Source organism: Saccopteryx bilineata, chromosome 1 (genome assembly GCF_036850765.1).
Source record: "Saccopteryx bilineata isolate mSacBil1 chromosome 1, mSacBil1_pri_phased_curated, whole genome shotgun sequence".
Classification (NCBI taxonomy): domain Eukaryota; kingdom Metazoa; phylum Chordata; class Mammalia; order Chiroptera; family Emballonuridae; genus Saccopteryx; species Saccopteryx bilineata.
Window position 1 is genome coordinate 106,373,822 of NC_089490.1, and position 144,179 is coordinate 106,518,000.

The 144,179-nt window shown below is 41.2% G+C and overlaps 2 protein-coding genes and 1 non-coding gene across 4 annotated transcripts; 2 read left to right on the forward strand and 1 right to left on the reverse strand.

The window, feature by feature from the left end:
- Positions 1-1,851: 1,851 nt before the first annotated feature.
- On the forward strand, positions 1,852-69,576 carry WASHC4 (WASH complex subunit 4). 2 transcript variants are annotated; one of them, XM_066263419.1, is made up of 33 exons: positions 1,852-1,981; positions 6,472-6,611; positions 7,495-7,548; positions 7,641-7,706; positions 8,459-8,504; positions 8,963-9,030; positions 12,770-12,852; positions 15,423-15,465; positions 15,922-16,025; positions 16,906-17,026; positions 18,543-18,666; positions 18,770-18,897; positions 20,278-20,438; positions 23,568-23,694; positions 29,015-29,140; positions 32,192-32,299; positions 33,714-33,860; positions 33,986-34,065; positions 35,570-35,675; positions 36,780-36,896; positions 38,021-38,189; positions 38,456-38,610; positions 49,158-49,232; positions 49,885-49,989; positions 52,331-52,465; positions 54,366-54,474; positions 55,675-55,741; positions 56,315-56,401; positions 60,192-60,339; positions 62,885-62,981; positions 63,970-64,166; positions 65,057-65,156; positions 67,396-69,576. In XM_066263419.1, exons 1-33 carry the CDS (start codon positions 1,921-1,923, stop codon positions 67,461-67,463), a joined length of 3,522 nt encoding a protein of 1,173 aa, XP_066119516.1. In that variant the 5' UTR covers positions 1,852-1,920; the 3' UTR covers positions 67,464-69,576. The 2 variants fall into 2 exon arrangements, with proteins under 2 accessions (XP_066119516.1, XP_066119525.1); XM_066263428.1 differs by lacking the exons at positions 1,852-1,981; positions 6,472-6,611 and adding an exon at positions 7,280-7,394.
- A 10,533-nt stretch (positions 69,577-80,109) lies between these two features.
- Positions 80,110-126,197, reverse strand: APPL2 (adaptor protein, phosphotyrosine interacting with PH domain and leucine zipper 2). Its single transcript, XM_066263442.1, has 21 exons — positions 125,985-126,197; positions 117,420-117,518; positions 108,798-108,857; positions 108,168-108,239; positions 104,027-104,114; positions 99,780-99,821; positions 99,623-99,681; positions 98,090-98,236; positions 95,030-95,112; positions 92,833-92,991; positions 91,241-91,429; positions 89,855-89,897; positions 89,711-89,767; positions 89,526-89,614; positions 87,383-87,541; positions 87,172-87,224; positions 85,451-85,625; positions 83,901-83,937; positions 83,591-83,731; positions 82,778-82,825; positions 80,110-81,216 (listed from the first exon to the last, which is right to left on the reverse strand). Exons 1-21 carry the CDS (start codon positions 126,036-126,038, stop codon positions 81,082-81,084), a joined length of 1,989 nt encoding a protein of 662 aa, XP_066119539.1. The 5' UTR covers positions 126,039-126,197; the 3' UTR covers positions 80,110-81,081.
- Positions 98,539-98,614, forward strand: TRNAV-GAC (transfer RNA valine (anticodon GAC)). Its single transcript has one exon. It is a non-coding gene; the product is annotated as a tRNA-Val (tRNA).
- Positions 126,198-144,179: the final 17,982 nt, after the last annotated feature.

A 144,179-nucleotide genomic window follows, 5' to 3' on the forward strand; every position in this document is an offset into this window, starting at 1 on the left:
ACTGATGACTGATGCTTCTCATCTCTCTCCGTTCCTATCTGTCTATCCCTGTCTCTCTCTCTCTCTGACTCTGTAAAACCACAGGGCTTCAGTTTATGCTACCTGAGATGCACATATGTTGAAGATATGTGTGGAGGAGCAGCAAACACACCTCTCAACAAGCACAGTTGTTTTTCTAGGACTCCTGACTGCTATTTCAGCAGCCCCTCTGCATGCAGTTTAATGGTCAGCCAGAGATTTGGGCAGAGTTTTGAAATTTGGATCCCATTCCTTTGGTGGGTCCCTGGTTTTAGGGTCCCACTCCCAATTTCCAGTTTTTCTTCCAACAACCTTGACCGTAATTTGCTACCACCTCAAGCTAATAAGATTGCAGTGTCTCACTCCTGGATTTGAAGGGGTGAGGGACACTGTCAGGCAAAAAGCCACAAACTCGTAATTATTACCTGTTGCTGAATAAATTTTCCTGTGGTTTATGCCTGCTTTTATTCTTTTTCAGATATTTAAAAAGTGATTTTCATTTTATTTTGTCTATTTTCCTAATTATTAACTGAAAGTGGGTCCACTTGACCACTCTAGGCCGTCCCCATTGCCTTCTTACAAGGACATAGAAGTGTTCTTGTCAATTACTTTGATATATTAATGATAAGATTTTTCTAAGATCGTTATGCCTTTCAAATTAGGTTATTTCAAACCCCACTTTGTAGACTATTATTTATATAAAGACTTTTATTTGGGTGGCTCATTTGGCTCCTCTGAAGTTGAAAGAAGGGTTGGCGAACTTTTGGTTAAAGGACTTGATAATAATTATAAATATTTTAGGTCTGTGGGCCATATGGTCACTGTTGTGACTACTGGACTCTACCATTGTGCTGTGAAGCGCCAGACACTATGCAAATAAATGATCAAGACAGTGTTCTAGTAAAACTTTATTTACAAAAGCAAGTTGCAGCTCTGCCAACTACTTTGTCAATTTCTATCTTGATCATTTCTCTTGCCAAGCAATTGAGCTTTTTGAAGGATTTTAGCCATTGGGATTTATCAACCAGAGGAGGTCCTGATTAATGATTGGTTGAAGAACTTAATAACTTTCTCATGCCTCTATAAATCTATCTTATTTCTTTATATCTCGTATTTCATAGTACGGATAATTAAACTTTATGTAATTATTCCCTGTGGATGGACATTTAGATCTTTTCCCATTAGTATCTATTAAAAACCAGGCAGAAATGAACATTACTACTAACAGAGTTACAGTATAACACAGATTCTTACTCGAGGAAAAGCCAGGTAGCGGGTCCCCGCCTCACCCCTCCTCCGCCTTTTTAAAGAGAGGGGGTGTACAGCAGGCGAATGCAATGTACGCAGAATAGTAAAAGTCCTTGCTCTGCTGTTTGTAAAGTCACTCGTCCCCTGGTACAGCAGTTTTTTCTCAAGAAGCAATCGCATTTGACGTGCAAGAGGAAAGCAGCAAGCTCCCTGACGGTGGCGACAGGGAGGCGTTGGCAATGCCAGCTTCCTGGAAGAAGCGCCTGGACAGCCACTTCCTCTAGGACCACGCCTTCCTGTGAAGCCCCCACACCATCAATTTTGCCTTTTCTAGTGAGCAGTTCCCAGGCATGAAAAATGGCCTGGAGACAGCAGGGCGATATTGAGGGTATTGGTGTGGCATGACAAAAGGCCCAAAAGAAAACAGGACACCTAAAAGACCGCTGCCTCTATGGCAGCCCCCATCCCACCCCCACAGCGGAGGACTCGCTTTCCCAGCGGCCCCCGCGGTCCGTAGGGGCGTGAAGCCCAGCCAGCCCTCGCTAGCGGGGGCGGGGCCAGGGCCGGAAGTCACGTGCTGTGACAGCCGCTGGGGTGAGGCTGCTGTAGTCGCCTAGACTGGTTGGGGCTGTGACTGAGGGAGGCAACGAAGTGATGGCGGTGGAGACTCTGTCCCCGGACTGGGAGTTCGACCGCGTTGATGACGGTTCACAGAGTAAGTGGCAGAACAAGGGCTGCGGGTGGACGCTCTCGCGTGGGCCTCAGCCCTGGCGGTGCTCCCAAAGGAGGGCTCTGTCTCGCTGTTGCTGCGCAGCCGTCCAGTTTGGGGCACTTGCTGCTCGTTGGGGTTTGAGAAGGAAGCGCCGTCGAGCGTTACTTTCCGGGGTGGAGGGGTCTCAGCAATGGCGGGTCAGGGTGCCCGGTAAGGGCTTGGCGATCAAGGCGGTGACTGTCCTAGGGAGCCCGCGGTGGCCCTGGGGGAGCGGCGTGCGCTCTGCAGCCGGGGACGCGGGCGGGGCGGGTCCTGCGCGTCCCGCAGACCCGGAGCGCAGGCTGGCGGGGTCTGGGCGCTCCGGGCTTTCGCCAGGTCCTCCGAGCCTTCACTTCCAGAAGAGGCTGAGGTCCGGGTTCCTGCTTCGGTTTCCTGTTTTTCTTTTTTTCCTCCCCAGCCAACTTTTGGAACTTTGAGTGCACCTTGCTTTACATTCTTATAGCCAGAGAATCTAGAGAAACGGAACTCTTCATTATGGTAAAAATAACACGTGAAAGCTAGTTTATCTCCTTCCATGCCTTTTATTTACGTTAGATTAAAGTGATGTCCTGCAGTTTCCCTTGCGGTTAGAAAGGTGTCACAAATTACAGCAAATCGCCTTCAAATCTTGCTTCAGAAAATCGAATTGTCTGATTTAACTTGGAAGCCCAATCAAAGAGCACTAACAAATTCAATTCCACGCAGCATAATTTAGAAGCCAAACTATTTTAATGAAACTCTACCTGAGATTAATGCAAGTTGGCAATCTGTTTCTTATCTTTGGTGATATTAATTTGCATAAATGATATAAGTGATATCGGGACATGCTGCTTGTGAATTTGTTTTTTAACGTAGTTTTTCCAAAAGGTGACTGTAATTTTTAGAAATTACATGTAAATTTTTCTTAATTGTACAAAGGAAGACGCATGTACAAACTTAGATCTAATTAGATTTTATTAGTCTCTCAAAGAAGCCTGCATTTAACCCAGGATGATTTGCAATTTTTCACAAAACATTCCACAAGATATCATCTTTCATGCAGCATTAAAAAAAATTCTTGGTGGTAATAACAAAATCCTTTAATTTTGCGGGTAGAGGATTCCTTACTGTTATAAACTGAACTGCACCTTGTTGTGTATGACATTTTATGGATAAAGGTCCCCTACTCTACCTTTGGAATAAGTAATGAATTCTTATGTGTAAGGTGGGATCTTTACTTTCATCTTCAAGAAATTGCAGTAAAAAGATAAACATATGGGGTTTGAAAATGGTTCACCTTGGAGTGGAAAGATCAGATTTACTCAGCAGATGTTTTGTATGTACCAGGCACTATGCTAGGTATTAGGGATACAAAGATAAAGCATTTCTTGGAAGTAGGTTTTTGGAATTTCAATCTTGAAGAATCACCATGTAGTACTTACTTCAAATCTTTTTAACTTTCACTCATTTTTAAAACCACTGCTTTTTCTTTTTTTTGTATTTTTCCGAAGTTAGAAGCAGGAGGCAGTCAGACAGACTCCGGCATGCGCCCAACTGGGATCCACCCGGCATGCCCACCAGGGGGCGATGCTCTTCCCATCCAGGGCGTTGCTCTGTTCTGGCTGGAGCCATTCTAGCGCCTGAGGCAGAGGCCATAGAGCCATCCACAGCGCCTGGGCCAACTTTGCTCCAGTGGAGTCTTGGCTGCAGGAGGAGAAGAGAGAGACAGAGAGGAGGGAGAGGGGAAGGGGTGGAGAAGCATATGGGCACTTCTCCTGTGTGCCCAGATCTGGAATCGAACCTGGGACTTCCACATGCCAACCGGCCAGGGCTAAAACCATTTCTTATCTTACCAGCAAAGAATTTGAATGTTGTTTTCTTTTGCCTAGTACTTTGTGAATTCCCAAGCAGGCTAAATGGGTAATTTATTGGCATGTGTTTCTGGTTTTTTTGTTTTTTTGTTTTGGGGAGAGAGAGGTGAGAAGCAACAACTCATAGTTGCAGCATCTTAGTTATTCATTGGTTGCTTCTTATCTGTTGTGCCTTGATGGGGGTAGGGGGAAGGACTCCAGCAGAGCCTGTGACTTCTTGCTCAAGCCAGTGTCCTTGGGCTCAAGCCTTTGGTCTGGAGCCAGCGACCATCGGATCATATGTGTGATCCCATGCTCAAGCCAGTGACCCAGCGCTCAAGCAGGATCAGCCTGCACTCAAGCCAGTGACCTCTGGGCTTGAGCCCGGGACCTCAGCATCTCAGGTCAACATTTTATCCACCGTGCCACACTGATCAGGCTCTTTCTAGTTTTGTCATTAAGAACTCATTTGCTGGTTCAGTACAGCTATGGTTATTTTACACGTAACTGAGAACTAGAGGTGTACTTGGGATTTTAAGAATCTTATGTGGTTTTTAATTTAAGCTGTGGGGAAAAGACCTCTCATCTCTGCCTGATTTTCATTAATTTTTGGACTGAATCATGTCTAGACTAATTGTTTTTCAAAAGTGCCTCGGTTAATGCTATAATGAGATATAAACCTTAATGAACTAAATTGATCCACCAGATTCAGTGTGTTAGTTGAAAAATAAGGGAGAATGGGGAGCTAGGTCTTTATCCTTAATGAATAAGAAAATACTTTATTTTAGAGTTTGTTTAGCATTGTTAATGTGAGGAAAGAAAAAATTTATCTTTTTTTTAAAGTATATGATTTTTTAATTATTTTTTATTTTATTTTTTTCAGAGAGAGAGAGAGGGATAGACAGGGTCAGACAGGAACGGAGAGAGATGAGACACATCAATCATTAGTTTTCCATTGCGCGTTGCAACACCTTAGTTGTTCATTGATTGCTTTCTCATATGTGCCTTGACTGCGGGCCTTCAGCAGACCGAGTAACCCCTTGCTGGAGCCAGCAACCTTGGGTTCAAGCTGGTGAGCTTTGCTCAAACCAGATGAGCCCGTGCTCAGTCTGACGACCTCGGGGTCTCAAACCTGAGTCCTCTGCATCCCAGTCCAATGCTCTATCCACTGCGCCACTGCCTGGTCAGGCAATTTTTTAATTTTTTAATTTAATTTTAATGGGGTGACATTGATAAATCAGGGTACATATGAAAATTTATCTTTATTAGGAGACAGATTAATGAAGTTATTCACATTAATAAAAACTGAGTTGGAGTTGAATTTGCTGCCTTTATAATAAGTAATGAATTTTTATGTATAGGGTGGACTATGTACTTTCATTAATATTGAAATATGCTGTTATAATTCAGTTTATTCTATTGACTCTCTAGAATCTATTAGTATGTAAACACTGTAAATATCAACCCAGCCCTGGTTGGTTGGCTCAGGGGATAAAGTGTCAGTCTGGCATGTGGATGTCCAGGTTGGATCCCTGGGCAGGGTATACATGAGAAGCTATCATTTGTTTCTCTTTCCCTCCTCCTCCCCCTTCTCTCTCACTTCTCCTCTGGGAAGCCAGTAGCTCCATTGGTTTGAGCCTGATTGATGGGAGTGTTGGCCTCAGGCGCTGAGGATAGCTCTGTTGATTGAGTATTGGCTCTAGATGGGGGTTGCCCAGTGGTTCCTGGTGGAGGCACATGTGGGAGTCTATCTCTATAGTTCCTCTACTCTCATTTAAAAAAAAGAAAATCAATCCAATATTCCGTACTTAGTGTTCTTTACTGGCTTTTCCAACTCTATTATAGTAAAATGATTAAAACAAAATATTTTGGTAAGTTTGGGGCATTATAGGAATAATACTCATTAGGATGAAGCAAGTCTAAATGAATTTTAAAAACAACATATAGGTGGCCTGACCTGTGGTGGCGCAGTGGATAAAGCGTCAACCTGGAAATACTGAGGTTGCCGGTTCAAAACCCTGGGCTTGCCTGGTCAAGGCACATATGGGAGTTGATGCTTCCTGCCCCCCCCCCTTCTCTATAATAAATAAATAAAATCTTAAAAAAAAAACAACTAAAAAAACAACAACAACATCATATAGGTGTATTTTTAAATAGTTTACTGTGTATAGAATTAAGAATTATTCTTTTAAATTTTTCTCGTATGACAACACAGATTTTTGCACATGATTCAGGTCATGAACTTTTCTTTTTTTTCAAAAATATTGTTTTTGACTGAAACAGAATCGGGTTATTGAGTTGTCTAAGGAATTATTTTATGTCTAAAAGCCCTAGATTATAGGGTAAATGGGATAGTGACTTTTTCATAATACGTTTAATTAGTTTTAACATGATATATATCTCTGTTTATGGCAACATCTGCTTTTAAAATTATTTTATCTATCTGGGAAATATTGAAAGCTGAATTATTGTTTACCTTTGAAACTTTATTTCCAAGAAGTTAAGACATTCTCGAATAATATATTTAATAATACATAATATCTACTTTGCTGTGACTTTTGAGATTATTTGAGGTAAATATCTTGTAATTTTTGTGTTTCTCACTGTTTTAAAATTTAAATTTAGAAATTCATGCTGAAGTGCAACTTAAGAATTATGGGAAATTTCTTGAGGAGTATACATCTCAGTTGAGAAGAATTGAAAATGCACTGGATGATTCAATTGGAGATGTTTGGGATTTCAATCTTGATCCTATAGCATTAAAGGTTTGATTTTGTTTTATATTTTTTAGTTATGCGTACATTTTCAGAACATCCTATATCTTGAAAACATAATTGTTATAAATGGAACATATATTATTTGGGATCTAGAAAACTAAAAGAAACATTAAGGAAAATTGTTAATTTCCTTTTGTGTAAGCCATGCATGTATTTTCGTATGTTTTTGTGTTTTTAAAGAATGAGATAAACTCAAATCCTTTAGTGTCAAGAATGACACAGGCTCCAACTCTTTGAGCTAGCTTTTTTTCCTCAAGAAAATGAAGAGGATTGGAATATAATATTCAGGCGAGGTTAATTTATATACCGTGAAATGCATAACCTTAAAATGTAATTTTTAATGAATTTTGCTAAAAACAGGTACCCATCTAACTCATATCTCAATCAAGATACATAATATTTTTATCATTTTCTAAAAATTCCTGTATGTTATTTAGGGAATCTTAATGTGGGAGTAATTTTCTAATGTATAAAATAGGTCACTTCTGCTCTATTCCATTTTGAAGTAGTTTTATCTGTTTCATTTTTGAAACTATAGCTTGTTACCACTTAATAACTAACATTTGTTATATATTAGACACTGTCCGAAGTCACATATTAACTTTTTTCCTCATCTCCAGTTCTTTGGGTTTTTAGTGTATTCACAAAATTGTGCAACCAGCACCAGAGACAATTTTAGAACTTTTTCACCACCCCAAAAAGAAATACTGTACCCATTAGTGGTCACTCCTCATCTGTTATGGTGCTTGTGCTGGGTATGTTGGATCTAAGGCAAGTTTAAATAGAATAGAGGTAGTCTCAATTTGTGTATTTAATATTCCAGTGATTCTTTTCAAATTAAAAAGAAATGTTCTTTTTCTTGTTTATATAGCTTTTGCCTTATGAACAGTCTTCCCTTTTAGAACTCATCAAGACTGAAAACAAGGTACAGATTTCTAAACCTAAACTATTTTAAAATGCTTTAGTTATTTGCTATAATTTACATTTTTTCTTTTATGTTTTCACTCACAACACTAGGTCTTAAACAAAGTCATCACGGTTTATGCTGCACTTTGTTGTGAAATTAAGAAATTAAAATACGAGGTAATTATTTGTATTCTTAAGATATTAAAAAACATGATTTAAAAGCAAATATGTACTTATATGTGTATAGTGTGCGTGAATATTTATCGAATGTGAATGAATTACTTATTTAAAGTAATGGTAGGAATAATGAGAATATTTACCATGTACTAAATACTTTGTTAAACCTGTTAATATTTATAACAACCCAGGGAGGTATGCGAGGAATAGATGAGGCAACTGAGGTTTAAAGAGGGTGTCATTGTCTGACATTTTACTGTTAGTAACAGTTTGTGAGTCTGTATACCTTCAAGGTCTGTGTTACCTGCCATGTATATTTGCTTTGTAGATATAACTGATTTTTTAAAAGAGCTTTGAAGTTGTCATATATTTTGTGTTTCCTTGCCCATGAGCAATTAAAACTGAAAGCAGTTGGTAAACTTCCATCTTTTGTTTCTCTACCTTCTTGATACTGTATGTTTGTTTCTGTCTTCCGTGAAGTAATGGGAAGATGTGGGACAATCGGAGTGGTCAGATTAAGACAAAATAAGGGCTAACAAAAGCAAGAAATAACTTTGACCATCAGTAATGTTTTGGTACTCTAAAGATAAATTGAATTTATCTGAATTGTAAGCAGTTTTTGAACATAAGAGAATTTGTATATAAGTGATGTAGCCCTCTGCTTGTTATTAAATATGTATAATTAAGAGAATCTTTAGGAATTTAAAAACGATACAGCAACTTGTAAAATTATTTTAATTTCTTTTAAACAGGCTGAAATTAAATTTTATAATGGTCTCTTATTTTATGGAGAAGGAGGTAAGTTTTAAAATTTCATATTGTAATGTGATGCCTTTTTTGAGGTTTAAACGAACAAAAAGTTAACAGATAATTTTAGAACTACCATAATAATGTATTAGTGTGAGAAAATGATCATTCAGATTTGTTTGTTTGTTTGTTTGTTTGGTTAACAGGTGAAAAGAACCCTGAGAGAAGAGCAGCAGCAAATTCTTTAAAGTCTATTTGTGATATTTTTATAAATTACTAAGCACTCTAGCTTGATGAGAATTTTCCTTAAATTTATTAAATAATAAAACAGATGGTTACTTTCAGTTGTGTAATTAATGATGTTCTCATTTTCTCTTTAGTGTAAAAATTCTGTTAATACTATGCAGATTAAAAGATGTACTAATGAATAAAAATCATTTTTATTTTTTGGTGTTGATTGAGTTTATATAAAACAATTGAAATACAGTTTTTCATGTTGCCTTTTAAAGCCACAGATTCTAGCATGATGGAAGGTGATTGCCAAATTCAAATGGGGAGATTTATTTCATTCTTACAGGTAACTGGTGTTTACTTTTTACTGAGGTTTTTCTTTGAAAAGTTTGAGTGAATTACACATAATTTAAAATGATTTCTAAAACCTCAAATGCTAAAAATGTGTACTGTGATGGTAAGACATTTAATTGGCATTGGATTATAAATTAAGGAGGTGGTAATTCCTGAAATATTTTCACAGCATTTTTAGGGAAATAAAACTCAAAATAAGTTTCTTTGTGTAATTTCATTTATGGACAATTCGTTACTGTACCTTTTAAAATAACTTGAATTTTGTACCAGGCAGGAAAAGATAATTTATGTCAGGAAAAAGTTGTTAATGGAGATGATTAAATTGTTATAAGAGAAATGATAAGGTAATTAAAGCAGTTGCACTTGATGCTTCTAACCAAATAGTTCAATTTAGATATACTTTTCATCACTCAAAATTTTAGTTATTCTAGGTCTTTATATAATTTTTTCCCTAAAGAATGAAATAACTTCTATTTCTCGCCTCCATTGTAAATTCATTGCTTGTACAATATGACAAAAGCAGAAATCGGAGATGAGGAAGAAAACCTACATCTACCTACCTCCAATAGTTGGGTACAAGATTTGATTATTTTATTTATTCAAGCATGTTAATATATTGTTCAGATCTTTTATGTCTTTACTATGTTTTTTGGTCTACTTAACCTAATTTGAGAGCATTTTGTTGAAATAAGCTTCTATTATAGTATGGGTCTATCTGGGTCCAGTCCACAAAACAATTCACACAAGGTATTTCAAAAGAGATTTAGTATAGAAAGTTGGTTACATAAGAGTTGGAGGGCTGAAAGTGGAAGGAACAGTGAGGTAATCAGAGGAAGCAGATACCCCTCTACATCTGGGGGAAACAAGGGAAAAGGTTGGGCTTGCCAGAATCTGGGAACTTGGAGGAGGAGCCCCTGGAATTAGCACTTAACACCCCTGAGGAGGTAGTGCTGCCTGGCTGCTGCAGGTACCTCAGAGAGAGCCATAGAGCTTGGTTCTGTAGTAGTGGAAGAAGCCCTAGGCTGAGCAGTCTGCCATTGCTGAGGTGATCATGATGATAAAAACAAAGAAATAGTATGCCCTTTTCTGGTCTCCCAGTTTTCCTTTCAGTGCCACTTGTTGTCAGAACCTAACAGGTCTTCTGGGTAGGAGTCTAAGAAATGTAATTTGCAGTGATTGTGTCAGTTTCTCTCCCGAGTTTTATCAAATTTAGCATTTCTTTTTGAAGATATTTTATTTGGTACATACAAGTTTAGAATTGTTAATAATTCCTGATAAATGGAATCTTTTATATTATTTGGTGACCCTTTTAAGCTATGATAATGATTATGTATATAATATATAATGTAAAGCTGTAGTATTGATAACAGTCTATTTTGTCTGATATTAATATCACTGCCCCAGCTTTGAGTTAACAATTTTTCTTTTTTTTCTTGATTCTTTCAGTCTTTCAATTGTTTTAGTTATGTTTCTTTAAAACTGCATATATCTGAATTTCGATTTTTTTATACAACCTGAAAATCTTTTGTCTTTTAATTGGGTAATTTAGTCTATTTCTAGCTTATATAAATAGTTTATTATATCTTTGAACTTGTTTCTACCTTTTTAATTTGTGCTGCTTGTCCTCCATTTTCTGTTCTTTTCTCTGCTTTTATTAAACCTTTAGAAATTTAATAATAAATGTAAAACTAGAACTGTTCAAATAAAATTGAAATGCATGAGTTTCATTTTTAAAAATGTTAAATTGTTTTTTCCCCCCCCACTCTTTTTTTTTTTTTTTTTTTTTTTTGAGACAGAGTGAGTCAGAGAGAGGGATAGACAGGGACAGACAGGAACGGAGAGAGATGAGAAGCATCAATCATTAGTTTTTCATTGTGCGCTGCAATACCTTAGTTGTTCATTGATTGCTTTCTCATATGTGCCTTGACCGCGGGCCTTCAGCAGACCGAGTAACCCCTTGCTGGAGCCAGTGACCTTGGGTTCAAGCTGGTGGGCTTTTGCTCAAACCAGATGAGCCCACGCTCAAGCTGGCGACCTCGGGGTCTCGAACCTGGGTCTTCCGCATCCCAGTCCGACGCTCTATCCACTGTGCCACCGCCTGGTCAGGCTAAAAATGTTAAATTGTTTTGGGGTCTCACTGACAGCTGCATAAAGTTCCATTTTAAACATTCAACAGATGTTTTATGAGCATAGCATATATTATAAACCATTCTTGGTGCTAGCGATCAGCGATGCACTAAACCAACAGAAATTCTTTTCCTCATAGATCGTAAAATTTAGAATAGCCATAAGTTTTTTTGTTTGTTTGTTTTGTATTTATTCTGAAGTGAGAAGTGGAGAGGCAGAAAGACAAGAGTCCCGCATGCACCTGACCGGGATCCACCTAGCAAACCCACTGGGGAGGCAATCAATGCTCTGCCCATCTGGGACGTTGCTGCATTGCAACCGGAGTCATTCTAGCACCTGAGGCAGAGGCCATCGAGCCATCCTCAGCAGCCGGGCCAACTTTGCTCCAGTATAGCCTTGGCTGTGGGAGGGGAAGAGGGAGATAGAGAGGAAGGAGAGGGAGAGGGGTGGAGAAGCAGATGAGCACTTCTCCTGTGTGCCCTGGCCAGGAATCAGACCCAGGACATCCACATGCTGGGCTGATGCTCTATCATTGAGCCAATTAGCCAGGGCCTAGAACAGCCATAGGTTTAATCAGCTTTTAAGTATGTTTGGATATAAACTGCTTCTATAGGTTTGAAAGGTGAGAGCTTCTGAAAAAATTTTAGGAGGTGTGGGACAGGGTAAATGCAAGTTAATTATTTAATCATAAACACATTCCTGGGATAATTAGTATTTTACTTGCTGGGTGCCAAGTCTGTTTATAAATCAGGTTGAAGGTAAACATTTGAAGTTATATCAAAGTGATTTCTATAGACCCTTTTCCCTCACTGTTATACTTTCTAAAATGGGCAGCTTTTGAGTTTTTGTTTTTTTTCTGAAGTGAGAAGCAGGGGAGGCAGAGAGACTGACTCCACATGTGCCTGACTGAGATCTACCCGGCATGCCCACCAGGGTGCAATGCTCGGCCCCTCTGGGGCATTGCTCCGTTGCAACTGGAGCCATTCTAGCGCCCGAGGTGGAGGCCATGGAGCTGTCCTTAGTGCCTGGGCCAACCTTGCTCCAATGGAGCCTTGGCTGCACGAAGGGAAGAGAGAGACAGAGAGAAAGGAGAGGGAGAAGGTATAGAAGCAGATGGGCACTTCTCCTCTGTGCCCTGGCCAGGAATCAAAGCTGGGACTTCCACACACCAGGCGACGCTCTACCGACGCTCTACCGCTGAGCCAACTGGCCAGGGCCTGAGCTTCTTTTCATTCAGATGTTCATTCATTCATTTGATAGGACAGAGATTTATTGAGAAGCAGTTTAGGGGTAGCCCACTGTGCTACACAGTGGATATTCAAAGAAGAAATGAGGGACTCTGTCACTTATGAATTATGTGAGTGAAATATAAGACTTAGACGTGTGAAGGAAGTGTTGCAGGGGCAGAGAAGTAGAAATGATCTTGGGATTTAGGAGGAGTTAAAAATTGCTTGAGGTATGGGTGCTTGAAGTTGGCTGTTCAACTAAAGTTCTTGTTGGAAAAATATTTTATTTTTGTCTTAACATTATTATTCTAAAATTTAGTCAGAAATGGTGAAATTTAAAAAGTAACTTTGTAACTTTTACCCAACTTGTCATTTCAGGAACTGTCTTGTTTTGTTACGAGGTGCTATGAAGTGGTGGTGAATGTAGTCCATCAGTTGGCTGCCCTCTATATCAGTAACAAGTAATGAATTTTAGAAATATTTTTGCATTTATAATAGAGATACAGGAAATATTTTTCTACAACTAGCTAATTACTTGAAATAGTTCTTTGTTCACTCATTCATTCCTTTATTCACTTATTCAGCATTCTGTGAACACTCAAGCTATTTCAAACAGTACTTGATGTCTTTAATAAAAGAAGTGATAGAAACAGTTTTTATCATGGTGAATGAATCCATTATCTGTCTGAATGAGAATTTGGACAGAATATTCAAAGAAATTTGATTGTACAGAAAAAGATGAACGTACCATGTTCTCTCTTCTTATTCCTTTCCTCTCTCCTTTGCCTTGAAGGTCCCCTGTCTTATTAGAATTGCATGAGACCTTTCTTAAACTACAGAATCTTTGGGAGTGGGGTTAGGGAATCTATATGGAAAATGTGAGTAATTCTAATCTTTATAGTTTGGGAACCACTGTCCTAAATCAAGAAAAATGATAAAAATTTCAGAGTCCTTATCATTTTTATTACAAAATAATTATTTTGCATGATAAATAGTTTATACTTAAAAATTTTCCCCACTTACTATCATCATGTGCTGCAATAATGACATTCTGGTTAACAGATGGAACACATATATATTGATGGTCCCAAAAGAGTGCAATGAAGCTGAAAAATCCCTACAGCCAGTGGTGTAGCCATAGTAACATCAATAGCATAATGCCTACAAAAATATTTACCATTGTGTTACATTGCCTATAGTATTCAGTACAGTAAGATCCTGGGTTTGTAGTGTAGAGGTAGTAGGGGAACAAGATTTGTCACCTTAAAGTTTGCTTTGGCATAAGGATTATTTTAGGCTTGTTAATTTAAAAAAACAACAGGCAAGGGAGAAGCTCTGAAAACCAAGTAGCAGTTACTTTTATAAAAGATGATTACATTTGTAAGGGAAATCTCCATCTGTAAGAGTGTCTGCCTCCCTGTACTAAAACAAAATCTGTCTTTATTATAGGGTTGTGTCAGCCACTAACCCAGGGGATAGAGGGCAAATTATTTTTCTTCCCCTACAGAGAAATAGGCTATACCATATAGCTTGGGTGTAGCAGGCTAGACCATATAGGTTTGTGTAAGTGTACTCTTATCTGCACAATGATGAAGTCGCCTAATGTCGCATTTCTCATACATCACCACTGTGGTTAAGTGGCCCATGACTGTATTTAATTAAACCTTACAGTAACTTTGTTTAGGTATATGACTAGGGATTCTCAGTTATGAGAAGAGATAACTGGGCCCAGAGGAATTACTTGACAAGATTCCGTAGCTATTTAGGTTCTTTTGTTCACCAATCCATATAATGTTGTTCTTACATACTACGCTACATCCCAACTCTCTCTTATAAACTGGAAAGCAGTATTAACTGTTCCTCATTCTCATTTTTCCCCTCAGTCAGCTATTGATGTTATTATACCCTTTCACTGAAACTGCTCGTGGCACAAGGGAATCAGAGCATAGCCCCCCCCCCAGCACCTGCAGTACCTGGTGTGTAACTCCCTGCCACCCCCCCCACCCCCCCCCCCCCGCAGTAAGATGAAATTTTTTTTTTTTTTCTGAAGTTGGAAACGGGAAGGCAGACAGACTCCCGCATGCACCTGACTGGGATCCACTCGGCATGCCCACCAGGGGACGATGCTCTGCCCATCTAGGGCATCACTCTGCCGCAATCAGAGCCATTCTAGTGCCTGAGGCAGAGACCACAGAGCCATCCTCAGTGCCCGGGCCAACTTTGCTCCAGTGGAGCTTCGGCTGTGGGAGGGGAAGACAGAGACAGAGAGGAAGGAGAGGGGGAGGGGTGGAGAAGCAGATGGGCACTTCTCCTGTGCCCTGGCGGGGAATCGAACCCAGGACTCCTGCATGCCAGTTTGACGCTCTACCACTGAGCAAACCGGCCAGGGCCAAGATGAAATTTTTTGATTGTGTTTAATTTTAAAATATTCTATCTTGTGGAATATATGTGTGCTTTGATATATAAGTACTATTTAAAATTATTTACTATTGAGCAAATTGAATCTCTAGGAAGTAAAATTGAATTATTTTAGGGCTTTAGACTTTGGTAATCCCAGTTACTCACACACTTCTTTTCACTGGGGATGACAACTTAGAAATAAACCCAACTGAAGACTAGTCTCCAAATGCTGGTTTGGGTAGGATAATAAAGATTCTAGATGGAAATTGGGAAATTCTAATAGTTTAGAAAGAAATAATCAGTTTTTTTATTTTCCTCTTTTCCTCTCTCCCAAAGTAGTCCCTTTAGATTAAACGGCTAAGTTTATACATGGACTGCATATTGTCACATCCCTGCTGTTGAGTCTGGGGATAGGTAGTGACTGCCCAGACTCTGTGTGTACAGGGTAGTCCTTTCTTGGGAAAGTGCAATATGGTAGTAATTTCTTGGATCTCTTAAATTTTATAGACTAAAACCTAAATAAAGGTAAATCCATATTTAAAATCTTAGCGTTCCTGACGCTGTGTTTTCCTTAAAGTAAAAATGACAAAAAAGGATATAGTTTTTTAACTTGAGTGTTATTTTATTATAGGGTTGCACCCAAAATTATAGAGACAACTGGAGTTCATTTTCAGGTAAAAGTAATTTAACTTGATCTGTAAAACCGTAAATTTTACTATATTTTACTTTGGAGTTTGTGTGATTGGGGACTATAGCAAGACTCTGAAAGGATTATTTCTTCAATTTGTTCTCTTTCATTTGTGAAGCTGATGAGTCATTACTGACCGAGCATCAGTGTATCTCAGTCTGCCTAGTACAGGCCCAGTGCAGAGTCTCCTACTGGTCTGTTTGGAGAGTGAAACAAATCTGCAGCATCACAATTACGGATGAACTATTGTGCAGTGTTTTTTTATTTAAAGCTAATCATTCCATCTGAGGATCAGTAGTTTCATGGGTAGCTTAATAAAATGATTTATCCACTGCTTTAACTCATTTAATAATTAGCTAGAATGTGTTTAACTTTAAAAATCCACATGATGCTTAACTTCTAACTAGTGGTTAAATGGTAATCATTAAAGGTTTTTTGACAGACTATGTATGAGCACTTGGGAGAGCTGCTAACAGTTTTGCTTACCCTGGATGAAATTATTGATAATCATATCACATTAAAAGACCACTGGACTATGTACAAAAGGTGAGCAAATTAAAATACTCTTTGTATTAATAAAAATTAAACAGATATAAATAGTGCAGGTTCTTTAAAAGATCTAGGAGATATATATTTAAAAGGATTCAGATGGGTTTGTTTGAGAGTATGATATATTTGCATAAAGCATTCTAATTTTGACTACCTTAGGACTCAGATTTATTCTTTCCTTAGGGTCTATTCAAGTGACAGTATTTTTTCTTGAGTTTGGTTTTATTTCACTGTATACTGCAAGACTTTTTTTTTTTGTATTTTTCTGAAGTTGGAAATGGGAGGCAGTCAGACTCCCGCATGCGCCTGACTGGGATCCACTCGGCATGCCCACCAGGGGGCAATGCTCTGTTGCATCCAGAGCCATTCTAGCGTCTGAGGCAGAGGCCATAGAGCCATCCTCAGCGCCCAGGCCAACTTTGCTCCAGTGGAGCCTTGGCTGCGGGAGGGGAAGAGAGAGACAGAGAGGAAGGAGAGGGGGAGGGGTGGAGAAGCAAATGGGTGCTTCTCCTGTGTGCCCTGGCCGGAATCGAACCCGGGACTCTAGCATGCCAGGCCGATGCTCTACCACTGAGCGAACCAGCCAGGGCCTACTGCAAGACTTTTTAAAGTCAAGACATTTTATTCAATCTATAAATGTCTGGTATCTAGAGAGCACCAGGTATCTGAATTTAAGATGATATAAAAAGGCATGATTATAAAATTAAATATATTAGAACTTTTTTGTTCAAATTTTAGGATGACATTGGTTTGCAAAACCATACAACTTTAAAGTGTACAAGTCAATATGATACTATACAAATATAAAATTTTGATTTCTAGGGGAACTTTTAAATTTATTAGGCAATGCATGGTCTTTCTTCTGATCTTCCACAAGGTTACTGAAATCTGTTCATCACAATCCTTCAAAATTTGGAATTCAGGAAGAAAAACTAAAGCCATTTGAAAAATTCTTGCTGAAACTAGAAGGACAGTTACTTGATGGAGTGATATTTCAGGTATGAGAGTGGTATCAGGGTTGACCTAGCTCAGAATTATAGTAGGATGCTTCTATAGCATACTGTTAAATATGTTTTCCTTTAAAAGTACTCTGTCTTAAAACATTGTTAATGTCTAAAATATAATTGTTCAGGATCCAATAGCAAGCAAAATTAGTGTACTAGTTGTGTTTGGAGTGAGGGTTGTTTTTTTGTGTGACAGAGAGACAGAAAGAGGGACAGATAGGGATAGACAGGAAGAGAGAGAGATGAGAAGCATCAATTCTTTGTTGCAACACCTTAGTTGTTCTTTGATTGCTTTCTCATATGTGCCTTGACCGGGGGGGTCTACAGCAGACCGAGTGACCCCCTTGCTCAAGCCAGGGACCTTGGGCTCAAGCTGGTGAGCCTTGCTCAAACCAGATGAGCCCATGCTCAAGCTGGCGACCTTGGGGTTTCAAACATGGGTCCTTTGTGTCCCAGTCCGATGCTCTATCCACTGCGCCACTGTCTCGTCAGGCGAGGGTTGTTTCTTAAGTGTGTGAAAGGACAAAGCTATTCAAGTATTAAGATCTGAACAGTTGTGTTAATACTGTATTTGTTTTTAACCTCGAGATTAAGAATTGTAAGACTATCTTTTAATAATCTGTTCAGTTCTTCTGAGGCTCAGAGAATATGTTTTAGGTCTGCACAATCCAGGTATCTTCTAACCACATGTGGCTATTTAAATTTAAATTAATTAAAATAAAATAAATTCACTTTCTCTACCACTTTGACCTTACAGGTGCTTAATAGCTACATGTAACTTAATTATCACATTATATACTTTAAATTTACATATATTATATAAATATGTTAATATCTCAGTAAGGCTGGGAGAAAAATAGCTAGAGATAGTTGGTGGTCAGCCATCATATGAGACAATGTAGATGTAGAACATTTCCATCATCACAGGAAGATTTATTGAACCGCAATACTTTGGGTAGCGTCTATGAGAAATTGCATTATATTCCGTGGAATATATGCTTCCAGATTACCTTTAGTTTACATTTTACATGATCACAATTTTAACCGATTCATCCCAACACCTGTTAATATCAATTTAACTTTTAATCCATTAGATTCAGAAGGTAATTTTGTCATTGAATTTTTTTTTCCAGGAAACATTTCTACACATGCTGTAATAAAGTGCTAGGATAGTAACTAACAGTTAACTCTATTTTTAAAAGTTCAAAGTAAAGAATAAAACATTTTCTAGTGCTTCATCAGATATATCTTTTATATATCACTGAGTGTATCTTTTCATGTTGAATTGTAGACTTTTGGTGCAGTTTTAATTCACATAATTGGTACTCAAAGATATGAGTACTTATAAATTTTCCATTCAAAAGGATTTAGATTAAGGTAAAAATCTGGACTTCAGTGTTAGTAAAATTAAAATGGTGAATGTAGCTGTTTATCACATACACTATATTTAAATCTGTTTAATAGCTTCTTATTGGGAGTCTGACTTTCTCTTTAAATGTTTCCTCTCTAGGCCTGCATAGAGCAGCAGTTTGATTCTCTCAATGGGGGAGTATCTGTGTCAAAAAATAGCACTTTTGCGGAAGAATTTGCACATAGTATTCGCTCAATTTTTGCAAATGTAGAAGCCAGACTTGGTAATGTAAAGTGCATTTTTTGTTTTTTGTTTATAAAGTTTGCATTTTCTTGAAAGTAGAATTTTAATTATGTTCTCTTTTTCTCATGTTACTATTTTATAAGGAGAGCCTTCTGAAATTGACCAGAGAGACAAATATGTTGGAATTTGTGGACTTTTTGTACTACACTTTCAAATTTTTCGAACTATTGATAAAAAGTTTTATAAGTCTTTATTGGATATTTGTAAGAAGGTAAGAACTTGGAACTTTTATATTTTCAGTTTGAGAGAGAAAAAGTATTTTCAATAAAAGTGAATATCTTAAAATGTATTCTATCTTTGCTTACAAATATAGTTTTTTTAGTACTAATTACAAAAAAATATATTCACTTTAAAATCCAAGCATTCTAGAAATAAGTAATATAAAGTAAATGAAAATACCTTATAAATACATCATATAAATACATGTAAGTGATTGATTTTCCAGATTTTTTCCTATACATTAACTTTATATTACTACTTTTTTCTCTTTCTCTTATTGCTACTCATTCTCATAATTGAAGTAGGAAAAAAATTAAAATGTATTTTTTTTCACTACATCTTTGCTATTTTCATGATGTGGCACCTGATTTAAAAATTGAAAATTTAGGCCTCACCAGATGGTGGCAGTGGATGGAGCATCAGACTGGAATGCAAAGGACCCAGGTTCAAAACTCCAAGGTCATTGGCTTGAGCACGGACTCACCAGCTTGAGAACGATGTCGTTTGCTTAAGCATGGGATCATAAACATGACCCCATGGTCTCTGGCTTGAGCCCAAAGGTCGCTGGCTTGAACCCAAGGTCATTGGGTTGAGCAAGGGGTCACTTGCTTTGCTGTAAACCCTCCCCACTCCCCGTCAAGGCATGTAAGAGAAAGCAGTCAGTGAACAACTAGAGCCGCAATGAAGAATTGATGTTTCTCATCTCCCTTCCTGTCTGTCCTTATCAGTCCCTCTCTCTGTGAATCCCCCCAAAATTGAAAATTTAGTTTGTGTGAAGAATCAAGTGATATATGACCATGAGAACTCAGCCATCTTGAGTATTTTTTGTTTTTTCACTAATATATAGTGAAAGTAAAGGTCATGCAGATTTTTGTTTGATTTTATGCATATATTTGTTTATCTTAAAATCCATGAGAGTTTGTGTGCACATGTATGTGTGTAATTGTTTAATATTTAGGCAGAATAAAATTCTTGTCATACTCTCAACCAGATGTAGGAATGCATTAACTGTGCCACAGTAAGATAATTTGCCTTATAATGTATTTTTTTTTTAAGAATTTATTTTTATTTATTTATTTTAGAGAGGAGGGAAGGAGAGGAAGAGAGAGAGAGAGAAAGGGGGGAGGAGCAGGAAGCATCAACTCCCATATATGCCTTGACCAGACAAGTGCAGGGTTTTGAACCGGCAACCTCAGTGTTCCCAGGTCGATGCTTTATCCACTGCGCCACCAGAGGTCAGGCACCTTATAATGTATTAATGAGTATTTTTTGATTAATTTTCCTTGAAATAAATTGTCTTTCATTGTACATTGTAAACTTAGTGTGTAGCTTGCATTTAATGATTTGTTTCCTATTATGCTTATTATTTTAGGTACCAGCCATCACTCTAACTGCTAATATTATTTGGTTTCCTGATAATTTTTTGATCCAGAAAATACCAGCAGCTGCCAAACTTCTAGACAGAAAAAGTCTTCAAGCCATTAAAATACACAGAGATACTTTCCTACAACAGAAATCTCAGTTACTTACCAAGTAGGTTTAAAAAGTACTCAAATGAAAATATTTAAATATTTTAATACTGATTCTAAATATATGTAGAACATTTGAATTATAAAATCAAATATGTTTACTTATTATCAGAGAAAAGTTAGGGCAGTTTCTAGACTCATTTTCTGGGAGTTTGTTTTATTGTTAGGCTTAAATTCAATTAAGATTTAGTCAACTTATACTTTTTAGAGAGAGGTATGTGTGTGTATATATACACACATAGATACATGTATACACATTTTTTATCAGATGTATTAAATAGTTTTTGTTGAAAGCAAAGTCTATAGTAGAGGTTGTTTGATGACATTAAACATTGTGTATTCATGACTCTGATAATTTTTGGAGGAGTTGACTTTAATTTGATGCTCCTTTATTTTTATAAAAGTATTATATGTACATATTTTAAAAGTTAAAAAATTAAAGGTTTAAAAGGAAATGTAATTATTCTCTATACCTCAGTCTTCTCTAAAAGAATGTTTTTAACTTTTAGTTTCTTCTGATATTTACCTCTTATTTTTTGTTTAACTCTTACTTTGTAAATTTTCAAATATACATAAAATAGAGAAAATATTATAAAGAGCTCCAGTGTTCTCATCACCTAGCATCTACAATTGAATCTACTGCACATTCTTAACTTGAGTACAGTGCTAAATTCCCATGTTAACCTGTGTGAAGATTTTAAGTGAAGTGACACAAGATTCTGCGACTGGCCCTGTGGCTGGACACAGCTTCTTTCTTTGTCATATTTAAAGGATTATAGGGATACTTACCCACTTTTTGTTGATCTTGACTATCAAGAGGCAATTGAGCCACTGGTACACAATTGGGGAATGAGGAGTATGTCAAATACAGGATCCTCTAAAGCAGTGGTCGGCAAACTCATTAGTCAACAGAGCCAAATATCAGCAGTACAACGATTGAAATTTCTTCTGAGAGCCAAATTTTTTAAACTTAAACTATATAGGTAGGTACATTCCTTATCGAGGTAGCGCCCGCAATGGTATTTTGTGGAAGAGCCACACTCAAGGGGCCAAAGAGCCGCACGTGGCTCGCAAGCCGCAGTTTGCCAACCGGGGCCCTAAAGCATCTCTCAGTACTCCTGTAAATTGTGATTAAAGTCAGTGGAATATGCCAACTTTATATAGGCAGGACTACTTATGGCAGAGATTTGAGAGCTCTTTGATACATTCTGAAACAGAGTTGGGGTGGGAAAAAGACATAGGTTTGGATTTAGATTAAAGAGACCCAGTTTGGACCCTACTAGGACCCTGCTCAGACCCTGCTCTTTCTCTGTGTTCTAGACTTCTAAATTAAATCATCCATAAGTCAAATAATACACTTCACCATTTGAGGTGAAACCAAAAGTACAATATTGGTGCCTTTTGTCTAATGGAATCCTGGCTGAGCAGAAATCATTTTTCTCAGATTTGATGGTAGGGTTTTACCTTCTTAAAACACATTTATTGTAAGTTTTGGCATAATGACTCTTCAGATTGAGTTTCTGAGATTATCAGATTGCTTGGCAGTATAGGCTAGCCAACAACCTCTGTGGGATTCTAATCTTAATCAAGTTCTCTTCAGTCTCTTACTCTGAATCTTTTAGCTGATTCTGACTGGCAGTAATGGGACATTTCTCTACTGTAACTGTAGATGGTTTTTTTTTTTAACTTACAATTTTTTTTCATTGATTTGAGCATCAATGAAACAGAAGCATCAACTTAGTTGTTCCTTTTAGTTGTGTACTCAGTGCTTCCTTGTATGTGCTCTGACTGGGGGTCAAACCCATGACCTCTGGCATGCTGTGTTGACCCTTTGTCCACTCTGCCACCCGGCTAGGGCTAACTATAGATGGTTTTTAAAGAGTTGGTAAAGTCAGATCCCACAAAGGGTGATTGTCCATTTTTTGCACACTAATTTTTTAAAATAAAAAAGTATAATTTAACGGAATGTGGGCTGAAAGTTCCTGTCTTGGGTGACCTGAAATGCATTGGTAGAGTGTTTTAGTGTTTATGTTTAACCTGCATATAATTATATTAAGTCTTTCCAGGATGAGAAAGCTTCTTAGATTTGGGGTTGAATCTTGACTCACATATTAGTGACGTGGATATGTAACTTCTGCGTGTCAGTTTTTTATACTTAAAATGGATGGAGCTCATAAGGTTAATGTGAGGATTGAACTAGTGAATTTGTGTAAAGTGCTTAAAACAGTGGCTGGCATGTGGTAAGCATTCAATAAATAATCGGCTTTTATATTCAGATTCTGTCTACTTCCACTCTCCCATTCTGGTTCATGCTGTCATCCCTTTTCTCTTCTGCATTATCACAGGAGTGTCCTGACTGGTTTTCCTACTTTTACCATCATTCCCTTTATAGTTCACTTCAACATATCAGCCATAGTATATTTATTGTCTTCAAAGTTAGATCAGATCCCTCTGCTCAGGTCCTCTAGTGAATTTCCTCTGAAGTCCTTATTCTCTACCAAGCCCTCCCTACTCTCCATTTTTCCTTCTCCCCCAACCCCCACCCCTCTACAACTGTGATCCCTTTTCTGTTTTCATCTCTGCTCTTTGTTTTGCACTGATGTCTTTGGTATTACTTGAACATGCCAGACATACTTCCTCTTTTAACATGTTTTGCATTTGTTGCTTCACTAGAATTTTCTTCTCTTACATATTTGCATGGATTACTCATTCATCTTTAAATCTTGCTCCAAATAACCTTTTCAGTGAGCCTCCTTTGATCACTGTATTTAAAATTGTATCCACCATTTCAGTCCCTATCCCTTTTCCCTGCTGTATTTTTGACATTTTAATTATTTGTTATACAACTCACCTATCTAGAATGTAAACTCGTGGGGTGGAGATTTTTGTCTATTTTCTTTACTGCTGATTTTTGTTCTGAATACTGAGAAGCAGTACCTGGCTTATAAGGCGTTCAGTAAATCTTTGTTAAGTGAATAAATTTTATATGTATATGTGATATCTGTATTTTGAAAACAAGAACAGTGAAATGGCTGCTACAAGTAAGTATCAATACTTTTTCCCAACCAATACGAAGAAATGGAAGTAAATTTTCTTTTCTGTGCTGAGTAACCCGAATATTTTCCTTTGTTAGAGAGGTACAGTCTTACTATGTCTTTGTGAGCTCATGGATGATGAAAATGGAATCTATTTTATCTAAGGAGCAGAGAATGGATAAATTTGCTGAAGACCTCACCAATAGATGTAATGTTTTTATACAGGTAGTTGTATCTTCTTACTTAGAATATTTTGGGTGTCATTTCTTTGTTAATCTAATGTGCAGAAGTTATACTTCAAAAAAACTGGAAAGGATAGAATATGTTTTTGTCTTTAAAAATTGAAATGGATTAGGGTACATTTGGGTCTGTAAATTATTTGTTTTTTTGTGATATATTAATCAGATTTTATGATATATGCATTAAATCTACATTCTCTTCAAAGCATGACTTTTCTTTTTGCTGTATACCATAAGTTTTGATGTGTTCTACATGTTTCCATTATCTATTTAAAAATATTTAAAAATTTGTATTTTGATTTCTTCTTTGGTCTGTGGCTAACTTGGAAAGAGATTTATTATTTTCTGAATATGAGAATTTCCTAGTTTTCTTTTTATTGTTGATTCTAGCAGAACTAACATAATTTCAATATTCTCAAATTTGTTGAGATTTGCAATATGGCCCACCCTATGATAGCTTTGGTAAACATTTCGTAGACACTTGAAAATAATGTGTAATTTGTATTTGTTGGTTGTAGTGTTCTGTATATGTCAAGTAGATCATGTTTGTTAATGATTTTCTGTGCATAGCACAGTCTGTTACTGAGACAATTGGGTTAGAGCAGGGGTCCCCAAACTTTTTACACAGAGGGCCAGTTCACTGTCCCTCAGACCATTGGAGGGCCGGACTATAAAAAAAACTATGAACAAATCCCTATGCACACTGCACATATCTTATTTTAAAGTAAAAAAACAAAATGGGAACAAATACAATATTTAAAATAAAGAACAAGTAAATTTAAATCAACAAACTGACCAGTATTTCAATGGGAACTATGGGCCTACTTTTGGCTAATGAGATGGTCAATGTTCGGTTCCATATTTGTCACTGCTAGCCATAACAAGTGATATGACGCGCTTCCGGAGCCATGACGTGTGCGTCCCGCATCACCAAAAATAGTACTGTACGTGAGCAACGCCGCGCTGACCAACCCCCTTCCGGAAGTGCAGCGGGGCCGGATAAATGGCCTCAGGGGGCCACATGTGGCCCGCGGGCCGTAGTTTGGGGACCCCTGGAGAGTCTCCCACTGTTATTGTGGATTTGTCCATTTATCCTTTTAGCTCTGTCCATCTTTATTTTATATATTTTGATACTAAGTAAGTGCATAACATTGAGAATTGTTTTACTTTCCTGGTGGACTGAATTATGAAATGTCCCTGTTTTCTCTAGTTGTAGGTCTGTTTTGTGTGATTACCAAATGACATAGCTATACCAGTTTTCTTTTAGTTAAGGGTCCACGTGGTATGTCATCTTTGATCCTTTTACTTACAACCTGTTTGGCTTCTGGTGTTTAATGTCTGTCTTTTATAAGCAGCATACATTTACCCCAATCTTATAATTTTAATTTTTTCATTAAACTGTTTTCTGTATATGTTATTACTGATGTATTTAGCTTTAAAACTACTACCTGACTAGTTATTATTTGTGTCCCTTGTTCTAGGTCCTTTTTTTTTTTTGGCTGTCTTTTGAATTTGGATACTGTTTTCTTAGTGGTTACTGTAGTGTAGAGATTTTAAGATGCATGATTTACTCATTTAACTCCAAGGTAAATTAGTAGCTTGATCCAGACAGTGTAAGGATCGCAAACCATTTTAATTCTCTTTAACCCCCTCTCACTATGCTGCTGCTGTAATTTTGTTTCTCTATATATTTTAAACCTCACAGGTATTTTTATTGCTGCTGCTGGTTCTGTTTTTATTGTCCATATTCATTTAGATTTACCCACAGTTTTACCCATTCCGTTGACTTTTTTTTCTTGCATAACTCTTTATCCTTCTATTTATGGACTGTTAGTATTTCATTTAAAATGCCTTTCTGTGTAACAGTTTTTTGTATGAACATGTCTGCATTTTAACTTCATTTTTGAAGGTAGTTTGCTACCTGTAGAATTCTAGGTTGGTAAGATATCCCTTGTCTCCACCCATGCCCCTGCCTTTAGAGGTAGCTTTTTATTGCCTTCTGGCTTCCTTTGTTTTTGTTGAAAAGTCAGCTGTCAGCTTTGTTGCTTTTTCAATATGCGTCTGTCTTTAATTGCTTATAAGATCTACTTTTTGGGGTTTAGCAATATTACTTTGATGCACCTAGGTGTGGTTTTCTTTGTGTTTGTGCTGCTTAGGATTTGTAGAGCTTCTGGAATGTGTGGGAAATTCTGTCATTAATTCTCTAAGTACTTTTCTAGTCTTTCCCTTTTTGTTAGAATTTTTTTCCAGCTATGTCTACTTTGCTATTAAGCCCATTTACTGAATTCTTAATTTTAATTATTTTTCCATTTTTTTATAGTTTCCAATTCTCTTGCGAATTAATTTTATTTCCTTCAACATATTCGGCAATTATTTTGAAGCTCTAGTTTAATTTTATCTATTTCTATTAGCTGTTGTTTCTTTTGTTTTTGGATATGTCATCTCTTTGTATGTTTTGGGTATGTCATATCTTTTTTATTTTTTGAGAGTACATTTATTAAAGCTGGGAACAGTGAAACAAGGAAGGGCTTAAGGTAGAAGAAACAACAGGAGGGAGCTTAGGTGGAGCTGCTTGTCTCTCTAGGAATGTGATGGGAAAGAAGTGAGCCAAGGCAGGGCTGTCCTCAGCTCACTGGAGAGTCAGAGAAAAGGGGGCTTTGGGATCAGATTCAGGGTTTTAGCCTGGGACAAGCTGCCAGTCCCCATTGCTCCCCTGGTTGCAAGTTTCGTGGCAGCCCCTAGGGTTTAGGCAATGCAACCCGTGGGAGAAGAAGAGGAAGAAGGGAAAGATGTAGGCGTGCTCCTGGGAGAGAGAACGTACCTGGTTATTTTCTATAGTGTTACACACTATATATGAAAACCTATAGATATAGCTTGAGGATTTGAATATTGTTTTTATTTCTCCAGAGAGGATTTATCTTCCAGTACACATCTGGTCTAGCACAAATAGTAACACAGGTCATCTCAGTCCAGTTATACATTGAGATACTTGAAGTGGGACATAAATCTTATGATGGTTGATTTTTCAAGTTCACTCTTCCTTTTTAGGGGGTAGATTTTTCAGGATCCCACCTCAGAGCCTAGGGGTTTACCAGGACCTCATCCCATGAACTCCTATTTTTATTCCCTTTCCTTGAAATGTTGAAAGATAATGCTTGGCTTCTGTATTTATTTTTTCCTTTTGGAATGGGCAGATTCCTAAGGGAAAGCACCCTCAAGTACCAAGCTTACTTCTCATGGTTTCTGTTTTCTCCCAGACCTTGGCTTTATATTTCTTTATTTTCTTGAGAGCTTTAATGCCTTCCAAGAGATTTGAAAAAATGTTTTGGCCAGATTTTTCTAGTTGTTGTCAATGGGAAGGTTTGTCCAAATGATTTATTGTGCTTTAACAGAAACAGATCCCAGACCTCCCCTGTCCCCATTTAGATTTTTAAAATACTGTACTTCCTTCATGTGTATCCTTCACAAATTATTGACCATCTATCTGGGAATGGTGTGATACTGGCCCATGAGTTCTGTATCCCCCCCCCCCAATTTTTCTGCCTGCCTTAGAGTTACACTTGTACTGTTCCTGTTTCTGCTTTTAACTTTTCCCAGTGCTGTGCTAGGGCAGAGTCTGGTGTTACAGTCCTCTAGCTGACAAGGTAAGACTGTGGCTCCTTCCTGGGTGAATACCGCAGCTTTGGTTTTATTGCCAACTTTCTTAGGATGCTACCCTCTCTTCTCTTAATTCTCTTGATTTAGCATATCTCTTTACCAGAGCTATTATTGGTTCAGACATTGAGTGTCACTCCTTCAGTGAGCTACTGTTACTGATGGGAGAGTATTCTTTTAAAGATTTTATTTATTCATTATAGAGAGGAGAGAGAGAGAGAGAGAAGGGGGAGGAGCAGGAAACATCAACTCCCATATGTGCCTTGACCAGGCAAGCTCAGGGTTTTGAACCAGCAACCTCAGCGTTTCCAGGTTGATGCTTTATCCACTGCGCCACCACAGGTCAGGCCTGATGGGAGAGTATTTGATGTCTCACATAAATGGTAAGGCAGGAGACAGAGGTTGAGAATCACTGGCATACAGCTTCAGCCCCAGCTCCTTGGATATGTCCACAATAGTATAGGTTTAGGTTCATCTCTGACCTATAAGTATATCTTTTGGTCCTTTATAAACTCCGTTTCCATCATTATCTTGTGTTTCTGTGTCCTTTTTGGGTCTAAATGAAATATATTTGAGTGGTAATATTCTTTGTCCTTTTTTCTTATTTCCTACTGTTTTCTTAGGTTTATTAGCACTATTTTTTTTTTTTTAAACCTCAGAAATTTTGTGGGCTTCCTTCATGAATAGAAGGGAGGGGAGAATCTGTTCTTATGGGCTGGAAGGAGAGAAAGTCTGATTAGCAACAGCGTAGGCAGGAAACACGGTAGCAGGTGGACTGTGGGTATTGGCCCAGCTAAAAAGGAAAAGGCGAATTGGCTTGGAACTGAGAAATACACTTGTTATTTCTGTATTGGCCAGAGAGCTGCTCTCTTTATCCTCGTTTTTATTATTATTATTATTATTATTATTATTTTTTACAGAGAGAGGGATAGATAGGGACAGACAGACAGGAACGGAGAGAGATGAGAAGCATCAACCATCAGTTTTCCGTTGCGACACCCTAGTTGCTCACTGACTGCCCTCCCACATGTGCCCTGACCGGGGCCTCAGCAGACCGAGCAACTCCTTGCTGGAGCCAGCAACCCTGGGTCCAAGCTAGTGAGCCCTTCGCTCAAGCCAGATGAGCCCGTGCTCAAGCTGGCGACCTCTGGGTCTCGAACCTGGGTCCTTCCGCATCCCAGTCCGACACTCTATCCACTGTGCCACCGCCTGGTCAGGCTATCCTCGTTTTTAAATTCCTAGATCCCTAGTGTCCTGCAGGCAGATAGCAGTCTTTATATTCTTTCTTGGCAGATAAGAATTCAGTGAATAGATGTCTTCCTGACATCCAAATACTTTCTCTAAAGTTTTATTTATTTATTTTTTTAATGTAAGGATGCTTTAAATGTGGTTATACACTATAATTTTAACAGTACTAAACTTATGTTATATGATATATTAAAAAACTTTTAAGGGCTGCTTTGAAACAACCACAATGTATAACATTGTTTTAGGAAGAGTATTCTAAAACTGTAAGAGATGACTTTAAAATGAACTTTAGAAACAGTAGTTATTGGTAAGTTGAGGAATTATTATTACATAGAGATTGAAATTGTGAAGAAATGAATAATTTTCTTGTGATTATAATCAATGTTTTGTTTTATTTTTTATAGGGTTTCTTATATGCATATAGTATTAGTAACATTATTAAAACCACAATGAATCTCTATATGTCCATGCAAAAGCCAATGACCAAAACCTCAGTGAAGGCATTATGCAGACTTGTTGAACTTCTCAAGGTAGGTTTTAGATTATTTTACCTTGCCATTATAATTTAGAAATGACCTGGGCTTATATTAGGATGATCTTGTAAGATTTGACTTTCTGATTATATAAGAAGAAAAAATTATGGGGAAATGCATTTATTTATTTATTTTTCAATTGGGTGGAGGAACTAGCCATTGAAAGAAATTTATGGTTAACATTCTATGAATGGCTAATATATTAAAACTAGATTAAAAGTTAACATGCAGTGAAACAGAAAAGAAGGAAAATAAAAAGGTTAGTTTAAGTGTTAAGTTCCACGAGTAAGTTAAAGATTTACTCGTGGGAGTTTTTTTTTTTTTTTCCCCCTTCTGTATTCCTCTGAAGCTGGAAACGGGGCGAGACAGTCAGACAGACTCCCGCACGCGCCTGACCAGGATCCACCCGGCACGCCCACCAGGGGCCACGCTCTTCCCACCAGGGGGCGACGCTCTGCCCCTCCGGGGCGTCGCTCCACAGCGACCAGAGCCACTCTAGCGCCTGGGGCAGAGGCCAAGGAGCCATCCCCAGCGCCCGGGCCATCCCCGCTCCAATGGAGCCTTGGTTGTAGGAGGGGAAGAGAGAGACAGAGAGGAAGAGGGGGGGTGGAGAAGCAAATGGGCGCTTCTCCTGTGTGCCCTGGCCGGGAATCGAACCTGGGTCCCCCGCACGCCAGGCCGATGCTCCACCACTGAGCCAACCGGCCAGGGCCTACTCGTGGAAGTTTTAAGCATGTTGTATGAGTTAAAGAATAATACCTATGTATAATTATCTATTATTTTATAGTGTTCAAATGCATATGAGGATAGTCAACATGAGGCTATTTTGCAATTTAGAGAAAGTGCTGTAATCTTGTGATCTGAATAGCAGGCTACTTGTAGGTATGGTCTAGTATACTTGTGGATATATGGTAAAATATTTCCTAGCATACACTGTGTAAGTAAAAATATACTTAAAAGCCCTTTTATTTATTTTTATTTTATATTTTTTTATATTTTTCTGAAGCTGGAAATGGGGAGAGACAGTCAGACAGACTCCCGCATGCGCCCGACCGGGATCCACCCGGCACACCCACCAGGGGCAAAGCTCTACCCACCAGGAGGCGATGCTCTGCCCCTCCGGGGCGTCGCTTTGCAGCGACCAGAGCCACTCTAGCGCCTGGGGCAGAGGCCAAGGAGCCATTCCCAGCGCCCAGGCCATCTTTGCTCCAATGGAGCCTTGGCTGCGGGAGGGGAAGAGAGAGACAGAGAGGAAGGAGGGGGGGGGTGGAGAAGCAAATGGGCGCTTCTCCTGTGTGCCCTGGCCGGGAATCGAACCCGGGTCCCCCGCACGCCAGGCCGACGCTCTCCCGCTGAGCCAACCAGCCAGGGCCTTAAAAGCCCTTTTATATAGGAGAGCTTATCTAACCTTTTTGAAAAATTGATGTTAAGATTTGCTAGTAAATTTTTGCTAATAGCCTTTAGATTTGCTTAGGAAATAGAGATTTGTTTTTGGAGATTGTGCCTTTGGGTTTTTAGCCTTTTTTTTTTAAGCTGTGTTAGCAGCTATATTTATTTTTAAGAAATATAAATACAGAGGTGTACATATATATATATATGTGTGTGTGTGTGTGTATATGCACATATAGAGATTCATATCAAATATATCAGCATAATTAAATATACACTCAAAACCCCACCATCTTAAGAAATAGAATGTTACCTATACTTTCAAAGTTCCACGTTTCCCCTCTGCTCCCCATTGCATTTTATCCTGCCACCTGAGGAAACCACTGTCTTGAATTTTATGCTTAGTATTCCCTTGTTGTTCTTTTTAATTTACCACGTAAGGGTGAATCTATAAACCATTCATTGTTATATATGGTTTTGAAGTTTATATTAATGGAGTAATACTTCAGGTATTCTTTGACTTACCTTTTTTTTTTTACTCAAAATTTTGTATTTGAATTTGTCCATGTTGGAATGAATAGCTGTAGTTTCTTCCTTTTCATTGCTGTACAGCTCTCCTGTGGATGAATTTTTGGTTAGTTTTCATTTTTTGCTATTATACAGAATGCTGCCATTCTTGTTTGTCTCTTGCCTTACTTGTGCTAGAGTTTTTCTGAGGTATTGTGTAGGAGCGGATTGCATGTTCAGCTTTTCAAGATGATAACAAAGCAATTACTTCAATTTACATACTCCCCTAATTTGTCAAACTTCCCATTGTTCCCCTACTGGCCAACATTGGTATTATCAGGCTTTTCTATTTATTTATTTATTTTATTTATTTTATTTTTTTCCTGAAGTTGGAAACGGGGAGGCAGTCAGACAGACTCCCGCATGCGCCCAACTGGGATCCACCTGGCATGCCTACCAGGGGGCATCGCTCTGCTGCAATCATAGCCATTCTAGCGCCTGAGGCAGAGGCCACAGAGCCATCCTCAGCGCCCGGGCCAACTTTGCTCCAATGGAGCCTCAACTGCGGGAGGGGAAGAGAGAGAGAGAGAGGAAGGAGAGGGGGAGGGATGGAGAAGTAGATGGGCACTTCTCCTGTGTGCCCTGGCCGGGAATCGAACCAGGACTCCTGCATGCCAGGCCGATGCTCTACCACTGAGCCAACTGGACAGGGTTCTATTTATTTTTGACAAATTGGTAGGTATAAATGGTTTTGACTATGATTTTTAATTTTCATTTTCCTGATTCTTAGTAATGGTATTTTTTCAAAATTAACTATTTCGTGAAAAATTGGTTCATGTCTTTTGTTCAGTTTTCTATTGGATTATATGTCTTTTAAAAAAAAATCATTCCGTTGGGGTCCGTATAATTCTTACTAATTCCTTGTGTGTGGCAGATACATTATTTTCTCATACAGTGACTTGCCTTTTTATTATTAGTGGCTTTTGAAGAACAGAAATTCTTAATTTTATTATAGTTGAATTTACCAATTTTATTCTTCATGGTAGTGCTTTTTGCATTTACAAATTCTTTACATAGCCCAAGGTAATAAAAATATTCTGTAATTTTGCCTTAAAGTTACATTAGTTTTTACAAAATTACTTTCCTTTTTAGGCAATAGAGCATATGTTCTACAGGAGAAGCATGGTTGTGGCTGATTCAGTTTCACATATAACACAGCACCTTCAACATCAGGCTCTTAATTCTATTTCTGTGGCCAAGGTATGACAATTATTACATATTCAGCATAATTATATTTTTAGTTTGTTCTTCTGTTGCTTTATATATGTTTTCTAGTTTAGCCTGTTTACTTCATTCCTTCAAAAATAATATTCTTGGTCATTTATCTCCATGTTATTTTATGATTTTTACTTGGAATGGTCAGGGTTATCTTTCTCTGAACTTGTAGCATGTAATACATTAAATGATTTAAAAAATGACATTATATGCAATTTTAAAATATACATCTTTTTTATTTTTATTTTTTATCTTTATTCTTTTTCATTTTTCTGAAGCTGGAAACGGGGAGGCAGTCAGACTCCTGCATGAGCCTGACCGGGATCCACCCGGCATGCCCACCAGGGGGCGATGCTCTGCCCCTCTGGGGTGTCTCTCTGTTGCATCCAGAGCCATTCTAGTGCCTGAGGGACAGGCCACAGAGCCATCCTCAGCGCCTGGGCCATCTTTGCTCCAATGGAGCCTCGGCTGCGGGAGGGGAAGAGAGAGACAGAGAGGAAGGAGAGGGGGAGGGGTGAAGAAGCAGATGGGTGCTTCTCCTGTGTGCCCTGGCCGGGAATTGAACCCAGGACTCCCGCACGCCAGGCCGACGCTCTACCGCTGAGCCAACCGGCCAGGGCCTATACATCTTTTTTAAAAGAAATGATTTTCTTATTAATAATGGCAATTTTGAAGTATGCCTGATATAGATTTGCTGTCCCTGATGGTGCTAAACGATAATGTTATGGAAGTAGTAAAGCACTTAACAGTATCTAAAGAAGCTCAGGAGACTTGACTTGGGGTGGTGGATATGCAAGACAGTGCACGGGTGATATATTATAGAATTGTGTACCTGAAACCTATATAATTTTATTAACCAATGTCAATGTCAACCAGTAAATTTAATTTAAAAGAAAGCTTAAGCCCTGGCCAGTTGGCTCAGTGGTAGAGCGTCGGCCTGGCGTGCAGGAGTCCCGGGTTTGATTCCTGGTCAGGGCACACAGGAGAAGCGCCCATCTGCTTCTCCACCCCTCCCCCTTTCCCTCCTCTCTGTCTCTCTCTTCCCCTTCTGCAGCCGAGGCTCCTTTGGAGCAAAGATGGCCCAGGCGCTGGGAATGGCTCCATGGCCTCTGCCTCAGGCGCTAGAATGGCTCTGGTCGCAACAGAGCGATGCCCCGGATGGACAGCATTGCCCCCTGGTGGTCATGCTGGGTGGATCCCAGTTGAGCGCATGCAGGAATCTGACTGCCTCCCCGTTTCCAGCTTCGGAAAAGAAAAAAAAAAAGCTTAAAAGGGAACATATTGTTGAAGCTCTCTTAAAGTGAATCATGGAAAGGATTATTGAGAAGATTTTCTTTTGAATCTTTTGTTATTGTCTCAAAAATGAAACTACAATATCCTGTTTTCTTTTATCTTTAAGAAAAGAGTAATTTCTGACAAAAAATATAGTGAACAGCGTCTTGATGTGCTCTCGGCTCTAGTTTTGGCTGAAAACACTCTAAATGGACCAAGCACAAAGCAAAGACGCCTTATTGTTTCTTTAGCACTCAGTGTTGGTACACAGTTGGTAAGTGTTTTGCTATTACTTAGGTAATAAAAACAATATCAGAGATTTCATTGTTCCCTTATTTGCCCAAGAAACCTGTTCTTACTTGACTGTAACTTCTCTGCCTTTTTTCCTTTCTCTGATAGAAAACATTTAAAGATGAAGAACTCTTTCCACTTCAAGTAGTCATGAAAAAGCTGGATCTTATCAGTGAACTTAGAGAAAGGTAGGTAGGGATATGTTGTGATACTCAGAAGGTAGGAAACACCTTCTGGAAACACCGATTTTCCTTTTAGCATAGCAAGAGAAGAAACATTAACTCAACAAGATCATTAGTTCCTTGCTGTAATTTCTTTTGTGTGACTAGAATGAGACTGTGACTAGGGGCCATATTTCTTTAGCATTGCTTCTACAGTAAGGACATAGCTTGTGGAAGAACTCACATCAGACAACATGATGTAGCTCTGAGAGCATCTGGCAGACTCGGATGCACGTTGTGATAGTTGTGATGAGTATCTCCAGTGGACATTTAAAATTGTTGCACTTTATATGACTTCATCTATTTGTGAGAGACTTAGAGATCCATGTCAAATAATCTCCAATTTTATTTTGAGATCTGAATTTGAATTACATTGTCGGTAGCCAGTCACTAAGATGGAATTAGTTTTGAGAAGGTTTATTTTGTGGCTCCTTGTGGCTTTATTTAATTTTAAAGAGTAAGCAGGAAGTTTCTTAAAGGGAAGATGAGTTTTCTGAATTTTAATTCCCATCCAAATTAAGATTACAGTACAATTTCCATTTAATGCTCATATCTACAACATTGTATTTGTACTAAGAAGCTTAGATTTTTTTAGTGGCATTTAATGGTCCATCCTTTGAAGAATTACTGAATCATCTTCTTTATAAGGTACTTAATGATCATTTGTTGCCTCGTAAGTTATTAAGTAGCTACTTGGCAAAGAGTGTAGACAGATTAGTGTTAATGGGATTTTTCTTTTTTGGTCACAATTTTTAGAAGGTTTATCTTTTTTTTTTTTTTTTTGTAATATTTTCCAAAGTACAAAGTAGGGGGGGATGCAAACAGACAGACCCGACTGGGGGCGATGCTTTGCCCATCTGAGGGGCAATGCTCCATTGCAACCAGAGCCATTCTAGCGCCTGAGGCCAAGGCCATAAAGCCGTCCTCAGCACCCGAGCCAACTTTGCTCCAATGGAGCCTTGGCTGCAGGAGAGGAAGAGAGAGACAGAGAGGAAGGAGAGGGGGAGGGGTGGAGAAGCAGATGGGCGCGTCTCCTGTGTGCCCTGGCCAGGAATTGAACCTGGGACTTCTACATGCCGGGCTGATGCTGTACCAGTGAGCCAACTGTCCAGGGCCAGGTTTATCTTTTCAATTTTGAGACAGGTAAAAGGGTACATGTGATACAAATATTGTAATTGTAGACATGTGGTCTCTGATATTGAAAATAAATTTATTTTAAATTCCTCTATTTAAAAGTTATATTGTCTTTTTTCATATATGCTTTAAAACTAAAGCATGTGTGGAGAATTCTGAAAATGTCAGGTATTAGAGTATGTTGTTATTTATCTTTGTTCAGTTTGAAACATTTATTTTGTGGCTTTTGTATACTGATTTTGGGTTAGCGATGTAGGGAATGCAAAGATGAGTAAGACGTTATTTTGGGGGGGGGTACTTCAATTTTGCTAGCACTGATTACTACTTTACATTGTAGAGTCCAAGCACAATGTGACTGTTGTTTTTTATACTGGCATCGAGCTGTCTTCCCAATTTATTTAGATGATGTTTATGAAAATGCTGTTGACGCAGCCAGATTACATGTAAGTAAAGAATAATATAAAGAATAAACCCATCAATTTTTTTAGTCACAGTACAAACTATTCTAATTAGTTTTAAAATAGATCATTTGATTAAAATTATTTTAAGGCCTGATCTGTGGTGGTACAGTGGATATAGAGTCGACCCGGAACTCTGAGGTTGCCAGTTTGAAATCCTCGACTTGCCTGGTCAAGGCACATATGGAAGTTGATGCTTCCTGCTCTTCCCCCCGCCTTCCTCTTTCTTTCTCTCTACTCTCTAAAATGAATAAATAAAATCTAAAAAAAAAAAAATTAAAAATTGACTGCTAATGTTTTATGTAATGTTATGCATATTTAATAGCATTTATACAGTCTGTAGTTAAGTTTTATATTAATGCTAATAATTTTTTTTTTTTTAGAGACAGAGAGGGATAGACAGACAGGAACAGAGAGATGAGAAGCATCAATCATTAGTTTTTCGTTGCGCGTTGCAACACCTTAGTTGTTCATTGATTGCTTTCTCATATGTGCCTTGACCGCGGGCCTTCAGCAGAATCGAGTAACCCCTTGCTCGAGCCAGTGACCTTGGGCTCAAGCTGGTGAGCTTTTGCTCAAACCAGATGAGCCCGCACTCAAGCTGGTGACCTCAGGGTCTTGAACCTGGGTCTTCCGCATCCCAGTCCAGTGCTCTATCCACTGCGCCACCGCCTGGTCAGGCTTAATGTTAATAATTTAACGTTAATATATTTAACTCTTCCCCTCATACTCATACTCATTCTCATTTTCTTGATTTTAGTTTATGTCACATTGTCTGACATTATTTTGTCAGCAAGGTATATATTGAATATTATTCAGATCTTTCTATTTCTGTATGGAAATAAATGTATTTAAATGCTCCAGATAGGAAAGAATAAGTGCATGTGAATTTTTTGTATATGTAAAATACATACTTTAGAAAATGAAATCCGACTTCTCTTATTTAGGAAAGGAAGACAGTCATGTATTAAAAAACAAAACAGCCTTCAGATTGTGGTTTTGTCTTCAAGATAGATAATTAACCTTGGTCATACTTAGATTAGAGATCTGACTTTTATAATTTGATGTACATTCTAATTTTCTTGTTAGTACATGTTCAGTGCTTTACGTGATTGTGTACCCGCTATGATGCATGCAAGACATCTAGAGTCCTATGAAATACTTCTGGATTGTTATGACAAGGAAATTATGGAAATTTTAAATGAGGTAACATATTTGAGATTAGAAACTTAAAATGTATTTGGAATGCAATGTTTGGAAAAACTTTTGGATTGAAGCAGGCTTTCACATATTTAAAATTATAAGTCACTGTCTAGAACAAAGAAATGATTTTTAGTTATAGTTTTACTATTGTGCTAAAATGACCTTTAATTTCTAATTTTTATATACAAAGCTAGACTAGGAATTTGGAAAAGCTTTTTTACTTTAGTAAATAGTATATTTATATTTAAGTACTGTTTATTAGATGACTGCAAATGCAAAATTAGCTTGAATATTAAATGGTGCTAATGGTAATATAGTTAAGACCACTTAACTTTATTTCAACAACTTAATTAAATTCATTTGAAGAGCTACTAAAAGGAGGAAATTTTGTCTTTTAAAGATTTACTTGTGTAACAGAAATAATTCAAATGCTATATAGTACATCCTCCTGTTTGATGTATTATAAACACTGATATCTTTAAAATTAAATTTCCAGATAATGATATTTTTATTTTGAGGGGAGAAAAATGAGTAAACTTTACAATATAAACTTTATTCAAGTTTGATAAAATTATGGTCAATTTTATATAATTTCTTAAATTTTCTTATTTAGAAAAGAAAGTATGTGTCTTGCTGGTATCTATAACTCCAGGGTGGACCAGAAAAGATGACTTTCATTATTTTTAGTTCAGTGATTTTTAATGATTATTACAAGGAAATTTTAAAAAAATTCCTGCATGCTCTCAGGATTTTTCTTTTGTTGCTTGTTCCCATACATTTTATGCTTTGTAGTATATAGTAGTCATGTTCCTTGTAATAAAGCCATCAGGCACTAGCTTTTGATTTTCTTTCAAGGGTGTTAAAGTATGAATGAAAACAGAAGCTTAGAGTTTATCTAACTGCTTCCTAGTTAAAAAATCATTGGTTTAAAATGGGAAGCAAAGTAATTTTTACTTTCCCAGTAAAAATAATATTTTGCCATAGAATATTTAGACCCGTAAACCAGTTTGACAAATTTTTTATCATTGCCCTTATTACAAAACTCTAATTGTTAAAGCATAGAGGAACAGTCCAATTGCAAAACCATTTTGAAAAATTAAGGGTTTTTTTGGTGTGTGTGTGAATAGCATTTGCTGGACAAGTTGTGCAAAGAAATTGAGAAGGATCTGCGACTTTCTGTGCATACTCATTTAAAGCTGGATGACCGAAACCCTTTCAAAGTTGGCATGAAAGACCGGGCCCTTTTTTTCTCCTTGAATCCAATTCGGTTTTTCAATCGTTTCATTGACATTCGAGGTGAGTGTTCTGCTTTCCTTCTGAAAGTCATTCCATATCTTTTTACTCTAACTATAAAAGAACAGATACCAAAAATGAATCTTTGAGCTTATTTTGTTAATGTTGGTCCTTTATTCTTTAATTCCTTTTTGTTTATTCTTACGTTCCTAGCATCTTATTTAGAAAAAAGAAGTTTAATGTTCAAAGACAAGTTGTTTGATTTTTAGTTTCATTTCTTTGTTTTCTACCATTTCATGAATCAGATTTTTTATTTTTTATTTTTGTAGCTTATGTAACTCACTACCTAGACAAGACTTTCTACAATCTTACAACAGTAGCTCTTCATGACTGGGCCACATATAGTGAAATGAGAAATTTAGCTACTCAGCGTTATGGATTGGTTATGACAGAGGCACATCTCCCTAGTCAGACTTTGGAACAGGTATGGTATAAAATGTTTCTAGCATAGTCTGATTGTAGCATGATAACAGTATTTCTTTAAAAAATCTTTTTTTTAACGTTTTACTTTATTACATGTTTATTTTCTAAGAAAGTATTTGCTATATAAAATCTCATACTTAACAAGAATGAAAAATTAGATGGTGCTTATTTGCTTTATGAAGGAGGTTACCACAAACTTCCTATTTATACTTCTACCTTTTGTTGAACATATGAAATACAGGCATACCTCGGAGATAGGCAGGTTTGGTTCCAGATCATTACAGAGTAAGTGAATATCTTAGTAAGCAAGTCACACAAAAATTTTGGTTTCCCAGTGCATATAAAAATAATATGTACACTACTGTAACCTACTAGGTGTGCAATAGCATAAGTCTAAAAAGCAATGTACGTACCTTAATTTAAAAATACTTTATTGCTATAATATGCTATCATATGAGCTTATTGGAAAAATGATACTGGTAGACTTGCTTGATGCAGGGTTGCCACAAACTTAGTTTGTAAAAACGTAGTATGTACAAAGTGCGTAAAGCAAAGCCTAGTAAAATGAGGTATGCCTATATACATAGTTTTGATACAGTTTTTCAGAAACATATTGAGATTGCCAGGTGATTTCTGCAGAATTGTAAAAAGTTTAGTCAGAATCACATAGTTAAGGATTTTATTTTATTTATTTGTTTATTTATATTTTTACAGTTAACGATTTTAAATCTATATTATATAAGCTTTAATATCTTAGGAAAAATGCTTAAAATTATATAATTTTAAATGTTTTTGTTCTTAAAATGATGAATGTAAAGAAGTATTTAGCTTTGCTAATTCAATGGGCTAATTGACAATATGGCAATCTCTCATCAATATAAACCTTTGTTTTCAGTTAATTTGCATATAATTCTTTCTAAAATAGTCCAGATAATACTTAACAAAAAAAATTTATTCAGTACCAAAGTTTAAGAATCATAATTTTTCCTTCATCTCACTACATATAGGAACCATTTCTGGGATTAATATGTATATCATTTCATTCATTAATTATTATGTTTAATACTTAGTGAAAACATGCTAGGCGCTGAATTATGTTCAGGAATACCAAAATAAATAGAAACAGTCTCAGCTCATATACGTATAGTCTGGGAGAGGAAAGAATGAGGAAACAAACAAAAAAAGAATGAGTGAGCAATGTTTTAACTTAAAACATGAAAAAAGCTATAACAACAAAAAAAAAAGCTGTAACAAAAACTTTATTGCCTGACGAGGCAGTTGCGCAGTGGATAGAGCGTCGGACTGGGATGCGGAGGACCTAGGTTGAGACCCCAAGGTTGCCAGCTTGAGCAGAGCTCACCAGCTTGGACCCATGGTCGCTGGCTTGAGCAAGGAGTTACTCAGTCTGCTGAAGCCCCACGGTCAAGGCACATATGAGAAAGCAATCAATGAACAACTAAGGTGTCTCAACGAAAAACTGATGATTGATGCTTCTCATTCCCTTCGTTCCTGTCTGTCTGTGCCTATCTATCCTTCTCTCTGACTCTCTGTCTCTAAAAAAAACACAAAAAACAAAAAAAACTTTATCAAAGGAGTATTTGAGCCCTAATTAGAAAGGCTATATAGGACAATTTATATGATACCATTAGGTAGTGATGACTAAAAGATTCTTTTTTTTTTGTTTTTTTGTTTTTTTTAATTTTTATTTTTTTTATTTTTCTGAAGCTGGAAACGGGGAGAGACAGTCAGACAGACTCCCGCATGCGCCCGACCGGGATCCACCCGGCACGCCCACCAGGGGGCTACGCTCTGCCCACCAGGGGGCGATGCTCTGCCCATCCGAGGGCGTCGCTCTGTAGTGACCAGAGCCACTCCAGCGCCTGGGGCAGAGGCCAAGGAGCCATCCCCAGCGCCCGGGCCATCTTTGCTCCAATGGAGCCTTGGCTGTGGGAGGGGAAGAGAGAGACAGAGAGGAAGGAGAGGGGGAGGGGTGGAGAAGCAGATGGGCGCTTCTCCTGTGTGCCCTGGCCGGGAATCAAACCTGGGACTTCTGCACACCAGGCCGACGCTCTACCACTGAGCCAACCGGCCAGGGCCTTAAAAGATTCTTAATAAAGGATTCATTAAAGGTGGTCTAGTATAACTAAAAGAAGCATAAGGATTTGGAATGAGACTCTCTAAAATGTCTGGCTTCCACCTCTTTCCAGCTCTTTGAACTGGGAAAACTCCCTCAACTTTATTTTTTTCAAGTGTAGAATTTAATATAATACCTCATTTTAAATTAATTAATTAAGTAATTGTTTAAAAAATTAATTTTAATGGGGCGACATTGATAAATCAGGGTACATATGTTCAGAGAGAACATCTCCAGTTATTTTGACATTTGATTATGTTGCATTCCCATCACCCAAAGTCCAATTGACTTCCATCACCTTCTAACTGGTTTTCTTTGTGCCCCTCCCCTCCTCCAATCCCCTCCCTCTCCTCCCACCCACCCCTTAACCACCACACTCTTGTCCATGTCTCTGAGTCTCATTTTTATGTCCCATCTATGTATGGAATTATATAGTTCTTAGTTTTTTCTGATTTACTTACTTCACTCAGTATAATGTTATCAAGGTCCATCCATGTTGTTGTAAATGATCTGATGTCATCATTTCTTATGGCTGAGTAGTATTCCATGGTATATATGTACCAAAGCTTTTTAATCCACTCGTCCACTGACGGACACTTGGGCTGTTTCCAGATCTTCGCTATTGTGAACAATGCTGCCATAAACATGGGGGTGCATTTCTTCTTTTGGAACAATGCTATGGTGTTCTTGGTGTATATTCCTAAAAGTGGAATAGCTGGGTCAAAAGGCAGTTCAATTTTCCCACCAGCAGTGCAGGAGGGTTCCCTTTTCTCCACATCCTCGCCAGCACTTATTCTGTGTTGTTTTGTTGATGAGCGCCATTCTAACTGGTGTGAGGTGATATCTCATTGTGGTTTTAATTTGTATTTCTCTAATGATTACTGATGTTGAGCATTTTTTCATCTGCCTATTGGCCATCTGTATGTCCTCTTTGGAGAAGTGTCTATTCATTTCTTTCACCCATTTTTTTGATTGGATTGTTCCTGGTATTGAGTTTTACAAGTTCTTTATAAATTTTGGTTATTAACCTCTTATCAGACGCATTGTCAAATATGTTCCCCATTGTGTAGTTTGTCTTTTTATTCTGTTCTTATTGTCGTTAGCTGTGCAGAAGCCTTTTAGATTGATACAGTCCCATTTAATTATCCTGTCTTTTATTTCACTTGCCTGTGGAGATAAATCGGCAAATATATTGCTGAGAGATGTCAGAGAGCTTACTGCCTATGTTTTCTTCTAAGATACTTATGGTTTTATGGCTTACATTTAAGTCTTTTATCCATTTTGAGTTTATTTTTGTGAATGGTGTAAGTTGGTAGTCTAGTTTCATTTTTTTGCAGGTAGCTATTCAATTTTTCCAACACCATTTGTAGAAGATGCTCTTTACTCCATTGTATGCTCTTACCTCCTTTGTCAAATATCAGTTGTCCATAAAAGTGTGGGTTTATTTCTGGGTTCTCTGTTCTGTTCCATGGATCTATTTGCCTGTTCTTATGCCAGTACCAGACTGTTTTGAGACAGTGGCCTTATAGTATAACTTGATATCCGGAAGTGTGATAGTTCTCTCTTTATTCTTCCTTTTCAAGATTGCTGAGGCTATTCGTGTTCTCTTTTGGTTCCATATAAATTTTTGGAATATGTGTTCTATATCTTTGAAGTAAGTCATTGCTATTTTAATTGGTATTGCATTGAATTTATAAATTGCTTTGGGTAATATAGACATTTTAATGTTGTTTATTCATCCTAACCATGAGCACGATATATATAAGGTCTACCGGAAAGTTCTGTCCGTTTTTGGAATAAAACAAAATAAAATTTTTCTTACCGTCAATAAACTTTATTAAATAATATAATTGCCATTATTAATGATTTCTTGCCAGCGTGAGGGCAATTTGTATATCCCGTTTTTGAAAAATGTTTTATCTTTTGATGCAAAAAATTGAACCAGTGCTTGTTTGATATCTTCTTCATTTTTGAAATTTTTGCCCTTCAAAAAATTTTGTAAGGACAAAAACAAGTGATAGTCAGAGGGTGGTAAGTCCGGAGAATATGGTGGATGCGACAGACATGCTTCTGTAGTATTTCTTCCTTGTTGAAATTCGTAAAAATTACAGTGGCGTAAATGAACTTTATCAGTAGCCATGGGTACGCTTTCGCTTCACACAAAAGACTAACGTGAATCAACTTTGTTTTAGTTAATTTGCTACGTCAGTATGTATACATTAAGTGATAAAAATAGAGAGGCAAACATGCGCCAAATAAACATGTGCTTACGTGTCGAAACTTGTGATAGAAACGGACAGAACTTTCTGGTAGACTTTATACTTCCACTTGTTTGTATCTTCTCTGATTTCTTTTAACAGTGTTTTATAATTTCCCGAGTACAAGTCTTTAATCTCCCTGGTTAAATTTATTCCTAGGTACTTTATTTTTTTGGTTGCAATGGTGAAGAGGATTGCTTCCTTAATTTCTTTTTCTGACAGTTCATTGTTAGTGTATAAAAATGCCTCTGATTTCTGAGTATTAATTTTATATCCTGCCACCTTGCTGAATTCATTTATCAGGTCCAGTAGTTTTTGACCGAGACTTTAGGGTTTTCTATATACAATATTATATCATCTGCAAATAATGATAGTTTTACTTCTTCTTTTCCAATTTGGATGCCTTTTATTTCTTTTCCTTTCCTGATTGCTGTGGCTAGGACTTCCAGGACTATGTTGAATAAGAGTGGTGAAAGGGGGCACCCCTGCCTTGTTCCTGATCTTAAGGGGATTGCTTTTAATTTTTGCCCATTCAGTATAATGTTTGCTGTGGGTTTGTCATAGATGGCCTTTATCATGTTGAGGTATGTTCCCTGTATTCCCACTTTGCTGAGAGTTTTGATCATGAATGGGTGCTGGATTTAATCAAGTGCTTTTTCTGCATCTATTGAAATTATCATGTGGTTTTTCCTCCTTCTTTTTGTTTATGTGATGAATCACATTGATTTGCGAATATTGTACCAGCCTTGCTTGCCTCCCAGGAATAAATCCCACTTGATGATGGTGTATGATTTTTTTTTCATATATTGCTGGATCCGGTTTGCTAATATTTTGTTGAGGATTCTAGCATCTAAATTCATCAGGGATATTGGCCTATAATTTTCTTTCTTTGTGTTGTCTTTGCCTGGTTTTGGAATCAGAATTATGCTCACCTCATAAAAGGAGATTGGAAGTCTTCCTTCCTCTTGAATTTTTTGAAATAGGTTGAGAAGGATAGGAGTTAGTTCTTCTTTGAATATTTGGTAGAATTCACTTGTGAAGCCATCAGGCCCAGGACTTTTCTTTTTGGGGAGTTTTTTGATAACGGTTTCTTCTCATTTGTTGTAATCAGTCTGTTTAGGTTTTCTGATTCTTCCAGATTAATTTTTGGAAGATTATGTGTTTCAAGGAATTTGTCTATTTCATCTAGGTTGTCTAGTTTTTTGGTATACAGTTCTTTATAGTATTTTCTTACAATATTTTGTATTTCTGTTGTGTCAGTTGTTATTTCTCCACTCTCATTTCTAATTTTACATATTTATGTCCTCTCTCTTTTTTTCTTGGTGAGTCTGGTTAAAGGTTCATTGATCTTGTTTACCTTTTCAAAGAACCAGCTCCTGGTTTCATTGATCCTCTGTATTGTTTCTTTAGCTTCTATGCCATTTATTTCTGCTCTGATCTTTATTATTTCCTTCCTTCTACGAGCTCTGGGCTTTACTTGCTGTTCTTTTTCTAGTTCTTTTAGATGCAGGGTCAAATTGTTTATTTGAGCTTTTTCTAGCTTCTTGAGGTATGCCTGTAATGCTGTGAACTTCCCCCTCAGGACTGCTTTTGCTGTGTCCCATAAATTTTGAGTTGATTGATACTCGTTATCGTTTGCTTCTAGGAATTTTTAAATTTCTCTTTGATCTCATTGTTAACCCATTCATTATTTAAAGACATGCTATTTAGTTTCCATGTGTTTGAGTATTTTTCAGTTTTTTTGTTGTGGTTGATTTCTAGTTTCATGCCATTGTGATCAGAGAAAGTGCTCGGTATGATTTCAGTCTTTTTAAATTTGTTGAGACCGCTTTTGTGCCCTAACATGTGGTCTATCCTAGAGAATGTACCATGAGCACTTGAAAAGAATGTATAGTCTACTGCTTTAGGGTGAAAGGTTCTAAAGATATCTATTAAATCCCATTGATCTAGTGTGTCCGTTAAGTGTGCTGTTTCTTTGTTAATTTTCTTTCTTGAGGATCTATCTAGTGATGGTAGTGGGGTGTTGAAATCCCCTACTATTATAGTATTGCTTTTGATCTCGCCCTTTAAATCTATCAAAATCTGCTTTATATATTTAGGTGCTCCTATATTAGGTGCGTAGTTATTTATAACGGTTATATCTTCCTATTGGATTGCTCCCTTTATCATTATGTAGTGACCTTCTTTATCTCTTACTATAACCTTTGTTTTAAAGTTCATTTTGTCTGATATAAGTATTGCTACCTCAGCTTTTTTTTCATTTCCATTTGCGTGAAATATTTTTTTCTATCCTTTTATCTTCAGTCTACGTGCATCTTTTGTTTTAAGGTGTGTCTCTTGTAGACAGCATATGTGTGGGTCCTGTTTTCTTATCCACGCAGCTACCGTATGTCTTTTGATCGGATCATTTAATCTATTTACATTTAAGGTTATTATTGATAAGTAGTTGTTTATTGCCATTTTATTCTTTAAAACTGTATTTCTCTTTTGCTGTATTCTTTTTCCCCTTTGATTTGTTTACAACAGGCCCCTTAGCATTTCTTGCAGCATTGGTTTGGTTGTAGTGAATTTCTTGAGGTTTTTTTTTTTGTCTGTTAAGCTTTTTATTTCTCCTTCAATTTTAAACAATAGCCTCTCTGGATAAAGTAGTCTTGGTTGTAGGCTTTTGTTCTGCATTAGTTTCAATATTTCTTGCCATTCCCTTCTGGCCTCAAATGTTTCTGTTGAGAAGTCGGAAGTCATCCTTTTGGGGTCTCTTTTGTAGGTGATAGCCTTTTTTTCTCTAGCAGCTTTTAATATTTTCTCTTTATCACTTAGCTTTGGTATTTTAATTATGATGTGTCTTGGTGTAGATTTCTTTGGATTTCTCTTTAATGGAGTTCTCTGTGCTTCTTCAACTTGTGAGATGTTTTCCTGCCTTAATTTAGGGAAGTTTTCAGCTATGATATGTTTGAACAAAGTCTTTATACCTGGTTCGTTCTCTTCTTTTTCAGGAACCCGTATGATGCGGATGTTGTTTCTCTTCATGTTGTCACAGAGCTCTCTTAGAGTTTCCTCAGACTTTTTGAGTCTCTTTTCTTTTTTCTACTCTGCTTTCGTGCCTTCATTTATCTTTTCCTCTAATTCACTAATTCGATTCTCAGCTTCATCCATCCTGATTTTAATTCCTTCCATTGTGTTCTTCATTTCTGATATTGTATTTGTCATTTCTGACTGGTTCATTTTTATTATTTCAATGTCTTTTTATATTTGCTATCTCTTTATGTAGGTGTTCGTAATGACCATCTTACTGTTGTTCTAAGATCTTTGAGTATCCTAACAATCATTATTTTAAACTCTGCATCTGGTAATTTGGTTATATCTGACTCATTCAGGTCCTTTTCTGGGGATTTCTCTTGATTCATTTGTGTTGCATTTCTCTGCCTTCTCATTTTGTATGTGTTAAAGAAGGTTTTGGCCTGACCAGGTAGTGGCGCAGTGGATAGAGCATCGGACTGGGATGCAGAGGACCCAGATTTGAGACCCCGAGGTCACAAGCTTGAGTACGGGCTCATCTGGTTTGGCAAAAGCCCAACAGCTTGAACTCAAGGTTGCTGGCTCCAACAAGGGCTTACTTGGTCTGCTGAAGGCCCATGGTCAAGGCACATATGAGAAAGCAATCAATGCACAACTAAGGTGTTGTGCCCTCCCGGTTGGCTCAGTGGTAGAGCATCGGCCTTGCGTGCAGGAGTTCCGGTTTCGATTCCTGGCCAAGGCACACAGGAGAAGCACCCATCTGATTTTTCACCCCTCCCCCTCTCCTTCCTCTCTGTCTCTCTCTTCTCCTCCCACAGCTGAGGCTCCATTGGAACAAAGTTGGCCCAGGGGCTGAGGTTGGCTCTATGGCCTCTGCCTCAGGCGCTAGAATGGCCCTGGTTGCAACAGAGCAATGCCCCAGTTGGGCAGAGCATCGCCCCTGGTGGGCGTGCCGGGTGGATCCTGGTCGGGTGCAAGCGGGAGTCTGTCTGACTGCCTTCCCTTTTCCAACTTCAGAAAAATATAAATAAAAACAAAAACAAAAAAACAACTAAGGTATTGCAGCGCGCAATGAAAAACTGATTGATGCTTCTCATCTCTCTCCGTTCCTGTCTGTCTGTCCTTCTCTCTGACTCACTCTCTGTCTTTGTAAAAAGAATAAATAAATCAAAGAAGGTTTTGACCACTGGAGTTCATTGGGTGTGGCCTCTGTGTTCCCTAGGTGTGGTCTGTCTGCAGGCCCGCCACCCCCTCCACTGCTGCTGCCTAGGATGTTCAGGTATGGGTGTTGCTGGTGCCAGCCCACTGGGGCTGTTTCTGTGGTTTCCGCCTCTCCTTCACTGGAGGGGCTGTGATCTCATGCTTGGGTGTACAAGCCTCGGTGGCCTCGGCCTTCGCCCTGTTTCCACGGATTGGGTTATGCTTGGCCCTGTGGGCAGGAGTGAGCACCTTTGCTCAGCTGCGGGTCGCTGCCTGAATCCGGGCTTTCGCCCCGCCCCTGCAGGAGGAGCTGGCTTGTGGGATGGCTGCAAGCCTTGGCTCTACGGGCCAGGCAGGGCTGCGTGCCCACGATCAGTCAGGGAATTCTGCCTGTTCTGGGCTTTCACTCCATCCCTGCAGGTGGAGCCAGCTTCCACGTCAGGCCACAAGCCTCTGTTCCATGGGCGGGGCGAGGCTGCACTCCTGCGCCCTTACTCAAGGGCAGGTCTCTGCCCCTTCTGGGGCTCCTGCCCTTTCCCCGCAGGCTAGATTGCAGGCATCCTGCAGCTGGGCTTGACTACTTCATGTGTTCCCTCCTCCCCTGCCAGGGAAGACCTAGCTCACAGCTGGGCCTCAGTGGTGGCCAGCTGGCTCCCACCCTTGCCGACAGAACCGAGTTTTGGCCTCCCGCCCTTGGGTGAGCCCTCAGTCGTGTGGGTGGGGGTTCTGCAGCTCAGCCCCCAAGACTCACTACTGTAGTCCTGAAAGCTCCCTTCTTCTAAGCAACTCTGCTCTAAGTACTGCGGGAGAGCTTGTTTTACTGGTGTCCTGCTTCCCTTTGCTGGTATTGCTGTTTCCAGGGGAAATATTCACTTCAGATTCGGGGAGTGACTCATCCCAGGGGTTTTTGTGGCTGTCTCTTAAAGTGTTTCTCCCTATGCCTCCTAGATTACACTCTCTTCCTGCTACTCGGGTCCTCTCCTCTCTCCCCATCCCCTGGAGCCCCGGGTGAGTGGTTGTGAGAGAGGTTTTCTGTGCGGTCCCTTTAAGAAGAATCCTGGGTCTGAGAAATCAGTCTCTTTCTCACAAACAGTATCCTGACTTGTTTCCAGCTAAATACTGTCCATATGCCTCTTCTAGGCTCTGAGGCTGCAGGCTGGGGCTTTGTTCCTGGGGCTCAGAACCCTTCCCTCTCTGCTAAACTCTCTTCCTGCCACACGAGTTTTTCCTGGCTGCCGTTCACTCCGGGGAGCTGGGCAGCCCTCTTTGCTTTTCCGCTTTTCCTACCAGTCTCAGTGTGGCTTCTTCAGTGTTCCTTGGTTGAAGAGTCCTCTTAGTTTAGTCCAAAGTTGGTTTTTCCAGATGATAGTTCTTAAAATTAAGTTGTAATCCACTTTGGTTCTGGGAGGTGGAAGTTGGTATGTCCACCTACTCCATCACCATCTTGTCACCTCCCATAACTGGATACCTGCAGATTGTGATACAGGACCAAATACCTCATTTTTTAAGACTTATGTTTCAAGAACGTTGCACAGTACCTGACAAATAGTATGTATTTTATAAATATTACCACATATCCTACCATCTTATAGAATCTGGTTTACTTTGTAAAAAATAGAAAGATCTCTGGGAAGACAAGATATTCTCAGGAATGGTGGGGAAGTGATTATGAGTCATGGATCTTTGAATATTTAAACTTAACCTGTTCCTTTGTATACCAGAGGGATAAGATGACATGCAGCTCGATTTCTCCCAGAAGACAGTGCTGATTGTACATGTTAGATAGAAAGTTCTTTTAACCTTTATCATACTTTTTGTATAGTTGTTTGTGAAAATAATTTAAAAATTTTGGGAAATGTAATATAAAGTCACTATATTGATACAAGTTTAACTGATTATATGAGATGAATAACCATGGAGTGTCTGCGGATTGTTTTGCAGGGCCTGGACGTTTTAGAAATTATGAGAAACATTCATATATTTGTGTCTCGCTACCTCTACAACCTGAACAATCAGGTGAGTGGGTTTTAGAACATTTTTTTTTTTTTTTGTATTTTTCTGAAGCTGGAAACGGGGAGAGACAGACAGACTCCCGCATGCACCCGACCGGGATCCACCCGGCATGCCCACGAGGGGGCGATGCTCTGCCCCTCTGGGGCGTCGCTCTGTTGCGACCAGAGCCACTCTAGCGCCTGGGGCAGAGGCCAAGGAGCCATCCCCAGTGCCCGGGCCATCTTTGCTCCAATGGAGCCTTGGCGGCGGGAGGGGAAGAGAGAGACAGAGAGGAAGGAGGGGTGGGGGTGGAGAAGCAAATGGGCGCTTCTCCTATGTGCCCTGGCTGGGAATCGAACCCGGGTTCCCTGCACGCCAGGCTGACGCTCTACTGCTGAGCCAACCGGCCAGGGCCTAGAACATTTTTTTAATGTGGGTGAATATATAGTAGGAAGGCTGATGGGTAAAACATTTATTCGCAATAGTGAAAATTGGTAAATAAAGCAAAAAATAATTAGAGATCATCTTGTTTATTCTTTTGCTTTGATTATATTATCTTCTTTAATGACTGTCCAATGAAATTATCTTTAATGAAAGAGTAAAATTTTCTTGGGACAACTGACCAGTGATTGCTATGGTTTGTGTTGTTATTCAGCATAAATTTGTTTCATTGCAGATTTTTATCGAGCGAACAAGCAATAACAAACATTTGAACACTATTAATATTCGGCATATTGCTAATTCAATTCGAACACATGGCACAGGAATCATGAATACAACAGTAAGAATCTTTTGGGAGTGGTTGGCTGTGTAATAGTCCTCTGTTTAATTTGTCATTTTGGAAAATAGTTTTCTCATAGAATATTCTAGTCACTATACACTGCTACCTGTATATATTATACTGGAATTTCCATTTTTGTGGTTGATATAATTAAAATGTTTGCTACTGACATTGTGTTGGATGTGATAGAAGCCCTGTGATACAGAAGGCACATGAAAATGTCTTACCATCTCAAGGTCATCACTAGGAAAGCATTAGAGATTTGAGAGCATCAGCATAAATATATGTGTCTGTGGATTGTCTGATATTCTCTGAAAGTTGCTTTGAAAGTGGATCATCGATAAGTTTATTTGGCATCCCTCATGCTCTTTTTTGGAGAACTTACTAATTATTTGGTATTTATAAAAAAAGCAACTTACTAAAAGTATTTTGAATCTTAGAAATGGGCATCAATCACTTAAGGGAATCACTTGAAGTTGTATGCTATTTTTCCTTCTGTGGAAGTTAAGAAAATCTTTGAGTTCACGTGGTCTTCTGGGCATACTTATTTTCTTCTTGAGGAAAAAAGAATGTGAATGCCTAAGTAGTAAAATGTTACTAAGCATATTTGGGAGTAAAGGTATAAATGGAAAGTTACATATGGACCTTTGTAGTATATACTGGGTGAGCTACTAACGTGTTTGAGTTGATAAGTGATGTGATTGGAGCTCTATATTAGTAGTTACTAGTATGGAAATTTAAAATAAGGAGACATCTAAGTAAAGGTCATGTCTGAATGTTATTTTGTTTTTTGTTTTTCCTTTTCCAAGTGGGAGGAGGGGAGATAAAGAGACAGACTCCCATATGTGCCCTGACCAGGATCCACTGGGCAACTGCAATTTGGGGCCATGCTTGCAACTGAACTATATTTTTAGCGCCTGAGGTGGAGGTTCCACAGAGACATCCTTGGTGCTCAGGGCCGATGAACTTGAACCAGTAGAGCCATGGCTGCAGGAGGAGAAGAGGAGGAGAGAGAGAGAAGGAAAAGGGGCAGGGGTGGAGAAGCAGATGGGTGCTTCTCCTGTGTGCCCTGATGGGGACTTGAACCCAGGACATCCACACACTGTGCCAATGCTTTACCACTGAGCCAACTGGCTAAGGCCCTCATGTCTGAATGTTTAAAGATAGACTCTTTATTTACCTGTTTAGCAAATATTCATGTAACATATGATTATGTACATATTTTATATGTAAGGCATTGTGCTGGGCATGAGGGTGAGAGAAACAATCATTTCCTACTCTCCTAGTAATTATAGTCTGGCAGGGGATATAGTTAATCAGTTAATCACATTAATGAAAGTAAATTTGTGATGTCTGATGATGATAAAGTTAGCTAGAAGAGTAACAGGCTGGCAGTTACCCACTGTTAATAGTGGGAAGGATAAAGGAAAGACTACTTTTAAGAATTCTATTATTGTGATCAAGAAAAAAGCAATGTTTAAGTCACAAGAGAAGCTCTGAGAAAGCACCCATTTCTATAACTGGGTAAATGAAAACTGTTAAAAGTGGCATACATTTGCCAAAAACAATTAGTAGTATTTGAAGGTGGTGGTGATAGAACTTACTTAGTACAGGGCTTCCATCTGTAGGTCAGAATTAGTCATATGTTATTTTGACTTTACTCTCAGCTCATATCCTGCCTTTTTGGGATTTTTGAGATCAGAGCCTTTTGTTAATCATTCTCAAAGCACCCATACTTCTCAATATAGAAATTATTGCAGTTGAGATTTAGTAACTTCTTTAACCTATACTTGTCTAAAAGGTCTATCACTTCTGTTAGACTATAAACTTCATGACAAGGACCATGTCTAGTATGAAAGCAGGCATGTTGCCTTGCATATAGGACATGCTCAAAATATTTATTGATAAATAATTGAATGTATATCCTAAGGAAAGTTCAAAGAGTACCACGTTTATTACTTGAGTATCATTCTAGACATGAATATTAACATGGAGAAACAGAAACTTTTGATGACTGTGGTTTACAACTTAAAAAATAGAATATTGAGTCTGGTTTTGTGATTCTCACTACAGTTCTTAGTCTTATTATGAAAGTATTTTCTATTTTTTTATTTCTTTTCTTTCTTTTGTAGTATAACTTTAAGGGGAGCTTACTGAAAGTTCTGTGAAGTTGGGCGTATAAAAATTTCATTTATTTAATATTGCAGGCTCAATGTGCATTAGACTTTATAAATGTTAGACTTTACAAAGTATCATATAAATTAACTTTATAATGTAAATAATAGTAATTCAGTAATATTGATTTAAAATTTTTATATTAATTTTTTCCCAATATTTATAGGTTAATTTCACCTACCAGTTTTTGAAAAAGAAGTTCTATATATTTAGCCAGTTTATGTATGATGAACATATCAAATCCAGATTGATTAAAGATATTCGATTTTTCAGGGAAATCAAGGACCAAAATGATCATAAGGTATTTTACATAATCTTTTTAAGATAGTTCAGTTTAACTGTTGAGTGCAAAACAAAAATGGAGTAATACTCTACATACTCTTTTGCAGTGTGTTTACCTTGTTCTTTTAAGAGTTGATAGTAAAGGTGTATACTGAAGCTTATTTAACATTCTCCTACTGATTAATAGTTTTTTTCTGATTTTTCAATGTTACAAATATATTTTTTTTTTAATTTTTTTTTTCTTTTTTTTTTGAAGCTGGAAACGGGGAGAGACAGTCAGACAGACTCCCGCATGCGCCCGACCGGGATCCACCCGGCACGCCCACCAGGGGGCAATGCTCTGCCCCTCCGGGGCATCGCTCTGCCGCGACCAGAGCCACTCCAGTGCCTGGGGCAGAGGCCAAGGAGCCATCCCCAGCGCCCGGGCCATCTTTGCTCCAATGGAGCCTTGGCTGCGGGAGGGGAAGAGAGAGACAGAGAGGAAGGAGGGGGGGTGGAGAAGCAAATGGGCGCCTCTCCTATGTGCCCTGGCTGGGAATCGAACCTGGGTCCCCCGCACGCCAAGCCGACGCTCTACCGCTGAGCCAACCAGCTAGGTCAATGTTACAAATATTGCTCCAGGTAACATCCTTACACATTTATCTCTATATTGAGAGACTATTTCTGAAAGATTCCTTGAAGAGAAATTTCTAAGGCAAAGAATATGGTTATTTAAAATTCTGATACATAGTGCTAAGCACTCTAAAATACTGTACCAATTGACAAGCCAGTCTATAATTTATTAAAATGCTGTCTCCTGTTTATCCTCTAAGCCCATGATGGCAAACCTTTTTATAAAAACTGCCCACTTTTGCAGTGCTGGTCAACCTGGACCCTCCTGCCCACTAGTGGGCAGTCCAGCTTTCATGATGGGCCAGTCGTGGAGCCATTTGGTTGCTCCACTATGCCCACCATGAAAGCTGGAACACCCACTAGTGGGCGGGAGAGTCCAGGTTGACCAGCACTGCAAAAGTGGGCAGTTTTTATAAAAAGGTTCACCATCACGGCTCTAGGCTGAGTTTCTCATAGTGAGGTGAAGAATTGTAAGTGGTAACAGTACAGAGGAATATAGCCACTGGGATTGAGAACCAGCAGCCTTAGATGGCCATTCATTTGATTTGCCACATCCAGAAGTATAATATTTTAATTACCCTGCTTAAGCATCACTTAAGTCCAGCTCTCTGGTATACTGCTTGTGGTCTCTTCAATGTCAGAGCAGAAAAATGTTGCTTTCTGGTAAAATAAGAAAATTACAGATTATAGTAGAGACTTGTATTAACTTTAATTTTTATTGGAACAGAAATGATAAGTATTTAGAGAAATACATAACCGTGCTATTGTTGTGTAAGAATGGTTTCCATTTGTTATTAATAAAAAGGAGTCATTTCCTACATCTTTTAATCACCTAAAGAGTTGAAAAATCATCTTATTGGTGATGGCTGCTAGAAATTTTAGCTTAGTTGATATATGTTATTTGGGAAGAAGTGTGTTAATATGTCTTTATTAATACCTATTCAGCCTACAGAAATCTGATCACACATCTCTTAACAAGTGTTTCTAGGAGGAATTGGTTTCTTTTATCTGTCCGATAGAGGAGTTGGGTGTTGGGAGATTAATAAAGGTGGTGGGAAACTTACATTTAGTGGTATTAATAATTATTCCCCTTAACTTACGTAGAAAAAATTTATACTGACCTTGAACATTGGTAGTTCTGATGCTATAAATTTTTTATTATTAGACTTGAATGATTTTTTTTTTTCTTAAGCACAATGGAAATACAAAATTAGAAAGGAAAATGGTATTGGCATAGTTGATTTAGTAAGCATTTTATACTTTCGGTGTCTTTATTAATAAAGGTCGTCTTTAAATTATCTCTCTAGTATCCTTTTGAAAGAGCAGAAAAATTTAATCGAGGCATCAGGAAACTTGGAATAACCCCAGAAGGACAAAGTTACCTCGATCAGTTCAGGCAACTCATCAGTCAAATTGGTAATTTATTATTTATTTATTTATTTTTACAGAGAGAGAGAGAGATTGATTCAGAGAGAGGGATAGATAGGGACAGACAGACAGGAACGGAGAGAGATGAGAAGCATTAACCATTAGTTTTTCGTTGTGACACCTTAGTTGTTCATTGATTGCTTTCTCATATGTGCCTTGACCATGGGGCTACAGCACACCAAGTAACCCCTTGCTCAAGCCAGCGACCCTGGGTCCAAGCTGGTGAGCTTTGCTCAAACCAGATGAGCCCGCGCTCAAACTGGCAACCTTGGGGTCTCGAACCTGGGTCCTCCGCATCCCAGTCCGACGCTCCATCTACTGCACCACCACCTGGTCAGGCACAAATTGGTAAATTATTATCAAAGTGTTGGTAATAAATAAAGAACAAATCCCAAGAATCTTATCTCATAAATACCTTACACGAATAACTTAGTATGTGTCTGAGTTCAGCTTTATTCCACTAGAGTAACTTTCTTTGCTTACCAAAAGTTTTTCAAGTATGATTAGACCAGAGGTCCCCAAACTTTTTACACAGGGGGCCAAATCACTGTTCCTCAGACCGTTGGAGGGCCGGACTATAAAAAAACTATGAACAAATCCCTATGCACACTGCACATATCTTATTTTAAAGTAAAAAAAAACTAAAGGGAACAAATACAGTATTTAAAATAAAGAACAAGTAAATTTAAATCAACAAACTGACCAGTATTTCAATGGGAACTATGGGCCTGCTTTTGGCTAATGAGATGGTCAATGTGCTCCTCTCACTGACCACCACTGAAAGAGTTGTCCCTTCCAGAAGTGCGGTGGGGGCCAGATAAATGGCCTCAGGCAGCCGGCTGCATGTGGCCTGTGGGCCGTAGTTTGGGGACCCCTGGATTAGACTGTGCAGAAATAATCGATAGACTGTAGCCTAGTATGTTAAATAATTTTTTTCAATTAAATTAAAAATATATTTAATAACTAATTTGTCTGACAGACCATGCATATGGATGTACATAAGTATGTACATTTTAAGTGCACATATATGTAAGTTTTATTTTTATGGAGCAAGAACTGAAATACAAACAGTAGGATCTTTTGGTTCTAAGGAGTGGACACCTTGTAATTGACTAACTGTAGTTTTGATTATAGTTCAGAATTATTTGTATAAATACCTGATATTTTTTTGTGTGTGTGGTTTTTAAGGTAATGCTATGGGCTACATACGAATGATAAGATCTGGTGGCCTTCATTGTAGCAGCAATGCCATTAGGTATGGATGCAAACATCATTTTTGCCTTGTATATTCCATTAAAAAAATGTATGTCAATTAGACCTATTGGTTAGTGGGCACATAATGCAATATACAGATCATGTATCATATAGAATTGTATACTTGAAACCTATATTATCTTATTAACCAGTGTCACCCCAATAAATTTAACTTAAAAAATCTGTTGTAAGATTGTAGAGGGTTTTACTCTTGTTGATATATTTTGATATAAAATGTGGAAGAAAACCATTAATGCTAGTAGTTAAAATATTTTCTTAAGATTTTAGACTATAGCAGACTTGAAAATCTTTATTTTTCTCAAGGTAATAAGTAATTTATACTACAGTTTATGAATGGTTCTAAGGATTATATGATTTGAAGGATTAAAATTTGATTATTCCTATATAAAATTCAATTTTGGGACTAAAATGGTGATATTTGTAATTAACTGAAATGCAAAGTTCTTTTCAAATATATAGTTGAAAATTTAGAGTCCTACCATACCACTTTTATATATTTCATTTGTACATATTTATCTTGCTTTAATAAATTACTTCCTAAATTCTTATGTAGATTTGTGCCTGATCTTGAAGATATTATAAATTTTGAAGAACTAGTAAAAGAAGAAGGTCTTGCAGAAGAAACATTAAAAGCAGCAAGGTAATCTAATTTTAGAATAATATAAATTTGGAGATTTATAAAGTATATGTTTATATAAAACAAAAAGATAATATAAGAGTAATATAAACTTATGCCACTTTTTTTATAAGCTATGGTTTTCGTTTATGAAATATAATTTTTTTAGAGTATATAGTATTATTAGATTTTTCCAACTTCACTAAAAAGGAATCTTTTAGGACATGCTATTTAATATAGTAGCCACTAGCCACATGAGGCTCTTGAACACCTGAAATGTAGCTGAGTACAGATTGAAATGTGCTAGAGTGTAAAGTACATCACTATTTTGGGGAATATGGTATAAAATAAATGCCAAATATCTCCCTAGGATAAGTTTTTGTACCTGTTTCTTTTTTTTTGAGAGACAGAGAGACAGAGAGAGGGACAGATAAGAAAGGAGAGAGATGAGAAGCATCAATTCTTCATTGTAGCACCTTAGTTATTCATTGATTGCTTTCTTTTATGTGTCTTGACTAGGGCGCTTCAGCTAAGCCAGTGACCCCCTGCTCACGCCAGCAATCTTGGGCTCAAGCCAGTGAGTTTGGGCTTCAAGCCAGCGACCCCACGCTCAAGCTGGTGAGCTCGTGCTCAAGCTGGCGACCTCAGGGGTTTCAAATCTGGGTTCTCTGTGTCCCAGTCTGATGCTCTATCCACTGTGCCACCGCCTGGTTGGGCTTCCTTTTTCCTTTTTTTTTATATTTCTGTTGGCTAACACTGTTCTAGAATACCAGTCCTTCGTTTTGTGTAACCCAGAGCAGGACTGTCCAGTACAGTAGCCACTACCACGTGTGACTGTTGAACACTTGAAATAGGGCTAATGGGCCTGGGGAACTGAATTTTAAAATATATTTTATTTAAATTTAAATAGCTAATGGTTAGTCTTATTGGACTTTGTAGATCTGTAAATTAATCAGTGGTGATTTTGGAACACAACTTAAAATTGAGAGAGACATGCAGAATTAAATACTTTTGAAAACTAAGTTTTATTAATAATTATGACAATTTATTGAGTTATGAAAGAGTACCCTTAGACCAAGTGGAGACAGTTTGAAATCATAAATAATAATGATAGAAATGGATTATAATACATTGAATAAAATATATTAATACATTGAATAAAAAAAGCCAAGAGTCATAGTGATAATAAGAAAGATTGGAGGAGCAGAGGAAATAGTCCTTTTTACAGAGGAATTCTAGCTAGTAAATATAGAAAGGATGAGAAAATTTAGGCAGAAAAATCACCATTTTGCAGTCACCACTGTAATACTTGAAATTAGACAAAAATCATCAATTCTAAAATATTTTTGGAGAAGAGAGTATTTCAAAAATCCCATAAATTGCTTATTAATAACAAATAGGGAAACCGCCTTTATAGTGAATTGATTCCTATATTTTACCTTAACCAAGTAGTCAAACTTAGCATCACCAGTACCAAGACAAGACAAACTGACCTTGTGTGGCCTCCTTTTTTTTTTGATATGCTACTCTTTTTTTTTTTTTTTTTTTTTTACAGGGACAGAGAGAGAGAGAGAGATAGGGACAGACAGGAACGGAGAGAGGTGAGAAGTATCAATCAGTTTCTCGTTGTGACACCTTAGTTGTTCATTGATTGCTTTCTCGTATGTGCCTTGACCACGGGCCTTCAGCAGACCAAGTGACCCCTTGCTCGAGCCAGCTCATCCAAGCTGATGAGCTCTTTGCTCAAACCAGATGAGCCCGCGCTCAAGCTGGCAACCTTGGGGTTTTGAACCTGGGTCCTCCACATCCCAGTCCCACGCTCTATCCACTGCACCACGGGTGTGTGGCCTCTTTTTTTTTTTTCCCTACTTTTTTTTTTTTTTTTTACACAGAGACAGAGAGTCAGAGAGAGGGACAGACAGACAGGAACGGAGAGAGATGAGAAGCATCAGTCATTAGTTTTTCGTTGTGACACCTTAGTTCATTGATTGCTTTCTCATATGTGCCTTGACTGTGGGCCTTCAGCAGATGGAGTGATCTCTTTCTTGAGCCAGCGACCTTGGGTCCAAGTTGGTGAGCTTTGCTCAAAGGAGATGAGCCCGTGCTCAAGCTGGTGACTCTGGGGTCTCGAACCTTGGGTCCTCCACATCCCAGTCCGACGCTCTAGCCACTGTGCCACCGTCTGGTCCGGCTGTGTGGCCTCTTGATGCAATGTAATTGCAAGTGTCTATGTTGTATTCTTGCCAGAAATGTTTATTCTGAATTTATAATGAAGAAACCATTTGAGACATCCAGAATGTTGGGCATTCTACCAGACACTTGGCCTTGACTTTTAAACAGTGTTACATGTCATGAAAGACAAAAAAGGCAAGGAGACTTCTAGTTTAGGAGACTAAAGAAACTGGACCACCAAATGCAGTGGGTGATGGTCATTCATATCCTAGATAAGGGAAAAACAGCGATGAAAGAAGGATGTTTAAGGGATAATTGGGGAAATTTGAACTCATATTATATATTACTGTATTTTATTTTGGGTGTAATATGTATTATGGCTTTGTAGGAAAATGTCTTGGTTCTTAATATATTCATACAAAAGTGTTTATGTGCTAAGTGACATGAGGTTTGCAACTTTTAAATGTTTCAGGAAAAAAGAAAAATTGTTGACAAAATGTTAAATGGTGGACTAGCTGAAAGGTATACAGGTGTTCATCATACTATTTTTAAATGTTTTGATAGGCTTAGAATTTTTAAAATAAAAAAATATACTGGAAAAGGACACATTTGCCCTTTTGTGAGAATAAGGTCCCAACACAGAAGATTTGCTCTGAAATATCCTGTAGATAGTTTACTTCTTTCTCAGATTAAAGAAGCTATGAACAGTTAATAAGCTATTGGAAGTCACATGCCTTGACATGATTAAAAGAATTTGTGGCTTGTATATCAAAGAAGAGAATTAGACCATTTTTATCTCTTATTAAATGATGTCATTCATTTAAAAATTGGTGACCTTTAAAAAGTACTTTCAAATAGTTCAGTGAGGTCAGAGTGGGATATTGTCTTTTAAGATCTCCAGATTTGTGCAGAGGAATCAAGTGAAGGAAGTTCATGGCAGGTGAAGTCAAGGACTGGTGGGTTGTAATATAATGAGTTGATGATCTGGATGGAGGGTGAACACTTCCAGAATGATGAGCACTGGAGTGGGTTTCAAAGTCTGAGACAGATTAATGTAGGGCAGTAGGTAAAAGGTTAGTAGATGCCCACTTGCAGGAGGAAGTAGTTAGGGAGTTGGATATGGTTTGATTAAGTGAGTCTCAAAGGAGAGATTTCTGCTGTCTAGTGGTGGGGAAGTAATACTTTGAAAGTGGTAGTGGCTACACATGAGGGATGCAGGAGAAAAAGCAGCTGATGTTTCTGAAGGTTGAACAGATTCTAAGTTTTTGAAAAAGAACAAGGTTTCAGTTGAGGTACGGTGTAGAGAAGAAGCAAGAGTGAAAGATGAAAGGTGAAGAGGAGTCTAAGTGGAATGCTGTGCTACAGGCTCTGTGGGAAGAAGAAATACAAAACTCACAATATTGTTTTAAGTGCCAACATGCCCTGCATACTCTATTTTAGGGACAAAGTATAAATAAACAATAATGATCAGCTTCTGTCAGTAAGAAAATGAATTCATTTGGAACTCCAAGAAAACTTACTTAGAAAAGTTTTACAATATTTTGTATTTTTGCTTGCTCTCATCTAAGCTGATGAGAGATGGATTTAAAAACCATACCTTTTTTTCAGAAAGGAACTGAGTAAAGGGTTTTTTGCATTTTAGGCATTTGGATTCAGTCCTCAGTGATCACACACGAAATTCTGCCGAGGGAACAGAGTATTTCAAAATGCTTGTAGATGTTTTTGCGCCAGAATTTCGAAGGCCAAAGAATATACATCTCCGAAATTTCTATATCATTGTTCCCCCTCTGGTGAGTATTTTTAGTATCCAAAATCAATTTTAAAAAGTATTAATAAATAGATCCAGTTTTCTTTGCAGCAGGGAATACATATAAACTGTATTACTGTGTTTCTGGTTGTAGATAAAACTAAATGTGATCTCAGTGAATGTGGCCTAAAAATTTACTTATTAGCTATGCAAAATGAGTCTTCTTTATAGTTAAGGTAGATTCTGACTTGTTAATAACTGTCAGAGAAACCTAGTTGTGATTTAAATTACTTGAGTGTACACCATTACATATATATCATTTTGGGGTTGAATTCTACCACGATCATTTTAAGTGGTTAATGTAGATTAACTTCATGTTACAACGTGAAGTTATTTTTAACACATCTCTTAAAATCATTGTGCTAGAGGACAACTTCTTTCTATTAAGTAGAAAATACTAACATCTAGACCAGGGGTCTCAAACTCGCGGCCCGCCAAACAATTTTGTGCGGCCCGCAAACTAATCCACGAAGTTCAAAATATTTTGGATAAAATTAAGTAAGCCTAGGGGCCTACTTGTATTTTTCATTTCTCTAGCATCCTAGCTAGATATTAGCTTAGTTAACAGCAGTTGTGATGCAAACTACAGTTTCTGGTCGTTTTGTGACACTGAATAAACTGCATGTACGATTGTGCTTGTTGTACTGATTTTTTTTTTGTTTTCAACCACAGTGAGAAAAGTGTTGCGTAACAGTTGCCTTTTGTAGACCTAGTGCGGCCTGCCGAACAGCTGTGATCTTGCTCTGCGGCCCACATGCTGAGTTGAGTTTGAGACCCCTGATCTAGACTATATTTTTAGTGCTTCCTCATTATAGTATGTAGGGTGTTCTGCTCTCATTCTATAGTTTCCAACTAATAGCTCATCACCCAGAATTGCATTATAAAAACAATTGTTATAGTAGGGAAAATGAATTTAATAGAGTAGAGAAGTCTATATTAGCAATAAGAATTACTTTTCCTTAAAGATTTCTATATAAAACTGCTTTTTAAATGGCTAGGTCTGAAATCTAAATGTATCTCTGAGCATATGTAGCTTTTGATTAATCTAACTTTGGTTAAGAGTAATAACTGTCATATTGCTGCCTGAATAACACATCTTCTTACATATTATTGTAGCCATTGAAAGGAGTTGATAGTCTATTGACAGCTTTTCTCTCCATGAATTTTCTTTTCTACTTTTTAAATATACTTATTGTTAGTGAATGCTGTATCACAATAATTATGTCATAATTATGATGTAGCAAACTGTCCACATTCATCTGAGAAGCATTATCTTTTCATCTTAAGTTAGTGTCAAACAGGAGGTGAGTCTGTCTTAGTTATACTTTTATGACAGTGAAATTACCTAAGGGTGAGTTCAAACTCTATATTTTTTAATTCAAAGAGGAAGTATACTCCAGCTGTAGTAACAGCAGTGGATACTTTTGTGAGTGCAGGGCAGCGGTCAGAATGCTGGTAGTAGTGGGACAGCAACGTGGATTAAGAGCACTGCGAAGTACGGGACTCTTCCTGTGCTTGCGCTTATGACGAAGTCCAGAAAAAAGACAAGCGGGTGAGATATTAAAATAACTCTGGCCACAAATATGTGATTGCCAAGTAAGTTTTATATGCAGTACAACTGAAAATTGATATTTTGTTCCCAGTGTAAGCTATTGTAGTACTTATCACCTTATCATAAGTTTTAAACAGGTCTCTCTTTACCTCTTTAGAGCTGTGCTGCCATATGTAGCCACAAGTGGCTACTTAAATTAATTAAAATTTTGTAAAATGAAAAATCTAGTACTGTAGTTTTATTAGCCACATTTCAAGTGCTTTTGTCCTGCTGGCTGGCTAGTGGCTCCCTGTATTGGACCATGCAGCTATACACCTGGCTGTCCTTGCTCAGACTGCTGTTGGGGAGCATGAACTCCCTGATGGTATTCAGTTTTTGATCATAGTTAATATAGTAAGCATCGATAAGGCTTTGTAGAAATGATTAGAGAAGGTATTGGAGGAGCTGAATTTTAGGAAAGCACTTTTTTAGGGCATTTATCTAAATGACTGCTAATCCTTTTTAACCAAGATGATGTGAGTAGTATTTTAGGATGAATTGGGTGGCAGAACTAAGGACTGCCATGCTTAAGAGCACTTATGCTTCAAAGTAAGGCAGCCCACTTTTCTGAATCCAGCTTCCACTTAGAGTATGAGTTTGGACTAGTTACCAGACCTTTCAGCCTCAGAGTCCTCGTTTAAAATGTGCGCAGTGTTGTATGGCAACTCTATAAAGGCACCGTGCTTGGGGTAAGTAGTGATTGAGGGGGGCAGGCTCCTATTTAAAGGACTTGGAATAAAGAGCCACTAAGAGAAATACTTTTACAGATTGTGACTTCTCCAAGAGGCTCTTTAGATGAGACAAATGTTTGAAATCAAAAGGACAGGAACCTAGAAGAGAATCCTATTCATAATTTTTGAAATTCCGTTTTAGGAACTAAGATCTGAAGATTTTTTTAGCACAGTTGTTTCTCTAATTTGTTCTTATATCTTTTTAGACCCTCAACTTTGTAGAGCATTCCATTAGTTGCAAGGAGAAATTGAATAAAAAAAATAAAATTGGAGCTGCTTTTACTGATGATGGCTTTGCCATGGGTAAGCTTAATGGAATTGTTTCCCCATTAGTTTTATGTTCCCCTTACAATGAATTTTTAGAGAGATTTGCTTAAAAATAGGTCTGTGGTTGTTTTTTTGGGGGTTTTTTTTTTTTTGTATTTTTCTGAAGTGAAAAGCAGGGAGGCAGAGAGACAGACTCCCACATGTGTCTGACTGGGATCTACCTGGCATGCCCACCAGGAGGCGATGCTCTGCCCATCTGGAGCATTGCTCCATTGCAACTGGAGCCATTCTAGCGCATGAGGTGGAGGCCATGGAGCCATCCTCAGTGCCCGGGCCAACTTTGCTCCAGTGGAGCCTTGGCTGCAGGAGGGGAAGAGAGAGATAGAGAGAAAGGAGAAGGGGGAAGGATGGAGAAGCAGATGGGCACTTTTCCTGTGTGCCCTGGCTGGAAATCAAACCCGGAACATCCACATGCCGGTCTGACACTCTACCACTGAGCCAACTGGCCAGGGTGGTCTGTGTTTTCTTTATAGATTTATTTTTCACAAGCAGTGTCTACTGTTTATTTTTAGCTAGGTCATCTGAATGATACTTGTTTTTTGTAATTTGTAACTGTCACTCATGCCCCCTTGGTATTGGTAAGTGTGGTTGGACCTAACAGTTAGGCTTTGACAGTTTTAGCACCTTGTGTTTAGTTTTCCTAGTTTCCCGGTGGCCTCCTTGCTGTTGAGTTAGCAGTGGACCTTTCTCCCACCCTGCAGCCATATGTTATCTCCAGGTGGTTTGCATAGCCGTGCCATTTCTTTTTTCTTTTTGCTTGACTTTTCATTCTTTATACTTTCATATCCTTTTTTTTTAAGGAGAAATTAAGCTGCATTGCTAGACCTATGTGTTATGCTGTCAAATGTAATTTAAAAGAGAATTAATTGGAAATGGTTAGCTTAATGTTATAAGTTATATTGGTGGAGTAGAACACAACTTCTAAACTCGTTGCATTTTGCTTTGGTTTTGCTAATGACTACAGGTGTGGCATACATTCTAAAACTTTTGGATCAATACCAGGAATTTGACTCACTTCACTGGTTCCAATCTGTTAGAGAGAAGTACCTGAAAGAGATAAGGGCAGTTGCTAAGCAACAGACTGTGCAGTCAGCTGGTCAAGATGAAAAACTACTACAAACCATGAATCTTACTCAGAAGCGACTGGATGTCTATCTACAGGTCAGAAGAGAGTAGTAGTGAAATCTGCTTTGACATTTTGATAATCCATTACTTTTTGATATCTGAAAAAAACAAAACATAAATCATATGAAAGCCCCTGTTTTAATAAGTGAGATAAATAGAGGTAATTAGAATATATTTTATTTCATGGAGAGAAGAGGTGTGGGAGAGAGAAAGAAACATCAATCTCTTCCTATATGAGTCCTGACTGGGGATTGAACTGGCAGCCTCTGAGCATTGGGATGACGCTCTAACCAACTGAGCTGTCCAGCCAGGGCATAGAATGTATTTTAAAATGAATGGTATTTGGGGCCCTGGCCAGTTGGCTCAGCAGGAGAGCGTCAGCCTGGCATGTGGAAGTTCTGGGTTTTATTCCCAGCCAGAGCACACAGGAGAAGCGCCCATCTTCTTCTCCACCTTTCCCCCTCTCCTTCCTCTATCTCTGCCTTCCCCTCCTGCAACCAAGGCTCTTTTGGAGCAAAGTTGGCCCGGCACTGAGGATGGCTCCATGGCTACCGCCTCAGGCACTAGAATGGCTTCTGCCAAAATGGAGCAATGCCCCAGATGAGCAGAGCATCGCCCCCTGGTGGGCATGCTGGGTGGATCTGGGTCAGGAGTATGCGAGAGTCTGTCTGACTGCTTCCTGCTTCTAATTTTGGAAAAATACCAAAATAATAATAAATAAATAAATAAATAAATGAAAATGAATGGTATTTGAAAGCTATTTGACTCAGATCTTAACAATGGATGGATTACTTAGTTTAGATTCTGTATTTATGATTTCCACTGGAGCTTTATAGAAATAATAAAAAAGACATTAAACAAAATTTTGATATTTTGCTATAATAAGTATTTCCAGCTTTTATTTACAAATTTTTTTATTTACTTAGGAGTTTGAATTGCTCTATTTCTCACTGAGCAGTGCAAGGATTTTCTTCAGAGCTGACAAGACTGCGGCTGAAGAAAACCAAGAAAAGAAAGAGAAGGAAGGTCAGTGAATGATTTACATTTGGAAAGATTAATAGTAGATACTAATCTCCCATTTTTATCTGGTCAGACTTCCAGCTTCCTTTTCCTTTTAAAAAATAAAATATAGACTGGAAATATCTTTTAAAAAACTAAAGCCTACGTGGATCACTAATGCAACTGAAAAGTGACACAGTATATGCATTTCATTCCCTTAAATAGAATTAAAAAGCTTAGTGCTATTTCTTTCATCCCTCTCCCTATATCATATGAGGAGGAACACTAATTGTTCTGAAGTCAGAGCTGCTGATGACTAGACATTGACTGAATGAGATGGGACAGGTGGCTAAGCAGGTATAAAATAGTAGGGGCCATTTAGTGACATAGGAGCAGCTTCCTGCTCTCCTCCGCAGCCAGGCCCTGGGGAGCCAGCGCGTCACAGCTGGAACACCCCAGTCACATCAGTGAACTTGAGTCATTTAGGAAAGGGCTCTGTCCACTGTATGCCGTGCAGGACAGTGGGAAAGTATATATTTTGATGTTTAGGAACATTGCTCAGTGTGGCAAACCTAAGGCCGCTGCCTTCCCCAGTCCCCATGATACATCTCCCTCAGATTTGAGCTTTAGGAGCAGCTGTCTTCCTGAGGAAGGGCTGTGTCCTTTTTTCCGTCGTGGAAATTCTGTACCTTAGGTTTCCTCTTTGCTTGGAAGCTCAAAACTAGCTATGGCAACGGGGGTGAAAGTTTTCATGTTTGCTTTTCCTTTTTTCCTTGTATTTCATAAAATAAATTTTTTTTTGTTTTTTTATAAAATAAGATTTTTATTCATCTTATTGAGAGATGAGTTAATTGGATACACCACTTATATCAATAATCTTATTCCCATAAATTAAATATTCCCTATTGGTAAGGAGCATATGCAGGCATTGTTGGAATCTAGACTGAGTAAATAATAATTATGTGCTTGAAAAATCATTTCAGGCTGTTACCTGGTAGATACTCAGTATTTATTATATAAAAAAATGTATATATTATGTTTTGGTTCATTTTCAAGGCAAGATAATGTTCAGCAAAGCCATTTGGGAGAATTTAGTCAGTGTAATCTAAATTAGGAGGCAGCTCAGTTATTGCATAGGTCCCGCTGAGGCTTTTCACGATACCAGAGCCTGGTCTCCAGTCCTTAATTTACCGGAAGGCCGAAAGCCTCAACACAAACCATGCCATTCAGCCTGAGTGGAACACCTGGCTTTGGACTTGGTCTCTGGTTGGCATACATCACTCATGCCAGGATCGTTCTTCTGTTTTAGGACTCTGTTTTAGCTAAAGATTGCTCAGGGGTAAGTCAGAGTTGCTGAATGTATTAGTCAAATAATTCTTCTCTGTTAAAGAAATGTGCATGTGACATTTTGCACAAAAAGCCAGGAATTTGTTTTATCATAGAAATAGAAAGAATCATAATAGAAAGTTGCTTTTAAAAATAAATTATATATATAAGTGGAAAGTGTTTCTTTTTAGACAGTTTTCATGTGCACTTGCAGCTGTCTCTCTCTCAATAGAGCCTACAGTGTACTGGTGACTTCTTGCCTTGGCTGCAGGGAGGTTGCCTTCAAACATGTATCGTGAAGCACCCCCAACAGTGTTCTCATCTCTCCCAAATCTACATTCCCTTTAAGAGCCAGCCAAAACACTACATTTGCAATATTTAGTTTAGATTTCTTTTTAATTAAGGTAATCTAGTTATAATTTGATATTAGAGAAATATTTGGTAGATACATTTTCTTAATTTGAAATTTAGCAATATAGCTCTTCTCAATTTTTATTTAGTCCTCAATTCATTTTTTTTTTTTTTCGTTTTTCCGAAGCTGGAAACGGGGAGGTAGTCAGACAGACTCCCGCATGCGCCCAACCGGGATCCACCTGGCATGCCCACCAGAGGGTAATGCTCTGCCCATCTGGGGCATCGCTCTGTTGCATCCAGAGCCATTCTAGTGCCTGAGGCAGAGGCCACAGAGCCATCCTCAGCACCTGGGCCATCTTTGCTCCAATGGAGCCTTGGCTGTGGGAGGGGAAAAGAGAGACAGAGAGGAAGGAGAGGGGGAGAGGTGGGGAAGCAGATGGGTGCTTCTCCTGTGTGCCCTGGCCAGGAATCGAACCTGGGACTCCTGCACACCAGGCCGACGCTCGCTGAGCCAACCGGCCAGGGCTCAATTCATTTTTTATATGAACATAAGTATGTCCATTTTTATTTTTCCTTGTGCTTCCAGAAGAGACTAAAACAAGCAATGGAGACCTGTCCGACAACACTGTGTCTGCAGACCGTGTCATCAAATGATAGTGATGGTATGCAGTCCCCTGCGAATTCATCAGAAGGTGTCGTTACCATTGCCAGTGATGTGGATGTTAGTAAGCTCCCGAGAAGAATTTCCTGGCCACATCTCTGGGGAGTATTTAGCTGTTGGAACTCTTTTAGGCAGTGCTTTGAAAATAAGTCCTTTTTCCTTCCAAAGGCTCTACTTTTCAAAGCTTAAGAATTAAGATTGTAAAGCTGAATTTTTTCCTGGACTTTATGCTAGAAGATATGCCTGGGAAGTGAAGGTATAAAAGGGCCAATTCAAATTCCTAAACTGCCACCCGAGATCTTTTGTCATCTACATGAATGTTTATAATTTATATCTGCATGGGTCTTTGATCCATTTGTCCAGTCGTTGGAAATTCAAAGCATATACTATGTACAGCCAGTAAGTGTTTAAACAGAAGGAATTGAGCCTGAAATTTATCAATATTCCTATAAAAGGAATATATGAAGATGGTTTCGATGCTAGAGACGAGACGGAAGTGTGTTATGTACCCTCTACGTGCAGTATAAACTGACCCATTGTTAGTTTCATGTGACTTATGGAGCTGCTGTCTTTGGTAAGGCATTTTATAACTTGTTTACATTGCTTTGAGAATATTTAACCTCTAACAACTACTTTAAATTTAAGATTTACTTAAATTACACAAGATGAGAGAAAATTCAGATAAAGCCATAGAGTCCTGCTTAAAGCTTCATTTTGGTTGAAGGCACTAAGTATGATATCAGTGAAAATTGAATGAATTCTTATTTTTACATCTAAACTCAGGTTTCTTCTTCATTAGGTTGAACTGAAATCTTGGTGATGGTTTGGGCAGATTTTTTTCTTTAAGTATAATCTAAGACATCAGATTAAGCACTGTGCAGGCTTTTAAAAAATTACCACTGTGATAATAAAGTTCTAAAATAAGTCATTCACTGCTTTAAGAAGGGATAGAAAGATTTTGAGTAAATCTAGCTCTCAGCAGGCTATTAGATTTATTTTTGTAAGCTTGTGTCAGTTAATAGTTAAATGGTTAATCATAGCCTGTAATCTTTTGAGTATTAACACAATGATACCTTTACAATGAAAGGAAGTTTAAAACTTTACATGTAATATTGACATCATTTTGGAAAACATTTGATTTTCCATTGCATTTGCCTATTAAGCATTTCTTCTAACATTGTTGCTTAATGACCAGCTTTTGGAACAGGTGTGCAGTGCCCTGTCTGTACTCATTGGCTAGTCAGGGTCATTTTCCCTGCCAAAGATAAATCCTTTTACTATTAAAAAATCAGAAGAAACAATAGGTAGGGGAAATTTTTTCTTAAATTTAAACATGACTTACCAAACTATGGACAATGAATGGATTAAAAGCATTTAATATTTGTAATTCATTCCAACTGTAGAAATGGCCCTAAAGCATGCTGCATAATTAATAATTTATACTTTCATTAATGTAAATGTTTATATTAATAATCTTACATTAGAATCTATCAAATTTGTCACCATTTTGTAGCAAAGTGTTGCTTTTCTGTTTTTCTTTAACTTCCCTAAAATCATCTCCTTTAAAAGGGAAAGAAAATGTAATTACAAGAGAATCAGTTGTCTTTATCTGATTTCCTTATCCGCACACACGTATCAGTTATTGCTCGCCACTAGATAGAGGTCACATGTTGACTGTTTGGATACCTACATTTAAGAAAGTAATGTTATATTATATTGCCATTAGTTCAAAATAATGTCACTGCAGTCTGGATAAATGACAGTAAGTTCACATATTTGAAATAAAATCTCATTAAAGTGCTGAGTAACAGGGCCTGAGTGTTTCACAGTTGGATGATGGCTTTCCTTGCTAACATATTAATGTTAATATTTTCATTTTTTTCAGACATACTGTAACTTAAAATTAGTGTGAGCATTTGTTGTAAACTCACAGAAAACCTAATAATGTTCAAATTCTCAGGAATTAAGTACTAACCATAACATTGTCAGTTCTAATTAAATTTTGTAAAAATGGGAAGTTTGTTACTTGAGTGGGGCCTCTCCTATCCTCAATTCTACTAGAATACACTATGTAAAATAAAACATTAATAAATAAAATGGGAAGTGCTTCTTTTAAGTTTTTTTTTTAATGTTTATTCTGTTGATTTTAGAGAGGAAGGGACAGAGACAGGAAAATCAATCTGTTCCTGTATGTGCCCTGACCAGGGGTTGAACCAGCAACGTCTGCATTTCGAGGCAATGCTCTAATCAACTGAGCTATTCAGCTAGGAAAATAATATAATTTCAGAAATGTACTTACCCTGGATGTTTATGTTCAAAATTAAATATCTTAAAACAGTATTTACCATTAACCTTTTGGAATCCCCTTTAATAAAGTATATGGAATCTTTAAAAAAAATACTTGCAAGCACATAGGCAAGGAATTTCAAGTGTAAGATTGGTATTGGCTCCTATCCATGCATCCAAATGAAGAATGTTTTCTTTCTTTTGTATCTACTTGATCTATTGCTTGCTATTTTAATATAAAATAACCTACATGATTAACTTAAAATCCTAATCCTGTCAAGGAATCATTAGTTTAATGTTAGAAGTAACTGTAGTGCCATTTGCAAACATGAGTCAAACTGAAACAAAAATAGTGAGTGCCTTTTAAATATTATGCTGGAGACAAGATTTGAGCCTTTGAAATAGCAACAGAAATTGTTCATGGTAAAGTCTGGTGGTCCTCTTCGGAAGTAGTACATTTTTGAGATTGTGGAAGAGATAATACCAACACATACACAGTCATGTTTCTCTTTCATGCTGGGTTGGCTAGGTGTTAAAAGATAGACTTTGTTAACTAATTTAAACAATTTTAGCTCTTTTTTTCAGCTAAAGTTGCAGTAGTTTCAGACAGTTTTCCTTAAGGAAGTTTGAATGCTACAATTTAAAAAACAAAGGTTTTTAGATGTCAGGAATAGTTTTAACAGTTGTCAAATATTTCAGTTAAAGAATCCAGAATAAGGGGAAATCTGCAGAGATTAAGTGTAGGCAGAGATGGTGATGGCCAAGTCAGAGGTTACTTTATACAGAGTTGTTACATATAATATATAAACAGTCTGTATGGGCAAATTTATGGATATTGTCTTCTATTTTATTATACTAGTTTGGCTTTGACCACCACCTTTACTTGATAGCTCCAGCTGTTCCCATTAGTGGAGACATACTCAGGAGAGTAGATGAAATGTATCTTCCAATCAGTATAGAACTGATGTCATAACTCTGGGGTCATCTTCATTCTGTAACATGTAAGATCTGTGTGTAGTGGAACATGCTGTAGTAATGCTAACATTATCAGTACAGGGAAGAAAAGTTAATACGTATTTTTATACCCAGAAGTACCTATCAGATTTTTTAAACTCAATTATTGTTTATTTTTTTAATTAATTTTAATGGGGTGACATTGATAAATCAGGATACATATATTCAGAGAAAACATCTCTAGGTTATTCTGACATTTGATTATGCTGCATTCCCATCACCCAAAGTCCAGTTGTCTTCCGTCACCTTCTAACTGGTTTTCTTTGTGCCCCTCCCCTCCCCCAACCCTTTTCCTCTCCTCCCCCACACCCTGTAACCCCCACACTCTTGTCCATGTCTCTGAGTCTCATTTTTATGTCCCACCTCTGTATGGAATCATACAGTTCTTAGTTTTTTCTGATTTACTTATTTCACTCAGTATAATGTTATCAAGGTCCATCCATGTTGTAAATGATCCGATATCATTTCTTATGGCTGAGTAGTATTCCATAGTGTATATGTACCAAAGCTTTTTAATCCACTGTCCACTGACAGACACTTGGGCTGTTTCCATATCTTCGCTATTGTGAACAATGCTGCCATAAACATGGGGGTGCATTTCTTCTTTTCAAACAGTGCTATGGTGTTCTTGGGGTATATTTCTAAAAGTGGGATAGCTGGGTTAAAAGGCAATTCAAATTTTAATTTCTTGAGGAATCTCCATAATGTTTTCCATAGTGGCTGCACCAGTCTGCATTCCCACCAGCAGTGCAGGAGGGTTCCCTTTTCTCCACATCCTCGCCAGCACTTATTCTGTGTTGTTTTGTTGATGAGCGCCATTCTGACCGGTGTGAGGTGATACCTCATTGTGGTTTTAATTTGCATTTCACTAATGATTAGTGATGTTGAGCATTTTTTCATATGCCTATTGGCCATCTGTATGTCCTCTTTGGAGAAGTGTCTATTCATTTCTTTCACCCATTTTTTGATTGGATTGTTTGTATTCCTGGTAATGAGTTTTACAAGTTCTTTATAAATTTTGGTTATTAACCCCTTATCAGACGTATTGTCAAATATATTCTCCCATTGTGTAGTTTGTCTTTATATTCTGTTCTTATTGTCTTTAGCTGTGCAGAAGCTTTTTAGTTTGATATAGTCCCATTTTTCATCCTGTCTTTTATTTCACTTGCCTGTGCAGATAAATCGGCAAATATATTGCTGCGAGAGATGTCAGAGAGCTTACTGCCTATATTTTCTTCTAAGATACTTATGGTTTCACAGTTTACATTTAAGTCTTTTATCCATTTTGAGTTTATTTTTGTGAATGGTGTAAGTTGGTGGTCTAATTTCATTTTTTTGCAGGTAGCTGTTCAATTTTCCCAACACCATTTATTAAAGAGGCTGTCTTTACTCCATTGTATGCTCTTACCTCCTTTGTCAAATATCAGTTGTCCATAGAGCTGTGGGTTTATTTCTGAGTTCTCTGTTCTGTTCCATTGATCTATATGCCTGTTCTTATGCCAGTACCAGGCTGTTTTGAGTACAATTGCTTTGTAGTATAACTTGATATCCGGAAGTGTGATACCTCCCACTTTATTCTTCCTTTTCAAGATTGCTGAGGCTATTCATGTTCTCTTTTGGTTCCGTATAAATTTTTGGAATATGTGTTCTATATCTTTGAAGTAAGTCATTGGTATTTTAATCGGTATTGCATTGAATTTATAGATTGCTTTGGGTAATATAGACATTCAGATGATCTTTATTCTTCCTAAGCATGAGCACGGTATATGCTTCCACTTGTTTGTATCTTCCCTGATTTCTTTTATCAGTGTTTTATAATTTTCCGAGTACAGGTCTTTAATCTCCCTGGTTAAATTTTAGGTACTTTATTTTTTTTAGTTGCAATGGTAAAGGGGATTGCTTCCTTAATTTCTCTTTCTGACAGTTCATTGTTAGTGCATAAAAATGCCTGTGATTTCTGAGTATTAATTTTATATCCTGCCACTTTGCTGAATTCATTTATCAGGTCTAGTAGTTTTTTGACTGAGACTTTAGGGTTTTCTATATACAATATCATATCATCTGCAAATAATGATAGTTTTACTTCTTCTTTTCCAATTTGGATGCCTTTTATTTCTTTTTCTTGTCTGCTGTGGCTAGGACTTCCAGAACTATGTTGAATAAGAGTGGTAAAAGGGGGCACCCCTGCCTTGTTCCTGATCTTAAGGGGATTGCTTTTAATTTTTGCCCATTCAGTATAATGTTTGCTGTGGGTTTGTTATAGATGGCCTTTATCATGTTGAGGTATGTTCCCTGTATTCCCACTTTGCTGAGAGTTTTGATCATGAATGGGTGCTGGATTTTATCAAATGCTTTTTCTGCATCTATTGAAATTATCATGTGGTTTTTCCTCCTTCCTTTTGTTTATGTGATGAATCACATTGATTGATTTGCGAATATTGTACCAGCCTTGCCTCCCAGGAATAAATCTCACTTGATCATGGTGTATGATTTTTTTCATATATTGCTGGATCTGGTTTGCTAATATTTTGTTGAGGATTCTAGCATCTAAATTCATCAGAGATATTGACCTATAATTTTCTTCCTTTGTGTTGTCTTTGCCTGGTTTTGGAATCAGAATTATGCTCGCCTCATAAAAGGAGCTTGGAAGTCTTTCTTCCTCTTGAATTTTTTGAAATAGTTTGAGAAGGATAGGAGTTAGTTCTTCTTTGAATATTTGGTAGAATTCACTTGTGAAGCCATCAGGCCCAGGACTTTTCTTTTTTGGGAGTTTTTTGATAACTGTTTCTATCTCATTTGTTGTAATCTGTCCGCTTAGGTTTTCTGATTCTTCCAGATTAATTTTTGGAAGATTATATGTTTCAAGGAATTTGTCCATTTCATCTAGGTTGTCTAGTTTTTTGGCGTACAGTTCTTCATAGTATTTTCTTACAATATTTTGTATTTCTGTTGTGTCAGCTGTTATTTCTCCACTCTCATTTCTAATTTTATTTATTTGAGTCTTTTTTTTTTCTTCGTGAGTCTGTTAAAGGTTTATCAATCTTGTTTACCTTTTCAAAGAACCAGCTCCTGGTTTCATTGATCCTCTGTATTGTTTCTTTAGCCTCTATGTCATTTATTTCTGCTCTGATCTTTATTATTTCCTTCCTTCTACGAGCTCTGGGCTTTACTTGCTGTTCTTTTTCTAGTTCTTTTAGATGCAGGGTCAAATTGTTTATTTGAGCTTTTTCTAGCTTCTTGAGGTATGCCTGTAATGCTATGAACTTTCTTCTCAGGACTGCTTTTGCTGTGTCCCATAAATTTTGAGTTGATATATACTCGTTATTGTTTGTTTCTAGGAATTTTTAAATTTCTTCTTTGATCTCATTGTTAACCCATTTGTTATTTAAAAACATGCTATTTAGTTTCCAAGTATTTGAGTATTTTTCAGTTTTCCTATTGTGGTTGATTTCTAGTTTCATGCCATTGTGATCAGAGAAAGTGCTTGGTATGATTTCCGTCTTCTTAAATTTGTTGAGGCCGCTTTTGTGCCCTAACATTTGGTCTATCCTAGAGAATGTACCATGAGCACTTGAAAAGAATGTACAGTCTACTGCTTTAGGGTGAAAGGTTCTGAAGATATCTATTAAATCGAGTTGATATAGTATGTCCTTTAAGTCAGCTGTTTCTTTGTTAATTTTCTTTCTTGATGATCTATCTAGTGATGTTAGTGGGGTATTGAAATCCCCTACTATTATAGTATTGCTGTTGATCTCGCCCTTTAAATCCATCAGTCTGCTTTATATATTTAGGTGCTCCTATATTATGTGTGTAGATATTTATAACAGTTATATCTTCTTGTTGGATTGCTCCCTTTATCATTATGTAGTAACCTTCTTTATTTCTTACTATAGTCTTTGTTTTAAAGTCCATTATGTCTGATATAAGTATTGCTACCCTAGCTTTTTTTTCATTTCCATTTGCGTGAAATATTTTTTTTCCATCCTTTTATCTTCAGTCTATGTGCATCTTTTGTTTTAAGGTGTGTCTCTTGTAGACAGCATATGTATGGGTCCTGATTTCTTATCCATGCAGCTACCGTATGTCTTTTGATTGGATCATTTAATCCATTTACATTTAAAGTTATAATTGATATATAATTGTTTATTGCCATTTTATTCTTTAAAACTGTATATTCCTCTTTTGTTATATTCTTTTCCTCCTTTGATCTGTTTACAACAGGTCCCTTAGCATTTCTTGCAGCCTTGGTTTGGTTGTAGTGAATTTCTTGAGTTTTTTTTTTTTTGTCTGGAAAGCTTTTTATTTCTCGTTCAACTTTAAACGATAGCCTTGCTGGATAAAGTAGTCTTGGTTATAGGCTCTTGTTTTGCATTACTTTGCATATTTCTTGCCATTCCCTTCTGGCCTCAAGGCCAGAAGTCATTTCTGTTGAGAAGTCGAAGTCATTCTTATGGGGGCTCCTTTGTAGGTGATAGTCTTTTTTTCTTTAGCAGCTTTTAATATTTTCTCTATCACTTAGCTTTGGTATTTTAATTATGAGGTGTCTTGGTGTAGATTTCTTTGGGTTTCTCTTTAATGGAGTTCTCTGTGCTTCTTGAACTTGTGAGATGTTTTCCTGCCTTAACTGAGGGAAGTTTTCAGCTATGATATGTTTAAACAAAGTTTATCCCTTGTTCTTTCTCTTCTTCTTCAGGAACCCCTATGATGCGGATGTTATTTCTCTTCATGTTTTCACAGAGCTCTCTTAGAGTTTCCTCAGACTATTTGAGTCTCTTCTTTTTTCTGCTCTGTTTCCGTGCTTTTATTTATCATGTCCTCTAACTTGCTGATTCGATTCACAGCTTCATTTATCCTGCTTTTAATTCCTTCCATTGTGTTCTTCATTTCTGATATTGTATTTGTCATTTCTGACTGATTCTTTTTTATTATTATTTTTTTTTTTTTAATTTTTTTTCTGAAGCTGGAAACGGGGAGAGACAGTCAGACAGACTCCCGCATGTGCCCGACCGGGATCCACCCGGCACGCCCACCAGGGGCGAAGGTCTGACCATCAGGGGGCGATGCTCTGCCCCTCCGGGGCGTCACTGTGCCGCGACCAGAGCCACTCTAGTGCCTGGGGCCGAGGCCAAGGAGCCATCCCCAGCGCCCGGGCCATCTTTGCTCCAATGGAGCCTTGGCTTCGGGAGGGGAAGAGAGAGACAGGAAGCAAATGGGTGCTTCTCCTCTGTGCCCTGACCAGGAATCGAACCCGGGTCCCCTGCACACCAGGCCGACGCTCTACCGCTGAGCCAACCGGCCAGGGCTTTTTTATTATTTCAATGTCCTTTTTTATATTTGTTATCTCTTTATTTAGGTGTTCGTAATGACCATCTATTGTTGTTCTAATATCTTTGAGTATCCTAACAATCGTTATTTTAAACTCTGCATCTGGTAATTTGATTATATCTGACTCATTCAGGTCCTTTTCTGGGGATTTCTCTTGATTTATTTGTGTTGCATTTCTCTGCCTTCTGATTTTGTCTATGTAAAAGAAGGTTTTTGGCCACTGGAGTCCACTGGGTGTGGCCTCTGTGTTTCCTAGGTGTGGTCTGTCTGCAGGCCCTCCACCCCCTCTGCTGTTCCGGCCTAGGGCATTCTGGTATGGGCGTTGCTGGTGTCTGCTCACTGGGGCTGTTGCTGTCGTTTCCACCTCTCCTTCATGGGAGTGGCTGTGATCACGTGCTCGGTTGACCTTGGCTTTCGCCCCACCCCCGCAGGTGTTGTTATGCTGGGCCCTGAGGGCAGGGGTGAGCACCTTCGCTCAGCTGTGGGTCTCTGCCTGCTTCTGGGCTTTGCCCCATTCTTGCAGGAGCTCGCTCCTGGGACGGCTGCAAGCCTTGGCTCCACAGGCCGGGCGGGACTGCGTACCCACGCTCAGTAGTGCGACTCCGCCTGTTCTGAGCTTTTGGCTCCACACCTGTGGGAGGAGCTGGCTCCCAAGTCAAGTGACAAGCCTAGGTTCTGCTGGCGCAGCAGGGCTGTTCTTCTGTGCTCTTGCTGAAGGGCAGGTCTCCACCCCTTCTCGGGCTCCTGCCCTACCCCTGCAGGCTGGATTGCAGGCAGCCCGCAGCTGGGTTTGACCGCTTTTTTACGTCCCCTCCTCCTCAAGCCAGGCAATATTGAGCTCACACCTGGGCCCAGTGGTGGCCAGCTGGCTTCCGCCTTTGCTGGCAGATCTGCGCTTCCATGTCCCGCCACTGCCTATCCTTGGGCAAGCCCTCAGCCGTGTGGGTGGGGGCGCTGCAGCTCAGACCCTAAGACTCACTACTGTAGTCCTGGAAGCTCCCTCCGTCTAAGTGACTCTGCTCTGAGTGCTGTGGGAGAGTTTGTTTGGCTGGTGTCCTGCTTCCCTTTGCTGGTATTACTGTTTCCAGGGGAAATATTCACTTCAGATCTGGGGAATGACTCGTCCCAGAGGTTAGGGTGGCTATCTCTCAAAATGCTTCTCCCTGTGCCTCCTAGATTACACTCTCTTCCTGCTACTCTGATCCTCTCTTCTCTCCCTGTCCCCCAGAGCCCTGGGTGATTGTGAGAGAGGTGTTCTGTCGGTCCCTTTAAGAGGAATCCTGGGGCTGAGAAATCAGTCTCTTTCTCACAAACAGTATCTTGTTTCCAGCTAAATACTGTCCATACGCCTCTTCTAGGCTCTGGGGCTGCAGGCTGGGGCTTTGTTCCTGGGACTCAGGACCCTCCCCTCTCTGCTAAACTCACTTCCTGCCACACAAGTCTTTCTGGGCTTCCATTCGCTCTGGGGAGCTGCCCTCTCCACATTTCTGCTTTTCCTACCAGTCTCAGTGTGGCTTCTTCAGTGTTCCTTGGTTGAAGAGGCCTTTTAATTTAGTCTAAAGTTGGTTTTTCCAGATGATGGTTCTTAAAATTAGTTTGTAATCCACTTTGGTTCTGGGAGGTGGAATTTGGTACGTCCGCCTACTACATCGCGATCTTGTCTCTTAAACTCAATTATTTTTAATGAAAAATGAAACCAGAAACAGTTCATCCCTTACTCCTACCCACCCTTGCCACTACCAATCTATGAGTTTCTATTTTTACCTTTTTTAGATTCCACATATATCGTATGGTATTTGTCTTTCTCTAATTTCACCTAGCGTAATATACCCTGTAGGTCCATCCATGCTGTTGGAAATACCAAGACTTTATTTTTGTGTCAGAAGAACATTCCATTGTTTAGGTATACCAGTTTCTCTGATATTCATGCATTGACGGACACTTAGGCTGTGAATAATGCTGCAGTGAACATGGGGGTGCAGATACCTTCTTCAGTACTTTTTTTTCCAGATAAGTACCCAGAAGTGGAATTTGCTGGATTATGTGGTAGCTCTATTTTTATTTTGAGGCACCACCATACTATTTTTTATAGTGGCTGCACCAATTTCCATTCCAACAGTGTACTTTTTTCCTAGATTCTCAGCAACACTTATTTTTTGTCTCTTGGAGGATGGCTATTCTCACAGATGTACAATGAGGTCCTGATTTGCATTTCCCTTATGACTAATGATGTAGAACATTTTTCATGTACCCTTGTCCATTTTTAGTCAGGTTGTTTTGCTATCAAGTTGTATGAGTTTGTTTTTTTTTCTAATTTGTATTTATTTTTAGTGACAAGAGGGACAGCAAGAGACAGGAAGGGAGAGATGAGAAGCATCAATTCTTCACTGCACTTTAGCTGTTTATTGATTGCTTTCTCATATGTGCCTTGACCGGGGGATGGGGGGGTTCCAGCAGACTGACTGACCCCTTGCTCAAACCAGATGAGCCACACTCAAGCCTGTGACCTCAGGGTTTCGAACCTGAGTCCTCCACATTCCAGACCAACGCTCTATCCACTGTGCCACCACCACCACCACCTGGTCAGGCAAGTTGTATGATTTATGTGTTTTGAGTGATCGCCTCTTGATCAGATATGACTTGCAAACATTTTCTCCCATTCAGTAGGTTGCCTTTTCATTTTATTGATGGCTTCTTTTGCTGTGCAGAACTTTTAATTTGTAGTCCCTCTTATTTGCTTTTGGTGTGTTATATTTTAAAGAAGCATTACCAAGACCTATGTCAAGGAGCTTACTTACCCTATATGTTTTCTTCTAGTTTTATAGTTTCAGGTCTTAATTCAACTCTTGAATGCATTTTAAGTTTTGTGTGTGGTAAAAGATGGTGGTGGTTTCCCCAAGATCACTTATTGGAGAATCTGTTCTTTCTCCATTGTATATTCTGGGTAGTAATTTTTTGTTCATCATGCTTGCTAATATATTAGCTCAGTTAATTTTGTTTTCATTCTCCTTTTAATATATTGAATTTAATCTGTTTTTCTTACGATTTGAATGCTCTGTGGTTTAGTTAAGCTATATATTCTTTTTTTCCCACCCACCCCAAGCTGTACATTCTTAAAAAATTTTTTTAAAGATTGATTTTAGTTTCCAACCATATCATTCATGACTTGAGATTCTTCCCCTCCTATCCTGAACAGTTTCTAAGCAAGAAAGAGATTCAGGGGAATGTGGCTCTCACAGTCTGTCCTCACAGTCTGTCAGAGACCTTCCTATATAATTATATATATACAAATTCATCAGGCTAAATTACTTAACGCTGAACTAATAATTGCATGGTGTAACCTCATAGTGACTGAGCTCAGCTCACTGTGTTTGTGATGGTGTACACATTATAGAAGTAGGTTCCTCAAATTGGCCCTATCTAAAATTAACCTAATATGGGGTTTCAAAAATTGTTTTATTAATCCTTCATTTTAAAAGCAACACCTTTTAAAAACCTGGCACTGAGATCCCATTATTCTACTCATGTTGAATAGAGGTATTTTTTGATAGTCACCCCCCTCTGCTGTGATTTCATTCTGCTCCAGAATTTTTAGAAATTCTTTTTTTTTCTTTTTACAGAGACAGAGTCAGAGAGAGGGATAGGGACAGACAGGAACGTAGAGAGATGTCAATCATTAGTTTTTCGTTGTGGCATTTAGTTGTTCATTGATTGCTTTCTCATATGTGCCTTGACCATGGGGCTATAGCAGACCAAGTAACCCCTTGCTCAAGCCAGTGACCTTGGGTCATAGCTGGTGAGCTTTGCTCAAACCAGATAAGCCCATGCTCAAGCTGGCAAGCTGGTCTTCCGCATCCCAGTCCGACACTCTTATCCACTGCGCCATCGCCTGGTCAGGCTGCCCCAGAATTTTTAAATTAATTTTTGGAAATAAACCATTAAAGCCATAGAACTAACCTTTAAAGTTTTCTCCCAGGGATGTTCTAGAAAATAACTACAAAAAAGCAAAAGAAACAGAATGATAAAAGATTTTATTTGCTAGCATTTACTGCTAGGTTAATTTATTACAAAGACAATGACATTTTGTTGAACTTGGTTATAATTAAACACACTGTACCATTCAAGATCATTATACGTAGGGGGGATGTTGGCGTGGGCTGGCATGCCAGAATGGAAATAGGAACTTTATAGCAAGCCCCACCACCAGCTGTTCAAGAGAATTTTACAATTAATTGGTCCCTTCGTTGAGGGTCTGGCTCAGAAGAAACGGGCCCTAGCAGAGCTGCACCCTGTCCATGGTGAACCACTAAATACAATCTCTAAAAGATCACAAACTTCTGAATGCTGTTTCATTAGGGATCTACTGTGAAATTGAGCATCCTTTGTGCTAGTCTTTTTACTGCATGACACCTGAAACAGTTATCAAAACTAGACCTGCATTTCTGCTAGTGCTCGGGCCTCAGAGCAGGGCTCGTCACCTAACTGCACAAATTAATGCTATTAGGTCCAATTATGAGACAAGCTTGATTATAAATACACAATTTTCAGAATGACAGGCACTTAAAGCTTATTTAAGTAAAATACAAAAATAGATTATATTAATAGGAAATATTTAGTGTTTATCAAATTATAAATCTAGGCTCTTGCCATTTTTAAAAAAGGATACTGGAAACTAAAAAGAGATGACATTTAAATAAAGTGAACAATGCATTTTCTTGTAACGTTCGTTCTGAGTGCTGAACAGTAACAATCTAAGAAAAGGACTTACCACAAAGCACCTAAAATAACATTTGTAGATGGGTAGGAATGTTGTCAACCATTTCTTATTGTTTCCCTCCCAAAGCCCAGTACCAGGGCACTGAGGGTACATCCCACAAGCAATTGTCAGCGTTCTGAAACCAGGTCCTGGGCCTGCGTATCAGAGAAGTTGGAAACCCTTAAGGCGGTAGCTCCTTCCCGGGTGCTCTTTTCCCGAAGGCGCAAGAGTTATGCTTCAGATTCTGCGCCTCTATTTGCACTTGGGCTTCCGTCACTGTCATCTGGTTGGTCATCTAATAGTACATATTTTCCATCATTGGTTAGTGGTATGGACAGCATTAACTGAGCCAGTGCTTCCGGATCCTGAAGTTATGTTTAAGAAGGAGAAAAGAAAACGCTTAAAATACACTTAAAACGCCTTTGGCTTGGCTTTCATTATGTTTAGTAATCTAGCCTCATTACTTCTTAACTTGCCTTGCCTTCAAGTGGGTCTCCTTACTTCTCTGAAAGAAAACTCAATTGCATCACTTCTAGAATCTAGGCCTGGGTCTTCCTCTCAGCCACATGTCTCCCACAGCCAAATCCTAGCCATCTTCCCAGAAAGAGTTCAAAGGGGGGCTTCCCTGACAACAACACTCTTCTTTCAACTCCCGTCTTTTCTCTCTTTTAATCTATACTAAGAGTTTGCAAACTATGGTCTTTTGGCCCACTGCTTGTTTTTGTGAACATTTTATTCACTTCCATACCATCTATGGCTGCTTCTGTGTTACAACAGCAGAGCCGAGTCTGAGACAGGTGGTAAGGCCAGAGGTCTACTATATGGCCCTGGTCTAGACCATAAATTCTAACTAGCAGTTGTCATGTCATGGATATCGGTCAGTCTGTGGCCCTCCTGCCCTCACTGTGGGATAGAACCATATTAATACGGTATTCACTAGCTACATGTTACTATTTTTATTTTTTGACAGAGACAGGGACAGATAGGGACGGGCAGGAAGGGAGAGAGATGAGAAGCATCGATTCTTCATTGCGGCATCTTAGTTGTTCACTGATTGCTTTCTCATATGTGCCTTGACCCGGGGGCTACAGTGACCACTTGCTCAAGCCAGTGACCTTGGGCTCAAGCCAGTGACCTTTGGGCTCAAGTTAGTGACCATGGGGTCACGTCCATGAACCCACACTCAAGCCAGCAACCCTGCGCTCAAGCTGGTGACCTCGGGGTTTCGAACCTGGGTCATCTGCATCCCAGTCTGATGCTCTATCCACTGCGCCACTGCCTGGTCAGACTATGTTACTATTTAAATTTAAATTAAATAAAATTTAAAAATCCAGTTTCTCAGTCACACTAGCCACAATCAATCTGTGTATTTTCCATTATTGCATAAAGTGCCCCTGGACAGTGCTGAACTCCCATGAAGCTCCCCAGAGCAGGAACTGTCTTCCTCACTGCTATAATTCCAGGGTTCTTCTTATTTATACAAAGTTGGCTCTCAGAAACTTGGTGGGAGAGTGAAAGATTGTAAGCTGTGGAAAGACAGGGAGGTCTTTTTGTTCCCAGTGAGTGTCCAGGTGACAAGTGTCAGTGCTGCTGGGCCTGCATCCACTCTGAGGAACAGGCCTAAGAGCACATGGTAGATGCTTAAGTTTGTGCCATCCTAATTTGAAAGACAGGAATCTAGGTGACAACAATAAGCAAAATACATAATACTAAAGCAAAAGCTATAGCAGTGACATTTAAAAGAAGTCCACATGCGTTACCAGTGACTTGGAGCTATCTGATAAAAAGAATGTGGTTAGAATGCTTAAAACAGAAATCCCAAACTTGGCCACACCACCTAGTGAGCAATGTTTCTCTTTTTGAGAGAAACCCTACTGTGTACAGGTATTTTGAGTGGTTGGTAAACCAACATTAAATGGACCTTACCTTTTGAACTTCAATGATTTCTTTTCCCAAATTAATAGCATAACATATCTGCAAAAGACAAGAAAAGCGGTATTTGGCAAAAGTAGAAAAGAATAAAGAATCTTAGGGGAAAAAATGTGACTGTGGAAGTACAATGAGGTCACTGCTCACATCAATGGCTGAGGACCTGGCTATAGGAAACTCATCACACAGGGCTCTGGACACAAGCGCCCACCTGTCCTGATCTGCTGCCGATTTGTGCACACAAGAAAATACCCAGGCGAGTGCAAACTGAAGTTACTCTAGCATTTGAAATTCTTAATGGGATGCTTGTTCCCTTTCGCTCTTGATCATTTTAGCCACCAGATGTTCATACAGTGGAAACAGATACTTGCTGAAGGGGTTGATTAATTTTGATTAATTCTAAGCAGTGAAGTCACAGTTTTTTATACTGAACAAATGAACGGTTCAGATGAACTTTCTCCACGTCTACTTCCTTGGTTTGCTCGCTGGACTAGATTTTCTCCACTGTGACTTCTGCTTGGAGGGGAACTACTTTTAACACTTACTGATAGCTCTATTAAACAACTGCATCTCACAGTAAAGTTCTTCATTCACTCTTATTTGGCTGCCTGATGCGTCATTTTCACAGGGAAATGTTACTTCCAGCAGTTTTCTTTTAGTGGTGCCTTCCTAGGAGGTTATCCTTATCTAAACTCCTCAATGGGGATTTGCAGAATAGTCAACTAACTATCTGGGAGGTGGTGCAAATAAAAACCTTTTAAATATCTTTGTACTGAGATATAATGGAATCTTAAGAGGAAAAAATAAGACCTTTTCGCCTTCTGAATTGCTTTCAAAAACGTATGTGCTCAGAGACTCTCCACCTGTGGACTCAGGCAAGCGGACCACAAAGCCAACCAGCCTCTTGTTTTCTTGGTGAGCAGCGAACTGGGTGACACTGGTAAGCTCAAACTGGAAAAAAAACAACATCACACAACAAACCAGAATTAACAAAGTCATTCTGCATGGAAAAGTCACGAAAAAAGTGCACTATTAGTTACAGTCATTTCATTTGTGTTTAAGGTGGTTACAAAGACGAATGAAGGAGGAGTCACTAAATGGCATGTGTGAGGATACTTACATTGGCTCTGGATACTTGAGTCTGCGGGTCTATTAACCTGAAATTTTAAGAGATTCATTATATCACAAATGCTGGATATATTTATTCTTAGAGTCTGTGGCTTTCTTTGCACTTGTTTTGATACTGCTCTTTGATGTCTATGGTTTTTGGTACTCTTACATACATTTACTCTGACTTTTTGGTGGAGACAGAACACTAAGCCAATGCCTGTAAAGACTCAGGACGTACTTGGAGAAAAGTTGTAAATAAATACAAAGTTTTACTCCTAAGAACCAATTCTTAGTATAAGGTTTATAACAAATGAAAAGGACTGATTTTAATGAATGGAAGAAATGATATTCTGATTTTTGCCAGAGGCCTAGCTAACTGCTTTGAGGCTCACATTTACTGAGCACTTTTAGTGTGCCAGTCACAGCTGCAAGTGTTCTACATGTATTAACTCCTCTGCTCCTCGTGCCTACACTGGGGGCTATTTCCATTTTAGAGCTGAGGACACTAAGGCGCAGGGGTTAAATAACGTGCCCATGGTCATACAACTAACAAATGTCACAGCCAGGAATAAGCCTGGGCATTCTGGCTCCAATGCCATGCTGCTTTCCTGGAGCAATAGAACGGGAGCCTCATGCATAAATTTTCTTAGCAGCCACAGTTAAAAAAGTTTAACAGGTGAAATTAATTTATATACTCGTGTATTAGACATATTATTAATATAAATTTATTGATATAAAAATTGAGCTGCTTTATATTCTTTATCGGGGGTTCTTTATCTGAGGCAGGATGAGATCTTAGAAATTTTGTATGTACATATTATATTTTGCATTTATAACACATCTCAGTTCAGAAGGGTTATGCTTCAAGGAGACATGTAGCCACAGTACTGGACAGCTTCACTGTGACCTGACAGTCCTTTGCCATTGTTCATATAGACCAGGCGTCCCCAAACTACGGCCCGCGGGCCACATGCGGCCCCCAGAGGCCATTTATCCGGCCCCCTGCCACACTTCCGGAAGGGGCACCTCTTTCATTGGTGGTCAGTGAGAGGAGCACTGAATGTGGCGGCCCTCCAACGGTCTGAGGGACAGTGAACTGGCCCCCTGTGTAAAAAGTTTGGGGACCCCGATATAGACCTCATTACCTGAACCTCCAAATCATGTAGTTAAAATAGCTTGGCTTCTTGATTCTCAGCCCAACAAATACTGAGCAGACGTTCCTTTTGGTGGTCTAGGCAGGCTCATGTCCTGTATTCATGGTGGTTAAGTTTTAGAAATAGTCCTCTCAGAGAAATGACATAAAAAACCCAAACACTTTCCATTCTCAAGCTCTGAGATAGACAGTTGCTCTCAAGGGATAGCAATCTTATGAACAACAGGATTCACACCACTAAATTCCTAAAGACAGCATTAAAGGAGCATCCTATAAGACCGAAGTGTAAAAACGAATAGTGCAGGAACAAGGGTAGTATCTTAATTGAACATTCTGGATGGGTAAATACACTCTGAAAGGGAAACCAGATGGAGCTATAAGAGAGTCCGAGACGGAACTGAATGTACCTCAGAGCCTGACTGGTGACCATCAGGTGGGACTCTGTCGTGCGGAAGATGTTATGAATAGCCCGTGCCGCCAACACTTGTCTCATCGCTTCATAAATCACTTCGGTACTGTTGTCTGTTTTAACTGCCATCGATCCCAAAAACCGAACTATAAACATCTGTTGCAAAAGAGAATCTGCAAAAGAGCATTTTCTGCTCAGGATGAGTCTCGTCCTGCCTGCTGCCGGGCTGCATGGGCCTCACGTGCTGGTCTGAGAAGAGCCTCGCCACGGCAGGTCTGGATGCCGTTCAGGGGGGCTTCCTACCCAAGTCTCGATCTCTGCTTTACAGACCGCAGACTGCCCAAGGTCCGAATCTCTGCTGTCTGTGTTTCGTCTGTTTGTAACTACTTCCTGACTAGGAAAGCCCTACTTTTCTCCACCTAAACGTAAGACAGTGCTGTCAGAGAGACAGTCTTCTGCACTAAGACCAGGTGATGACATGTAGGCAGCAGTGATCATACCTTTTCTCTGAAAACAAATTTTTCCACCAGACAACAGAGAATTCATGACTTTGGACCACTAATTAAGTCCTCTTATAAAACTTATTTGAAGAAAATAGACCTGATATCGGGTCTTGTTCATTTATTATTGAGGGGCAGGGATGATCTACTCCGTAAACTAATGGAGATCTCAAACTCCGTTTGCTGGCCGGATGCTGCGGCACGCCCAGGGCCGGCTTTCCAGTCCCGCCTGCCCGGCCACACGGGCCAGCGCCCCAACTGAAGGTCACGGAGAAGTGCTACAGATCTTTCCTCTGTAAGGACAACTCATTTACCCACCATGTCAAACGTAGCCTTTTTGCTCCTTTGCCCTCCCATTAGTATCCTAGCCCCTAAAAATAATGAGTTAAAAAACTTAGGAAAATATAACTGAGACAATGTCATAAATGGTTAATCCTACATGAAGCATTTTTATAAGTTTGAAAGTTTCTGTCTAGACTTTACAAACTGGACTGTATGAAAAATCAGCTAGATATAAGTGGAGAGTCAGATTTGAGGCAATATTTTCGAAATTAAAAAATTTTTTGCCTAAAGCTGGAGGAGTACCAGTTCTCAAGCCCTACTTTTGCATGTCAGTAAGTGGCATTCCATCCTAATGCCATTTGCCAGTCATGCAGGTGATTAAAATGAGGTCTCACCAGCACTCTGGCTACTCACTTCTTGGTTGGGAACTCAAGACCTGCTCTGTGGAGGAGTTTATGATCAGCTCTCCTGACTGGTCTGATGAACATAAGAATGTAAATCGAACCAAACCACTAATTTAAACATTTATGGGATCTTCAAATTCAAGAATGAGCTGTTTGTGCCTATGATTTCCTAAACTGAAACAGCACATTCATGACTCACCCAGGCTGCATTTTAAGGTGACCATTTTATCCTCTGAATGTAGTTTGTAATGGTGTGATACCAGGTTTAGACGTGGCAACTTCCTATGTAGGAGCTACAGAAAAGTATGTTTGTAGGTAGTGGTACAACGGTTACAGAGGACCTGTAACTTCTCCTCAGTTGTTACCGAAGGTCTAATTGCATATGTCCTAATGAGTTTTCAGAGAAAAACATGTCTGTGGGTCATAATTTCACACATTTGAAGCCACAGCTCTCTAGAATATGATGCTGCATCTCATTTCAGTGTCTCTGGTCACTGTGTCCAGAGGAAGAATAAGCACAATGAACCACCTACCTTCTGCTTCTGGAAATGTGTCTTCTTCAGTCTCACCGAAAGGGTTGGTACGCCTAGGGGACAGCCAGAGTCAAACGATCACACAGCTTCAGCTAAGGGACACTTAGCACCTGAACTCTCAGAATGGCAACGGTCTTTGGAGGTGGGTGGGGATACAGAGACGTCAAACTTATTTCCATTCCTCCCAGAGACGACCGCCCAGAGCAAGTACCTGCCGCCTCTGTTCTGGTCAAGGAACTCTGTAGCTGGAAGGACAATGTCAAACTGGATGGGTGTTCCAGGTGCAATCAGTTCTTCTGCTTCAGGCACGATGACTGCCTCTTTGGGAACAATCTTGTCATTTTCCATTTCTGAGTTTCTCAGGGTCTGGCTGGAGTACGGTTTAAGAGAAGAAGGGAAAAACAAGTCCCTTTTAGTCTTAAGCCTTTGCAATCAAACAAATGCATGCTGAATGCTGACAGAGGCATGGAAGGTTTCAACCAGGCCTTCAAACCCTTCTACAATTCAGTTTTCATAAAAAGTCATTCACTCTGGCCCTGGCCAGTTGGCTCAGTGGTAGAGTGTTGGCCTGGCGTGTGAAAGTCCCGGGTTCAATTCACAGCCAGGGCACACAGGAGAAGCGCCCATCTGCTTCTCCACCCTCCCCCTCTCCTTCCTCTCTGTTTCTTCCCCTCCCGCAGCCAAGGCTCCATTGGAGCAAAGTTGGCCCGGGCACTGAGGATGGCTCTGTGGCCTCTGCCTCAGGAGCTAGAATGGCTCCAGTTGCAACGGAGCAACACCCCAGATGGGCAGAGCACTGCCCTCTAGTGGGCTTGCTAGGTGAATCCTGGGCGGGTGCATGAGGGAGTCTGTCTTTCTGCCTCCCTGATTCTCACTTCAGAAAAAGACAAATAACAACAAATATAAAACCTCATTCACTCCTTTGTTGAAATCTTTCAGATCTCCTCACTGACTGTAGATAGCTCTGCTGCACAGCACTCTGTTACACTATGTATCACATAGTCAACTGATTTTCTATTTGTATCTTTCTCTCTGTGAGACAGATTTTTGAGAGCAGGGGCTACAGCTAAATCCTATTTATTACTTGGTACAGAGCAGGCAGTCAGAAGTGTTCACTGAATGAATCGTATCTAGCGTCCAACCACAACCTGGGTCTCATTACTCCCGAGAGCCTCCTTCTCCACTCCCTTCCCGTGCCCTCCCTAGTGCTGCAGCCAGCACACCTTTGCTCTCCCTTCCGTCTCCATCCCAGGTGCGCTGCTCACCCAGCCCTCTCGTTCTTCAAACACCAGCTCCAATTCCTATTCATCCACTAGAACTTTCAAGCCAGGCGGACCCTCTCCCTCCGCTGCTCCCCTGCGGTTCTTCTTAGTAAGTCACAGGGACAGGCTTGTGCCTCGCCCTACTGAGCTACACTGGATCTGACTGTGCCACCATTCTCAAAGCCTTCAGCTCTGCCCCACTGCCGACAACTGCTGAGCACGGCACCCAATTGTCACGGTTGGACTCAAACCTATTTCCTGGCCTTACCTTGTCCTGATCATGAACCCAGTGCAGTGTGGACACACACTGAGACTCTGGCGTCTGCTACCCTTCTGAGCTTTCTGACTCTTGGGTCTGCACAACACTTAGTGGGGCTCTTTCTACCAGGCCAATGAACGATGGATGCCAAACAGTCATAATTTCAATTTACCCTTTGGTGCCATGCTTTCATTGGCATGACACACACTACTGGTCTCTATTATTTAACCAAATGGCAACTCCCATTAAGACAAAAAGGTGAGATTCCTAGAACAAATCCTGAGACAATATTCAAGGTGGAAGAACAGCTAATATGCAGGGTAATGCCCACTATAAATGGTAACAGTAAACAATGGAAGGGGCAACTACCTAAATATCCCATAGCCAATAATAAGTGATAGTGTGTTGCTATTAAAAAGAACAACGTAAAAATATAAAATCTATGTGTGATGATACAAAATAAAAGCACTTGTGAAAAAGTAGATGTGTGGCTAAGGCCTGGGCTACTGGTAATATGGACACATAAGAGGGGGTTTTGTTCCCCATGTGTGTTTTGGCTTCATGACTTTGTTGATGCTGCTAGAAAATGGGGAGCGGAGGGACCCTTGTCCAGCAGGCCCATGGCCAGCCCCACAGGTCATGGGAAGCCTGGTGCTCAGCCAGCCTGAACCCCAGTTCTGCCTCATCTGCGTTGAGAGCCCAGGGACAGTCGCCCTTCCTGGCCAGGTACACTTCTGCACAACAGGCTGCTCAGTACCCTGGTGGCTTTTAAGGATGAAGTAGTTTGTGTCAAAGTTGTAATACAAAGCTAGCTTTCCTTTGTCCTTAGTTACCTGGGGCACGAACTTTCTTGTTTTTTTCTAAAACTTGTAATGGGAGTCACTGCTTGGAGAGCCGTCTCGTTCAACTTGATGGCGACTGCCTAAAAAGCCACAGGAAGACGGGCTCAGTCCGGGCGGCAGGCACTTGCCCTCTGGACTGAGGAGGGGCTGGGTACAGGGATGGCGCTGCGTGTTACCTCAGGGTTGTCAGTCAGGTAGATCTGCCTAGAGATGTTGTTGATGGCGCATATCCACTGTGGGGGACAGAAAAAAGAACCGCTGAGCCCCAGAGGCCCCCCGCCCCCCGCCACACCCGGAAGGAAGTAAGACAAAATCTTTACCTCTTCATTCTCCTTTCTGCTCTCTGCCTGCAGGATTATTCCCCTGAAATCAAGTGCATGTAAGTGAGTGCTTCCCAGACCTCAGTGACTGAGGATTACTCTACAGAAACTGAATTTGCTGGGGCCCCGAGGGAAAGGCCAGCAAGGCAGAGGAAGGAGAAAGGCGGCTCTGGGCCTGGCTCTGCTGCCCACTCACTGGCATGGGGGACAAACGTCCTTTCCTTGGGTCTCAGTCAGCCTTGTCGTCACTCAGAGGCTGCCATCCCTACAGTGCTGACTGTCCCCTCTCAGACGACACCCAGCACTGGGCACTCTGCCAGCCCCTCCTCCCAACACACCCACAGAAGGCACTGGAGCGCCCCACTTCTCCCGAGGACTGAGAATGTGCACACGGAGAGCGGGAAGAGACAGCACCGCCCTGCCTCTGTGAGGCTGAGCACTACAGGGACCTCACCTGCCTCTCCGTTCCTCACCCCGGCTGGGAGGGGGTGTGGCTCCCTATGTCCCAGCTGAGGAACCAAGGCCCAGGAGTTCAGTGACTGCCTGGCACCGTGCCTAGAATCCAGGCATCTTCATGCCCAGCACTTCCCCTCACTCAGGGACAAGGGACGATGCTTGCCAGTCTGAGAGGTGACAGTCCACACGGCCCCACCACTGCCCATTCTCCCAGACATGCTGGTGCTCAAATAAAACTTCAAGTTGGAACCCCAAAGGAGCCAATGCCGGCAGAGCAGTCTGACTGAAGGAAGGGCCACCCATCTCCCCCAGGCAGGGGCACCTCCACCTCTGGGGCTCTGATGTCCTTGGAGCACAGCCGGAAACCACTGCTCTAAGAGACAGGGGCGCCCAGTGAGATGGGATCCACTGTGAACAACTATAAGGCTGCCATTTAAGAGCAGGATCTCTCAGGGCCCGTGATGTGTGGGGACAGCATGCATGGGCACACCACTCCTGCAGCTAAACACACTATGCACGCTCCCATTTCAGCTGGAAAAACTGACTTCAGGCATCTTTCCTTACTGACTTCCCTGCTCGTCCCTATCCCATCATAGCACGAATACAGACACGCATCTAGGAACAGGAAAGGCATAGCCACAGCCTTCCCTGAGAACCCGTGCCGACAAACAGCAGCCTTCCCCAACACCGTGCACGTGGGTCAGCTCTTCTCTAAGCCACAAAGCCTCGCTGGGATGGATGCCTGACACAGGGCAGGCTGGATCCCTCAGGGGTCAGGTGTGCTCGCTGAGAACATAAAACCACTCTCCTGGGAGGTCCAGTGCTGGAACGAGCCACTGCCACTCCCATGGAGGAATGAGCTAGGAGGCCCCTGGCAAGGGTGGGGTCACACGACTTGTTCTCCACCCACAGAAAACCCACGGGACATACGATTTCCCATTGGGAGTGGTGATCTGGAAGCAGTAGCGTCGGTCTTCACAGTCCACCGCCATCACGGAGCAGTTGTCCAGGTCCTGGATCAAACCTCCAGCCACGGCGCCCCTGGGCTGACACATGAGATTCCCGCCTTGTGTGAAGAAGTAAAGTCTCTCCCAGGTGGTGGTGACCAGCCCTGTTTTACTGTAAGAATTGTGTTTTAAAGTCCATTAGTATTAGAAAGAATGAGCAGCACTTCATGTCTGCTGCCTCTATGGGTGTCAATGATAATTTAGAAACATTGCATTTCTTTAAAGTAAATTGCTTTGAAAATAATTCAAGTGCAAAGAGTAGCAGAAGTGCGATCAAACTTGAAGGCTCTGGGAGATGAATGGCCCCACTCACAGGGATGCCAGCCCAGGGCCAACTCCATCGGGTGGGACGCGCCTGCCTCTGCAGCCAGGCCAGCTGCTGAGCAGAACCCATGGCCTCTGGAGCAGAATCAGTGTGTCACCACTGGGGACTGACACCTAGAAGGTCACTTCTCTAAGACATGGAGCTGAACTGCTTGTTATCATTTTGGTCACCAGGGTCACCTCAGCCCACACCCCGGACTCCTGGGGCCTTCAGCCAGAGGCGATTTTGTTCCAGCTGGATGTTCTTGTTTTGTGGGCTGTTTACAAGAGGAAAATCCAGTTCCTGCAAATAACACCAGGCCCTTGTGGCCTTTTCTACCTGTACTACTTTAGTTACAGAACTAAAGAAGACACCTGGCCTGTGATCGGGCGGGCAGCTAACAGACCTGGCAGGAAGAGAGCTGGCCATTTCTCTCCGCCCCCTCCTTCGGGGCAGCAAACACACTGACCTGACTCAGTTCTGACTGAGTAGCAACTACGTGTGAGGCACTAGGTTTCCTGCCTCAGTAACTGCAGTAACTGTAATTCCCAAAGAGGTAATACCTAGCTAGCATTTGAGTGTTTACTGCCTGCTAGGAAATACTGCATTCAACCCTTGTAAAAACTTTATGCAGCATCAGCTCTACTTTCCGGATGAAGCGATTGAGGCCCCACTGATCCATGGTCTCTGAAACCAAAGTCAGAGTCTTCCCCCCACCTGCTAACAGCCCCTCTCTGCTCTTAGATGCAATTAAACCTGACCCTCCTCATTCCAAATGGACATTTAAAGACCTGAGCTTAGCTGAGTCTGGGACTTGGTCTAGATGAACGAGATGACTGGTGGAAGTCCTGGCCCTCAGCACTGTCTCAGCGGCAGATCTCTAGAACACTGCTCTTCCCTGCCAGGCGCCTGGGGGTGGGGGGGGCAGACAATAACTATCATTGGTCCAGGACAGTGACAGTTAACAGCAATCTATCTGCAAGCGGCCATGGTGACCTGTGGTGTCTTGGAGTCCAAGTGTTGGGGTCTTACATGCTGCTTCCAGCCCATCTCTCAGTGCGCCTAGGCCCTGGGCCCATGGCTCCCTGGGTCCCAGAGGCAGGGGTGCTGGGGTGGGAGTTCCTCCCCAACCTCGCCCACCCCCTCCCTTTGGCGGGGCACTCAGCAGACGCCCCAAAGCCACTCTGAGGGGCGGGCAGTGGCGTCCTCACTTTCTAAGATTAAGGTAACCAGCCTTCTGGATGAGGTTCCTGTTGATCTGGGGTGTGGTCAAGTCAAAGTCGGGAGTGTAGGTTGCTTCGTCGACGGAGAGCAGTTCCTGCTGGGACACCCTCATCTTTTCTGCTTCAGCCTCCAGTTCCACCTGAATGCTTAGGACAGAAGGAGTCAGGTCAGTCACACAGCACTGGCAGCCAGCATGCTGGGCAGTAGGTGGCAGAGCTGTCCCCATGATCCTGCCACACAAAGAGAGCCGCAGCCTCACGCAGCCCAAGAGCTGGTGATCAGAGACTCAAGGCTGCGCTACTTTAAGTGTTTATAAGGCTGCTGTTTTAAAATAGAACATAAGGAATGCCACCGGGCAATGCCTGCACCCAGCTACCGTTTCTCGGCTGACAAACTGGTATCCGTACTCACAAGCATTGATACAAATTTTAGGAGGAAAGCTTCGATGAGCCCATTCTTAGGGGTGGCAGGGCTGGCAGCCTGTGACAGTACCAGAAAGGCAATAAGGAAATAGCAGTCACTCCTGCCCCACCGTGGTTTAGGCAGGGGCCGGGGAAATGGCCAGTGGGACAGGGTAATGACCAGGAGTGGGACTAAGACAGCCATACGCCTGCCCCACCTGCTGGTGACAGGCTTGGTTATAAAGTCCAGCCGAGAAAGCAAACTTCAGAGGCATGTTCTGCTCCTCCACAGTGGGGAAGGGGACAGACAGAATTACAAAGGTTAAAAGCAGAAGGACCATGGGGCCAGATGCCGAGTGTTTCACACAGTGGCTCCTCAGGGTGTTCTCTCAGAAGGGTTCTGCGGGCACGAGTCTGGGCTGCACACTGCACACTCTCCTGCGGGCTTCACGTCTCCACTGCTTACATCTCTAATGCACTGCACTCCGGCCATCACCTAAGTGAGTAGTTCTGGCTATGTTGACATTTGATAGTCCAGGAGACGGAAGAAGGGAAGCAGCCAAAGGGTTACAAAAGCACTAAGGTTCTTAAGCTTCTGTGGGTGATAAAGCTCTGTGGACTCAATGAAAGGCGAGGATTCTCTCCCCCCAAAATACTCATGTGCACCAACAAGACAGAAAGACATATTTTCATACCCTGGAAGCCATGAAAAGTACTCAAGCGACCCTATTCCTAGTGAGAGAAGCCTGGTGCGGGAGGTGCCTGGCGCCTCTCAGCTCACTACCACTATCACACCCACTGGTGACAGGAGTCAGAGTGGCTCTAGCATCTGTGAAGTGTGGGCAGGGCAGTCTGAAAAGATGACGTATTTTTTTAAAATAAGCAATTGCGGCCCTGGCCGGTTGGCTCAGCGGTAGAGCGTCGGCCTGGCGTGTGGGGGACCCGGGTTCGATTCCCGGCCAGGGCACATAGGAGAAGCGCCCATTTGCTTCTCCACCCCCCCCCCTTCCTTTCTGTCTCTCTCTTCCCCTCCCGCAGCCAAGGCTCCATTGGAGCAAAGATGGCCCGGGCGCTGGGGATGGCTCCTTGGCCTCTGCCCCAGGCATTAGAGTGGCTCTGGTCGCAGCAGAGCGACGCCCTGGAGGGGCAGAGTGTCGCCCCCTGGTAGGCAGAGCGTCGCCCCTGGTGGGCGTGCCGGGTGGATCCCGGTCGGGCGCATGCGGGAGTCTGACTGTTTCTCCCCGTTTCCAGCTTCAGAAAAATACAAAAAAAAAAAAAAAAAAAGCAATTGCAAGAATAAAATTGATTCAAAAAAGGCTTTTTTGTGTGAAATTAATTCAAAAAAGGCTTAATGCCTTGTTTATCTTTTATAAATCAATATAATGATCAGCGGTTCCTGAAAAGTTGCAGTACTTCTGGCTACTAATCCTGTTAGCTCTTGAAGAAAAAACACAAAGCGCTCTTCTAAAATATCCATGGCAAGTCTAGCCAGACTCAGGCTTCTAACATGTGAATCTTGAATAATAACAAAAGAAGACCTTAAGAACCAGAACTTGGACTCAATAGGTAAGTACCCCTGCGGACATTTCAATCTTTTACTGATATACAAACTTTAAATGCAGTGGACAGGACTCTGGGCTCCTCACAAGCTGGGAACTGCAGAATCACTCCTTCTAAGCACACAATTCCCTCACCGCTGCGGCAGAGCCGCCCCCGCCTCCCAGAGCAGCTCAATCAGCAGGAAAGCGGAAGGCACAAAGAGCCAGACTGGAGTGCAGTGTACCTCTGAATCATGTCCGCGACGGAGGATAGAAAGCTGTCCATACTTTGGGAAAACATCTCTGCTCCTTTCTTTAAGAAGTTAATCTGAAAGATATAATTACAATATTCTGACTACACAGTCTGAAAATGAAATTGCAGCTGCTGACTTTTTGGGAACCAACAGAAGGAACACCTCACTTCCTGTGATTCCTGGGCATTCACCTCCCAGGTTTGGATCCCCCGTCAAAACCAGAAGGGTAGGGGTATGGGAAAGAGAGGACAACGACCACCTCTGTGCCTTACTGACACCTGCGACCATCCTGCCCAGAGAAGCTCAAGCGTCCATTTCTTTCTATGGCTGGGCCTTTACACAGCTGAATATTGCTATGAGCTGCTCCACTTTACACGCCCAGTTGCAGGGAAGCAACAGTTGCAAACCTATGTCATTTATGAGAGAAAATTCAGCCCGGACACGGGTATTCCCTCCTGTGCTACCTGGCTCCTCTGTCTGATCTGCAAACAGGCCCTGCCCTAGGCGATGTGACCAGGCACTGACCTCTCACAGAGGAGGCTAGCAGGTGTTAGCAGTACAGCCTGAGGCTTGGGGAAGCATGTAAATGCGTCTTTACTTTTCCTAGTATAAAAACAGATGACAATCAGGATTATCCTAATTCAAGGTAACACATGCAGGCGGATGTTCTGGTCCCGTGATCTCTTTCAATCATACAGAGATGAACATTTTGAATCTTTGAAATGTTAAATATCAAAGTCTGTTAAAAGAGCATTATGCATTTCTAAGGGCACATGATGGTGGTTTTTTCTCTCCTTCCCCTCCCTGAACTCCTACTTGGAATTTATACTCAAGTCCATGTCTTAGCTCCTCCACTGTTCTCTAAGCTCCTAGAACAAGACTCACACATTCCCTCAGAAGTCTGATGGAATGGATAGAAGAAAAGGATGAGACACTGGCTCCTACAGCGGCGTCACATGCTACTAACCGTATAAACACCATACTGGAGTCATTTGTGTGCTCCCTTTCATAAACCTGTCCACAGATTACAAAACCTCAATTTGTCTGCAGGCATGAGGACTGAATCACAACTTAATTGAAAACCTGTTTAACTAGGGCCAGGGAAGACAGAAACAGAGTAAAACCACCTCCACTATGGCGGGTGATGACTAGAAGTCTGATTCAGAGGAATGTCATCCGAAGACCATGTGCCGTCGTGAACACTGGGAGCGCAGTGGGCAAACAACCATCAGCTAACAAAGGTGGGTGCTCAGTGACCACTGAGGTAAAAGGGCTGCTCCAGAGTCATCCAAAGATTCACAGAGTGAGACAACCACCTGGTCTAAGACAAAGAACTACAGTTTCACCAGGATTAAAATGGCTGCAGCATGAGGGGCTATTTGGTCTTGTGTCTTGAAATCTGGAGACTTTTCATACAAAAAATGAAACGGGCCATCCTCAGTCCTCAAAAACGATACTGCCGCTGCCCAGCAATGCCACTGCGCTGCTCTGCTCTCCCAGGCATGCTGCACCTGCGCGCTGTGCCCGGCGGCCCCTCCTTCCCCACTGCAGCGGCGCCCACTGAAGAGGTGCAAGTGGGAGGCAGCGGTGCAGTCCTGGGCCATGGAAAGTGAAAGCAGCTGGTAGCAAACCCATCCTTAGATCTTTTAAGGACAATCTGCTAACAACCAGGGTCCCAACACTATTTCAGGCCTGCAGCTGTGCATCTTCCCGGGACTCTAAGCTCAGGACCCCCCTGACTCTGGGCCTCTAAGGAGCAGAGATTACTGCTCCAAAGGCAAGGCCCGTCAGTGCAGGGACATGACAAGAGTATCGGCCAGAGAGAGCAAAGTGAGTACCGGCATTCTCTAACCAGCCAGCACACCCACCGGGCAGGCAGAGCTGCAATACTCACCAGGAGAGGAGGGCAACCGAGAGGACGCCCGTGTGCGCGCAGTGCCATCGCGAGGAAGCAGCTGGCTCCCAAGGATTGGCCGAGGGCTGGCGCCCACAGCTGGGCAGCACTCATATTTTGGCTTAACCCAGCTTTACCCAGATGACGCGGAAAGATTATACTGTTCTATTTAAATATCACCACTGAAGGCATAAGCTGACTTTAGTGTCCTCATCACTCAGCAAGGTAACATGTTAAGAGAACAGACAACTGAATTTGGATGTTAAAAACCCTCCTTTTCCTGAATGAGAGTGATAGTGTTTTATTGAAATGTATGTATTTTTAAAAAGTATTATAAAAATAATAGCTGCTTCCATGTAGATTTGTCTTTAAATTGCTGACTTTTTCCTGCACAACATTTTGCTTCCTTGCAACCCATTCTGTTCCTAGATCATCGGCTGAGAGAAGGTTCCCAGTATGTTTCTCGCAAACCAGAAGTTTGGAGTCAACCTAAGTGGGGCTAAAGCGGGGCAGGGACAGCAGGTGAGCGCTGGTGCCGCTCGCCTCATCCCTACGCACTCCTGTCCCTGCTGGGCTGGTGCCATAGTCAAGGCCCTGAGACTAGGACCTCCCTGCAGACAAATGTTCTGCAGACCATTAGACAGGGGAAGAACCAAATACTCCACAGTGACTTCACCAAGTACTGGCAACACTTCCCACGCCCTATATGCCAAGGTACTGGCGCCCCCCTCAGCTATGCCCGGTCTGGGAGCAGCCCGGCTAAGGAGCCTTACCACAGTGGGCGGCAGAGGGGTGGCAGAGTCCTATTGTAAGCCTGGCTCTGCCACCGGGACAGTCAACTGCTCCTCAGACATCAGACTAGGCCTGGCTGTCCTCTGGACCAGAGATAAAGGTCACGCCCTTGAACCCACAAGAAGTGTGGGTTCAAGGCCATTACTTCCCGCACGAACAGCCTCACAAGACCAGCTAGCAACAACCCAGCGCGACAGGAAGCTCTGTCGGTGCTGACCCTCAGCACGTTTCCAGGGCGGCCGTGCGCTGAGTTTCTGCCTCTGACGAGGGATGCGCGGTTTGTCCTCAGTGCTACCTCAGTTGCACACCATGCGGTCCTCCGCAGCTGGCTCAGGCCTGATGCCTCCGGGGAGGGACTGCCCTACCTGTGCATGGGCAAAGCCCAGCATGGGCTCCATCATGGCTGCGCGCTTCCTGTACTGTAGTGCGTTGAGGGCGCAGTAGTACTGCAGGGATGAGAGGTGCTGTTTCCGCCGGGCAGCTGCCACCTCCTTCACCACCTCGGCCTTCACCTGTGTAAGAGGTGACAGGGGAACTCTGTGACAGGCAACTCTGTGAGAGCATGCAACTTTAGAACATGGTCGCTTCTACATTAGAACCATTTTTGTGACCAAGAGAATAAAACACATATAAGGTTCCACCTTGTGTTTTTCAAAGTCCACACTAAACATACCAGAGTGATAGCTCTCCATGTTTTGAGGCTGCCCTACCAAGTGCCATCAGCCTTTAGGAAAACAATATGGCTGGGCCCTGGTTCACTGGTGAGACTGAATTCTAGGGGAATCATGTAACAAATAAAAGTTATATGCCCGAGGCCCTGGCCGGTTGGCTCAGTGGTAGAGCGTCAGCCTGACATGCAGAAGTCCTGGGTTCAATTCCCGGCCAGGGCACACAGGAGAAGCGCCCATCTGCTTCTCCACCCCTCCCCCTCTCCTTCCTCTCTCTCTCTTCCCCTCCCGCAGCCAAGGCTCCATTGGAGCAAAGATGGCCCGGGCGCTGGGGATGGCTCCTTGGCCTCTGCCCCAGGAGCTAGAGTGGCTCTGGTTGCAAAAGAGTGACGCCCCGGAGGGGCAGAGCATCACCCCCTGGTGGGCGTGCTGGGTGGATCCCGGTCGGGCGCATGCGGGAGTCTGTCTGACTGTCTCTCCCCGTTTCCAGCTTCAGAAAAATACAAAAAAAAAAAAAAAAGTTATATGCCTGAAAATATCCACTATTATTATAGCAGTGAAAAAGCTAGAAGGCAGGGGTTAAAGACTGAAAGTCAACACCCAGGGCAAGCAGTTCAAGTGCCTGTGTGTATGAGTTAGAGCAGTGGTCCCCAACCTTTTTTGGGCCACAGACTGGTTTAATGTCAGAAAATATTTTCACAGACCAGCCTTTAGGGTGGGACGGATAAATGTATCAAATGTATCATGTGACTGAGACAAGCATCAAAAGTGAGTCTTAGACGGATGTAACAGAGGGAATCTGGTCATTTTTTAAAAATAAAACATCATTCAGACTTAAATATAAATAAAACGGAAATAATGTAAGTTATTTATTCTTTCTATGCGGAATGGTACCAAATGGCCCATGGACCGGTACTGGTCCGCAGCCTGGGGGTTGGGGACCACTGAGTTAGATAATCATACGAGGTACCCAGCTGAAGTTAAAATCATAGTGTGATTATCATTTGACAATGTTTCCAAGTTGGTGTTTGAAAACCAGTTTCTAAAGCTAGAATTGGGAAATGGAAGTCTACTTAGCAGATTTAGAATAAAAAACTTAAAAATCCATGTTTAGGAAATAAGGGAGGAAATTCACCAAGGCACCCTCAATACCACAACCTCACAACAGGAAGAAACTAAAGGAGCTTAAGTAAACGAGGTGAGAAACAACACGTAAGGGGAAACTCTTACCTTTTCATTCTCCTTTTTTTTAGGAAGCCTGCTGTATTTCGCCATCGACAGGTCATGCTCTGAAAGTGAAGATGGGTTGAGAGGCAAGGACACTCACTGAGCATTGCTGCCCACAGACGCACCGAACCCGCACACTAAGACTGCAAAGGATGCCTACCGTTGCTGGCGAGTCCAAAAAGATCCTTTAAAGTGCTTACTTCTGCACAAGAGAAAAAAAATGTCTTAAAGCAAAGAAAAAACAAAACAAGCCAATCCAGAGCTTTATGCTTTCCCAAGAAAATAAAGGTGCACATGAGTACGGGGAGGAGCTGCCAGCACCGCCGAGGTCCTCTGCCCTCATGGGGCTCTGGCCCGTGACCGGGAACCTCGGTCTCACTGCACACTCAGGGACCCTGACTGCCCACGGTGCCTGTTCTCTCCAGACAGCCCCTGAGAATCTGTGAAGGAGAGGGCTCCTGGGGACAGGGCTGGAGTGCACGGTGGCCAGGGGCTATTCATGAAGACCTGGCGTATAAAACAGAAGCTCACTCCTCAGCCTCAAGTGTTCTAACACATCTTTCATCAGAATGCTCTGACTACAACAAACCCCAGAAATTTCCTGTCGTAACCATCTTAACAGCTGACAAAGGAATATGGGATGCTTGTTTTAATGAAAAAAATTTGAACCTAGTACTAGACAAGCCAACGCCAGCAACCAGCACCCCAGGTGGGCGCTACACCCATCACACACAGGGGTGGCTAACAAAGTCCAAGAAGACCAAGGAGAGCAGTGAGTGTCCAAGGTTAAGAAGTTAAAAACACAGATACCTAAAAGAACTGGATACTTTCTACAATTTTAAAACTTTCCATTCTCACTCTGCCAGAGCAAAGCATTCTCATGTGTAGGCTGCTTTTCAATTTACCTCAGGACTGCCTCCAGGTTATCAATGTCTCTCCCTAGTATTTTTACTATTGCTGCTGTCCCACTGCTTTCTGCCTTTCTCCTGCATTTCTTCTATTTCTCTCTCACGGTTTACTTTCTTTTTTTTTTTTTTTTAATTTTTGTGTATTTTATTTATTTATTTTTGTGACAGAGACAGAGAAAGACAGAGGGACAGATAGGGACAGAAAGACAGACAATGAACAACCTTAGTTGTTCATTGATTGATTTCTCATATGTGCCTTGACCAGAGGGCTACAGCAGACTAACTGACCTCTTTTTTTTTTTTTCCTTTTTTTTTTTTCTGAAGCTGGAAACGGGGAGAGACAGTCAGACAGACTCCCGCATGCGCCCGACCGGGATCCACCCGGCACGCCCACCATGGGGCGACGCTCTGCCCACCAGGGGGCGATGCTCTGCCCATCCTGGGCGTCGCCATATTGCGACCAGAGCCACTCTAGTGCCTGAGGCAGAGGCCACAGAGCCATCCCCAGCGCCCGGGCCATCTTTGCTCCAATGGAGCCTTGGCTGCGGGAGGGGAAGAGAGAGACAGAGAGGAAGGAGAGGGGGAGGGGTGGAGAAGCAAATGGGCGCTTCTCCTGTGTGCCCTGGCCGGGAATCGAACCCGGGTCCTCTGCACGCTAGGCCGACGCTCTACCGCTGAGCCAACCGGCCAGGGCCTAACTGACCTCTTGCTCAAGCCAGCGACCTTGGGCTCAAGCTGGTGAGCCTTGCTCAAGCCAGATGAGCCCACGCTCAATCTGACGACCTTGGGGTTTCAAATCTGGGTCCTCCCACTTCCCACTCCAACTCTCTTTCCACTGCGCCACTGCCTGGTCAGGCCAGGCAATACTTTCTATTGGAGCAGAGCTATGATGTTTTTCCTCAATGATTTTAAATAGCTTTCTGAATATTCCTTGTGTTGTCCTGATTCAAGTTATGCACTTGAATTGCTGGGTACATGAATAAGGCAGCCGAATGAAACACTGCATAGAGTTAATATTCTAATAACTACTATTGTGTCTGATGGGTACTAGATTTATCAGGGTGATCCCTTAGTATATAAATAAGTATCTAATCACTGCATTATACACCTAAAACTAATATTAGTATATCACCTATAACTGAAAAATACAAAAGTATTATTATATTTTTATCAAGTGAGAGGAGGGAAGGCAGAGGACAGACTTTTGCTAGCTCCTGACTGAGATTCACGTGGCAAGCCTCCTACCGAGCAATGCTCTGCCCATCTGGGTTTTTTTTTGTTGCTCAGCAACCAAGCTATTCTTAGCACCTGAGGCAGAGGCCATGGAGCCATCCTCAGCAGGCAGGGCCAACTTGCTCTAATAGAGCCATGGATGAAGAAGGGGAAGAGAGAGAGAGAGAAGCAAGAGGGGGAGGGGTGGAGAAGCAGATGGTCACTTCTCCTGTGTCCTGACCAGGAATTGAACCTGGGACATCCACACACTGGACTGATGCTCTACCTACCACTAAGCCAACTGGACAGGGCCAAAAATAAAAAAATACAAAAGTAATTTTTTAAAAAGAGATCTGATAGCCCTGGCCGGTTGGCTCAGTGGTAAGAGTGCCGGTTCAGTATGTGCAGGTCCCGGGTTTAATTCCTAGCCAGGACACATAGGAGAAGTGCCCATCTACTTCTCCACCCCTCCCCCTCTCCTTTCTCTCTGTTTCACTCTTCCTCTCCTGCAGCCAAGGCTCCATTGGAGCAAAGTTAGCCCGGGCACTGAGGATGGCTCCATGGCCTCTGCCTCAGGCGCTAGAATAGCTCCCACTGCAACAGAGCAATGGCCCAGCTGGGCAGAGCACTGCCCTCTAGTGGGCATGCCTGGTGGATCCCAGTTGGGCGCATGCGGGAGTCTGTCTGCCTCCCTGCTTCTCACTTCAGAAAAATACAAAAAAACAACAACAAAGATTTACCTTTTTTAACTTGCTGCATGTTTTCTAGAATTTTTTTTAACTTTAAGGTATTCCAGTTTTAAATAGGAAAACTGTATTATGCTGAACAAACCTTTAGTACTGTACTCAGGTTTAGACATTTTTGGTGTTCTAAAATGCTGATATAAGAAAATACAATTCTTGGCCCTGGCTGGGTGGTTCAATGGCTAGAGCATTGTCCCAGTGGGCCAAGGTCGTGGCTTCAATCCCTGGTTGAGGCATGACAGTACAATAAGCAATCAATGAATGCATAACTAAATGAAACAATGATTTGACACTTCTCTCTCTCAAATTTATGGAAAAATTGAAAATAAAATACAATTCTATGATTTCTAAGCAATGATTTATTTCAATGAAATAACAAAAGGACTAGAAAATTTGGATTCCTTTTTGTAACACCAATTAAGTTTTTCAAGATTGTTCTTTTTTATGTTTTTTTGACTACCCTGGTTTCTTTTTCTTTTTTTTTTTTTTTTTCATTTTTCTGAAGCTGGAAACAGGGAGAGACAGTCAGACAGACTCCCGCATGCGCCTGACCGGGATCCACCCGGCACGCCCACCAGGGGCGAAGCTCTGCCCACCAGGGGGCGATGCTCTGCCCATCCTGGGCGTCGCCATGTTGCGACCAGAGCCACTCTAGCGCCTGGGGCAGAGGCCACAGAGCCATCCCCAGCGCCTGGGCCATCTTTGCTCCAATGGAGCCTTGGCTGCGGGAGGGGACGAGAGAGACAGAGAGGAAAGCGCGGCGGAGGGGTGGAGAAGCAAATGGGCGCTTCTCCTGTATGCCCTGGCCGGGAATCGAACCCGGGTCCTCCGCACGCTAGGCCGACGCTCTACCGCTGAGCCAACCGGCCAGGGCCTTGACTACCCTGGTTTCAAAGAGATATAAAATGATTCTAAAGTTTTATTTTAGTTGAAGAGTCAAAATCGGTTCAAAAGAGCAACAAGTCACAGACACCCCACTCAGTGAAGTGAGCCTTGTTCACAGCTGCACCCTCCTATTTCTCATGGGAAAAGCATGGTCCCACCCCCTCCTCTCCTCTCCAAGCTTCCCACCGCTTCCCGTCCCGAAGCATTCATGCCTCCGCAAGAACAGTGTGCCTTTATAAGTGCTCCCAACTGGTAATACAAACCTTGCTATCTTTGTCTACTTGGGAAACGTTAATTCGTCTCTTAACATCCAGCCCAGAGACCACCTTCTCCAGGAAGCCTTTCCTGGCACCCTGTCCTCAAAAGGGTAATGACGTCTTTCTGTGTCCTGTTGCTACTCCTTATACATCTCTGTCTGCTGCCCTCATCACATGATATTACAACTGTCTGTTTCCAAGACTGTTTTATCAGCCTGTAACCTCCTTTAGGTGAGCCAAGAACACACGGGGATTCAATAAAAGCTAGTTAAATTGAACTGCTTTAAAAGGGGGGGGGCAATTCTCAATGATTCACACATTTAAAGAAATTAATGCAGTACAAATCATTATTAAATGAATTAACATTTTGAGGGTAACTGGCACTGAGTTAAGTTACTTTACCTGTGAGATCCTTTTCTCGAAATTGTACAATGGGTAGAACCATTGTGTCTGCCAACTGTTTAGCCAGCTCTGTATGGAGAACATTAAGCTGAAAAAACAAAAACAAAAACGAAATCTATTGAAGAAAATTCTATTCATTATTACTGACAGCATTTTATTTCACTACGGAATCACAGTGAACACTTCCACGTGGTTAGAGCTCAGTTACGCTGCCTTAGCAAATAAATACCCTTCTGACATAGTAAATGATACAGGCCTAGAGGTAATAAAAGCTAAACACGAGGCTCTAACTGACCAGCTGAATTTGCTAAAGGAGTCTCTGAGTCCAGTTCTCATCGTTTTCTGTGCTAACTCCGGCCCAGTGTTCTCAGTCGCAGCCACACCTGCCGGGGGACGAGAACGCTCTGAGGTGCCCGCAGCGAGCACAGCCACCTCTCCACCAGCTCGTGAGCTCTCTCATGCTCAGAAGGCTCAAGTCACACTTGAAAGACAGGCATGCTGGGAACCACCTAACCCTAAAACTGCAGCCAGCTGTGGGCCTGGGCATTCCTCCCTGGAGGAAAAAAGCTCCCTACTAAAACCACTCCGCTCGACTCTAGGCCTCTGCTCTTAGAAAAGAACCTTTCTAAGAACGAGACAGCTGTGTACAAGCATGACTCTCAGACCAGATAATTTTAACAGCTCTTGAGTCTGTCTCCCATTCTACCTCAAGGCCTAGGGAATCCTGCCATGGTCAGCAGTCACGAAGTAAGAATGACCTCCACCAGCACCAGCATCTGGAGTACTTTTTGTAGGCCAACCACACATGCTTCACACCATTTAGTTCTCACCTGCTCTGTGAGTTAGGTCTTATTTGTTGTTTCCATTCTACAGACACGCAAGTCAGTCTCCAAATCCAGAGAACAAACAAGTAGCATGACTGGGATTTTATCCTGGGCTACTGGGATTCAAAAGCCAAGCTCTTCTCTCCACTTTCAGACACAGAGTTTGTCTCTTATGCTAACAAAACTGCCAAAACTTCAAATGTTTGGCCATCCAAATATTAGCAATGAACACAGAGGAAGGGATTCTTCCCCTGGGCCCCAGACTTCCAAGAGATTACTGAGTATGCTTTAGGATTCCTGTGGGGTGAATAGTGGGATCACCCACCAATCATTTTTTTGAGTAAACATGTGGCAAAGTTTCTTTCAGCAGTGACAGCAGTAACATAAGAGTCCCCTTCTGCAGAGATCACCCCCTCATACATCTGGCCAGTCAAGGGTGTGCCTACAGAGGCTGCTTTTTTTTTTTTCAGAGACAGAGAGAGTCAGATAGAGGGATAGACAGTGACAGACAGACAGGAATGGAGAGATGAGAAGCATCAATCATTAGTATTTTGTTGCACGTTGTAACACCTTAGTTGTTCATTGATTGCTTTCTCATATGTGCCTTGACCGTGGGCCTTCAGCAGACCGAGTAACCCCTTGCTTGAGCCAGCAACCTTGGGCTCAAGCTGGTGAGCTTTTGCTCAAACCAGATGAGCCTGTGCTCAAGCTGGCGACCTCGAGGTCTTGAACCTGGGTCTTCCACATCCCAGTCCTATGCTCTACCCACTGCACCGCTGCCTGGTCAGGCTGCAGAGGCTGCTTTGATAAGCCTAGAGACTTGCTTAAGATCAACCATTTATCAGGCAAGGAGCTATAGGCCAAGTTGGTAATGTTCTCCCTTTCTTTCAATCAAGCCCAGGCAAGGCGGCTTTATTCAGCTGGGAATACATGGAGACAGCCAATAAATTAGCCATGAGGAGAGAATGTGTTAATGACTTTTCCTGAATAGCTTCAATAAGAAATGTACTGTTTTCTACTAACTGAATGAAAGTCAACAACTATGAGTGTGTGGCTCTGAGCTCATTGCTCTGATATACATTATTTCATTTAATCTTTATAACAGCCCAATTAAGTGGGCTTTCCCACTACTGCTATTTATAGAGGAAGAAACCAAAAACTCAGGGATAATAAGTGACTTCCCAAAGACAAGGCACTTCAGGAACAGCAATTTCCTAGCTCCTCATTTTCTTCCTACCTTCTTAAGGTTCAAAGGCTGTGTGTCATCAACTTTCTGCCCCGGGGCTTTGGAGAGGTATGGGGCAACCCTTTCTAAACCCTGCCTCCACTGAGGAGAGTGGACAGAGCACGGACTACCTCTTGACACTTCAGTGGCGACATACAGAAAATGGGGACACCACCATCTGCCTTGCGTGACTGTGTGAGGACAAAGCAGACCATGAACAGAAAACATTCAGAGTGGTGGGGCTGACACACACTTGGCAAATGAGATCCGTAATAAGGACATCCTGTCTCAGATGCACACCAAGGAAGTGATCTAGAAACCTTGCCTTTGGGAAATCACCAGGGACAAAAATCTCTGCCTACCCATTATTACATAGAAGAGCTAGTTCTAAGACATTCTATTATATACAGGCCACACAAATCTTTCAGCTGGAGTTTTAACTTCTGGGTCAAAATTACTTGTCTTGAAAGTTTTTAACCTGCTTTAGGCCCAGGTAGAGAAAACAAACTCAAAAGCTACACCCCTCTTTCCATGTGAGCTGTTTTCACTCAGTTCTTAGAAACTCCTGATGGCACTCAACTTCCAGGAGGCTCTGCTACCCCCCATACAATCACACTTCCAGCCTCCATCCTTTTGGAACGATTCACTCTCCACTAACGTCGTCATCATTCCTGCCCATGAAAATGTGGCTGGGAGTAAATATCTTAACTAGAATTCTTGGTTCTGGGGTTTTGACAAGAAGCCGCATTTCCTTAGCAACTCTCTTCAAGAAAACACACGACTTCAATGAGTGTAGTCTTTGCTTCTCCGCCTGGGTTATTTAGTCATTGTTAATTAATAAACATTTTTCTCCTCACTTTCCAAAAACAAACAAAAATTATCTCTTGCTCCTAATTAAATTATCTGTCCATTTTAAACACACATTTTGAAGAAACTCACAATAGTGAGCTAGAGGATGAAGCTCACAAAGAACTGGTCCACTTGTTCTCTGTTCCGTCCCTAGTGCCCAGACAACACCTGATGAACAGCAGGTGCTCAATCATGTTTGCTGAGTGAATGGGTTCTTGTTGGACTGATTTGTTGAATGAATGAATATGCCATCAGTACAATTTTACATGAATGCTAGCACTTTATAAACAGCAGACAGTGTCGGCTTCATGTCAATGATTCAACAGTTAAGTGGCCTCTGCATTTTGCCTTTTCTGCTTATTCTTTATCATAATCTTCTATGACAAGTTTGCAAGCTCCCAGAGAGATGAAACCGTTTATACCTACCTAATTTTGCAGAGGATTCCGCCTAGCACCCATAGCACCGGAGCTCTTTTTTTACAATTAGGGTTTATGCACTTTTCCTACAATACCTGTTTTTCACAAATCAGCTACAGAGCAGTAGTAGGAAACCCTTTGCACTGGGCTGAATTGTGCCCCCCCCCCGAAAAAAAGAAATGTCCACCCAGAACGTGGTACTATTTGCAAAAATGGTCTTTGCAGATGTAACAAAGAATCTTGAAATGATATCATCCTGGTTGGGCCCCAAATCCAATGACAATTGTCCTTGTAAGAAGAGAGGACACAGACAAAAGAGAAAACATGGGGATAAGGTGGAGTCAGGGGAGAAGGTCATGTGAAGTCAGGGGCAGAGACTGGAGTGATGCAATCACAAGCCAAGGACACCTGGAACTCCCAACAGCCAGAAGAGGCAGAAGGATCCTCCCCCCTAGAGCCTCTGGAGGGAGCATGGCCCTGCCAACAGCTTGATGTCACACTTTTCGCTTCTACTGCTTTAAGCTACCTACTTGCAATTTATTATAGCAGCCCTGAGAGACTAACATACCCTCCTTAGGAAACTAAATTCTTGGAAATCTTTATTTTGGCCTATTGTTCATGTATTCCAAAGCCATTCCCCTCAAACCAAAAACAAATATGATAGTATACAACCTCTTTTATGAAACAGACCTTGGAACATCAACAAGTTGAGATAACATCTCATATTTAAGTAGATACCTAAAAATGGAAAGTGGGCCAAAATAAATGCTGAAAGGAAGTTCAAAAGATGAATCAAAAAAAAAATGTTGCCACACTGCCATCTTACCTCATCCACCACTTTGGAAAAATAGTGAAGTGTAGAAATTACTTCTTCATCGCCTTTGCCAAGAGCAAAATTCTAAGACCAAAGAATAAAAGAGACAGGTGTTAACTGAATGCTTGAGAATCAGTACCTCAGCATCACCCCACAGTACACCCTCCACATCGAGTCCCTTTTTCTCATCAGAGCACATGATGTCAGAGCGTCCAGTGGTAGAAAACCAGCTCTCCCCTTGCTCTGCCCCCACCGTGCACACAACTGTGCCTCCCAAACTATTCCTCCACTGACCATCACCTCTCTGTTCAGACATCATGGTCTCTGAGTTTAGTTCTGAAATTGTTAATGTCAATTCACTTGTAGTCCCTCAGAGACTGTGAACCTTCCCTCAGGGGTAATTGATTGCTTCTGTAGGCTAATGAGAATACATCATACAGACTTGGAGGTAATCACCAGTTAGAATTTATCAGGGGAAAGAAAAAGGCAAGAAAAAAGAAAATAATGGAAATGGACTGTGGAAAAAAGAGAGGGAAGGAGGGTGGAAGATCTCTAAAGAATGCCTTCCGAGAATTTCTTTTCAAGAACACCAGTTCAGGAAGTTCTGAGTGCAGATCACATGCTACATAAATACCAAGTCACCTGCTTTTCATACGCCAGTAGTTGCTTAGAAAGCTGCTGGGTGGCCAGGCACATTTCATTCTGCATGGAGAGAGGAGAGAGAACAGCGAGATTTGTCCAATGCATACACAGTCACTAGAAAGTGGCACTTCTGAGACTTCCTTAAAGATATATGCGTGTTAAATAGTAATTGTATTGAGAAATTATTTAGAAAACAAAATCCATAGGTTAAAACTTGCCCCTTCCACTCAACACCATTTACAAATTACTGCTTCTTCAGGTTGAGTCAATAGACAAAGCTAGTGAACAATTATAATATGGCCAACAAAGACATGGTCCCTGTCCTCCCAGGGGCTTACTGGGGAAGCAGACATAAAAAAAAACACCAAAAAACAAACAAACAAAAAACAGTTATAAGCACAATGTGATCTACAAAGTAAATATTGGAGGCATTAGGGGGTTCTGACACGAAGACCCAGAGGGTCTTTAAGACAGAGGTGTCTTAAGCAGACCCCTGAAGGAAGACAAGAAGTTAGCCATGGGGACAGCTTTCCAGAAGGGGGGGCACCATGCGGGAAAAGTACACAGCCTGCCGGAGAAGCCACAAAGTGGAGCGGAGTGGGTCAAGGCTGGCAGGGCAGGCAGAGGGCACGCAGGACTCAGCGGCCCAGATTCAGACTTTATTGTCAGTGCAAGGGGAATTTAAACAGCACTAGGACGTGATCAGATTCTATCAAATATAGAGCACTGGGTCGGTGATGCCAGATGGTAACAGCACAGCCACAAAGCCCAGGGAGACCCATTTTGAGCTGATGTTTCCCTGGCCAACACTGTCCCTTTCCCTCCACTCTTCCTTATCCCTCTCATCTCTGGCTGCACAAGTTCTCTACAACTATACCCCCACCGTCAATGCACTTAGCGTAGAAAATGTGTCTTATGTTTCCAAAGCTCAGTTAAAGCTTTTCTTCAGATTCGGGGCTTATCCCGTTAGGAATACCAGGCGTGAGTTAGAGCAGATGAAGGGGCGCAGGGGAGAGGGGCTGGCCTGCCTTGGCTTTGACCTCCACTTCCTTTCTAATTCCTCTGGGTTTTCTTTTCTTTTTTTTCTTTTTTTTTAAATTTTTTAAATTTATTTATTCATTTTAGAGAGGAGAGGGAGAGACAGAGAGAGAGAGAGAGAGAGGAGAAACAGAGAGAGAGAAGGGGGGGAGGAGCTGGAAGCATCAACTCCCATATGTGCCTTGACCAGGCAAGCCCAGGGTTTCAAACTGGCGACCTCAGCATTTCCAGGTCGACGCTTTATCCACTGTGCCACCACAGGTCAGGCGGTTTGCTATTTTTTTACAGCGTAAGGCATGATCTCTGCAAGGGCTTGTTTTATTTTTACGGTCCTCCTTCGCAAGATTCATCAAAGCCTAGTACTACGTTTTTGGACCCTCTTTGCAGACATCTGGCTAACCTTCTTCCCTTTCTTTCTCTGTCCCAAGGAACAGGCACTAATATACTCTGAAATGTCCCTTTCCTCCCAAAGTAAAGTTAGGCAAATATAATTAAAGTTCCCAGCTTTGGCATCCAACTGGGGTGTTACCCCTTTCAAAACTAGCCAGGGCTGGCAGCCAAGAGGAAGGCAAGTGAACAAATCCACAAGCACTATGCTAGGCATCTTGACCAGGATGTGCAACAGTTCCCAGCACAGGACAGGCATTCGACAAATGTTTGATGAATGAATGAATGAATGAATGAACAAGGTTAGAAGATTCATCTAAATTCCAAGTTTAAAACAATACCTGGAATCATGAAGGAGGGGGAAAATACTTCTAACCCTATAAGGAAACATCACAGATGGGGGCAGTAAAGTACAAAGACTGGACAGGGATGAAGCAACAGCCAGGAAACAGCCTGCCGCCCATCTTCCGCAGTGTTGTTCTGAAGATCAGAGTGCACAAGAACAACCATTTTAGTCCACTCACTGGGCTAATTCTCAGCTACATCAAAAAATCCCTTCCCCCTCTGAGTTAGCTGCACTGGGTTAAAGGTGGATTTGTTCAAGCTACCTTGGCATCTGCCAGGGGCAACACCACATACACTATGCTTTACAGACCCACAGAATCATCCTAACAACAGCAGCTAATATTTGCTGAGCACTTAATTTATGCCAGATCCTGCCGCCCTGCATGCATTCCAGGCCTTACCTCATTTAGTTCTGACAACCCTGTAAGGCAGGTTCTAATTAGCAATGCAGCTTTATAAATGAAGAAACTGAGGCACAGAGAAGTTAAGCCACTTGTCCAAGGCCACCAGCTAGTCAGCAGCTAGGCTGGGATGTGTATCCAAGTCTGTCTGATTCTAAAATCCAAAATCTTAAACACTACTTTCTAAGATCCCAAGACCTGCTAAGAGACAGAATGAGACTCGAGTTGCAAACAGTAATTCTTTTTCCTTGTGAGATATATTGTCTCTGTCACAACTGCTCAACTCTGCTGCTGTAGCATGAGAAAGCAGCCACAGACAACACATAAATGAACAAGTGTAACGTCATTCCAATAATACTTTATTTATAAAACTAAGAGGCCAGCCCTTGGGCAGCTCCAGCTCTGGACAGTAAATGTTTCTGCAGACCAGCTTTTTTTGCCACAGCTCCCTCAGGAGGCTCTCCATTAAACTACAGTATTTCAGATTCAAGAAACATTTTCTATTCTTCTCATTCATTCCTCTAAAAAAGTTTTTGGCTAAGTCTAAAATGTTACTCCCCTATATCTGTATCCTTTAGATTCTGGTTAACATTTATGATAAACACCCTCCCTGCCTTCAAAACAAGCAAGGGCCACAGGCCACTTGACTTCTCTTCTTTGGCACTTCCTGGCAAGTGCTCCAAATTAATGGAAAGACCGGCTGGGGAGCTTTCAGCCTCAGACTGCGCCCAGCTGAAGGAGAGAGCACGTGTGCGCCACTCATACACCACCACTGCAGCTCAGGGAAGAAGGGGGCACAACATGCACCAGCAGTGTCCCCACGCTGCTGCGTACAATGGACTCTGCCACGTCTCTCCCAGAAATCCCTTGGGAAAAAGCTGTGCATTTTCACATGTGTGTGATTAGGCAGCAAGATTCTGCTCTACCAGTATGATTTCACCAGGAACAAACCGTAAGTACAAAATGGCCTGTCATCTGTCCTGGAAAGAAACGAACCTTTCCTGCACAGAGCACATTATAAGAAAAGTCTTTGAACTAGACCAGCTGTAATCTGACTCAACTTAATGTACTGTATACAAAGGTTTTATGAAATACCGTACCAACATCAGCTAATTAAGCCACACCCGGTCACGTATGCCCACACAATGATCTCTGCAACAGGACTTGCAGAACTGGAGCTTAAGTAAAGAGTAAATATTAGTAGTCACAATAATAAAGAGAAATGCTAACATTTGAGTCCTTCCTCACTTGATACTGCTGTTAAGTGTTTTTCATATACTATCACATTTAATCCTTACAATGCCCACATGAGGTAGGAACCATCAGAAAAGACAACTTCCTAAAATCACATTTGTACCTGGCACGGCCAAGACTGAATGCAGATCTGGAGGACTCATAATCTAAAGCCCAATCAAGCTCTTACCACCCTGCTGTTCCAACCCAAAGCCCCAGGACAGGAACATAAATACCATTCTCTTCCAGCTGTAGTTCAGCACAAGAGGTGGCCTAAAATTTAGATTCATAATGGGTTTCCGTAAGATTCCTTCGACACTCTGAAATAGCTCTCTGGTCACTATCTATGCTACTTGACGCCTCCTAGGAGTCCTTTAAAAAGATGACTCGATGAAGGGTTTACTGACAGGATTTCTCTCATGTTAAACACAACTTCCCAACACTACTGCCAAGGCAGAAAGACCAGTGGTTAGCAAATCGGAAAGGAAAAAACTGATGTTTTGGCAAAGGAATGTTTATCTTACGGTGGCACAGGGTGTTTCCTAATGGCAAATGTCACCTGAAATCCCCCAAAGCTTCTATGGATGTCACCACCCATGGTGAGCATGAATGAAGAGGCTGGGGGCAGGGGTATAGGAAATCCACTGGAGTCAAAGTCATGATGTAGAAATTTATTTTGACTATACCAAGTATTTGGCCAGAAATGTTGCCCAAAGCCAAGTAGCTGACAGTCCCATTTACCAGTGCTAACCGTGGAGCCGGGGTCATGGGACGCTCTAGTTCAGGAGCCCTGGAGGTGGTAGGCACTGGGAAGCAGAGAGGAGTCAGCAGGAATAGAGGAGAGAGTGGAGTTTGGGACAGGCCATGATTTGGAGGCAGCAAGAAAGCTTGGGCAAGAGAATGAGGGACTTGGGCAAGAGAATGACAAGATCAGACGTGAGTAGCAAAAAAATCCTAAGTGGCTGTGGTGGAAAAAAAATACTAGCCTGAGCATCACCAGACCATTTGAAGAAGTCAAGTGAGAGATAAAAAACAGGCCTGAGCCCGAACCAGAAAGTGGAGAACATGGCAGAGATCTGCAGGATACTCCCGAGGCAAAACAACAGCATGTCCTAAGTGAGGAAGGAGGAGTCAGAGAAAATTGGGCTCTAGGCTGGATGACAGATGGCCGATTGTGGCTATTGCTAAAAAACTAAGGTCAGGAGGGATTTGGGAGTGACACAGAAGTGTACAGTGGGCATGTCCTTCATTCAACACCTGTGCATCACACACTCAGTGGTGCCAAGCATGGTGTTGAGATCAGAGAAAACGAGAATCTGCTCTCTGGGAGCTCACAGTCCACAGGGGGGATAAGGAGACCCCACTGCCACACCTTAAGTGCTCTGACCAGCAAGTACACAGGGCATCCGGCACCAGGTGCGTTCAGGCCAGGAAGGGAGAAAAGTTAGAAAAAGTGTCAGGAACATCTTGGCCTTGAGGTTGATCTGAAGAGGCAGGAACACCACGGGGCTGGGCAAGCGGCTGATGGGAATGTCTGGCAGCAGGAACGGCCTAGCAGAGTCTTGAGATGTGTAGAGACTGACACATTCTCACACAGCCAAAGTGAAGCTGATACTCAGTTTATGAAGAGTTCTGGTATTGGTGAGTTTAACCTCTGCTACATGGTTACAGGGAGCCACAGAAGCATCTGAAGAAAGGGAGGGAAGGGAAGTCTGGATGTGATGAATTTAGCTGTAGGGTGGAAGAAGTACTGAGGGGGAAGACACCTCCCTGAAGACAGGAAGGTGGTTTAGATAGGAGAATGCTGCAATAGCCCAGGTGAGAATATGTACACATATGCATCTATTCAGACACTACAGAGGTTTTCAACTTATTTAGCCAATAGTTTGAAACATAGCAGATCTTTCTAAGTAACCTGTCTCTGCTTTGATAATGCCTGAGAAATGTGTATAGCTTCCTTCATGTAAATGACCTATAATGGGGTACCCTGTTCCCACCATGGGGAAAGGCACATCTAATGGAAAAGACCAGCTGTGACTCCAGGGACCGCTGGGAAATGCTGAAGATGGCTTAGAGGTTATAGCTTCAGTATAGCACTAGCTTCAGTATAGCACTAAGCCGAATAAAATTTACAAGCTCCTCCAAACCAGCCACAATCAGCAAAATTGCTCACACAACTTTCCTCTAGTTTTTCTTGCCTTATTTCTAAAACTGAGAGACGAAGGGCATTTGCTATATATCAGAATACAGAAATTTACCATGTGGTCTGATGAACCATACCTTTTATGAACATTTATCATTTATCAGCAACACAAAGTTGGTTTTTAAAATGTGATGAAAAACTACATCTAAGTACCTCTGTTCTTTAAAATAAAATTATAAAACTATATTAATCTAATTCAACAGACCCAGGTATAAAATATATAGGGACCAATGTTAAATAAACCACGAAAATGTAACTTAGGGGAAAACGTTGAATAAAGACACTGAGAAGTATTACTACATATCTATCTATCTATAAAATTCAAGCAAAGAGGAGCCAGAAAAGCTTTTTTTTAAATAAAAACAAAACAAAACAAAACACCTAACTCTTCAAATAAACCTGAGAAGCCAGGCGGCCCTGAGCCTGGCTGATGTGAGTGCAGGGAGCACTGCTGGAAGCCGAGGCCGTCTGCAGCACTACCCCACCGTTCCCGCGGCCTCTGCTGCAGGAAACTCCCAGGCCAAGGCCAGAGGGTGGCTCTGGCCAGGAGGAGAGCCCATGTGATGATCATGTGGTGTGAACTGAAAGTCAGTTACAGCCTCTTGGAATGCAAGACCCACTTAATTTTGGCAAATCGTAGTTTTCTGCCTCAAAAGACAAAATGCGTAAGAGAGGGTTTGAATATCTGCAAGTGAATGATTCTGACAGGGAGAGGCAGAGACTCTGGGAGCCGCAGAGACAGCCCCGTAGTCCTGGTGCTCTACTGCGTTACACAGAAAACAAATAATTTGTGATAATATTTAAATTACTGAGTAGCAATCAAGTTCAGGCATAAGCCAGGTTAAAAAAAAAATTAATTTCTTCAATTTTGATTATTTAGGGAAAATACAAACACCTACAATATAAGTAAATAGAACTCTAAAAAACCAACAAAGTATGACCCCAGTTTCTGAATGTCTTACCAAACAGACAAACAAAATTATAAATGAGCATGATTCATTTGGTCATTAAAATTAGTTCCAACTAATAAGTTACATTTATATAATCCAGTATAGTTTGCAATTCCTTATCTCTGGCCTGACCTCCAGATATGAGTTTTCTTTTTTTTTCTTTTTCTTTTTTTGTATTTTTCCAAAGTTGGAAACGGGGAGATAGACAGACTCCCGCATGCGCCCGACCGGGATCCACCTGGCATGCCCACCAGGGGGCGATGCTCTGCCCATCTGGGGTGTTGCTCTGTCGCAACCAGAGCCATTCTAGCACCTGAGGCAGAGGCCATGGAGCCATTCTCAGCGCCTGGGCCAACTTTGCTCCAATGGAGCCTTGGCTGCGGGAGGGGAAGAGAGAGACAGAGAGGAAGGAGAGGAAGAGGGGTGGAGAAGCAGATGGGCACTTCTCCTGTGTGCCCTGGCCGGGAACGAACCCGGGACTCCTGCACACCAGGCCGACGCTCTACCACTTAGCCAACCGGCCAGGGCCTGGATATTAGTTTTCAAAAAGACTTTTTTCCACACTGTGATGTCCCATGGACAGTTCCCAAACAGCTTTTCAAGAGAATTATGATGACATCAGCCATTATAAACACACCTTACTCCTCTTCCTGTATCCTCTTTCCTGTCCATGGCTGATGCTCAAGTCAAAGATCTGGACATCACTCCTGACTCCTCCTTTACCCACCTGATCCCTTCACATCCAATTAATCACCGATTAACCTCCTAAACACCTCTGGAATTTATCCACTTCTTCCCATTTCTACTGCCACTGGCTTAGTTCAGAATACCAACTCCAGGTTTAGTAGTTAGAGTTTGGACTTGAGTTCAGATTGACTTGATCTGCCATTTGGGGTGAACTTGAACAAGTCACCAATCATCAGAATCCTTAAGTCTCCTGACCTATATAAAATGAGGCTAATAACAGTATTCACGTTACAGAGTTGTTGGAGAATTTAAATGAAATGATTCATGTAAAAGCCCCTGAAAACGTGCCTGGAAACTATTAAGTATTCAATAAATCTCAACCATCACAATCATACTACTTTTAGGTGCCCAACACAAGTCCCTTGGGTCAGGTGATGTTCTCTCCTAGCACTGCTAACACTCTTAAGTAATTGCTGTCTTCCAACCTGACTGTAAGTTACCTAATGGCAAGGACTGAGTCTTCTTCCTGTATATGACATGAACAAATGACTAATAAAACAATGATAATAATAAATGGTTGTATATGCATATTAAGAATATGTAATAAAGACTACACATGAGAATGAATATATGTTGTTATTATATACTGACTGATATTTCTTTAGAGACCATCGATGAGAAAAAGAAACTTTATATATACAGGTCGGAATCAGCAAGAAATGAATCATCAAAAGAATCAGCTTCCGTAATATTCTGATGGGTAGCATAATGAATTTTCTTTTTAAGCAACTCCCAAGTCTTCTCTTAGAAAGTAACACACATGGGCACTTCTTGATCTTGACAAAATTCATTTTTGCTACTCTGCAATTTATTTTCCATGGTTTTGCAAGCCAGAGGTATTTGTTCCTCAAAACAAAGAAGCCACCCAATAGTTACAGAACTGTGACTCAAGTCTTTTCAGAGGAAGCGCTTGGAAAAACATCTCTACCCGCCTGCACTGACATCTAAGACTGCCCATTTATGAGAAGGACAAAGAGTATGTGTCAGAATACTGAACTCACTCATTCACAAGTAGGAAGAGGAGACTCAAATGTTTCCCTCTGCAGTTGAATTTTTTTAAAAAAATTAAAAGCAATGATATGGTCCCTTTCTACTGGTTCTACTAGTTACAGGGATATTAATCTTTTACTTAGCAGCAATAATAACAGATTGTCTTCAGTTTTTGAAAGTGAACCGATGTGAGAAAAACAATTCTGACTTTACTTCAAAATTTTAAATGGTGTTGTTCAGACTCAAATTTCACAACTTCCTGAGAGAAGTTCCAGATGAGGGCAGAGGGTGCTACTCTGCTTCTCTCCAGGTGAGGGGCAGCGGGTACCTGGGCTCCATAGACACGCTGCATCGCCTGGAGCAGCTGATTGGTATAGTCTGTGAGGGTGCCGGCATCTTCTTCAAATACACTCAGTAAAGAGCGAGTCTGCAAGGAAAGAAGAAAGTGGTCCATTTTATTCCAAGTGGAAAAGTTACAAAGGAGGCAGAAAACACAGAGAGAGAAATGGGGGAGAAGGTGCCAGTCTCTGTCTTTATTCTTTCCTTGGTACTAGTACAAACTGACTCCTGGAGCTGTAACTTAGGACTCCTTTTCTAATCCTTTAGACTACAGAATGGGGCAAACAATACAATTTGAGTATTGGGGATAGAAAAGGAAAGCCAGTTTTTAAAAGATTAAGTCTCAGGGATATTATCTGTCTTGACTTTAGCCTCTACCCAAGTACCAGTAAGTCTATCCATTTAAAGAAAAAGGGGGTTAAAGGGAAGCCTCTCCCTTTAAGCCCATAAACTGAATACCACGTCAGCTCTGCGTGTGTACCCTGGGTGTGGACACCAAGCACTGCGTCATCCCAGCAGTTAACCATCTGCCTGGTTTCTGCCATCTTGGACATCCTGCAAGAGTGTGTCATTCCTTCCTCTTACAGTACTACAGTCAATTCCCATGTCTTCTGTCATATATTATCCAGCCAATTTTCAAACTCATGGCCAGGAAATTCTGTGTGCCCTGGGTCTACCAGTGGTATAGATCTGGACACAAAACTCAAATAGCAGCTTAGAATTCTAGTTCAGTTTCTTCGAGAAGACTGACTATTTAGGCTCCAAGAACAGTGGGGAAATGTCATTAAGTGAAAGGTATCAGAATTGCCCGACACATGTGAGCACTAGGGAAATATTTATATATTTGATGTTGTCTGAGGAAGTATCAAGGCACCACGTAAGAGACTATGAACTTTTGTTAATGTGCCCAGAACAGTGGGACACTAAAATACCACATCAGTCATAATGGGATCTCTATTTTAGAAAACAGGCCTAGAATGGAGAGTAAGTTACAGAAATGCCTTTATGAAGCATTTGAAACACTTGACAAAAACCAATCCGTTAGAGCTTATTATTTCCTACACATAAATTCTGAGTCCTTTCTTTTTTTAACCTAGCTCAGGTAAGAGAGCAATAACTGGCCTCAGGCACTTCAATAAACTGGAGCAGGAACCTAGGCATTTGGATTATTTGTTCTACCTCTGATTTCATTCCACAAACTCTGGTGCACTTCACGGTAGTACATGCTTATCCTGGCTTTGTCCCTGGTAAGCTTTAAGGCTAAAAACACCTGCTCTGAGACCACTGTACTCTCTTCAGTACCATTCCTTATCCACAAAAGGACCAGAATGCAATGAATAAGGAAAATCTAAGATTGAATTTATTTTTAATTTAAGACATGGGAAATAGTTATTGACCATCTATTTTGAGTCAGTTACTTATCCTCTCCCATTTTCCTTGGAGGTAACTGTGAACCCTCCACTCTCAGGGCTGTCATGAGGATCAGCAGTGCTGGAGACAGGAAGTTTCTATCTAGTGTCATTTCTATGAAGTGATCCAGCATAAAGGGCATACAGATGTAAATCCAAACCACCACGTGGGACGGACTCTCATGTTAGGATTTTTAAAAGCTCTCAATGAGAGCAAGACATCACAGGATGCATGTACTGTGTAATTCGTTAGATTGTTTTTTAAACTTTTCACAATTAAAATCCACAGTAGAAAAAACATATTACCAAACAATATCATTAGTATGCATGCACACTGATTTTTTTCTAGTCCATTCTGTTCTGTTCCATTTGTAAACAAAAATCATGGCTGGGACCCACTGGATCTAATAATAATCCCTTAACGGATGTCAACCAGTAGATGATAAACATTCGTTTAGAATTCTTCATTCCATCTCTTTAAAATATACTTTTTATTTGGTAGAAAAAAGATTGTTACAAGACATTCTCAGAACCTACACCGGGTGGTCTACCCCTCTATTCACTCATTCATGCACGCACCTCTGCCTTTACCCAGTATCTGATGAAACACTGTGCTGGGAACAGAGACTCAAAGGTGATGAGAATCAATTCTATATTCTCCAGGAGCTTCTAGTCTTGCTGGTGTCTCTCAAAGCATCTGACCTTGTCAGTCCTGGGCCCAAATTCAGGCTCTAACACTCACTTGCAGAGTTAGTGAGATAATGAATGTGTGTAAGTAAAGTGCCTACCAGTGCCTGACATATAGCAACAGCAAATAATGTTGGTTATAGAGAAGCCAACTGATTTTCATTGCTTATTATATTCTGGCCACTAAGGACTTACAATGTATGGTTTTATTTTTAACCCTACAGTGACACTGTTGTGTAGCCATAAATGTCATTCCTGCTCATGGTGGCAGTGCTGTAGGAGCCCATTAATGTTAGGATTCGGTACCTCTCTTTCCTATAACTAATGTATCTAAGAGAATGGTAAAGAAAGAGAGTGATATAACTGGATTGAGGATATTTAATTTTCCTTTTTACTACTACTGATGTCCATTTAGTAGAGTCCTTTCTATTGTTTTTAACATTGTTTTACAAATAAAATAGAATGGAAAAAGAGAGGTAAGAGGAAAAGAGAGGACCTATGTAAATGTCCTCCATAAAAAGAACAGAAAGAAAACTAAAACTACCTTTTACTCCACACCTATGTGTCAGACACTGTGCTGAGCACTATTTGTTACTTGGTTTAACTTCCAACAACTTTATGAGGTAAAGACTATGGCCACAGTAACCATATTTTACAGATAATGAAACTGAAGTTCATCAAGGTTAGGAAGCTTGCTCCACCTCTCACCACTGGGAAGCAGCAGGGCTGGGATGTAAACCCCGGTCTGGCTGGCCCCAACAGCCATGCTTCCTGCCCTGCAGGAGTCTGTATCCACCCAGCACCGTGCGTTCTATCAGTGAGCATGCCCTTGGTCCACAGCCCACTGTCCTCCCGGAGGCGGGATAAAGGCTGCCTGGAGCTGGCCTTTCTTTGAGCATCTACTGTCATACTTTCACCTATGATAACTGCCAAAGAACCAAATCAAAGGTGTTGTTTTCTCTCCTTCCTTATACTTTGTTTTGTTTTTCTTTTTCTTTTTCTTTTTTTTTCTTTTGCATTTTTCCGAAGCTGGAAACGGGGAGGCAGTCAGATTCCCGCATGCGCCTGACCGGGATATACCCAGCATGCCCACCAGGGGCCGATGCTCTGCCCCTCTGGGGCGTTGCTCTGTTGCATCCAGAGCCATTCTAGCGCCTGAGGCAGAGGCCACAGAGCCATCCTCAGCGCCCGGGCCATCTTTGCTCCAATGGAGCCTCGGCTGCCAGAGGGGAAGAGAGAGACAGAGAGGAAGGAGAGGGGGAGGGGTGGAGAAGCAGATGGGCACTTCTCCTGTGTACCCTGGCCGGGAATTGAACCTGGGACTCCTGCACGCCAGGCCGACGCTCTTCCACCGAAGTAGCCAGGGCTTGTTTTTCATTTTCATTAAAGAAAGAGGAAAGAGGGAGGGTGAGGGAGGAAAGGAAGGAGGGAAGATGGGAGGGAGGGAGGGAGGGAGGAAGAGAGAGAGAGAGAGAGAGGAAAGAGAGAGAGTAAGGAGGAGGAGCAGGAAGCATCAACTTCCATGTGCCTTGACCAGGCAAGCCCGGGGTTTCAAACCAGCGACCTCAGCATTCCAGGTCAACGCTTTATCCACTGTGCCACCACAGGTCAGGCTCTTTCCTTATACTTTGGACATATTTACTGTGACACCTGTTAGAACTGACAGGAAAACACCAGTCTTCCCTTTCTAACTGAACTAGGCCCTGATCTCCCCTGAAAAAAATATCCCCAGCTATCTCAGACACTGTTTTCTGGTATCATTTATCAGCTCCACATTTGCTTAATCTTGTATTTGGAACAATAGGAATGTTCTGAGAATGAGGCCAATGACCAGGCAAAGGTACACCAGCTGTTCAAACATTCTACAAAAAAGTCAGAAAGATATTGGTGCATATCACTTATAAAGACAACACAGCAATCATTTACAGAGTTACTCTGACACGTAGGCATGAAGACACTTTAAATATGCTATTTATTCTTCACAAGAATTCCACTAAAAGCCTATTTTTATTCTTATTTTAGAGATGTCAAAACACAAGCTGAGAGAGGTTAAATAGCTTGCCTAAGGTTAACAGTAGCAGAATCACAATTTGAACTCCATCCTTTCTACTACCCTACACTCTCAAAGAGTATGCCCAGCCAGAAACACAAAACCACACACCCTGTGGACACAGCCTCGGCCCCACATTATCCCTCCATCTTACAGAAACTGGGCGTTACCTAATAAAACAGTCCTAGACATGATTTTACCCAAGAATAGCATCTAATTGTATAAAGACACAATTTTAAAGCTCTGATTATAAAATACATATATTTAAGTTATATATGTAAATAGTGATGGACATAGACTTGACTTGGAGTGAACAAATAATACAGTGTACAGATGATATGTTGTGGAGTTGTGCACCTGAAACCTGTATAATTCTGTTAACCAGTGTCAATAAATCCAATAGAAAGGAAAGTAAATATGTATTTTATAAGGTAAAAACAATTAAAGTTCTTTATGTAAATTTTTTTTTTTTTTTTAAAGAGACAGAGAGAGAGTCAGCGAGAGGGATAGACAGGGACGGACAGACAGACAGGAAGAGAGAAAGATGAGAAGCATCAATCATAAGTTTTTCGTTGCGACACCTCAGTTGTTCACTGATTGCCTTCTCATATGTGCCTTGACCGTGGGCCTTCAGCAGATTGAGTAACCCCTTGCTCGAGCCAGCGACCTTGGGTCCAAGCTGGTGAGCTTTTTGCTCAAGCCAGATGAGCCCGCGCTCAAGCTGGCGACCTCGGGGTCTCGAACCTGGGTCCTCCTCATCCCAGTCTGACATTCTATCCACTGCGCCACCACCTGGTCAGGCAAATTTTTTATTAAATTAAGAGAGAGGAAAAAAGGGAGAGGGGGAGGGAGAGAGGGAGAAGTTTCAGTTTGTTTTTCCACTTAGCTACGTGCATTTGTTGGTTGATTCTTGTATGTACCCTGCCCCAGGGATTGAACCCGCAACCTTGGTGTATCAGGACAATGCTCCAACCAATGTATCCAGCCAGGGCTACAATTAAAATTCTTTTTTTTTTCCTAATTAAGTGAGAGGTAGGGAGGCATAGAGACTCTCACACACACCCCGACCAGGATCCACCTGGCAAGCCCCTTACTGAGTGATGCTCTGCCCATCTGGGTCTATTGTTCCTTTGCTCAGCAACTGAGCTATTTTAGCACCTGAGGCGAGACCATGGAGCCATCCTCAGCGCCTTGGGCCAACTTGCTCAAACCAATTGAGCTATGGCAGCTAGAGGGGAAGAGAGAAAAAGAGAGAGAGAGAGAGAGGGAGAGAGGGAGAGAGAGGGAGAAAGGGAGGGGGAGGGGTGGAGAAGCAGATGGTCGCTTCTCTTGTATGCCTTGACCAGGAATTGAACACAGAACTTACAAACGCCGGGCCGAAGCTCTACCACTGAGCCAAAAGGCCAGGGCCAAGTTCTTATAATTTGGCAGAGGGAGAGAAATGTCTCAGTAGAAGCGAGTCTACTGAAAGGAAATATGAATTATAAACTAAGAGAGCAGGAAAAAACCCTCTCCACAATGAAGACGTAGCCACCAAGTTGTGTTCTGAGGCATCTTGCTTGACTAAAACAGGCCTGATTTGGTCAGAGAGAGCTATTTCCGCTGGACTACTCACTGTATAATCTCAGAACTAAGTCTTTTATCTCTCTGTGCTTCTGTCATGCCAACTGCAAAGGAAACAAACAAAAAATCAAAACCAAACAGTAAGCAATAGTGCTTTTGTCTTCACTTTATCTCAAAAGCAGACTATTGATACAAAGGGAATAAGCCCCTGAAGAAGTATGAGCTGCACTTGTGTTCCTACGGCAGCAGCATCCACACTGTACTGGGACTGCTTTCCTTATCTGTCTCAGGAACAGACTGAACCAGAGGAGGGCAGGTACTCCTATCTCATTTCCTCCCAGCATCTAGCAGTGCCTGATGAGGCTCCCTTGCTAGTAGCAATGGAAACAAGTACCTTAATCCCTAAGCCTGAACCTCTCCTGTCTCCAAGGTATGTGGACGCACACAGACTAGTCGTAAAGACATCGTGCAGTACTAAACAGGAGGAAATGAATAGATGTATCTAAGGTTGGGCAACTGCTACTCAGCTCTTCCTGGGCCATTAAGTTCAAATACAAAAGCTTTTGTTTTAACTTAACAAATCCTGTGCAACCAGGTTATTGGAGCAACCCTCATAAGTACTTAACATAAAACTAGAGGAAACAAACAATAGGTGGTTTCTTAGGATCTTTTCCTTTGAGTGAAACAACATTTTAGGTCACCGATGACAGAAAAGCCAGGTGTTAAGTATTAGGTAGCTGGGCTAACTTGAACAATACAAGACTGCCTGGGTTCCAATACTGACTCCGCCGCTTGATAGTGTATAATCTTGGGCAAGTTATTTAACTTCTCTGCTCCTTGGTATTTTTACTAGAGTACCTACTTCAAGACTGTTGAGAGGATTGAGTGAGTTAACAGAAGTAAAGCTAAGTAAAATGCAGTGTGATACAGGTGTCTGAGATGCCTTCCAGTTCCAAGTCTATGAGTCACCTTGGCAGTAAAGCTGAACCAGACACGTGCCCTGTACAATACTGTTAAATAAATATGTTCTGATGATTATCAAAGATCATCTTGAAAGTTAGCATCCATTCAACAATCTCACCAAGACACCTAGTAGGTTGACACCCAAGTCTCAAAAGCAATGACAAATTCCCTACATGAAGAGGAACATTAAATAAGAATAATGCCTCTAAACCTCCTCTTCCACATATAAGTTGAGTTGAGTTATAAGCAATGCAGATATAATACAACTTTAAGCTTCTAAAGCCCCTTCAAAGATCATCTGCTCCATGTCGCTCATTCTGCAGATCTGAAAACTGAGCCAGGCTGGGGCTAAGTGACTTGCTTAAATCACATGATAAGTTACTGTTAGAGCCAGAATTAGGACCCAGATCTCCTGACTTGTTTGCCAGGCCTCTTTCTACTTCCTCACAGCTGAGCAAACAGGGTAAACCAGTCAGAGATAGTACATATTCATTTATGTGAGCGCCAAAAATTCAGGTGACTTATCGGTGAGGGCAACACGGAGAATCAGTGCAATCTGGCTCAGCCATCACCGTGTTCGGAAAGCAATACATCTTGGCACCTCAGTTTCTCCAACTTCAAAGCAAATGGAAATCCTCATTCAAAATCTTATTGTTAGAAATTCTACATTATTATTTTCAATCCCACACTTCATGTATGAGGATGGATGAAATGACTTCTACCAAGGGTGCTGGTCCCATAACACGCCAGAAGTAAAGAGGCCTTTGAAAAGTCTATGAGACCGGGAGATGCCAATTAAAAAAAAACCCAAATCACAGCTTGCTTACAATTCCTTACAAAGAACTGGGCACAAGGCAACTAAGCCCACAGCCCTTCTGATTACTTATTCTGAACTGGGGAGATGCAGAGTGGCTGTAGGGAAGCCCAAAAGATCATCCCAGGACTACGATTCACTAAGAGGAAAAAAAGAAAGAAACCAAAAAGAGAAGAGAAACTGTGAAAGGAAAAGAGGTTAATCTCATTCTAATTTTTCAAGGGTTGAGGCAGTAGGGAATAAAGAGACTTATTTAAATAACCCAGGGATGCAGAACCAGGAGAGTAGATATGACTGAAGCTGGGGAAATGTTAATGGAGAACAAAAGTTCCCTGGGGAAAAGTGCACTGAATTATGAACTAATGTCATTCTGCACTCATTTGCCATTACCTACACACCAGTTTTCACCTGCAGAGCTCAGAGGGCTTGACTCTCATCTGGAGCGCGCTAATGTTCTCCTGCACGACAAATAGGGCTGGTATTGGTCATTTTCTCTTCAGAACGGGAAGACAGTGCCAAAGGGAGGCCTAGGACGGCTGGGACAGAGATCCAGGTTCTGCCTCCCAGTCTGGCCCTAAATCTACCTGGTTCCATCCCATCAGTCACAGAAGTAAGAAGAAAGATGGATGACCCCATTCTTACGTTCAATGGATCAGGCATTGTCAGTAACAACTTTACAGGCGTTTATTTATTCAATTCTAACAACTAAAAGAGGCAGGTATAATTATTATTCCTATTTTACAGATGACAAAACTGAGGCACAAAGAGGTTATCTGCCCGCGGCACTCAACTGGTACGTGGTGGAGCCCGAGGTGAGGCCGGGCGCCTCAGTTTCTAGCTGATTTTGGAAAGGGGTCAGGACACAAAGGCTCCGGCGGGGGTTTGCCCGGGTCCCCCAGCTTTGCCAGAGGGAAGCCCCCTCCCAGGGCAGCCCGGGCTCAGGACGCAGGGCCGGGCTCGCCCCCTCCTCGCGCCCGAGGGTACCCTGCCTCCACCCGGGGGCGGTCTGGAGGGGCCCTCCTCGGCCGCAACCCTGGGGCGAGGCGGGACCGCAGCGGCGGGAGGTACCTGGGGGCTGTCCTGCAATGCTTCCTCCAGCAGCAGCTTGTCCACGGCGGGCATGGTGCCGCGCGGCGGGGCTGAGGGACGGATGGAAGGACGGAGGGCAGAAGGCGCGGCCGCCGAGGATACTCCGGGATCGGGCTCAGAGGATGAGGCGGACGCTCTATGCTCGCGACGGTGCCGCGCGCGCCCACGCCTGACCAGCGGCCGGCTCCTCCTCCCGCCTGCCGGCCCTCCTCCCAGCCCCGCCCACAGCGGAGCCAGATCAACAGGAAGTGTGGCGAGTGCCCAGCCCGGCTACCGGAAGTGTGGCGACCCGCTTCCGCTCTCCCACGCCTCGTGGGAAGCCGCAGACTATCCCGTCAGTCACTCTGCTCCTTGAACCCATGAGGTGTGTCTGCCACACTAATACAAATCAGTGTCTGTGAAGCCCGCGAAGGAGAACTCGAGGGCGGAAAGGTTAAGGTTTTATATACTGTGGCCACCTAGAAAATATTTGAATCTAAGAAGCTAGGAACAAACAGGTTTTACTGCTGTGACTCGCCACTTTTTTTTTTTTTTTTTTTAAAGGAAGGGGAACACTGCACGTCCACACCACTTTTTCTAGATAAATCTCGTCTAGTTTTAAGGAAAAAACTAGATGATTAAGTCATTATCAGATGTGACCATTTTGGAAACCACAGCAACTCGATTTGAGCAATAGAATTAGGTCTCCTCGTGGTTTGTGATGTTTTGTCATCTTGGAAAATCAAGTTTTTAGAATGGGAATGTTTAGATATTCTAGGTCAGAGGTGTCATTTTTCAATAATACAAATTTAGAAGGGATCCAAAAAATGAAGTGATTTGGTCAAGGTCAAACTGAATGAAAGCTGGAAGAAGAAGGAGGAAGGGAAGAAAAGGGAGTGATGGGGTAGGACTGGCAAAAAGAACTTCATGTTCTTTTATACCAAAGGCAAGGGTTTTGGAGGTTTCTTCTTTAGGAATCAGTGGGGTTTGTTCAAGAGGATACATGTCACCAAAATCAAAAGGCGGAATATGACAAAATTATTCAAACTCTGTGTTCTACAGAAACATCTATAAATATATTAAGGCACAATATTAAACACCTTTGAAAGTCTGATCACATGCTGTCTGATCCCTTGAAAACTCCAAGGCCAGTATTTCCAGTGGGTTCTTTCTCCAGCCCTTGTATGACTTCCTTGGGTAAATCATCCAGCATCCTTTCCACCACTGTATTCTTTTTTCTTCCTGGGTATGATAATGCTCATACCATTGTATCTTTCTTTTTCTATGTTTTTTGTTAAGTCTCTTTCTCATTCAGTTAATTTTACCTCACACACTTCCAACTCTCTCCTGACTGAATCTTCTTCCACAAGGTATGACTCAAACTCTCCCATCCCCTTCCTGGCCCTAAAGATCACTCCCTCCTCTAAACGTCCATCACCTGATTGTCATCCAACATGTCTTACCCAGTAGCACTTTTTCTATGTGTAAGTCTTACTCCCTCTGAATTGTAAGCCTCTCAAGAGAATAATGTGTTGACTTTTTATTCTGAATATAGAAACACATGGTAACAAATATGTATGTGCTGTTTGTGACATGCTCATCCTTCCAATTCTTCCAATGACTTAAGAGAAGTTCTTGCCAACTTCCCATCTTACTTTGTTCTTACCCTTCTATCCAGTTGGAAACACAATAGTTATTAATTCCTTGCCAAATAAACAATAGTGATGATCCTCTTATGATAGAAGACTATGATTTACCAAGGGAAAGAAATGCATACATTTTAATTTAAAAAAATTTTCCCATTGATTTGCAAGAGGGAGGAAGGCAGGAGAATGGACAAAGAGAGAGGTATCAATTGTTCTTTTAGTTCCATTTAGCTGTGTAGTCATTGACTGCTTCCTGTGTATGCCCCGACCAGGGGTCAAACCCGCGACCACAGTACACTGGGGATGATGCTTTATCCAATGAGCCACCCCAGGGACTGCATACATTTTATTTTGAACATAGATGTAAAAAGGAGACACTGCCCTCCAGAACCCTGGAAAGGTCTCAGAAATCCATTTGGGAATCACATTTTTCATGGGGTAACTCATCTCCCATTTAAAGTTACTTTTCCTTAAACACCAGTATTCAAAACTGTTTAAACCATGTTTTTACACAATGCCATTATTTTTTTACTTTTTTTTTTGCTACATTATGGGCCAAACAGCTTTAGTGGGATTTCTTGGCACTTAAGTATAACTTGTAACATTGTTTTTATGGGAAAATGCACCCCAAATTCAAAACAACTAAGTTACTAAAACCAACTCTGGGACAACACACATTTACAGATTCTAAATTTAATTCATTTTATTCAATAATTCTTCCAATCATTCATTCATAAATATAAACTGTGCAATGTTAAGCACTGTCTCCTACTTATTTTACTTCCTTTATTATGACTCATTTAAGAGCTGAAGCCAAATATCCTCCTCTTCAACAGATAATCTGTGAAAAACTATGTAAGAGGAACTTTTGTATGAGCATGAGAATTATTTTTAAGTTTCATTATAGAAATAGTTGTCCTTATTAAACTATCGGGAGGGTGGATTTCAAACATGCAAACTATATCTGAAGTAGCTGGACATCTATGACGTTGAAGACAGGAAGTACAAAGATGGGCAATTTAGAGTTGCCATGTCCTTTGAAGAGAAAAGGGGTGTACTCTTTGGAGCTGTAACCTTTTACCCACTGAAGACTAATGGGGAAAAGGACTCGAGCTGTTTCCATAGGCTCCTATCTATGTGTCCTGTATTAATCAGGACTTTTTCAGTTGCAGATGGCAAAAACCTAACACCAGTTAGCTTAAAGAAACAAAAAAATCTGTGAGAGATCGAGAGGTGAGGAGGCTGTATTTCTTGGTTATTTGTACACTGATAAGATGGTCCAGTAGAGTGTGTGTGGCGGGAGGAATTTGAGATAGAGGAGAGTGAAGTGACAAATGCAGGAGCACAGTCCTTGGATAGACAAAAAGAGTGGGATCCAAATCACAAACGAAGGGGGTAGAAGCAGGGACAGTGCATTCAGACTGATAACATGTAACAGTAGGTTAGTAGATTAAATGGAGTAGAACGCAGGAATTCTTTTTCTGATTGCTTTTATAGTCTCAGTAAAATAAGAAGCAAAGCCATCAGCTCAGAGCAATGATGGTGAGAGGCTGTTGGCAGTTGGAGGGAAAGAAAAGGGTAAGATAAAGTCATGTTGGAACATGGGAAGATGAAGCATAAGAACCTTATTTCCCGATGTAAAATACGATCCCATGTATAAGACGCACCTTAAGTTTGGGATCCGAAATTTGAAAATAAGATGTATTACGTAAAGTTACTGAACTCAAGTTTTATTCATCATAAAATTCAGCCAACTCCTCATCATTGTCTAAAGTCCCATCCATTAGCTTGTCCTCGTCTGTGTCAGATGACGAATCGCTGTCTTCAATAATGAGTGTAAAAACAAGCACAAAAAAGCGGTAAATGCAAGTAAAAAAAAATCTGCAACCACTGTATAAAACGCACCCAATTTTTAGACCCCAAATTTTTCAGAAAAAGGTGCATCTTACACATGGGGAAATATGGTATTAATATCCCCATTTGATAGATACTGAAACTGAAGGCTCAAATGACATGACAGAGACAAGGTTCCAAAGGCCAGGACTGTGCCTACTGCATCTCAAAGAGAAAAAGGAAGTATGCTCAGTAGGAAACCTAAGGCTAGTTAACCTTAGAACTCTCACCCCTTGCCTCCCAGTTGTGTACATAGTGTCTGATCTACAGGAAATGCTTTTCAAATGGTTGTTTAATGAATGACTTTTCCTGTTTTCTTCATTAAGACTCCTATGACATCAGGGTATTGCTCCTTTGACTGTCATTTCATCTACTTTTCACCCTACAGGCAGTCCATGAAAGCTAAGAGAGGAAACTGAAGACCTCCCAACAGGTCTGTACTCCTTCAGATCTGAGAGACCACCATGGAAAATAATTTAAAAAGTGAAACAAGAGGAAAGAGCCTTGTCATTTCTGAGTATTCATCCTATGATGAGAATTGGCCTGTGTATTTTTCACTGTAGATACAAATTTGATCAGGACACTCTGCTGTTTAAACCCTTTGGTGATAATAGGAGCAACAATTATTATAGCAAACAGACACTTACTGAGCTATTACTGTGTGATAGCTTTCATACCTGCATTAATATATTACCTGCATTATCTCCTGGCATCTTATCCAAAATCCCCTTGGTTATTTGCTGTTATAATCCCCATTTTAAAGATGAGGAAACTGAGGTCTAGGAAGGTTGAAGAGCTGCCAAGAGTAAGCTTATTCCAGAGGTGGCATTCAAATACAAGCAGTCTGACTCCAGAAGATGTTCTTACCCAATCTCTTCAGGGGTCTCCTTCAAAGACTCCCCATTGCCTACTGTATTTTTTTTTTCCGAAGTGAGAAGGAGGGTTGGGGGAGGCAGTCAGACTCCCGCATGTGCCCGACCAGGATCCACCAGGCATGCCCACCAGAGGGCAATGCTCGACCCCTCTGGGGTGTTGCTCCGCTATTTTCGGAGCCATTCTAGCGCCTTAGGTGGAGGCCATGGAGCCATCCTCAGCGCCCGGGCCAACTTTGCTCCAATGGAGCCTTGGCTGCAGGAGGAAAGAGAGAGACAGAGAGAAAGGAGAGGGGGAAGGGTGGAGAAGCAGTTGGGCGCTTCTCCTGTGTGCCCTGGCCAGGAATCGAACACGGGGCTTTCACATGCCAGGCTGATACTCTACCACTGAGCCAACCATCTAGGGCACAGCTGTATTCTTTAGCAGGTACATAAGTCCCCCACCCCACATAATGTAGCCCTGATTCATCTGCCAGGACCCTTTGCACATCTGCCGTATGAGGGTCATTGTAGTCATTGAAAATACACTGTTTGGCATGCCTGTGTCTGTGCAGAGATTGTTTCCATCAGCCCCAAATGCCCTTCCCTCCCTGAGCCACTTAACACATTCATCTTCTAAAGCTTGGCTTAAATATCACTTCTGCAGTCTGTGAAATTCAGTTCAGTGCCTGTTAATTTAACTTGTACTTTGTTACAAACACCAAGCAAGGCTGTGAAAGTTTAATAATGTCAAAGAGACATGGGTTTCCTGCCTTCAGGGGAGCTTCTGGTCTAAGGATGGTAGGCTGTTAAAGAGATGAGTGTTCTGATAATGGCTGCACAGGCTTCAGGAGAGCACATGGTTAGAGGCTAAGGTTGACATTTCTGGGAACCAGGATGGGCGCACTGACAGGCAAAGTGGCCTCTGTTAGTCTCGCATGTAGCTGTTGCCATATTTTTATGTTCATGGCTCTGTCTGCTGCTAATGAAGTCATTCTTGCAAGTAAATATACAAATATTAGTAAATTTATATGTATAGTATACTTTATAAGTCTTTTGAGCAACAGTCCAAGAAATAACAAGTTTGAGAAGAAAAATGCATCCTTGAATTAGCAATTTCATTACAAGATCCAGTGCCGTTAGCCTGGGTGGAAGAGATCAGTGTTACAGCTCTGAGGGAACTGGACAGTTGACCTTTCACCAGGCTTGCTATGCCCTGGTGAAAGCCAAGGGTTCCCCTCACTACTGCTGGTGGGAATGGGAAATGGCACAGCCACTGTGCAAAATAGTTTGGCAGCGCCTCAAGATATTAAACAGAAAGTTATCACATGGCTCAGCAAGTCACTCCTAGTGTGTACCCAAGAGAATTGGAAACATCTGTCCCCACAAAAACGTGAACGTGGATGTTCATAGCATTATTCATAATATCCAAAAAGTGGGGGGCAACCCAAATGTTCATTAACTGTAGACGGATTAACAAAAAATGGTATTATGTTATACCCGTACAATGGAGTGTTATTACTATTATTTGGAAATTAAAAAGGAATGAAATACTTAAACTTGCTACAATGTAGATGAACCTTGAAAACAAGAGGCTGCGCGAAAGAATCCAGACGGGAAAAGCCACATATTATATGGCTCAAACTATGTGAAATGTCCAAAATAGGAAAATCCCTGGAGATAGACAATGGGTTAGTGGCTGCCAGGGAGGCTGGAGGGAGGAGAGAATGGGGAGCAGCTGCTAATGGGGGTGGGGTTTATTTGGGGGTGATGAAATGATCTAGAATTAGAAACTATGGTTTTACCACCTTGTGAATCTACTAAAAAAGCCATTAATTGTTCCCCTTAAAATGATAATTTTATAATATGTGAATTATATCTCAATTAAAAATTATGGTTTAAAAAATACGGGGTTCTATTATTAAAAGAAGAGTAACAATTTGGAGATAGTAGTCTCTGCCACAGTTCCCTAGAATGAGTCAGTAGTCAGAAAAGATCCACTTCAGACTCCATTTGGGTTAATGGCGTAGCAGGATAATAAGGCTCTGTAAAGAAGAGGATGTGACAATACAGAGAACTGGGCATGAGAGAAGTTCGTAGGAGCTCTGCTCAACTTCTGAAGCCTTGGGCTCAGTTCATCACCTCCTTGCAACTCTGTTGGGAATTAAACTGAATTTCCATTTGAACTAAACAAACAAACAAACAAACAAACAATAAACCAAGACAAAGTTTTGAAAAATAAGGTTCCATCAACGAAACTTCTGCAAAATTAACAATGAGGCCGTCTGGTATCAGTGACTTTTAACTGGGAACAGTCAGAGTCAGAAAATGCTCCCAAGAACTCACTGTCTGGCCCTAATTGCTTTTAAGCAGAAAAACCTGGAATTTCAGTAGCATGAATAATAACCCTAAAATTTGAAGTCCTGAGTTTATACAAAGGAATGCTGAGAATAAGGAACTGATTGGGAAGGAAGTGCGGCATCATAGAGAGATGACTGACTTTGGAGTCAGACACACCTGCATTTGAGTCCTGGCATTGCAACTGGCTGGTCATGAGGGTTTAGACACTTCTCTAACCTTCCCGAGTCTCAGTTCTCTTCTCATGATATGGTAATAATATCGACCACAAGCTGTTTCCATAGGCACCTAGCCATGTGTCTTATATTAATCAGGACTCTTTCAGTTTGAAGTGACAAAGCCCTAACTCCAGTTAGCTTAAGGGAAACAAAAAAGGCTGGGAGAGGTTGAAAGGGAGAGAGGGGAGGCTAGGTTTCTTAGGTCATGTCACTAGGAGAGGTAAAAGTGAAGCTGGGAACTGCTGGGATCTAGGAACTCAAAGTCAATGGGCAGGTTTATTACCCATCCTCTCTGTGTTGGCTTTGCTGTCAGACCCAAGCCTCAGGGTCACTAGAACCAGGTTTGTTAGCAATTGCAGACTCACTGTTATTACTAAAGAGGAAGAGGATACCTGCCAGCTTCAGTTTGGAAAATCCTAGGGAAATGCTCTGATTATTCTATTCTGGCTTAGGAAACTTACCTGCCCATTCCTTGAACCACTAGCTGTGCCCAAGTACCAGGATGAGCCCCAGCCTCATCACAACTACACCTCTGAGGTGAGAGGAGGTGGAGTCTGTTACTGGGGGAAGGTGCAGTGAGAAGCGTTGCACAAACCCAGCATGAGAAGTCTACCCCAGTCTCAGACCAACATTCACCTTCAACCCATTTCTCTGCCCTTGCCACCCCACATTCTCTCTTCCACCCACTCTACACCTCAGGGGATGGCCTCACCCAGGGGCTGTAGCTGGGAATCTGGGAGTCAAGGTCTAATCTTCCCCCTTGCTGACCTCCCCTATGGAAAGAATCACCAGCTCTAGTGCTCTGCCCGTCAACTCCTTGCACGTTTGTCCCTTTCTCTCATTCCCCTGACCTTGCTCTTGCATGGACCTCAGCAACCTTTCTTCTTGTTGTGCCTCCTAGTCTAACTTCCACACTGGTCAGAGTTGTTTTCCAAAATAATAGTCTTGTCGTATCTCTTCCCAGTTAAAAATTTTTCTAAAAAAAAAAAAAATTTCTAATGGCTCCCCATCAAAGCTAGCCACATAATTTCTGGGACCTGGTGAAGAATGTTTAGAAAGTAAGGGAAAAGTGCCATTAAATGAACTAAAATATGAAATATGAATCTTTTTCCTTTTTTGTGACAGGGACAGAGAGAGGGACAGATAAGGACAGACAGGCAGGAAAGGAGAGAGATGGGAAGCATCAATTCTTTGTTGCACAACCTTAGTTGTTCATTGATTGCTTTCTCATATGTGCCTTGACCGGGGTGGGTTGGGCGCTACTGCAGAGCCAGCAACCTTGGACTCAAACCAGCGACCTTGGACTTCAAGCCAGTGACCTTGGGCTCAAGCCAGCGACCATGGGATCATGTCTATGATTCCACACTCAAGCCAGTGAGCCCACTCAAGCTGGTGAGCCTGCGCTCAAGCAAGCAACCTCGGGGTTTCAAACCTGGGTCCTCTGTGTCCCAGTCTGATGCTCTATACACTGTGCCACGGCCTGGTCAGGCTCCTTTTCTTTTTTATTTTTTGGTGGTGTCTCTCAACTTGTCGTGGTGTTTTTATTTGCCATTTAATATAAATAAATTCAAATGATAAATTATTAGTACAAACTTTATTGTTCATCTTTATACTGTGCAGTGCCAGTAAAAATTGCAAATATGAGAGCCTTTAACGCCTATGTGGAATCCCTGAAATGATACAACTTGTATTTTGCATCCCATGGCACAAAACTAACCCCACTGTTTTGTCTCACTCGTTAGTATGCGCACATTCTCTCAACACTCAGTGGGAGCTGGTGGCTTCCATAATGTGCTTACCTTGTACTTGTTCTGAGTTGCTAAACTCCCACCCATATGGGTCCACTGGAATTCTGTGTTCACAGGGCTTCATGAAAGCCACATGTGAAGGAAGCAGTAAGATAATGCAGACATGCCTATTGCTTATACCTTCTCTGCTCATGTGCTGGCTTCATTGTCCCATTGGACTTGGCTTACAAAACACATGTTCAAAGACAAAATTATTAAGAATGTCAAGACAGCCCACAGCAGAGCAGTAAACCAAGCACAGGGCTCATCTGAGCGTGGAGAACTTTGGGACTGCACAGGTCACATGTGATGGAGTTGGTCCTGCTTACTATTTTATATAAGGTAAGTTCAAACTATTTCACATAAAATAGAGCCTTTCCTCATCTCTTTTCTTTCTCAAGTCACTCTTCTACTTTTTCTTGCCCCACCAAAGTTTTCCTCTGTCACACCTGTTCGATTAGCTGTTATTAGCAAGTCAGGTAATAGCAAATGTTGGAGAGGCTGTGGAGAAAAAGGAACCCTCATACACTGTTGGTGGGAATGTAAAGTAGTACAACCATTATGGAAGAAAGTATGGTGGTTCCTCAAAAAACTGCAAATAGAACTACCTTATGACCCAGCAATCCCTCTACTGGGTATATACCCCAAAACCTCAGAAACATTGATATGTGAAGACACATGTAGCCCCATGTTCATTGCAGCACTGTTCACAGTGGCCAAGACATGGAAACAACCAAAAAGCCCTTCAATAGAAGACTGGATAAAGAAGATGTGGCACATATACACTGTGGAATACTACTCAGCCATAAGAAATGATGACATCGGAACATTTACAGCAAAATGGTGGGATCTTGATAACATGATACGAAGCGAAATAAGTAAATCAGAAAAAAACAGGAACTGTATTATTCCATACGTAGGTGGGACATAATAGTGAAACTAAGAGACATTGATAAGAGTGTGGTGGTTACGGGGGGGAGGGGGGAATGGGAGAGGGATAGGGGGTGGGGAGGGGCACAAAGAAAACAAGATAGAAGGTGACAGAGGACAATCTGACTTTGGGTGGTGGGTATGCAACATAATTGAACGACAAGATAACCTGGACTTGTTATCTTTGAATATATATATCCTGATTTATTGATGTCACCCCATTAAAAAAATAAAATTATAAAAAAAAAAAAAAGTTTTCCTCTGGTAAGGCTGAACTTCTTGTAATCTCTCACATCATTCTCTTTGCCTGAAGTGGCCGAGGTCCCTTGCTCATCTTAAAGTCTCAGTTCAAAGGCTGTAAACACTCCTCTGTAAAGACTGCCTTGACTGTCCCAGGGGGGTTGAGTTCCCCTTCTATGTTTCCCTGTAGCCCAGTACAGTCTGTGGTCATTGCATATTGCATCACCATTGCTTGTGTGTCATATCTCCAGTATTATAAGTTCTTTGGGGGCAGGAACTGTCCCTTTACTGTGTTTGTTGTGTTATTTTTTAAGTGAGAGGAGATGAGGCAAAGACAGACTTTCCCTAGCACCCAAATGGGATCTACCCAGCAAGCCCACTAGGGGGTGATGCTCTGCCCATCTGGAGCATTGCTCCATTGTTCAGCAACCAAGCTATTTTAATGCCTGAGGTGGAGGCCACAGAGCTATCCTCAGCGCCCAGAGCCAACTTGCTCCAATTGAGCCATGCTGCAGAAAGAGAAGTGAGAGAGAGAGAGAGAGAGAGAAGCAAGAGGGGGAGGGGTGGAGAGGCAGATAGTTGTTTCTTCTGTGTGCCCAGACTGGAAATTGAACCTGGGACATCCACATGCTGGACGAAGCTCTACTGCTGAGACAACCGGCCAGGGCCTCCCTTTACTGTTTTGAGTTCGCAGTGTCTAGCAGAGTGTCTGGCAAATAGTAGGAGCTTGCTCAATAAAATACTTTTGAACTGAATGAAAGAATGAAACAATGCTTGGCATACAGTAGGCTTTCGTTAGTTAATTGATTCTTTCAAAAATATATACTAAGTGCCCACTATATTATGGGCTCTGTGCCATGTCTGTCCTTCCTGTAACAAGTACTCAATGAGTGCTTTCAGCATGACAAGGCCTATGTTAGGAGCTGAGAACACACTGGGAACAAGACAGCAGTGTCTCTTCTTTATAAGACCTTACACTCTAGTTGGCTCTCAGTAAACGTCATTTTATTTCCTCCTCCTTTCCCTGTGCCTCCCCAGAGGTAACCAAATCAGTCATACATATTTTAAGACTTTCTCCGCTTCCACCTTCTGCTCAGGATTCTCTTTCTCTGCTCCATTCTCAGGTACCAAGAGGTGGATGTTTGATCCTGCCAGAGTCATTCTGTTGTTTTCAACCACTGCAGACATCAACACAGGATGACCATGAAACTAGCCCATTAGCCCCTGTGCCAGCTCGGGCCTTCTTATTAAATTACTCCAGAAATTATTCCATGCAGGCTCAAGGAAGTCACTAAACACTGACTACTGTTTTCAATCTCTTCCCTTTACCTATTTGTTTCTCTCACAAATTTGAGGTTTATTTCCTTGTAACACAGACCATATTTGGTCATCACAACTGTACGTGTCTCAGTTGAAGAGCAGTCCGCTCCGGAGCTCGGCTCAGGCTAACCAGAGACAGAACAGAACTGTTGTTTGGATGCTTGAGTTCTTGCTGACATAAAACTATTTTCCATCCTCCCTTCTCTTGTCCTTGACCTTCCCTTGGCCTCATGTACTTTCTAAGTGTTCTTCAGTGCAGGAGAATGCCACGGAGGCTTCCTTTATAAAGGCGCCCTCGCTCATGCAGAGCGGCTTCTCTTTAGTGTTCTCCCAACTAAGATGAAATTATTTACGCTTCATCGTGGGTAAAAGAAGACTTATTTTGGAAAATATGAGAAAATGCATTTCAGAAACTACTTTATGACTTAGAGAATGGATTTATGTTTCAGGTGAAGTAGTAGCAGGAGGGTCATTCTCTGGACTGAATTGTGTACCCCCACCAACTTCATATGTTGAAGCCCAAACCCCCAATGCACTGGTATTTGGAGATGGGCCCTTTGGGAGGTAATTAGGATTAGATGAGATCTTGAGGGTGAGATCCTCATGATATGATTAGTGGTTTTATAAAGAAGACGTGGAGAGGGACATAATCCCTTTCGTACCCTGTGTGGACACAGTGAGTGGACAGCCATCTGCAAGGCAGGAAGAAGGCCTTCACCAGGAACTGAATCAACCAGCACTTTGGTCTTGACCACTTTGAACCTCCTGAGGTCATCATTAACTTTCACATGCCTCTGTTAAGGACTGGTCACTGCTGAATAGTTTGGGTCCCTTGAAGGTCCTACCGTTGAATAGTTTGGGTCTATTCAGGGCATGTTTGAGGCTAGATTGACCACATCAACTGCCTCAGCAACTCACCGCACTTGGTTAATTTAAATAATGACCCCATCTGACCTCTGACACATTCAATGGGGCAGCAGGCTGCTGGGTCCAGTGACCACTTGAAGTCATTCTCTGTCCATGAATAGGTTTTCATGAAATTCTTGTTCCTGAACGAAGTACTGTTATGGAGGACTCAGCTCTTAGTCACTGCACTTTGGCTCGTTCTGCTTCCCCAGAAGGTATTGGAGGAGATGATCAAGATATGACCACTGGTTGACCTGAGAGCTGAACCCAGGCAACTCAGAGGCTCCTCACCCCCTCCATGCCTTTGGAATATGCATTCTGCCCACTGTTCCCACCCCCCAACCCCCACCCCCCGGGCAGCGGACCGGTACCGGTCCGTGGGCCATTTGGTACCGGTCTGCAGAGAAAGAATAAATAACTTACATTATTTCCTTTTTATTTATATTTAAGTCTGAATGATATTTTATTTTTTAAAAATGACAGATTCCCTCTGTTACATCCGTCTAATACTCACTCTTGACGCTTGTCTCGGTCACGTGATACATTTATCCGTCCCACCCTAAAGGCCGGTCCGTGAAAATATTTTCTGACATTAAACCGGTCCGTGGCCCAAAGAAAGTTGGGGACCACTGATCTAGATGATATAGAGAACTGAACACAGTGAAGGCCTTACATGGACTTTAAGATTCTGGCAGGTGAATGTGGAGATCTCCTCCTCCTGCTACCACTCAAGATAAGCCTTGTTAGTAAGCTCCCTTGCTTGTTACACCTCCACCTGGAGCAGTCTGCTTCTTCCTTTGCTCTCTCTTTGTACTCTGTGCACGGGAGCAAGTGGCAGCCACAGGAGGGCCACTGAAGATTTAAATGAGCCAGTGGGGTTGTCCCTCCCTCTCTAGCTTGAAATTGTCCTGTAGCATTTTTGTCTATCAAAAACAACATTTTAGAATACTTGGGATAGAATGATAATAATAATAATAATACCAATAACAATAATAGTGCCAGCTTTCATAAATGGAGGCCTAATAGGTATCAGATACTGTGCTCACATATATTAATATGTATTTGAGATCTTACAACAATCATGCAAGCGACATGTATCATGATTCTTGTCTTATATGTGAGGAAGCAGAGGCCCACGCAGCTAGTTCAGACATGGACTTAAGATTTGGCTTCAGCTTGATCTGACGACTCCAGTGTGTAGGCTTTGTTCACTACGCTGCACAGGCCTCTGCACCAGAAATGTGATTCCAAGCCTGGATCCCGCTTTCTGGGAGGCTGTCTAATTGAGTCAGTCCCACTGGTTCAGGGAACAATAAAAATAAGTGGTGAAGTAGGCCTCCTTTGCAAATTCCTCCGATGTAGCATTTGAGGAACAGGGTGTGTTTCCCACATCATTGAGTTGTCACTTTGTTATTAAGAGAAAACTTTTTGAGGCGAGTTAGAAAATCTTGGAACAAAAGAGCCTTCTTTCTTCTTTATTTTATTAAACAGAATAGACTGAACATGATGAATTCTATTCTTGGCATGTTAAGTCCATTTTTTATAAGCATGGGTTGTGATCGTCTAACATAAATAATGTCACCCCTGGGGCCCTTGCAGGCTACTTATAGGGAGCTTTTACATCTATATTAACTGGCACAATCTACTTTTTTGTTTTGTTTTGTTTACTGTTTCTTCTGTCTTCCTTCCTCCTCTTAGGCAGTTGGCTGTCACTTTTCCTGATGCACTCCTCACTCCCCCCATTTTCCAATATGCTATATCTAAACTGTTATTCTTTAAAAACCATATTGAGTTTATTGAATTAAGAACTTTATTTTTCAAAAAAATTTCAATCAGTTGTGAGTAAAGATGTGTGGTTGCTCCTAGACCCTCCCTGCAGGCAGCGTGCACGGGCTTATGATGGTGCTTACTCATTCTTATTGTTACTTCCTCTGTTTTATTCTGGGTTAGTGACCTTGAGCTAGGTGTTTGAGCCTGCTGTGAGCCTGGCCTTTGAACAAGATGGCAATACAGATGCGGCAATGATGGATGTTTTTACTTACAAGTAAGAGATGCCCTACTCAAACTGACTTAAAAAATAAGGAAATGTATTATCTCACACAACACCAAGTCCAGAGATAGGGCAGGCTTTGGGATTGCTTGATTTAATAGCTCAACTAGGTTACCAGGGCCCCAAATCTTTCCATCTCTTGGTTCTGCCATCTTTAGAACAGCCATGGCAGCAATTGGGACATCAGCTGATGGGAATGAGGGAATCCATCCTGCAAACATGAAACATAAGTTCTTCCCTTTAAGCTGATTGGCCAGTTTAAGCAACAAGTCCACTTTGGACCAATAAACACTGCCAGAGGTATCCAGTGCTCTGATTGGCCTAGCCTAGTCCAGCAAACTTTTTTTTAAAGAACCAGATGATAACTATTTTCAGTTTTGTGAGCCATACTGTCTCTGTCACTCAACTCTGCTAATGCACCACAAAAGCAGCCACAGGAAATAATGGGTGTGGTTGTTTTCAAACACACATTATTTACAAAGCAGGTATTAGGCACATGGGCAGACCTCTGCCCTAGACTAACAAAGATCCACCCCTGAACTGGGAGATGAACCAGCATCCCCAGAGTCACGTGGGGTAGGTGTGGACAAGGGTGAAGAACTCGGAAATGAGTTCTGTCAGGGATGGGCACTACCAGCAGACAGTGGCTCCATGCATTGTTCTTTGAAGGACTGGAGTTTGACCACCACTTTTTTTAACTACAATGAAAAACAAAGAAAAGGACTGTGAATTTGGTCGATGATATAAATATAAATATGAGATAGCTTATCACTAAACCAACTACTTCAAGAACCAGTCTCTTCTTTGCCTCTTCCTTCCTTATCCCTGGACTCTAGCCTTAGAAGGAAACATCTTTCCTGGAAGGTGACAGGCTCTCCTGAACCTGGCACTTGCTCCTCCCTTTCTTAGGAACATGCTTTCTCCTCCTTGTTGACTCTTCTCTTGGGTAAGTCCTAGTCATCCCTCAACACTCTGCTCCATCATACCTCAGACCTTCCCTAAGGTGGATGCTTCTTATTTAGGGTCCACAGCCCCATACAAATCTCCATTATGGCATGTGGCACCCTGCATTGAAAAGATCTGTTCACAAGTTGGTCTCCTACACCTGACTGCGCCATCCTGGGGGCCCTGGTTCCACTGTGTGACCCAGTCTCTGCTTGGCCCAGCCCAAGAACACAGCAGTCTCTCAATACTCATGCATTTTATAAATGAATATTTATGCCTTGGAAAATGAAAGGAAATTGAATATGCTTTCAGTATGTTTGGGGTGTTATCATTGAGGTCAGAATAGCAAAATATATAAATCATTCTTTTCTGAATGCCTTAATTGTTAAATACAAATATCAAGTGTTTGAGCCTCTGGTCTTTATATATAAATCTAATATGGTAGTTGCCATGTGCTTGCATCATTATGTCTGGCTTCAGGCTTCAGTTCCACAGTTGTGACTGTGCAGCCAGACCCCTCTCAATCCCACACTCACACCTCCCATCTCCAACGTACTCATGAGGAGAGGAGTCTCTCTGGCCTCTGACCCTTTATTGAGCGGGCAGCACAGGAGTCTCTTCCTCTTCAGTTTGGTCTGGCTTTCTCCCTGGCTGTACTCAATGGTTTCCTTGCTGAGAGCAGAATTCCATTCTTGGATAAATTGGCATTTGCTGTATGGATCTCAATGGATTAGCAAATAAAGCTCTCTGGTGGGCAGAAGGATCTCTCCTCAGCCCCTCCTGCAGCAAGTGCCCCAGAGTGGTTAGTTCGTGAGCTTAGAGGGAAACCACACTGCCTTGGCTATTATTGGGTAGCTGTTTACTTAGCTGGTCTAATCTACAACTATCTCACTGATAAGGTGGAGATAACAGAACTTTCTACATCATAAGGTTTTAATAAGGATTAAATACAATAATGCATATAAAATATAGCATAGTGTCTGGTACACATAAGTACACAATAGAAAAAGCTACTAATTGATGCCCAAAATGTATATCTTTGTGGGCATGTGTAATTGATAATATTAATACATTTAATGTTTTAGTCTAGAGATTCCAGATATGACTCATCTGAACCTTTTAGGGAAGTTTCTCATTTTTATTTGTTTTTGATATGAGAAATTACAAAATATACCAACCAGGAAGAACAAAATGCAATACGGTATCAGGACTAGGTTCAACTGTGAGTAATTGCAACTTCAAATAACCATGGTCAAACAACGTAGAAGTTTCTCTTTTATATAAAAGTCCAGAATTAGCATTGTAGGGCTGGCATGGTGGCTTTACCCAGTGAGGACCTCAGGGATCTATGCTCTCTCCCTACCCTAACTTTATTGAGGTATAATAAACAAAATTTTATATATTTAAAATGTACAACTTGATGATTTGAAATATGCACACATTGTGCAATGATTACCACAACCAAGTCAACACATTTACCACCTTACATTGTTATCATCTTTTGCATGTGAAAACACTTGAGATCTACTTTCTTAGCAAGTTTCAATTATTCAACACATTTTATTAACTCTAGTCACCATGCTGTACATTAGACCCTCAGAACCCATCTTACAACTGAAAGTTTGTACCTTTGATTGATACATCCCATTGCCCCCACACCCTAACCCCTGATAACCACTATTCTACTCTGTTTCTATGAATCTAACATTTTTAAAATGATTCCACATTTGGGATCTTGATAACATTATACAGAGTGAAATAAGTAAATCAGAAAAAACCAAGAACTGCATGATTCCATACATTGGTGGGACATAAAAATGAGACTAAGAGACATGGACAAGAGTGTGGTGGTTATATCTGTATACATACCACGTTTTCTTTAACCATTCAGTTGTTGATGGGCACTTAGGCTGTTTCTCTCTCTGTCTTGATGTTCCACCATACATAACTTCCCTAGGTCAACTTCCTGGCCCAAGAGGGCTGCTCAGCTCCAGCCTTCAAATCTACATTCCAGGCAGTAAGAAATAGAAAGCAGCAAAGGAAAAAAGAGGATGGCACATGTCAGAAGAAGGATTTGTGGAAGCTGCCGTATAACACTCCCATTGGCTAAAACTCAGTCACATGGTCTTACCTAGCTGTGAAGAAAGCTGAGAAATCCAACCTGTATTCTGTATTGCCATGTGCCCAGCCAAAAATCAGGGGTTCTAGTACAATGGAGGAAAGGGGAAATTGTCCCAGTAGAGCCCAAGCTCTACGTCGATCAGGCATCCCTGATTCGACGTCCCTATGCAGTGGGACACTCCTGCTTATTAGCAGGGTTGGCAGCCTCTTCAAGACTACTCTTGAGGTGGCTGTGAGGATGCTACTGTTAAATGCCACTGGAGGAAAGACATGACCGACACACAAATTAGTTGCAATAATCACACAGGCAATTTATTACTCACAAATCCTTTTGGCGTGCCTGGGTACAGCTTAAGGGAGCCCCATCGCGTGCTCCGCTCGCTGGCTTTGGTCAGAGCTCAGAGTGGTGTGGAGACAGTCCACATCAATGTTGTAGTCTGGGCGACTACTGCAGCAGGGGGCCCCTCAGTTTTAGTAGCCTTTCTGGCCAACGCCTTCTAACAGGTGTCAATCTACAGGATTATCACCTCAAACCACCTTTTTGAGAATTCCTCGCAGGGAACCTCCTTTATGTCAATCTACTGAAATGTTTACATTAAACCACTTTTTAAGATGTTCTTATTTTCATTAATTTACAAAGTTAATGGAAATAACACCAAGCCACTTCTTATCTATGTATAACTTCACACACACATACTAACTGGGCTCTGCTTGAAAGTCAGAGTCTGTTTATCACATTACAGAATTATGGCACTAAGCCACTATATTAATTCCTATCTAATTGGCATACCTTTACTTAATTTTAATAATTATTTTTAATATCCTTTTAATTACTTTTATATATCTTCCATATTTTATATTTCTATATATATAATTACTATAACCTTATATTACTACAACAGAAATGAATACTGAAAATAGTCTCTGCCA

What these genes read in the sequence shown, in the direction of transcription:
- WASHC4 (XM_066263419.1), top strand. Translation starts at nt 1,921, where the DNA reads ATGGCGGTGGAGACTCTGTCCCCGGACTGGGAGTTCGACCGCGTTGAT. An exon ending in AAATGTAGAAGCCAGACTTG is followed by an intron (nt 18,667 to 18,769) that starts GTAATGTAAAGT and finishes CTATTTTATAAG; the next exon opens with GAGAGCCTTCTGAAATTGAC. An exon ending in ATATCATTGTTCCCCCTCTG is followed by an intron (nt 60,340 to 62,884) that starts GTGAGTATTTTT and finishes ATATCTTTTTAG; the next exon opens with ACCCTCAACTTTGTAGAGCA.
- APPL2 (XM_066263442.1), bottom strand. Translation starts at nt 126,038, where the DNA reads ATGCCCGCCGTGGACAAGCTGCTGCTGGAGGAAGCATTGCAGGACAGC. An exon ending in GGTTACCTTAATCTTAGAAA is followed by an intron (nt 91,430 to 92,832) that starts GTGAGGACGCCA and finishes CAATTCTTACAG; the next exon opens with TAAAACAGGGCTGGTCACCA. An exon ending in ACCACTCCCAATGGGAAATC is followed by an intron (nt 89,898 to 91,240) that starts GTATGTCCCGTG and finishes ACTTGATTTCAG; the next exon opens with GGGAATAATCCTGCAGGCAG.